The 105,111-nt window shown below is 37.8% G+C and overlaps 7 protein-coding genes across 11 annotated transcripts; 6 read left to right on the forward strand and 1 right to left on the reverse strand.

The window, feature by feature from the left end:
• Positions 1-20,869: 20,869 nt before the first annotated feature.
• Positions 20,870-36,438, forward strand: spopla (speckle type BTB/POZ protein like a). Of its 3 annotated transcripts, none has more exons than XM_008403029.3 (12): positions 20,870-21,058; positions 22,138-22,215; positions 25,296-25,413; positions 27,198-27,319; positions 27,431-27,582; positions 27,697-27,824; positions 29,590-29,767; positions 30,456-30,511; positions 31,320-31,442; positions 33,533-33,675; positions 33,781-33,834; positions 34,937-36,438. In XM_008403029.3, exons 3-12 carry the CDS (start codon positions 25,336-25,338, stop codon positions 35,079-35,081), a joined length of 1,179 nt encoding a protein of 392 aa, XP_008401251.1. In that variant the 5' UTR covers positions 20,870-21,058; positions 22,138-22,215; positions 25,296-25,335; the 3' UTR covers positions 35,082-36,438. The 3 variants fall into 3 exon arrangements, with proteins under 3 accessions (XP_008401251.1, XP_008401259.1, XP_081460675.1); XM_008403037.3 differs by lacking the exon at positions 20,870-21,058 and adding an exon at positions 21,147-21,346; XM_081604549.1 differs by lacking the exon at positions 20,870-21,058 and adding an exon at positions 21,978-22,002.
• Positions 36,439-39,346: 2,908 nt separating this feature from the next.
• Positions 39,347-65,329, reverse strand: nxph2a (neurexophilin 2a). The gene is made up of 3 exons (XM_008403017.3): positions 64,727-65,329; positions 64,457-64,607; positions 39,347-43,258 (listed from the first exon to the last, which is right to left on the reverse strand). Exons 2-3 carry the CDS (start codon positions 64,499-64,501, stop codon positions 42,512-42,514), a joined length of 792 nt encoding a protein of 263 aa, XP_008401239.1. The 5' UTR covers positions 64,502-64,607; positions 64,727-65,329; the 3' UTR covers positions 39,347-42,511.
• A 6,504-nt stretch (positions 65,330-71,833) lies between these two features.
• Positions 71,834-75,906, forward strand: LOC103461741 (UDP-glucuronosyltransferase-like). The gene is made up of 5 exons (XM_081604546.1): positions 71,834-72,809; positions 73,475-73,606; positions 73,917-74,004; positions 74,098-74,317; positions 75,499-75,906. Exons 1-5 carry the CDS (start codon positions 71,949-71,951, stop codon positions 75,779-75,781), a joined length of 1,584 nt encoding a protein of 527 aa, XP_081460672.1. The 5' UTR covers positions 71,834-71,948; the 3' UTR covers positions 75,782-75,906.
• A 99-nt stretch (positions 75,907-76,005) lies between these two features.
• On the forward strand, positions 76,006-101,485 carry LOC103461739 (granzyme B-like). Of its 3 annotated transcripts, none has more exons than XM_081604553.1 (5): positions 76,006-76,315; positions 100,033-100,177; positions 100,411-100,552; positions 100,800-101,060; positions 101,182-101,485. In XM_081604553.1, exons 1-5 carry the CDS (start codon positions 76,312-76,314, stop codon positions 101,344-101,346), a joined length of 717 nt encoding a protein of 238 aa, XP_081460679.1. In that variant the 5' UTR covers positions 76,006-76,311; the 3' UTR covers positions 101,347-101,485. The 3 variants fall into 3 exon arrangements, with proteins under 3 accessions (XP_081460679.1, XP_081460676.1, XP_081460677.1); XM_081604550.1 differs by lacking the exon at positions 76,006-76,315 and adding an exon at positions 98,158-99,935; XM_081604551.1 differs by lacking the exon at positions 76,006-76,315 and having other exon boundaries at positions 100,026-100,177.
• On the forward strand, positions 81,261-86,358 carry LOC145550843 (UDP-glucuronosyltransferase-like). The gene is made up of 5 exons (XM_081604547.1): positions 81,261-83,031; positions 83,643-83,774; positions 84,083-84,170; positions 84,262-84,481; positions 85,957-86,358. The coding sequence occupies exons 1-5, from the start codon at positions 82,171-82,173 to the stop codon at positions 86,237-86,239; spliced, it is 1,584 nt and encodes a 527-aa protein (XP_081460673.1). The 5' UTR covers positions 81,261-82,170; the 3' UTR covers positions 86,240-86,358.
• Positions 91,000-96,235, forward strand: LOC103461740 (UDP-glucuronosyltransferase-like). The gene is made up of 5 exons (XM_081604548.1): positions 91,000-91,982; positions 93,047-93,178; positions 94,686-94,773; positions 94,867-95,086; positions 95,820-96,235. Exons 1-5 carry the CDS (start codon positions 91,122-91,124, stop codon positions 96,100-96,102), a joined length of 1,584 nt encoding a protein of 527 aa, XP_081460674.1. The 5' UTR covers positions 91,000-91,121; the 3' UTR covers positions 96,103-96,235.
• Positions 101,486-101,545: 60 nt separating the features above from the next.
• LOC103460719 (granzyme B-like) lies at positions 101,546-104,901 on the forward strand. Its single transcript, XM_008403007.3, has 5 exons — positions 101,546-102,063; positions 102,149-102,296; positions 103,061-103,199; positions 104,204-104,464; positions 104,606-104,901. Exons 1-5 carry the CDS (start codon positions 102,012-102,014, stop codon positions 104,756-104,758), a joined length of 753 nt encoding a protein of 250 aa, XP_008401229.2. The 5' UTR covers positions 101,546-102,011; the 3' UTR covers positions 104,759-104,901.
• Positions 104,902-105,111: the final 210 nt, after the last annotated feature.

A 105,111-nucleotide genomic window follows, 5' to 3' on the forward strand; every position in this document is an offset into this window, starting at 1 on the left:
TGTTTTTAACGACTGAATCTTTTCATGTTTCCATTTGAATGAAAAAACATAAAATATCGTAGCTGTAAGATAATCTTCTTTAGGACAAATCACTTACAGGGATTGCTGGGGATAAAGAAAACAAACATGTTTGTGTGTAAGGATGGCCTGGCAGCAGTTCCTCACCAGATGCCAGCTCATTAGTAGTGGGATAAAAGGGGGAGAAAGTTGTGCTGGCGACTTTCAGATCACAAAGATAGCCAGACAAAGCAAAGCTAAAACCAAGAAATGTCCAAGGTAACTAGTCCCTCTGTTCCTGTTTTCTTATACATACAGTATCTACATACATAAAACTCTTGTATTGTGATTTCATAATACTTCTGACTTAATTACCTAACATTATGCACCACATTTATGTGGATTATTATTTTTTAAATTTGTTTAGCAAAGTAACATTTGCTCATTAGGATAATTGTTTTATTGCACCAGAAAAGCTCGTCTCATTGATCTGGGGTACTGAGATCACGCTACAGCGAAGCTACTAGCAGAGTCTGTTTTGTTTGGAATATACACTATTTGTCCTGCACAAAGACAGAGTTGGATTCTGACTTAACGGCCTGATTCATAAGCTAATAAAGTTTGTTAAAAGTTGTTAGCTCCTGATTATCACATGTTGGAATAATAATACAAATAATAATCTGGTTTTGATAAGGTCAATATAACACAATGCCCAAAGCATCTTGGGCTTTAAGAAGGAAACTTAGTTGTACCTCCATTGAGTTTTATTGCTTACTTTCATCTTGTGTTACAAACACAGTAAGAATGTGTGGCTGTACAACATGGAAGCAAAATTTGTTAAAGTTGGTGTCTGATTTATAAGGTCCTAAGCATTTCTCTAAGCATTCATTAATGTAAGTCGCTGGAAACATGGGAAAATACATCTGTCTCTAGTCAAACAATTTATTAACTTAATTCAAATACAATCTCATTCATCTGTGTACAGTTTTTTGCTGTGGCCCCACAGTAAGCAGCAACGTGACGGTTTGTAAACTTTTCACAAATAAGGGAAGAGAGCGAGAGAGAAAAAGATGATTTTCAAAAACAGCAATATTTTTTTTTATTATTAATTATTTTGTTTTTTTGTGCTCATAATCTAACCTCTTTTTCTCTGTTTCTGCTGTTGACTTTGCAACACCCATTGAAAACATTTTATGCTAGCACAGCAGCAAAATGTAGTGAGGGAAGGCGCTGACTGGTGGTGTCAACCTGTCTATTTTAGAACTTTAAAAAGCAGCTTAGTCTGAATGTGCAAACTTTGCACTTGAGATGTTTTTTTGAGTTGGATGAGAAATACCTACACATTGAGTGTGTAAAGTTATCTACCCAACTCTAAGACTGTAAAGAAAAAACAATGACAAGGGAACAATGACTACAGGACTTAAGAAGGTGACGATATTATCGCTTGTCTCTTCCAGTGCAATAGGGTGGGGTTTTTTTTTTCTTTTTTTTGGAACAAGTTTTCCAAATTTTAACTTCCCCTGATAATTTTTGGCTGTATGTTTTAAATAGTGTTGCAAAAAACAAAGTCAAAACTCCAGATGGGTATAAACTTTTTTGTCACAGAAGTCATCCAACATTTCTTCTCACTGGACATGTTTTGTTATAGTCCAGTCAGTCATATCCCTCCGGTAGCTTTTGTCCAACAATCATGGGGACAGTTTCTTTCAGCTCAGAGAGATATACCTCAGCTCCTACAGGTAGCAGCTGACATGACTATTAGTCTTTCTTCTGGTACTTGCAGGTGTCAGACTTGCCGGTGCTCACTTGTCAGTGCTGCTCTGTGTGCTGTCTGAGGTGATTCATCTTCTTGCCAGCATCATTAACTTCCTTGTGAAAGGACTGGCAGAAGGAGACTCAAAGCAAGGCTCCAAAGAGTTTATGTGCCTTGTCAGAAGCTACTTTCCCTCCTCTGTAATCAGATCGAAACTTCTCCCTCTTCAATGTACTTTTTTTTGCTTTTAATTGATTTTCTTTTTGGGTTTTTTCCCCCCCGTTTATATATCAGGGTAAAAAACTGCATGCTGAAAGTCCTTAACTTAAAACACTAAGTGTATTATTTAGATTATTGTGTACAATTTCATGAATGAATTAATCTAATCTTGACACCATTCAATAATAGAACAAATGTTGCAATTATGATAACAGAGTTAAAATACAAACAGAAAATGTGGCCATATCATTAACGCAAGCACATTTATCATCAGTAGACGCAAACAAACGGACAATGGCATGAAAACACCCTCGGCACTGTGCTATTTTGTTATTTCCCCATTAAACTAATGAGTTTCTGTTCCCCATTAATTGCTTCATTTCAGTTCTGCTGCAGATATTTATTTCTGCAATAGCATGCCTGCATTGACTGTTTGCCTTATTTGGGCTCCAAAATGAAATAACTTAATTAGTGACCGTAAATATAAAGACCCTTCAAATTAACCTTTGTTACACTACATTACATTTTTGCATTAAACCAAAATGATTTTTTTTTTCTCACAAGGATGGCCCTAGATATTGTAATATAGGTCACAGTTGGGGAAAAATTATATTTGGGGCGGGGGTTTGATAAATCTTTCAAAATAGAGTCAATATTCAAAAATGTTACTGTAAAAAAAAAAAAAAAAAGTAGTGACGATGTATTCCAAATGTGTCTTACCCTATTAATAATAGCAGCAAAACACTTTAGTTTCAAAGGATCAAAATCAAATACTAAATAAATTTAAAGTGTGATGAATAGTTTACTCATAACATGGGCGTGAATTTTATATCAAATTTAATGAATGAATTATAATGCAACTACTTCATGGGGATTTTCTGCAAGACGTGCAAGTTGGAAAATTATAAACACCATAGAAGAAGTTGGTGAAACATGCAGCTCCAAAAATACTTTGTGTTTCCACCAAAAATTACTGCCTTAACTCTGGCTGGCTAGCAGTCCATTCTTTCTGGCATAGTTGGATTTAAGTTTTTAACTGTATTTAGGTTGATTTTTATAATATTCTAATAGAGTAATGTCAGAAGCTTGTTAAGAGCTAAAGATGTGTTCAAGGCACAGTTTTTCAAAGCGCATTTTCCCAACACAAAACGAGCATAATTTATATAACTTTGACCCTGCGTGAGCCAGAATGAAAATCAAACTATTGAAAAATACTTCAGTACCCCATCATCAACATTCCTAGTCTTGACAAATCAGTGAAACTGTACATTTTGTTACAAATATGTTCATGTTTCATTGCGTTTGTCCCCCTTACCTGCTTTTTGGAACTGCTGTCTCACCAAGTTTTTTTTCTCGTGCTAAATTTCAGAGACTGTTCCTGTCAGCAAGAAAATAGGAAGAAGCTCACCCCTTGACCTTTTTTTTCTGAAGCATACCTCTTTTTCAGCTGCTTGATAACAAGTTATTATCCAATGTGGCAGGCTTTAGAGAGCTTGTGAAAAGTGGCGAGGGTCTCTTTTGAGATGTTATTAAGCATGAGTAGAGACTCTTAAGGGCCTCAACAGGCTGTCCTTCCACTTCCAAATCTCACAATAGGAAGCTGCACAGCTGAAAAGAAAAATCAGTTTAGGTCTCACCACCTTGGTTTTTTATGAAGTCATCTTTTCACAGTTTGAATCCTTGAGTTCCCTAGTGTCAGGGAAATCAAAATTTAAACAATAAATATTTTTTTAAGGTTTCTATTTCACCAATATTGTTTGTTTTTCTTTTGAACCCAATTAAGACACAATACTTGTTAAATGTAGTTGCCCACTTCATCCAGGGTATGCTATGCAGAGGATTACAGCAATAATGCTGTGCCTATAAGCACTGCAGAGCTGAAACGCTCCCCAGATGATTCCCACTCCTTGTTCAGTAATGCAGCTCATACAGATTGCACACCCATTTGTTTAGCATCATTGTTTGTTATGTTGCAGAGAACTGAGCCAGCAAACCTCCTCCTTGGATTTACGTTAATAGGGTTATAGGGAGGCAGCAAAAAGGGGGGAGAAAAGGGGAGTGCTAATAGGAAAAACACCAAATACACAGGGAGTTTCATCTCTTGTGTCTCCACATGATTAGTTTAACAGCTCCTTTGATCTTTTGCTGTGATTGAAGTGTTTAAGTGGAACATGGGGGGCAATGGCAGAGCCAGAGAGCAGCCGCCGACTACTGCGCCACAAAATGCCTAAGAGGCACAACATCTTAATGTCAGAGGGAAATTAAAACACTTTTCCATTACCAAGGCCCTTGAATCTTAATTCATTTGTCCACACACAAAACAAAGTAGGTGACGGGGTCAGTAAATACTCAGTGAATAAGATGTGGATGTTGACCTTTGAGAACAGGTAGAAAAGAGAATAATTTTAACATTTATATGTGAGAGGGACAGTTCGCACCGTGAAACCTTTGGAGGCAGAGGGAGGTTCTGCACTGATTGAACATTCTGTTAGACGTCTTGGTAACTCATAAAACACTTAAAATAGACAACAGGTGACACAAAATCTCATTGGTTTAAATAATATATGAACTTCTTTCAAATGTTGCACATTTACACATTATTGCAAATCATGATTTAAATATTGTTCTATTTTTTTTTCTTAAAACAGGAAAAACAAAATCTGTATTTAATAATAAATGCTTTAACAAAAATTCAATGTCCATCGTAAATATAACATATAATCCAGATAAATGGAGGCAGGAGTGTATAAAAACATATATCATGCAAGTCAGCAACATAGTGATGTGGTTCAAACTGGACCAAAACCACACATTCTCATATAATAGATCAATTATACATTTTCATAAATTTCTATTAGGTCGTTGAGCTATGGGTGGAAATCAGAGCATCAGGTAAAATCTCCAAACAAAAAGCCCAGACAAACTATGACATATCTGGTGAAACTTGGCTGATTTTCTCTCTTACATGCGTGAGTTGTACTAGAGAACTTGTTAGTCCTTGTGCTTTGGCTTGTGCTCTCCTGCAGTGACAGTTATACTGACAGAGTAGGTATTCATTTGAAGTCTGAGCTGATTTTGAGATGCCTTTGTGGATGTTGCCATAATCTTACCTGTTATCCACTGAACTAGAAAGAACCAAACAAGAACCTATTTAGTTTTACTAATACTTTCTGTAAACTGAGATGGAGCAGGAGACGGATGAATGGATTAGTGCTTTGTTTGCAGCAATGCAAGTATTCTTCTGGTTTGTCACGTTTAGGAAGAAGCTGAATCAAAAGATAAGCTCCCTATTTACCACTCAGTCTACAACTCTAACCTGTGGTCGTCAGATATGGGTCACGACAGAACAGGATCCCAGATACAAGCAGCTAAAATTACCTTTCTATGTTGTTAATCTGGGCTCAGCCTTGGACACAGGGTGCAGACTGACATCATCCAGCTGGAGCTGCTCTTCCACCTACAGAGGAGCCATTTGATTTGGGTATATATATATATATTTGTATACCGTATGAATAGACAATTCAGTTTGGGTTGCCAATTTGTTCCGTACTCTTTTATTACACATCCACATCATAAGGAAGTGGTCCCCGAGTACTTTATATAGTAGGCTGCACCAGTCATTGTTTCACTCACGGTGTTGGTGTTGCAATATTGTGCCCAACTGCTTTCTGGGTAACACAGACCAACCAACCCGCTGCCTCCGCAGTCTCTGTCTCTCAAACTTTAACTTTATCAAACTTTATTAACAAACCAGCATTCTGACAACTACCCCAGCATGCACCGCGCACTTCTTCTTCTACGGGGGAAAATGAAGTCGGCGGCTGCTTACCATAGTTGCTAGACCTGTTGTGGCTCAATATTGGTCCATATATAAGGCGCTGCGGATTATAAGGCGCACTGTCGGCTTTTGAGGAAATTGAAGGTTTTTAGGTGCGCCTTATAGTGCTAAAAATACGGTATGTATTCTGTCAGACAGAAGGGAGAGGAGAGTTTGGGTGTATGTGACAATTGCAATGCTGTCCAGCGCAACAGGTTTAGCTGTGGTTAGTGGAGTGTAAACTTCCAACAAATCCAATAAAGAACTTGACAGAGGTACTAACGAGACTCTGATGTAACCGTAGCACTCAGGATGCAGTGCACAGCAGAAGAATAAATACCCTTAAATAGAGAAAAGTCTCTTCCTTGAAGTGATTTTCTTTTGCACATGAATATGTTTCAGCTTTTACCATTTTAGCAGCCAGATATCAAAGCAAAAACTGTTACCTTGAGGGCATGTTATTAAATCTACTCTGTCAAAAATACTCTCACCACCATGTGATGTTTGTCTGCTTACAAAACATCAGCCATCAACTCTTGTAAACCCTGACACAGTTCGCAGCCGCGATAGTCATAAGCTTGAGGTATCATCCAGACACACTTCACAACACAAACAATTTGGTACCTGTAATGTCGTGTCAATACCGCTGGACACAAGACAGATGTTGTTATTATTTTGTCATTTCGACTTTGTGCACCAGTTGGAGGATCTCAGAGATCCCGCTGCACCGTAATGTCAGCTAATGAACGGAGTGCCGGAAAAGCGCAGCAGATTTGTTACCGCTGACAGAAAGCAGTGATGGATTCAGGAGTGAACATCCTCAGCACAACAGGCTGCAGACTGTCTGAGAGGCACGGCGACACAGAACCAGTGAAGAGTGCAGCTGCAAGTGGAATACCTGTAATGTGTATTTTCATTTAATTTAGAGTGCTCTTCTAATCTGTGAAATATGTGAGAGAGGGAGGTTAAAAATGTAAAACTCATATAGATTTATTACACGTAGTGTGGCTTTACTTCTTGTCGTTTTTATCGTTTTGTCACATTGTTAAAGAAGAGGGTTGTTCAGAGTGCTGTGTCTGATTGTATTCATAGAAAGTTGAGTGGAAGGAAGAGGTGCTCCAGCAACTCAAATGACCACAACCTTGAAAGAATTGACAAAAAAATCCAGACAAAAATTTAAGGTAGATTCACAGCATGGTCTAAAGCTGGAGTCAGCACATCAAGAGCTAGTATGCACTGATGCTTTCAACCATTTATTTCCATCAATTATGATGATTTTCCACTTACAACTAAGGAAAATATGAATACAATCCTAACCTGAAGGATATATGTATATGCAATATATACAATTTATTTTCCTCACAGAAAATATAGGTCAGTTATTCTGTACCCTGCACATCAAAAGACTTTAAAATATTTCAGACTGTAATTCATGTTTATAACCTCAAAGAATTTGTTGTTAGGACATATAATGTAATTATAATTCTATTGAATGCAAAGGAATCTGAAACATTACGTTGTTATAGACATGATCATGAACATCTATAACATGTAATAGAGGGGAAGAAGGATTAAAATAGGTCGAGGGAACAACAAAACTGATACAGGCGAAATAAAATTATACGAAAAATCTTAGTAAAAAGTAAATTCCTTCATACTTTGTTACTGACGCAGTAACTTTGTGCCGTGCAGGATCCCTAATTAAAGAAGATTAAAGGCTGCAGTGTTTGTCACTTCATTCTTGTGTGACCGTTTTTCATCAGCGCTAACCAGGGAGAGATAAAACCTTCACTCTTTCAGTCAGACGGGTAGACGGCAGACCCTGCCTTTGATTAGGGTCCATCATCTGATAAACAAACTCAATCAAAAAATCATAGTGGAGTGCAATTATTTAAACTCTGTTTGTGCTTCCATTTAGACGTTAATTTACCATTAAAAATTAATGAGCCCAGACTTGAAGCAGAAACTGTGTTTTTTTCATTTAAAGCTAACAATAGACCAACACAATGTAGTTTCTAACTGCGACGGTAAAGTAAAAATATGTAGTTGCATTTCATTCAACCATTTTGAGGGAATGATTCGTACAACCACCTTCAACTGCAGTAACAGTTGAAAGTCCTCTGGGGTGTGTCTATACTTACATATCTAGATGCTGTGCACATCTAGAGATTTAAATTTAGGCCCATTTTACTTTGGAAAAATAGCTCAAGTTCAGTAAGATAGTATAGACATATCAAGTTTCTTATTTATTTGTTTACCTATATTTCACCTGGAAAATTCCACTGAGATTAAAAATCTTTTTCAAGAGAATCTTGACCAATATTCTCCCACCTGAGCTTTAGTTCTCTCCAGCTCCTCCTCTGAGTCTTTTAGATAACAAAATTCTGAAGACTCCACAGAACAGCTGTTTATGATTACATTAAACTGCACTCAAGTGGAGTAATAGATGGCAATTTCTCCAAAAAATATTTTGAAAGTCATTGTAATATAAATTTGAATGTGAATTATGAAGAAGTGTAAGGGATATGAGTACTTTTTTTTTAAACACACAGTATTTAATTTTGTTTTTAAGGTTTTGTCAGTTGTTTACGCCATGGTGTGTGCAAGCACATGCTTAACTCAGCACAGATCAACCACTGATTCTTGTTAGAACTATAATCACATCAATTACATGCGCCCCAAAGTGACTTTTCCCAGTCATCCGGCCAGGGATTTCTTTACCCATCAATTAGAAATGTCGTTTCTAATCTGAGCAGGCTTCCCAGACACTGGTCATTTCCCATTAGAGTCATTTTCCCCAGGATCCCATGGAGCGATAGACATCTCCGCAGCTCAATAGAGGAGACGTGGAGGAGACCGTAATTAAAGAGGTGGCATTTACTCTCAGCCGGGCCCTCTCAGAGATCTGAATCTGCAATTACCTTCCAGAAAATAGCATTGTCAGGACAGGACCCGCGTTAATAATGGGCCCCCATCTCTGGGGCAGGGTACAGAATGCAATCATTTCCAGTGAAGCTGCACTTTGATTGTTTATCGCTTTACCCAGGGTTATCAGCCACTCCACTGTAGTGAACGTCCACAGAGGGAAATAATCCTATGGGCCTCAAGCAGGCCTGTTCAAGCGATTTGCTGAGTTGTGAGTGGAGTCATAAAGGGTAACTTTTTAAAACTGCTCTCAAAAAGGTTGCAACATCATGGATAAAATTCAACAAACCACCATTTCTCAGTTTCACTACCTATAGACTCGCTTAACTTCCTTTTTTTGCTCCCTCCCTATTCATACACATGCACACTCACATTTCACATTTCATTCACACACTCTCTGCAAGTGCACAGACTCCCAGAAGTCTCTACCAGCTCATGCCAGACTTTCCAGATACTTTATCAAGTGCATAAGGACCATTTGCACAGAAGGCAATTAAAAGCTTTAGTGGTTCCTGCAGGCAGAGGGGTAGTTTGGGGGCCCCAGTCGACATATGAGCCAGCACCTTATTGGAGGGGGCTGGCTTTGTGCAGCAAAATAGCTTCAGTAATTTATACCAAATAGGCTGCAGGTAGAGTACGAGAGCCAAGAGGAGCGCATCTGCATTAATCAATATGAAATTATCCTGGATGCAATTTGTGGATGGGCAGCCATGCACCTGCCCAGAAATGTGATTGGGGGAGGCCGGCTCATAAATAAAGGACTAGATGCTGCTAAAATTTGATAGTGAAGATGCAAAATCCCAAAGAAAAGATAAACATGAAAATTACAAACTAGAGTTATCACAATACTCAATTTTTACTCCTGATATCGATACTAAGGAAAATACTCGATACGCGATATCATTTAATATTGATGCATCCTTTCTCAATAGCACAGAGTTCTTTCTAATAAAGAATAGAACATATTATCTCTTAATGATAACATTTCTACTGCTTTATTCAAGACAAAACCAATAAGATGCAGGAAATTTGACACCCATTTAGAAAAAAAAATGTAATTAACAGTTGATTGGTGTTTGTATTCTTTTGAAATCATTTTTATTTTTATAATAACATCTTTAGTGTCTATCCATTTGTTCTGACTTACACTGTCAATACACATATGTTTTCCAACTGAATGGACAAATAAAATATTACTCCTGTCTTAAAGAGTTTTTTTTTTCAGTTTCACGATAGATTGTAAAGATCTGTAGGATTTTCTGATTTTACAGTTTTGACAAGGATCTGATCCATGCAAATGTATTCACAAGGGGCCCCACGCCTCCAGGAAGCAAATGTTTTTCTAGCCCCTCTGAACGAAGCAAAGCGTAGAACAATGGGCTGGCTTTTACAAGGCTATGAAGACAGCAAACTTCACTTAAAGCTCCACTCTAAACTCTTGAAACTCGACTCAGACTTACAACAGATTGTTATTTAACCAGCTGTACAAGTAAATCAGTAAGTGCTGCAGATCATCCAGTTACATTTCTTCAGAAATTCTTTCCGATTCAGCTTACTCTTTATTTAGTAGTTTATTGTAAAGTGGTGTTAATGTATTTATGCTTTATTTTAAACAGAAAAGAACAGTTTTTAGTGGGGTATGCAGCCAATAAAACTCTTGCTTGCAGCGAGGCTGGGAGTCAAATCCACTTCCTTCTAAAACCTGTACAGCTATGAAGTCCCTCCTGAATGATTTCTGAAAAATCCAAAGACATTATTTTTAATGTGTAAAATTTGACTCAACAGAGTAACGAAAGATATTTTTCTCTGATAATTGGATTTGTAAGACATGCATCCACAAACAAATGCAAATGTATGGGGGCTGGTAGGATCCTCCACAGTTGTAAGGAAATAAATCTATTAGCACAGTAGCAGAGATAAGAGTGTCCTTAAAATGACCATATGCACAGGTAGCGATAGGGAGGGTGTTCAGCGGATTTGTACATTTGCATATCTTCTAATCAATCCACTTCCAATCTGCATTTAGACGTAAAAGGCCAAGATCATGCTCTCATGTTTTCAAACTAGTCAGCTCCTTATTGTGTTTTTGAAGACACGACTCAATGTGCATGTTCACAGCACAGTTTTTTTTTGTTTTTTTTTTACAAAACATGGCTTTGTATCTCTCCTGAGACACACCCAGGCTGCAAGCTTCCAATGTCATTAGTGTCAGAGACTGGAGGAAAAACTTTGGACGTTCTGAAGACCGTCTGGCCCTTCTTTGGCAGCTGGTGACCTTCCTTGGTCCATGCGTTCCACGGCTCTCTCTAGCCTCTTTTCTTTTTTCTTTTTTTTGCAGGTTTCAGACAGCCCGGCTCTCTTTATCACTCCCTAGGATCAGCAATTGCTCACTGACAGTCTCTCAGTGATGCCATGCTGTATCTCCTTAGTGCACGACTATGTGCTTTGCAAATGCAATGCACAAGCAAGCACTGAATACAAAAGAAAGGAAGATTGGTGCAGAACAAAGCTCAGAGCATTTTAAGCACCATAGTAAAAAGACACATATTTAAACTGCACCAAAAATATATATACTTTTTTTTTCAATGAAATGGTATCACTGGTGTTTAAGCAAAAGTAACAGCGACGTGCCAGATTAAACCATCTGTTAATGAGAATATGATGCTAAGGGTACTCCACAGTTGGAACTTTCCATCAGTCCATCCATCCTGCCTTTATCTCTCATATTTAAAACCTGACCACTGCCTTCAATGTAGAGCAAAGTTATGCGTTGTTATAGAAAAAAGAGAAAAAAGACTAAATACTCAGAAAATTTGAGCCTGAAAGAGAAAAACGGAACATTCAGAAAAATTAATCTCACTTCAGTAACTGAGGAATTCTTGTCATTGACAGAATGAAAATGACAAGAATTGCCAGGATAACAGGTAAGGACATGCCACGCATTTGTTACAGACCAGTGCCCGTAACAAAGGTGGGTAATACTGGTGGCCAGTATTTAGCCATCTTTCCTTCATTCACTCCTCGCTGAATGCTCCAGTTAAAATTAATGTACCTGGTCCATGTGATCGACTTGCTTTGTAAGTTATTGTTTCTTTATTATTTTTTATTAAACTTTCTAAACCACTTGCTGTTTCCTCCTACTTGCATTTGGGTCGGACGGCATTTAACAAGCATGACGGTAATGTGGCCTTAAAATTCTTTCAGAGAGTGAAAGAACATTAAAAAGTGAGCTCTCCCATTTATATACACACACAACAAAACAGTGCCAACATTTACATAAGACAACAGGTTGTCATTAATGTCACCATTTTTCATCAGCTATGGCGAGACACTTGCCAATTATTCAGACTAAGATTCTGCAAAACATTTAGAGCCCTTCCTCTGATGCATGGTTCATAAGCATTGAGCCAGAGGCTTAATTGGTTGAATTTCTCTGTATGGAAGACGGGAAACTGTATCCGCAGGCACAGATAAAAGCCTCCTAAACTCTCTTTTGTGGAGCGAGGAGATGAAAGGGCAGAGAAGACAAGAGCTTGTCAGAAAGACGCCAGTTCCAGCGGCCTGTTAGTGTGCAGGTGTAGCAGACCAGAAGAATGACAGGTTATCATCAGCTACCTGCTTGAGCAATGAGATGCCCCATCATGAAGCTGTGATGTCTTATTTCTTCCAAGAGTCTTCCACCCAATCATCCTCACTTCTGACATGACCGTCGGCGTGTTGTTTACAAATCTAAGAAGCCGACTGTGGATTTTTTTCCCTTCACATTTAACAAGCTTTTTTGTCAGCCATATTGTAAGTCCAATTATTAAACCATATCTACAGTAAACCCATGATATACTGTGAACGTAATTAGTTGCAGTAACTGTGGCCTATTGAATGACTTTGCTCATGATTCTTCTAATCTCAAAAATCAAAGGTCCTAACTTACTAAAAACAATGAATGCTAAATAAACAAGATCTTTATATTTAAAGAAGTTGTATACATTTTTCTTTGTGCTTCACAGGTTCAACTCAAATTTTTTCTTATTTATTTTCTTATTTCTTATTTATTCAACTATATGCAATCTTTTTTTTTTTTCTCATATAAAATCTCAAAAATAGTTCTTGACGTTTGGAATTTGGAAAAGTTAATTAATCAAGTGTGAATGCATTTGCAATTCAGTCACACAGAAACTAAAACAAACCAGCTTGGACAACCGGTACTGTCCAGACACAGCTTGTCAAGTTATCACTATGGATTTATTGTCTCTAATCAACTGAAACTTGGCTGAATGTTGCTGAAATGGGCTATTATCAAAACTAATAACTAGAATACATTTCCAAGAATGTCATAGTTCATGTGATAATCAAACCAGAACAAAAATTGTCTATTTTGGTTAAATTAGTCTCTCATTTGCATATCAAGCGACACTATTAATAAGACGGAGCCAGTGTGCAATTTCTCTCTCTTGCTCCCTGGGAAATGAGCTATGAAGAATAGCAATAATTGTCAATGGACATTTTAGCAGCAGAGCATCTGCTACGTACCACATAATCAGCCCTGTCAAATTTGCGAAAAGGCTCAAAGATTGTCAAGAAACATGGGAAAAGCTTAATCAAGAGGAATGAAATTGGACACAAGTGTAATTTAATCTTGTTTAGAGTTGCACTCATACTTCTGCACTCCATTTCCTGCCACTTTTGAAGGGAGCTTTGGCTTTTTAAACACTTGGTATTCCTTGTTAATGGAAATTGTTTGATTTTTTTTTTTTCTTTTTTAGCCGTTTGAATAATTACAAATTCTCTTATCTTTTTAAATAAATATGAAGTAACCAAACTCTGTCACAGAATTGGAACAAAATGCGACTTTTTGCATGTAGCTATCATGTAAGATTGTAAAAGTGGTGTCATGAGCTCATTTGTCTGTGTTTAGTTTTGATGCACACTGACATAAGGTAAAGGACACCTTTAGAGTACTGCAGGGGAAAAGAAATCATGCTCACAATGTAGGAGGAGAATAATTTGCTGCTCTGCATATTTTTCAGGAAATAATCCACACATTCTTTTCTCGGGCTCTGTGATTAGTTTGGGGAGGTGTTTCAAGGTTAGATTGCATATAAAGTGAAGATAAGTCTACAAAAAATTGACATTTTTTGTGGTCGACTTCAAATTAATCATGCAACAAGATTATATAAAAAAAAAAGAAAGAAAGAAAAGAAACTCCAGTGTCTATAAATACATCCTGTCTCTAGTCTTCTTTATTTGTTGTGCAGCGCAATCAAGATTTTAGAAATGCCCGAAACGCTTTTCTAAAATAATGGCTTACTGATCGAACTAAACATTTACAATATCACAGCTTCTGTCACTGGTCTCAAAATTAACACTCTATGGCATACCTAATGTATTATATTTAAAATTTTCTAATGGCTCTTGCTTTTTTTTCATACATAAAAATGAGGTTGTACTAATTATTTACTTAACTTTCTTAAACCCAGCTACGTTAAGGCACCTGAAGCATAGATTAAGGGTTGCTACCTAAACACTTTTTAGATGTAAATAATCCATCTGATTGGCCAGATAGATTATTTACATCCACGGGTACATACACAACATCAAGAAGTTGCTATGTTTTTGTTTTTAACCTGCTCCATTTTCTAATTCAGCTGGAAGAACTGTTGGCAACTAACATCCCCTCTGTTTAGGCAACTTAGGAGTGAGTCTTCTGCAAAATTGGATAAGTGACTACAATCTGAGCAAGAACCTCAAAGCATTAATTTCTCCATTGTGCAGCAATAAAAAATGCTTCAATTCTATCTCTTGAACTTGTGCCTAATGCTACTCATTACTCTGTACTTGGTATCATGGATATCTATGAAATGACAAATGCCTTATTTGTATTTATCTATGCAAGAGTGTCGTCTATTTTTATTTGTATTTACTGTTTTAGTTAGATTTAGGTTAAATTTCTACTTGATTATGTTTAAGAATTTTTAAGAGCTTGTTAAAGTCCAGATCTTTCTTCTTATTGTTGTTCCTAGGCGTACAGTACTTCCTTTTTACTTTAACAGAACATGTGAACTTGTGAATGCTGTGTTTTGAACAGAAAACACAGATTTTTAGAATAGAACGTCATTCAGACGGGAAGTGTGTCATAGATTTACTCTGCTATTCAGGGGTTAGAGAAGTCTGCTGTGCACAACTAAGAGAAATTATTATAACAGAGAACCATACTATATAGGATGAAGTGGACCCATAAACAAGCGACAGATGCAAAAACATAATGAAATAAAAATGTACATACCTCAAGAGAAAAATGGCAAAGAAATAATTTTCCATACTTAAAGTTTGAAATGATTACAAAAACATTGTTTTGGTACAGCAGTTGACTCCAAATCCTTAAATGTGTTATTTGATCAATGAATGACTTAAAAAGCAAATTTTCTTTTAAGCTTATTGCAAGTAAACCATATTTATTGTGCTTTTTAATCAAATGTGCGACTATTAAACCTAATATTTTTTGTTTATGGTAAACTTCAGAATAATGTTGAATATAATACATTTAATCCAACCCTGAGAACTTTTGTAATTTGCATAACGTGAAAGATTCCCACAGACTGATCTCTTTAGAAAAAAAAGATGTATTCATGCTTTTGATTATTTCAGAGAAAATTTAAATTACTTCACGAAGAACTTTCTCAAGAACTACTCATCATATTTTATCGCTGACTATTTTTCATATCAATCTAATGAATATCTGGTTATTCACCTATAGGATATTACTTAGATTTGATCAAATTAGATGACAGTGGCTTTTTCAGCTTTTCTTCTAACTTCTATTGTTTAGCCTTATCGCTGTGTTTCGAAGACAGTGGAAGAAAGTGTGACTAATGTCTAAATCAGTTTTCCCTGTATGGCCATGTTCTGATGAGGTCACCGGGGTTCGTGTTGTCACGGCAGCCTTTCTTCATGCTCATAACTTCTGTCTGGATCAGTCTCCATCACTTAAGGCCCTCAATGCTTGTCAGGAACAATATCAGGGTTGGTTTTTGATTCTCTTAATTAGAGTATTGTACGTATGAGGTAAAAAAAATGTCAAACTCATTGCTCAATGTGAATTCATGCAGAGGACTATTTATAACTGATGAATACATTAAATAGCACAAAAGAATTATTCAGAGCTAATAATTTCAAAATCTAACTTGTAATTTAAAAAATCATGTTCTTCCTTTATTTAGCCCTGTGTTACATTGTGGGGAATCAATTATTTAAAATAATATCAAAGTGTTACTGCTTACCTTGCGTATCTTAATCTGGTGTACAAAAATTACAAGATTCAGATTTTGCTTTGGAAAGAAGCAGAATCAGAACTGAGACAACCTTGACAATTATTTGTTAATTAATTAAGCATCCAAATGAATTGATCTGTATAGTAAGATCTCACCCTGTAAATTTGAGAAAAATAGAATATTTCTTTAAATATTTTCAACAAAAAAGGAAAGAAAAAAAAAATCCCAAATGAAATAATAATTCTTTTGATTTAAGGTTTTGTGTGGCACTAATTGCCTTATTTATTCTTAGTAGCTGGACATGAAGAAGGGCAGAGAGAGAGAGAGAGAAAGAAAAGACATGCGGTGAACGACTCAGAGCCTGGAAGAGCACATAACCTCTGCATATGGTGCACTTGCTCTACGACTGCGCTATGGTGACCATAGTAATTGTTTTTAACAAAAATAATAATACCTCCAAACATTCCATCAAAATAAATGTAACATAAGCTTTATTTAAATGTATTCTTTAATTTGTTAATTGTCATAGTCAGTCATACCAGGGAGAATAAAAAAATAAATTATATACATATATATATATATATATATATATATATATATATATATATATATATATATATATATATATATATATATATATATATATATATATATATATATATATATATATATATATATATATATATATATATAAAATTCCCTTCTCACCCTCCTCGGGTGGTCTGTTTCATCCTCTGAGCTCGGGTCCTCTACCAGAGGCCTGGGAGCTTGAGGGTTCTGCGCAGTATCTTGGCTGTGCCTAGAACTGCACATTTCTGGACTGAGATGTCTGATGTTGTTCCTGGGATCTGTTGTAGCCACTGCTCCAGTTTGGGGGTGACTGCCCCGAGGGCCCCGATTACCACAGGCACCACTGTGGTCTTCACCTTCCAGGTCTTTTCCAGTTCCTCCCTGAGGCCCTGGTACTTCTCCAATTTCTCATGCTCCTTTTTCCTGATGTTGTAATCACTTGGTATTGCTACATCCACCACAACGGCTTTCCTCTCTTCTTTATCCACCACCACAATGTCCGGTTGGTTCGCCATTACCATCTTGTCTGTCTGGATCTGGAAGTCCCACAGGATCTTAGCTCGGTCATTCTCCACCACTTTTGGGGGTGTTCCCCACTTTGATCTCGGGGCTTCCAGTCCATATTCTGCACAGATGTTCCTGTACACTATGCCTGCCACTTGGTTATGTCGTTCCATGTACGATTTCCCTGCCAGCATCTTGCACCCTGCTATTATGTGCTGGACTGTCTCAGGGGCCTCCTTGCACAACCTACACCTTGGGTCTTCTCTGGTGTGGTAGATCTGAGCCTCTATTGCTCTGGTGTTTAGGGCCTGTTCCTGTTCCTATATATATATATATATATATATATATATATATATATATATATATATATATATATATATATATATATATATCTTAATACTTTAATGGAACAAAGTGAGCTGAATTCATTTGTCTTAATATGAGGTGCCAACTGCAAATTTAGTTCTATCACATCCATGAACTCTGTTCCAAACAATCAGAGTCAGAAATAATTTTAAATCATGCAGCATGACTGCTACATGAATCAACATATGATTCTCCTCCTTTTGCTTATCAGAATTTTACCAAATTGAATTGTGACATACTCAAGTCCTGTACAACGTTTGATATTGCACATTGTGTGAATGGTGTAGGATTGAACTTTTCAACAAGAAAAAACTTCAGATGGGTTTGGTGTGAATCAAAGGGTGAACATTGTAGAAATAACTCATGCCTGCTGTGAAGTATGTTGGAGGATCTGTGATGCTGTGGGTCTGTTTCATAATCTGGGACTCAAAATCACCCTTCTTTAATCGCATGGGGAAGCATCGTAACATCTTGACATCCCATTCATTAAAAATTGTAAAGAGTGCTAAAGACAAATGTGATCCAAGACTTTGAACTATGTCGACTATCAAGAGATGCTGCTTTATCTGACAATCCAACCTAACAATATTTAATGATGACTGAAGGCTGATAACCAACTAAATGGTGTAATTCCATTGTAATTTAACTCTAATTAAAAAAAAAACTAAAAAATAAAAATTATTATTTTATATTGACAAATTTTAAGTACCAAAATGCACATGGATATGCCTTATCTGCAAAATGTTAAGGGTTTTAATAGAACTGAAGATAAATGGATCCACTCCGTTTTGCACCATTTTGCAATTCTAAAATCAAACTGATGTAAATGTGTGATAAGAATTCCTATATCCTCCCTATCTCCTTAAAATGTGATCATATCAACAAACGTTTCTACTTCAAGATAGGTCAGTGCACCACTGCTGTGGCATTAAAGGCATTTGATGTGGTCAGCAAAATGTGACATTTTACTCTCCAATATTTGACAGCAAAAATGCTTAAGCATGCATCAATAAAAAAAAAATGTTTGAAGGGTGTGCCATACTTTGCACATGAATCAAAACTGGAGCAGAGATAGTCATTTATTGCTCTCTCTGCAGTCCATCCTTCTGAGAGGGAATTGGTTATCACAGGCTCACAAGAAGCCTTTATGGGGTATTGTTTCAGAGAGAGAGGCTTACAAGAAGCAGTATTGTGTTTGACACACCAGAGAAAGCAGAAAGTGGCACATGAATCACAGGAATTGGGCCATGTATGGAGAATACTACTTCCACATTTCTTTATTAATGCTTAACAGTCCAACACTCATTGGTTGGACACTTCTTCATGAGCTTTCGAACTAAAAGTAAAGTGTAAATGTGAACCAGGGGTGCTGTCTGCAACATAAACCCTATAAAAACCCTGCCTGATTAACTCCGATCTTCACAGAGTCTCTGGAGTCAAGTGAGGTTCCCCTCTGCTTCACCATTATCCTGGTCTCCAACAAATGCACCATCACCGGTTAGATAATTACAAGCCTGTTCTGGTGTCTGTGATCATGAAATCTTTTGTGAGAATGGTGTTGGAGCATCTGAGGGACATCCCAGACCCCCTGCTGGACTCCCTGCAGTTCGCCTCAACCACCCAGAATCATATGGGACTTCAACTCTTAACGTCCCAGATCCACTTTTGTCCAATCTGACCTTTTTTCAGAAAACATCTGGGTTGTCCGTGTGAGTAGCTGCGAATTTCAGTCAAGCTTGACATTGTTGATTTCAGAGGAAGAGCTTCTCTTTTGCTTGGCAACCCTTTCAGCCTAAGATGATATTAAACTCACTTTAGTTTGTAAAGTGACACTGGTGCTCCAGCAGTTTCCAATTCACGGCTGCTAAAAATAGTCCTGCAGAATGATGCATCAGCTTTACTTGACATTTTGTTAGTTTTGTGGCTTGTACACTATGTGTTCTGACCATAAAATATTTGTATGTCCGTTTTGTGGTTGTCCCTCGGGATTACTTGAGATTGATATTCACACTTTAAGACTAAAAAAAGGCGTACAAGACCACTGATATTTGGTCATTTCAAAAAAATCATAAATAAACTGCAAAAAACTGCAATATAAAGATCTAAATTAGGATTTAGGAGTAAAACTTGTGTGATCTATGTCCACACAAAAAGAGCTACAGAATGTCACTTAGTTGTTTTTGCTCTTCCTAATTTTTGGAATTAAATCAGCTAACCCTGCTTTTTCAATAATTAAAAACCAATAATGAATTGTTTGTTTGATTTTACAATTGTCTGCAATGCATTTTTTGGAGACATATTAAGTCAAAAACAGGAATAAATGCAACATGCTTTGAATGCAGAGATTGTGTGATGAAAATAGGCAAGACAAGAATTTAATTTTGAAAGATCTACTCCTCAGTTATAGTAACAGTATCTAGTTGCAAGGCACAAACCACCAACTTATTTTCAGTCGGTGGGGGAGGGGATGTTTTCAGCAAGTGATAGCGGTAGCTAAATGGATTTTAGTCAGCAAAACCACATAGTATGGCTTTTTTGCTGAAGTGTGGTGAAATGTACGTTTTGATGTAAATAAATTAGTAATTTCCTGTAAATCAGTTTGGAATCTTTTCATAGATATGCCTTATGCATATAAGGCAAATTCCCTTGGTTTCAACCTGTAATATTTCTTTGTTTGAAAAACAGTACTTTCATGTATATTTGTTAGGAAGTACACATTCATTGTTGACTTTCTTCCTCAAAGTGTTGAATACGAAAATATCTGTTACAGGCATGTCCTTTTTTAAATTAAAACATTCTTTTAAATATTTTTGATTATTCTTTTTTTGTTCATAAAATGTCATATTGTGATTTAAAATTAATATTGCCTACGGATTTTTTTTGTTAGTGCTGGAAATAGCCCAAGCTTTTGATTTGAATGTATTCAAAGCACACATTCTTTACAAAAATCAGGCATAACACCCTGACCACTTGCCACACAAAGTTTTGATCCTGCTTTGGCAGAGGTTCTGACTTCAGACTGCTAAATGGGTCGTGTGGTGTGGTGTGGTGTCCAGCTCCAAAATGTTAGTAATAGGTCCTACCAAAAGTGGAAATCACTTTTTTTCATCTAAGAATCAAACGTGTTTAAAAAAAAAAAAAAAAAAAAACTCTTATATTTCTCTGATAATCTGCTATGATCCAATTATGATGCTCAAATGGTCATATTGTGTTGAATAAAGGGGTATTTCATTTACTTATTTTTATTTAATTTAATAGTTACCCTATTCACATGTGTGTACATGTATCTTCTGGACAAATATCAAGACTTTGTTTAATTTTAAAAGCTAGAAGCTACACTAAATTATTGAACTAAATGTTCTGATCTGAATAATAAAAGAGCCGCTTTTATGTATCCACATTAGAGGAATCCAGTCTGTGAACGTTACCTAAACTTCGCGCATGCGCAATGTCCTATATTTTCTAGCCCGAGAAGCTACAAGCCAGCTAGACAACTGTAAGCTAGCACAGATAAATTGGACAAAGAAAACCTTGTGAAGAGACTGAATGAAAAAGAGTCCAAAGTGCCGCACGGTGGAAGGAGCGATTAAAACACAAAGCTATATGTTTTATTCGATATATATGGGAGTATAAAATTAAAAGGTACGTCATTACGACGTCTTTTTAAACTTTTTGTAAGCAGACAGGAGGGAGAAGGATTAGCCGTTCGCTAGCTGCTAGTTAGCCGATGTTGTTTTTACTTCCAGTAACAGAGCGTGAGGATTTACATTAGCTTCTGGTTAGCATCCTGTCATTGGGATCAGTGTAGGGCCTTTGTTTTCACCGGCTACTGCGGAGTCCAAACATCATCTTCCTGACTTAACTTGACGCATCCCTGATTTGATTGTGTTACAAGCGAGGAGTAACATAGCAAAGTGAAGCTTACAGATGGTTCGTGAGCAGATAAATTCGCTACATTTGCACTGTGAAGGCTAAAGTGAAGTTAATCTTGCTAGTGGAAACATTAGCTTGGGTTAGCCAAATATGTACCGTTTAGTACATCATGTTTTCTCTCCGTCTAGTTCTGAATATCGTTTTTGAACAACTCTTAAGCAGGGTTAAATGTGTAATAACTGAACAGTGAAGCCATGTAGATGACGATCGGAAATGACTGTTCTAACTGAAACCCGTGTTCGCTAACAGTTCTCTTTTCATCTTTTGTCGCACTCGTTTTTACATCCTGAATATCGAGAATTGTGAGCTTTGTTCCGCAACTTTAGTAACAGCAGTTGAAGATAATGCAACGATGCTAGAAAAATGTTTGTCCGCTTTGCATCCTCTGTTGCAGTTTTGGCGTTATTGCAAAACTCTAGCTAACGTGTTAGCCAAACTGAATTCTTGAGTTCAGCAAATTGATTTCACTAGAGCGTTTTTCTTTTTCAAAACTATGTTTACCATGAGATGAAATATTCCAGTTTATTTCAGTTCTCTATAACTCGTAGTGTGGAACAGATTTTCCTGACGTGAGCAAACGTCCATATTTAATATTGTAGCAGTAATTCTGAACTTAACGTTCAACTTAATGGAGGGGTATACATTTTAATGGTGTAAGTTTTTAGTTCGTTTTGTTCATGGCTTTTTTTCGTAGATATTGCTATGATTTGTTGACAGTCTAGTTTTTTATACAGCATTATTTTTGATCGTTTGCTTGCCCTAATCTATATTTGTTTTGTTTCTTACAGGAAGATGGGACAATGAAGGACTCTATAAATACATAGAGGGAAAAACTCCATATTTTACATCTTTCAAGAATTCAAAAGGTGATGCAAACATTTTTCATTCATTCCTCATGTTGCATGACTCAGATTTTGTAGGTGCTTTTGGGGTACAGGTACTGCAACATACTCAAAACAGATTTTGAGTAGCAAGCCTATGCATGCTAATACATGTATTCTGAGTATGAGATCTCATTAGTGTTTGGCAAATCCTATTTCAAATGAACATGCAAAACATGTTAGTGTTTTGTACATCATCAAAGTGTTCTGCTTTGCTTGGTATTGCATATTTTCTTGTATTTAAAAAAAATGCATAATCAGGAAATGTAAACTTAAATGTGAAATTTATAATTACTAAAGGAGCTGCTCAAGTTAAACACTTGGCATAAAGGTATCATGCTGAGATTTCCACATTATAAGTTTGAGTAAAAATACCACAATGTTTCACATAATCCCTAACACAGAAATGTGCAACATGAATAAATTATTTACATTTAAAACACAAAAGCGACAAATATTTGGAGTTGCGCAAAAATAATGAAAAATATTGATCTGTAATATATATAAGGGATCATTTATAAAAAAATATTTTGATACATACACTGAAGCAAAGAAACAGAATGACGATTTGCTCAATTTCTTAATATTTCCAAAGTACTTGGCGAGCATAAAATGTGATTTAAGTTTGCTGAATAGTTAGCTGAGCTTTCTGCTCTGGTAGCTTGTTGTAAGCATGGGAAATGTGAAGTACCATTCTTTAAGTTAGCGGATTAGCAGCACACGGTAGCAGATGAGGGAGGGTTATGTCCGATATACTTTTTGCTAGGTAGAGCTGCAGAAAACTCCAGGACTTTCTCTCCAGGTCACGTCTCATTAAAGTGACTTTGATATACAAATTGCATGGTGTACAATTTGCAGTTTTGAAGCTGTTAATTTTTAAAGCCTTGCTGTACCTTATTAGCAGTGACTTGACAATGACTTTTATGACGTAGACACACGTTAGACTGTATAGTCAATAAGTTATCACAGCAAGCAAACATAAATGGCTGTTATTAGTAAAACATTTACAGTCAGATGTTTCAGAAACTCGTATCAGTGATATGGGGCTTAAAATTCATGTGATTTTGGAGGTAATTTGAAGAGTTGGGTGTGGCATATTTAAGATGAACTAAGTGGAAATTTCAGTTTCAGTTTTGCTGTGGAAATAGATGTTAAATCTTAATTAGAGCAGCAGCAGTTCACACAGAGAACAGAGGCTAATTTCTTGTTTCTTCATGGTCATTGATGTCCTGATGTTGGAACCCTTTTTTGTTTTGTTTTTAGTTATCTTGTTTAGTGTTAGTTAGTAGTATAAGCTTTTTTAGTTCATAGTGTTTTTCTAAACATTCTTGATCAGATTAGAACGTATAACATGACCCCGTAAAATTTTGGTAATTTTCTGTGGACTGTCAAATTATGAAACATTGTTGTGCATTGAACGATTTAGCAGCAGTACATTTTCACTAGTGTGACTGCCAGATTTTGCCTTTATCTTTGCACGATACTTTCATCAAAAACTGTCCTGGCCTGCAAAATCTTTGAAGTCTGTAAAATATCTGTTCAAATGTTTCTGGTCTGCTGAAGTACCAGTGTTATCTTTAAAAAAAATCTTTTCACCTCATTTGTTGAACGTGTAGGTGGCATGTCCAAAGGTTTTCCTCAAATTAATTTTAATTCAATTATGATTATGACAGTATGTACGTCATTCTTTCATTGTGTGCAAAATGTTAGCAAGTTTCTGTAAATATTTCCACCTGAATAATATGTACACAAAGAGTATGTAAGTATTTGAGTAACACTGTTTTTAAAGTTCAGGCGGACTTTACAGAAACTCATTTCCTGCAAAAAGTATTTGTTGTTAGCTTGTAGTGTTTTTAATGAACACAGTAAAATCATTATATCGTCGATGCTCTCTGCAGGGTCCGTTTCAATGTGCTTGTTTAGCCGTGACCTTTCTAATATTTATTTACTACTAAACTGATTTTCCTCACGTTAAAAACCTGATAAAGAGATGGGCATTCACCATATTGCTATCACAAAACCCGTCTTACAAGACTTTTGATTTATTGTGATAAATTCCAATTAATGTTGTTTAAAATCTTCCAAAACTGGCTGTCTTGTCAAAAATGTGGTATTTGATGATAAATACCAAAATTATCTTGCACTCTGCATGTTTAACTTTGGGCAGCAGGCCAGTCATAGTGTAAGTTAGCTGTGATTGTGATTTGATTCATTTTGTTACACTTTTAGGAAGATTATTGTAATGATTCAGAAATATTTGTATGAAAAAGGCTTTTCTGTGTGTTTAACTTTTTAAAATTAGTTTAAATGGGTTTGTTGCTAAATTTAACCAGAAAATCAAAAGTTGCCATAAACAATGTTTCCATCAAGGAACTTGAGATAGACTGATAATAACTAAACAACACTTTAACTTAGTGTCTATAAATGACAAAAACAGAATTACTATGTGTTTGATTTACTATAATTTAGACATTTGGATTCATTATAAAATACGATTGATATCATTGCAGCAATTTGTTGTAGAGTAGAGTAGGAATGTCTTTTTAGGTCTCAGTGTGCAAATTCTGATGTGCCAGCAGTAAGGTGAAAACTAATGGAAACATTCATGTAAAAGAAAAAATAAGGAAATAAAAAAACATCAGGGTAAATTTACAATATAAAAAAATATTGTACAGTTCAAGGTATTTTATTTATATGGTCCTTTCCATTGGGGTTTTGCAGTAACTAATTCAAGTAATACAGGAAAATAATTGATTTTAATGAATTGACTATAACTAAATTAATTCATTCACTTTTGATAAACACCGGAGCAATAAAAACATTGTCATGGTGCCATTGTCACACTACATATTATAAGTCTGTACAGTAAATAAAGGACAATATTTCAGTTATCAAGAGATGCTAGAATCTGAAACATGTCTGTCGAGTGTTGAATTGTGAAATGAATTGTTTCCGACTCCAAAGATATTTTTTGACATAGCAATGAAGGTAGAAATGGAGGCAGTATTTTGTCTTTCAACAATCAAAATATAACACTGTGTTTTCTTTTCTCTTGAAACTGTCAGAGCTTTAAGGACGTCAGTGAGTGGTGCATCCGAGCCAGTGATGTCACGGGTTCCCACCCCTCCTCCTCCTGGGGAGATGTCAAGTGGACCTGTGGCAGAGAGCTGGTGTTACACACAGGTACAGAAATAAATTCATTTACTAAATTATCTCTTTTGGGCATCATATTGATGAGAAATGATTTAGTTTGAAATGCATACATGTAGGTTTAATAGGGCAGCTTGTATTGTTGGCATGGAATTAGCTCATATTATAGGACACCCTGAATGCTATATGGATATTTATCTTAAGTTTATCAGAAATTGTATAAAATTCATTTTGTTATATTGCAGAAGGTAGAGGACAAACCAACATACTAAATTAAATTTTAAAAAGGCATCTTATCCCAAGTTCTGTAAAATGCCCACATGCTTCCAGTTCTGGCTCTATTCCACGTTTTTAATTGACTTGGGAAATTACTATAATTGTTTTTTTTGTTGTTGTTGTTTTGTTTTTTGTTTTAATTGGAAAGCCACTACAGAATACTCTTTTTCAATTCAATTTAAGCCTATTAAAATTAAAGAAACAGTTCTGTGTCCATGTACATTTGGGGTCGACTGATTAATGACGTTTGACAGATTAATGCCACTGGTCAAACTATAATAGTTTTGAGCATGCAAGTACTATTTTATGGAGTAATATGAACATATTTCTTATAATCCTTAAATGTAATTTAATAAATTACTGGTAATCATCAGTTGTTAAAGAGAGCACACAAAGTTTTGTCAGTACGAAGCGTCTGGAGGCAGATGGCTCTGTTTTGTATCAAAAGCATCATAAAGCAACAAAAGGGGCAGAATGACCAGTACCCATTGACGTCTCCTTCAAATTTAAAAACACTATTTTATGATAAAAAAAAAAAGTGACTTACCAGTGCTGTCTTGCATTTCAACCCTGTTACCAGCATTTCTAAATGGTACAAATTTAACTCAAAAGGTCTGCTATATGAAGTGTCAAAAAAACTTACCACATTAAAATGATTGGTAAAGGTATGTAAAGGTGGCTGTAAATGCTGTTAATAAATGTAGCTGGAAATGGTTGTTATTTTGTAATACAGCGCAGTGTCCGGTATGAACGATGTGACTCATGATGTTATCAGACGGTAGCGTGGAAGCATATGTTATTAAACATTTGATTGAGGTTCAGATCAGTGTTTCAGCTCTGCTTTTATAGTTTTCCTTTGAATGAATATGTAATGACTTTAGTTTTCATAAACAAGCTAGTCACAGTTAGGCCCTTAGATCAATCGCTCGTTGTTCAAGTAGAGTTGTTGTTTCTGTCATACTGGCTCGCAGGTGTGTGTCCTGTGTTTTACCTGTGAAAATGGAAAGAACCGGTACTAAGCATGGACTTGAAACTTGTATTAAAGCCTGAGTGGTGATAACATTGCTGCAGTTTGTAAGGATGTGGTATGGGCTTTAATGTGAGGATTATTTCAAGTGTTAGTAAATTTCTAAATTTCTATTGTTTCAGTCTTTAACATCTATCATCTCAACTCTATATTTTCAACCTTAAACTACACTCATGTTTGCATTTGACAGAATCTGTAATAAAAGATTACACAACTATGTCAGTGTATAGAAACACATAGTTATCTAGAAACGGGAAGGGTTGCTGTAAAAACGCTGTTTGTCATTTGACATAAACTTCTTTATAACTGGGACCGAATTGGAGTTTGTGTTATTGACTTTGAGTCTGTTTTGGATTGATTGGACAATACATTTTTGTATTGAAACTGGATCTGTCAGTAAAATAAAGTAATTGTTTGAATTGATTACCTTCCAATCCATAATATTTGCTAAAATTAAGTAATTTTTAAATAATTAAAAAACCTAATCTGTTTGATTTTTTTTATTGGTTTTCAGGTCAAAGTAGTGAAGTTTTCCTACATGTGGACCATAAACAACTTTAGTTTTTGCAGAGAAGAAATGGGAGAGGTGTTGAAGAGTTCAACCTTCTCTTCTGGCCCTAATGACAAAATGAAATGGTTAGTATCAAAGTATTTTACTCTAAATTTCAGTCTAAGGTTTCTGTGGCCATAAAAAGGCTATTGCACACATATATTCATGCTAATCTTCATTATTTTATTGTGTGCCAGGTGTCTGAGAGTTAATCCAAAGGGACTTGATGATGAAAGCAAAGATTATCTATCACTGTATTTACTTCTTGTTAGTTGTCCAAAAAGTGAAGTCAGAGCAAAGTTTAAGTTTTCTTTGTTGAATGCTAAAAGAGAGGAAACAAAAGCAATGGGTGAGTAGGAATGTTACAGATATTTTCATACAAACTTTACATTTATTTTTGTTATTTATTAAGCTGCAGGTTTGAAGAATGTTGTAAAACTTGACATTATGTTTCTATTTATAGAGAGCCAAAGAGCGTATAGGTTTGTCCAAGGCAAAGACTGGGGCTTCAAAAAATTTATAAGGAGAGATTTCCTCCTTGATGAAGCTAATGGTCTCTTACCTGATGACAAGCTCACACTTTTCTGTGAGGTAAATGTGATTCTATTTTTTTATTATTTTTTATAAATGTTATATTAAGTTGTTTTGCTGTTGCGACTTTAAATCCATGTGGCTTTAAAACAAAGCCGCATGTCAATAATTACTAAATGTGATTGAATTATTTTCTTGTTCTGTTTTATCTTTACAAATAATTAAGCGGATTTGCTCTTGTTTTTTTTTTTTTTTTCTGGTTGAATTTCTTCAGAGTGTTGTGAAGACATAAAAAAAAAGTGTGTGTTGATTTTTCCATCCAGTGCCTCGCCTTTTTAATGGAAAGAGTAGCAGAATTATGTCATGGCTGGTTTACTTCTGAGAGATGCTGAATTATGGCTCGCAGTTTAAATTTGCATTGAATGACATTTTACTTCTACAGAGCTAAATGTTTCTCACATCTTACATTTAAATTGATGCTTGTTTTCAAAATAATTAAATTCAGAATGTCAAGAAGAGTGAGTATGTTGGAAAATGTTCTTTCGAGGGACAAGCTAAATGAGGTGTCAGGGCACTTGGATGTCAGTGCAGCTGCTTTAATGCTGCCATGATAGGTGAAAAAACGCAACTTTCTATAAAGAGAGTAAGACTTGTCATAAATTATATGTACACTGCTTTGCAAAGGTATCCCTGCGTCTCAAACCTTTTCACTTTTTGTCATCTTACAACCACAAACTGGAATATCTTTTCAACTGATAGACCACTACAGTGTGTGTGGAATAAAACCTAAAAGGTGCGGCATGCTTTTTATTACTCAGCCTCTTTGACTCCGAGATAAAATCCTGCTTGGCACAATACCTGTATTATCAAAAATACACACATACTATATTACGTTAGCTAATTATGTGTTTGACCTAAAATCACACGTATTGTGCCATATTGTCTTCAATGTTGTTGTTTTTTTTGTTTTTGTTTTTAATTTCTAAAAATTGTTTTAGTGATGTAATGAAGTGATGTCTGGACCACTGTAAGCATAAAGGCACCATAGCTGCAGCTAGATGTGGATCCTAAATAAGTACATAGTGGGAGAACATCCTTTGATCAGATGAGACCAAAATCTAACTTTTTGGCTTATATTCAAAATGCTACATATTTACCCTGAGCCGTGTTGCCACGGTTACACATCATGGTGACGGCACAACGCTGTGTGGGGATCTGCTTCCTCCACAGAAACAAAGAAGAATAACATTTAGACGCGTCTAGTCCAACACGCCTGGATGAAATGGCTCAGCTGCCTTCTCAACATGTGGCTAAATATTTTAGAGTCCTATCAACGATTGATTATTTAAATCTGATGTGTTTTAAGCAAAGGTACATCTAAGAAGTGCAGAGCACTGGCCCATGAGAATTGCAGTTTAATTCTTGTGGTTTAAATGAAAACGTATTCATATTGTTTTACAACAAACTGTATCATCAAGGTTAAATAGTATAGATTTTTATTGGTAAGAAGTTTTGAAAACCATGTATCTTATTTCTTCCACTTGACAAGCATGCATAACTTTGTGTTGGATTATTATATAAAATACAAAGAAATACAAAGAGTTTGTGGTTGTAAATGTAGAAAATGTGAATAAGTGCTTACACATAAGTACGTTTGTACAGCCTTGTAAGAAGTTGACTAATTTTTTGTTCTAATATGCTCTGTTTCTTAATCTATTGCTGAGTTTGATCTTTTTTTTTTCTTTGTGGTTTCAAAGAAGTAATTGAAATATAAATAAATACCCGAATGCTTCACGTTGCTGCTTTTTCTGTTATGCATGTACAGGTAAGTGTCGTCCAGGACTCTGTCAACATTTCGGGTCAGTCTAACATGAACATGCTGAAAGTACCAGAATGTCAGCTGTCTGATGACCTTGGGAACCTGTGGGAGTGTTCACGCTTCACAGACTGCAGCCTCTACGTGGGAGGCCAAGAGTTCAAAGCCCACAAATCCATCCTTGCAGGTAGGACATTTTCATCCCCCATCAGAACTGACACGCAACATTCAGGAGCGCAGCGTCACAAGAGGCACTTAAAAAAAAAAAAAGAAAAAGAAAAGACATCAATGCTTCTTGTAGATGACCTCTCATAGAGAGCCATAAGCACCTGAGAGGCTAAGGAGGCTCTGTGCGCTGGACTTGATTTGTTGTGGCCCAGTTCTGCAGTGGTTGCTAATCCACAACTTCGCTCCTGCTTGGCTCTGCTTGACCCAGATGACTGGAGGATCCGGGAGATTGAGAGCCTGGCTCTCTGCGCTTATCTCGATTAGACATGGTGGCTGCTGAAGTGTTCAAGGAAAAATGCTTACAACGTGACTATTATGGGAATTACACTGCAGTTCTTTTTCTTTTTTTTTTTTTGCCGCTCTGAATGTTAAATGTAGATTTTCTCTGCTCATTGGACACGGGCCTTAATCCAGAGTGACTAACAAGTGAGCAACAGCATTTGAGTGTTAGTACAGGAGGAAACTCCGGCTTGAGGTATTACCAACCGAATCTGTTCAAAGGAGAGAAGATGAGTGAAAATGTTTAAAGATGTGCGAAATAGGCATGTGATATTGTTGGAGTAAAAAGAGAAACCTTTACGTGTACTGAAGCACTAATCCTTTTTGCATAAAAGTTTATTTATTCATTTCTGTGTTTACTTTAACAGCGAGGTCTCCGGTCTTTAATGCGATGTTCGAACATGAAATGGAGGAAAGTAAAAAGGTAAGAGCACCAACTTACTTCTTGTCCCGTGTCCTCAATACACAAACTGCTTCTTGATTGCTAAAATGCTGCAGCCGTGTTAGCAATCAGGAAGTGTTGTTACATTTGGGGACAAAATCCCACCACATGGCTTAAGTATTTGCTCTACAGTGCCTCTTTTCACACTTTTTAGAATTTTTTGTGTTTTGTCTAGTTATACTGTCAGACTTCAGTTTGTTTGGACTGAAGTGCCCCCAAAACATTTAACGTGATCCTCCAAAAGAAACGGTGCATTATTTGTGGGAGAAAAAAACGACAGTGAAAGCGAGGCATGCACATGTTGCATGTTGCTAGCCCTATTTAGACTGTTACATTAAATAAAACCTTGCCTTCAGAAGGCATGTTTGATGAGGATTCACTGTAAAAAAAAAAATTAAAGTATTTCCATGTATTATATTTGAATTTAGCTCTTAACTTTGACTGGCCCATTTGTTTTTCTTTGTTGTGCTCATGTTGTTTAGGTTTCTGACACTAATAATGCTCTTCATGTGAGCCAAAAACATCTAGGTCTGGTCTTATCTGATCAGAACACTTTCTTTTATGTATTTTTCTGCCTCTGTCTTCTGTCTTAAAAAAACCACACATTGTTTTTTTAAAATATTTTTTGAAAAATACAATTTCTTTTTTTCTACTACTTAAAAAATGTGTATCACCTTTGTTGTTCAGATTGTGTAAAAAAAAAAATCAAGGGTGTAAAAAGTTTTGCAAAGCACTGTAATCCATGACATAATTTTATGTGCAGTAAACAAACTTTTTGTTTCTTCTGCAGAATCGAGTTGACATCAGTGATGTGGATCCAGATGTCTTTAGGGAAATGATGGGCTTCATTTATACAGGGAAGGCGCCAAACTTGGAAAAAATGGCAGACAATTTGCTAGCAGCTGCTGATAAAGTAAGTACCTGTGGAAGGTTGGCTTTGTCAGCTCCATTTGTATCCGATCATTATCTTCCTTTTAACTTTTTCTTAATTGGAATCCTAATATGGCCAATCCTCACAATTTCTAGATGATTATCAGTTAATAATTTGGAAAAACATACGTTAATTATATATGAATGATGTATTTTTATTTTCACAAAGAACACTTGTGTCATTTCTCAGTTACCCAGGAAGTGGGTAAAAAATCTAAGCACTTAAGTAGAAGGAAACAGGACGACATTTCGCCTCTTATTCTAAAGACGTCTTTATGTCAGGATTCTACTTGAAACAAAGTTGCTAGTTTAAAATAAATCTTTATTAATAAAACAGTACATTTTGCATTATATAGTCCTGAGCATAATTATGCTCCACTAGAAATGTAAAATAGGTTAGAATATCCCATTGGATTTACTGGCGACTGCTGAGATTATTACTCTAATGCAATGGGTCAACACCTACAAAATGTGGATTTGACCCTGGAATGCATATCGCACGTTTTCGCATCCCTGCAGAAGGTCCTAAAAATAAATTCTTATATATTTTTATAGCAGCATAATATAACAATAAAAAAGTATTTCATGTGGAAAATATTCACATCTCAGACTGCCATACCAGCTCTCCAGTAAGATGATGCATAGTCTTGTCCTGTTAAATGTTTACATGGTTGTGTTCAGGAGCATTCAGAAAAGGGGATTTTTAAGAAAAAGTGCCCTAGGGAAGTTATTCATAGCCCACGCCAGGAAAACTCCAAGCTCCTAGACTACTGATGAATTTATTAAAAGTTAGTTTAAATTTTTAGAAATGATTCAGTTATAAAAACTTCAAATTAAAAGTCAAATTTTTCTAAAACTTTCAATTAGAAATTATTCCACTACAGTTGGGAATTTTTATAATTCCACCAGGAGTTGTCAGAAAGTGAGGCAGGCCATGCAAAAAGCAAGTTGACAAGAAAGTCATCCTTTTAGTATATCAAATTGTAATTTTTGTGTTGTAGCCAATTCTTAGATTCAATTTAACGTGATATTTGTAAAATCAAAAAAGCATCTGGTTGTCAATTTCTGAAACTGTTTGCTGTCCTGTGTACACAGAGGAAGGGTTGTGTTAACTCCCTGTAGCAGCATCTGAAAGTCACTGCCTCGCATCTAGTTGGCAAAAACATTAGTCTCAGAAACTAATACAGCAATGCTAAGTTTTTAAACAAAAACTAATTCTACAGTTAGAAAATAAAGCAACTTGATAACTCTGTAGTCAAGTTTAGTTGTCTTCCCCTGTTGAATTAGTTCAAATAGATGATTTTATTCTGAAATTTAGCATGTTTCCTGTTGAAAATAAGGCAAAATACATGACGTGTTCTATCCCCTTTTAAAAATTGCACACTCCCGATCATTTTAAGCAGGAGGCATTCTTTCTATCTTCTGCCTTCTGCTCAAAGCATTGCATTATTAAATGTTATTGACATGTTTTTGTAGCACAGGCACCTCTTGTGTCATATTAAATGTTATTGTAATGATTTGTTGCTGCCTGATTAGTTTTGATGACGCTGCGTTTTTGTGGACACACCTCTTTGAGCGCTCTGGGAGTCGGCGCCTCTTCTTTCATCTCTGTCAGTTTCATTGTAACACAGACAGGAAACGCAGGGGAAATGCGGCACATTTGTGAGACACATTACACATGTAACAACACCATGTGGAGCCTACTGGCAGAATACAACCGGTGGTTGCAAGCACACGGCATACAGGCAACATGTGATTTAGCTGTATCTGTCATATGATGGAAAGGTGTGTTCCTGGAGACAATAAAAAGGTTTTAGACTTGTTTGCCTTTACAACTGCAGCTGATGGAAAGGCAGAACCAGTCATTTCATTAATAAAAGATTCATCTTTCTTTACTAATATTAGGAGTATAATCAAGCTTTTTTGTAATGATCATAGGTTCACTACGCACATTTTAACTGAAAACAGATTTGCGGACAGTCTCAAATAATAAAATCCCTAAACCAACTGAATGTATTTCCTAACCTTTCAATCACGGCTGTATCCTGTTTCCCCCCTCTGCCCCCACTCCAGTATGCTCTGGAGCGTTTAAAGGTCATGTGTGAGGAGGCCTTGTGCAACAGCCTTTCAGTGGAGAATGTGGCTGACACCCTCATCTTGGCTGACTTGCACAGTGCCGAGCAACTCAAAGCACAAGCCATAGATTTTATCAACAGGCAAGTATTGCAAAAAAAAAAAAAAAAAAAGGCAAAGTGATAAATTCCTGCTGCCATTTCTGTTTACCAGCCCTGAATGCTTACCTTTTTATCTCCTTGCCATAGATGCAGTGTCCTGAGACAGCTGGGCTGTAAAGATGGAAAGAACTGGAATAGCAAGTATGTAATTAGCTGATATATGTGACACAAGATTAATAACACGCTCTTATCTCTTCCCCCTACCAGATGCATTAGAATTCATTGTTTTAGCTTAGGCAGACAGAGCGCTGTTTGCCTTTTCAGTTTGAAGCCCCTTATCTTTGGATCCAAGTTATTAATAGACTCATACTTGGATAAACCCCGCAAAAAGGAATATTTGTTTTATTTTTTAAAGAAAGAAAGCAAGTTTTTCTGTTCGATGATGTAGTGCAGTGTTTCAGGACACCTTGAAATGAAGGACTTTATTTTGGTTGTTTTATGCATGCAGTGGTGGGTCCTGATAGAGCAGAATTTGATGGCTCTTTTTCTTTTGCTGGTTCCTTTAAAGCTGTGAGGTGCCGAGGTGACATCCCACCGACCGATAAATCAGTCTTTATAAAGAGGATTTAACTTTCTTGAAGTAAAGATGACATTTAAGGTGTATTTGGCACTTTTAAACAGCCTTAGCAGTTAGCGGAGCTAGCATTAATGACAGCTGGATGGATTCACAAGAGAATTTAGAGCACTTAACTGAAATTTAGAAAAGGCTGCCAGCTTTTCTAAATACATTTCAAAACACGGATCTCAAAACACTCAAAGCAGTTTTACCACACTTAGTTCAGAATTCACATTATCCGCCTCAAGTGTCCTTTAACACTTTTCACAGCTTGATCAAATGTTTTCTTTTTCAAAAGAACCTTCCTTTGATTTAATTTCCAAACACTTAAGTGATAATGAAAGTAGACACCTTTTAGGTTTTCTTCTCTCAATAGCGACATTCACACAAAAGATTAGTGTTGCCACGACGATGTTTTAGCATTAATTTAGGGTGTGTTTGCTAACCAATCACTGATCGCCAGGCTGAAACCGTAAATTTTTTTGTTTTTATTTATTTTTTGATGCGTCTCTTAGAATTAATTATCTGTTTATCTTTGTGAAGAAAAGCACTTCTGGTCCTTTTCTGGATGAAGATGCAGCTGCTGAGTCAGCGCTCTCCTGCATTACAATCTCATTTATGTTTATTGCTTTTTAATGTGCAGATCATGGCGTCTTGGTGTTAACTTCACTTTGCCTGTGCTTACAGTCACGCCACAGACATAATGGAGACCGCAGGCTGGAAGTCAATGATCCAGTCCCATCCTCACTTGGTAGCCGAAGCCTTCCGTGCCCTGGCTTCCGCACAGTGCCCACCCTTTGGTCTACCGAGGAAGCGCCTAAAACAGTCCTGACTGCCCGACTTTGCTCCTGGACTATAAAGAAGGGTGTGAAGCATGGAGGTTTTTACAAAGAAAAGGACTAGTGAGTGTGCCACTCTTTTATTTCCACCAAAACTGAACACACTTGAATAAAGAGGAGTGGAGCTTTCTGACCAGAGACGTTGGGGGAGGGGGGGAGGCTGGCACTTGGAAGTTTGACATCTGTGGATTGGAAAACAATTGATTCAATCGGTGTTGCTTGCTTTGCTGCCCCGGCTGAACTCTGTTTAGCGCGGGCAGCAAGCCAAGTTCTCTTCTACATTTTTTTTTTTTTTCCTGTAATTTTCAAAATGGCCTTAATATATCTGCCATTGCTCTGGAGCTGCTCAAGAGCACTTCGTCTATTTTACTCCGTGCCTGCCTTGTCACAAAGACCAGGCCTCCTCCAGGTTGCACTAGTTCCCATGTATAGTCATTTTGATATGGAGTTCTATAGGAACGTAACAAAGGTTTAACTAAATGGGAAATATTATATATTTGTAATGTTTAGCCCGTTTTGTGACTAGACATTAAAAAGCATGAACACTCAGTGCAAGGTCAGTTCTTTACACTTTTTGAAAATATGCGTATGCCCCATATTGATGGCACCATTTCTATGTAAATGACAATTGAACCATCTTTAGAAGACCAATGTACAAGAAAGTGTGTTCTATTGTGTATTTGTCAGGGGGAGGGGGGTAGTAATCTGCTATTTTGAAGGCAAGTGTCAATCCATGTAAGATGAAAAAGTGTCTGTTTGGCCCAAATCTACGAAAACATTGGAAGTTTATGGAAATATGTTCTCCGTCTCCCATTCAAATTACATATTCCAGATCATACATCTGTGAACTCTTACAAAAAAAAAAGAAAAGAAAATTTGTTCCTTTTTAGTATTGCCAACTTTCAAATATATATGCTCAGTATATTGTGGTGAACTAAAAGTGGAGAGACTAATGCATGGTTGTTTTATTGTCAAAAGAAAGTGTCAAAAGTTCCAGTTTTGCTTTTAACAGCTTATTTTCTGCAATTATTCGACATCTGTGCAGAAGTACATGAATTGAATAAAAGGTTCCTCTAACATGCTTGGATATCTGTAGGATGCTGAGCATCACTTCTACTGGCGATGTTATTCTGTGTTTCAATAGGGGGGGTATTGTCATGGTTATTCAGTCCGTCTTGTATGTAGTGTGGTGTGACAGACACTTCGGAGGATTTTGTAAAGTGAGAGTAGAATCATTTTTCGATGATATTACTCGTCAATCAGCGTCACGTTGAAAACTTTGGAAAAAATTATGAAGTTGTTGTCTGCAAGAATGCCTGCATTAACCCATTAAAACATTTTCCAGCAGTCTGAAGTGACTCTGCTTCATCACTTTTTTTTTTCTGTGCTTAATTGAATGCTAGTCTGTTTTACCACAGATCTCAGCTTATAGAAGAAGAGTGATGATCATCCACTGTTTCTTTTTATGGTTTTGTTAATGGATGTGGATGTTGCGGTGATTTTTCTTTTCTTTTTTTTTTTTTCTGCTGCATGTCTTTTTCAATTATAATTACAAAACCGCTTAACCGGCCTAATCAAAAGGAAATGCTCAGAGACTGCACTGTTAAAAGTCCCATTGTAAATGTTAACAACCCCCCCCCCCCCCCACCACCACCACCTTTAAAAAGAAAAAAAAAACACATAAAAGACTTTTTCCCTCTTGTTTTATGTGAATGCGAGGCCCCAGCTCTAATTAAAGTGGATGTGCGGCCGCTCTTTCCTGCTAGAAGAGACGTCTTCATCAGCGGCTTGCTGATCCACGTCCGCCCCTCTCAGCACAGATCCTTCGAAAAGGCCTGATACCATCTCGGCTTCGGGATGCCTCTCCAACCTTTTATCTTTCTCCTTCGCTTTCCTCCACTAACTGCAGTGCTTGAAAGAGAAGCCTGCAGTTGTGCTGTCAAAATTGAAAAATTCTCCTGTCATTTCGACGGCAGCAAATATGCACTGGATGATGCCACGCCAGGAGAAACCTAAAGGGATCTTTCAGTATTTCTCAAGTGCTGAACCTACCTGCTGTTGATCATTTTTTGGTGTGTACATTTACAAATGCATCTCACTAAATTAGAATGTCACTCAAAAGTAAATTTAGTTTACTAATTTAATTCAAGGTTAATGTTGATTTTAATGCTTTCCGCTTACTGCTGATGAAAACCCAAATTAAAGTTGCAGTTCTATATTTCATGATGTCAATGTAGAAAATGACTTTTAATTCTAAAATGTTCACATTTGAAGCTCTTTTTTATTATTTTTTTTGGACCATGAATGTTCTTGGCTTTACCATCCTTTCCAGGCTTGGATTGTTACAGTTGGTTATGCATCTTTTTCTATCACACATTGCACATTTCTTTACCAGTGACCTTTTGTGGCTTACTCTGTTTGTGGGGAGTGTTGGATACTGACCACTGGACAACCATCAAGTTAACGTTCTTTCCACTGAAAGAAAGGTTGGCTATATTTGTTGTTTTGCTTTTCTTTTGCTGGTCATATTTTCAATTTTTTTTTGTTGTTGAAATGCACATGTATGAATCCAAATCGGTCGATTCTGCCGGCTGAAGGTAATGGCTAATTTAAGGATAGCCGGAACCAAAGTGCGCTTGTACCTTTTTAAAACAACTCAAATGTAGCTTCGGGGCACTGGCGGCCTTTATTTATTAGTAACTGGACTGGAAGAAGGGCGGAGTAAGAAGGGGAACCCATGCAGCAAAAAGGCCCGAAGCAGGAAATCAGAACTGGGTTTGTAACTTCTCCATATTGTCACTTACTCCTGATTTTTGCGGGAGGTTAGAGGCAGTGCATCTTCAATGTTCTTCCTGAGTGAAACACCACAGTGAAAAAAGTTTAGTGAATATGTAGAGTGTAAATGGCAATAAATCGCTGCAATATTTTTCCATTTTCCGCCGATATATATTTTTCTCATGTTTATGATCGCGTCAAACGTTTTACGTTCCGTTCTCAGTCTTCGTTTCACACAGGAGAGTTCATTGGCGCTGCGCTAACTCAAGTTCCTGTAAAAATGGATCAACTCTGCTGTAAATATTTGTCCAGAAGATTTAATATTCATACAACAGCGTTCAGTAGGATATTTCTGAGGCTGCTGTTGTTTAAAAATAGTAGCCCAATTCTTTGTTTTTGGACTCTCTCAGATTTTGCTGTTAGCATTAGCGTCCAGGACCGATAAATCTGGATTTTCTGAGTCATCACTTTAATCTGAAATCTGTTTTTTTCCCCCCTTTGTTTTAGAACGGGGGTTTTCTAAGTGTGAAATGGTTGTCAAAGAGCAACAAAGCTAGCTTCCTCTCGGAGAGCGAATGAGCATCCCTCTCCCTCAAACTACATTATTGCTATTATTTCTGTAAACTTTTTGCTGGATGTTCCATTCATACATTTCACTGATGTGGGTTTACCTGCGTTAGCTCTGTGTAGCGGCACATGATGCAATGCCTCAATTCATACATTTACCTTGCTAAATGTATGAACTACTTTCTGCTGTGAACCCAGTTCATTTAGCCTCCTGGGGGAAAAAAACCGGAGGCTTGACAAACATACAAATCCCAGCTTTAAATAACAATGTCATACTTCTTCTTTTTTTTTTTTTTTTTTTTACATTCTTTGGCCCACAGTATGTCTCCCCTCTCACTATAGCTTTAGGCACTAAAAATCTATCTATTTTATCTCTGGCAGTGGCTTGGCGCAGTTGGCCAAATGTTCAGTTACTTTTTGTGGCTTAGAACAAACTTTGCAATCGATGTCACTACACCTCCACGTGTTACTGGTATTTAAATGAAGCTATAAATTATGCAAACTCATTTTATGGTCTCACAAGTGTGCAGTCTAAACGCCAATACTGTGAGAGGTGAAGCATGAAAACAGAAATACATATCAGCATGGTTTTAAGGGATTTGGATGAGTGCAGCGGGGGAGCCTGGTGTGACTTGATGCTGAAGGAGTAGGTGCCTCATCCTGATCAGATAAGAGTAATGGAAGCGAATGAAAAGACCCCTGTCCCTGATGGCCACAGCAAAATGGATGTGCTCCCTGAGGTGTACCTCTGGTATCATCCACGCCTGTGGACACAGATTTATTGCCCATTAAAAAGCTACACCGAAATGTACCTCTTAAAAATGGTGTGTTTATCCTGTTGAGAAGGCCTTTCAGGAATGAAACGAGACAACTCTGAGCACCAACAGACCGGGGCAGACTCAGTGTGACAAGATGCTGGGGAGCCAATTTCTTAGAAGGTTTAATGCCATAAAGATTTCAAGTGATCGTCAACCATTAAATGTTAACAAAATGAACTTCCTGTGAAAATGAACATGTGCAATCACACTACACACTGACATTTGTTTTTACCCTATTTTACAGGAGAGATTTTTATGCAAGTTTACCCGAGCAGGTAATCAAAACGGGAACAATGTAAAACACAGAAATGGGGAAATAAAGCAATATGTAACAGTTGGCAATAATTTAAACATTTATGTACATGGTAATCATGATAAAACACCAGAAATGAGGAGGGGTACACATTGTGAAATATCCCTAAGGAAAACAACAGAAATAAACTGACATCATTTACTTTGAAGCCATAATTAAACACGTCTGGTTGTAGTTACAAATGGTACACAGCATCGACACGAGGAGTAAAACTAAAAATATCATTTCACTCTAGATTGACTCTGGTTTATCATACACCTCACCTCACCAACAAGGTGACAGGATCATTTACAGATGATGGGACCATGAAGTAGCATCGACTGAAATAATTGCAGTGTCATCTGTGGCACATGCCCTAACCTAAAACCCGGCATGTGTGCAAGCAATGCAATCTACGGCTTTCCGTGTGATGGTGCTTTTCAACGAAACCTTTTAAAACTGTCTGGGTGATTGCAATGTCAAAGCACATTACACCATGTACTGCTAAACTGCTTCTTTTCCACTTTAAGTCTGCCAGCTTAGGCTTGCTGTACATTTGGGAAAAAGCCAGATTTTCTTTCTTTATTTATTTTTTCAAATACATTCCCACTTCTTGAAGTCAGAGACAAGTTTTTTTTTTTTTTTTTTTTTTTACAACTTCTGCCCATTTTCCTTCTTTTTTCAGTCTCTCCTCTTGGTGAATAGAAATTCCCAGGCTAATTAAAGCCTATTAAAGACAGGTAATGTCAGGGCTGGTAGCAGGACCATGACAAAGTGCTGATAATTGTCTGCCAGACTCACTAAATCCACCTGTCCTGCAATTATTGCGTCCCCCTCCTCTCCTCTCCTGACACATTAATCCACTGCATGGCTCGCTCGGCAGGCTGCTGCCTCAAAGTGCATCCTGCAAACACAGATGTTGGATTTCAGACCGGTTTAGCACACACATGCCTTGGGATAATTGCGGCAATCAACACAGGAGACCTGAAATGCATAATAGTGCCTGGCAAAAGTATTTATACCCCTTGGAGTTTTCCACATTTTCTCACATTATTTGTGTATTTTATAGAGACTTTGAGTGAAGTAGCATCTTAAAAAAGCAGTGCGTAACTAACGTAGGAAAGAAACTGTATTTTGTTTTTAGAAAGAATTCTGAAAAGTACTGTCTGCATCTATATTTGGTCTCCTTTACTCCAATACCCCTAAAAAAAAATCCAGCACAACCAATTTGCTTCAGATGCTACATAAACTTAGGACAGACCAGTGGTAACATAGCAACTGGTTTCAGAGATCCACAGCTCAGGAGCGAGAATATGTTAAAAGCATTAAAACTATTAGTATTAGCATTCGGCTGAACGCTGGTGCAGCTGTGTGTGGGTTTTGCATGGATACTCTGGGTTCCTCCTGCAGTCTAAAACTATGCATATAAGGTTATTTGTTTGCTCTAAACTGCCCTCAGAAGTGAATGTGTGCATGCAGGGTTGCTTGACTTATTTATCTCTGTGTCTTTGTGTGATGGATTGACGACCACAAGCCCATTCCTGCCCCTTTAAGGTTAACCACATAAAGGAAAAGGATTTATTATTATTAGTTTAACAAATTTGGCCTTTATGGAGGAGCAATTAGAAGAAAGCCGTTTTTGAAATAAAACCTTAAGAGGTTCCATGCACAGTTTGACAGAAGCTCTTTAGGGTTATACAACAAAAAATATGCTGTGATCTACATGCAAAATGTCATCTTGACAGAAACCTAAATAACACTATTAAACAAGGTGGTGGCAACGCCATGCTGTGGGGAAGCGGCTCAGAGTTGACGGGAAGATGGCTGGAGATGAATATTGGGCAATGCTGAAAAAAACATGAGGCCTTGGGTGGAGGTTCACCTTCTAGAAGGACAAGTGAAATAAACATATAACCAGATCTAGAGTCAAATGACGTGGATCACAGCATATTCATGTTAGAAATCCTCAGTCAAGGTCCAGAAATGCTCTAAGCACATTCTAAGCACAGAAAAAACAATTCTAGATTTGCAAAGCTAGTAGACACTCCAAAAAACCTGCAGCTGGTGCTGCATTGAAAGAAGGTTCTAGAAGGAATTGATCCAAGGCTGCTGAATGTGGAAAACGTCAAGCAGTATGAGAATGTTTGCAGTGCATTATATGTATTACAAACCTCCAGAAATCTGTAAATCGATCTGTGTATTTTGTCATGTGTACACTGAAGTCATTTTGATCATATTTAATACATATATAAGAAATTTAGCAAAAGATGTTCCTAAATATTAATAATTACTCAAATCTTCGAGACACTTATTGAATCGTTTTGAAATAGGACTATCCTTTTTGAGTTTTCCAAATGCACAAATGGATATCCGCTCTAGTTCAAAGGCAAACTTTTTGTCCATTCTCTGTTTTTGTAATACAGTATCCTTACATAAACATTTCATTATTGTATGCCTTTTTAAATAACTGTTTTTTTAGATAATTTTTTTTAAAGATGAATCAAAATCTTGTCATATGTTAAATAATGACTATTTCAATTAGGTGACACGGTTTTTGGCTCCAGCACTGCCAGATTCCAGGTTTGCACTTTTAATTGGTGCAACATTTTGCCCATGGTCTAGCCTTAAAGAAAACATCTGGACAACACACTAATTACATCAGCCAACATGTGCTGTTGTGATGAGGATTTACGCAGGATTGGGAGCTAGCGCTGCCTTTTACTTTGTCAAACCCCTAAAACCAAGTCTCAAAAGACCAAACTGTCTGTGTTTTTTTCTTTTCTTTTCTGGATACAACTGCTATATTTACAGAGGTTTTATCCAAATATTTGAAGTGTGTTTGCCCTGATCGAGTTGACTTTCTTTCAGCAGACTCAGGTGTTCAGGGTTGTTTTGTGGACAGAGACTTTAGACTTTGACATTTACATCGGTTGGAGATGAAACCAAAGGCTGCTGCACGCTAAGAGCTAGGTCATCCTGTGGAGGAGTAAGGTGTGTCGCTGTGGTAGTTGTAGTCAGGGCATACCTTCTGCACCAGTTTATAGTCCACACTATAAAAGGCAATGTAGATGCATATGACTTTGAAGGGTTTTGAGCACAGCCATGACACGTGGCTCTGTGTGTGCTCCTGATAGCACACCTTGGACGGGTCAAAGCCGCACAGGGCGGTCTTCTTGTTGCGGTCCGTCTTCTCGTATTCAATGCGACAGTTGAACGACTTGGTGTCTTTGGTCTCCAGTGTCGACTGCTGGGCGATCTCGAACTCCACGACTTTGGAAGGCGGCACCAGGCTCACGGAGACGTTCCCCATTCCGGTGGAGTTGTGGCGGAAGTAAACGCTAAACGTGCCGTTTCCGTGGTCCACGATCTTTCCTGTGATCAGTAGGTTGAGCTTGACCGTCTTGATGTTCGAGTGGAAGTCCCCCCACCCAAACATCTTTTTGAACTTGCCAGTCTTCACGATGGGTCTGCGTTTAGTTCTGGCCTGTGCACCCTGAACATCTGTCTGGTTAGATAACCAGTCCCAAAAGTCCTCCATGTTCTGTAAATATGTCATTTCCCTCATGTTGCTCTTGAGCTCGGGGGAGCCCTTGGCAAACAAACGCAGGGGGTTGAGAATCCGTGGTCTCACCCCCGTGGGAGAAATCTTCTGTTCGTTATCACTGTCCCTCCACTCGATGAGTTCTGTGGCGCCTCCATGCACTTTCCTGCATGCGACCTTTACACAACACGAAAAAAGAGGTAGAGAGGAAAACAATTTTAAGTGAGATAAAAACCACTTCTAAGCATAACTTCACAAGAGTTTGTTACAGATTTAGAGGAAGCAATAACCAAACAATCTACCCAAATAATCCAGAATCAGTTTCTCATTAAATGTTACAGTTTTAATGTGCTGAAACAAAGATTTTTTTTTTTTTGCATCCTATATTGGATACAAATCTTAGTACTGCATGGCGACCCCTGACTTTCTTTGAGGGGATTACAACTTATATCTTTAACCCAAACTGATCAGTATAAGCAGAAGAGCCGTGACTGTAGGTTAAACCTCAGTAATATGTCATTATTTATAGCCATTTACCAGTCTCTGACATTAGTCTGACTTGTCACTAGTTGCCAGACTCGTCACTTTCGGTTGTCAAATGTTCAACATTTCAATGAGATCAAGGTCTAAGCTTTGCTTTGGCTATTTAAGGGCTTTCACTTTTTTTATTTAAGCCAATCTGTTGTGAATTTAACAGTATGATTTTGGTCATTCTCATGTTGAAGGATCCAGTTCTGCTTCAGCTTCATTTTTTCCCTGACACTCGGGTGCCCTAAGGGTCTCTTCTGGTCAGTTTTCAACTCATTTGTAAAAAGAACATTATCCCAGAAGTCTTGGTGTTTGTCTACTTTCTTTCTGGCAAACTTTAGTCTGGCCTCAATGTTTGTCCTGGGGAGCAAAGATTTTCTCCTTGCACACCTTGCCTAAAAGTTGAAGGTATAAAATATTTTTTTGTTTGTACAGGGATGTAGTTTCATGATATTTAAGGATTTTTGGACATTTCCTGTTGCGTCTTGTGGTGTGCTTCTGAGATGAAGCAGCTCGGATGAGGAGACATGTTTGCAGCTCTTGTGAATATGCTTCAATTGTGAGAATGAATATGGGATGCGGGAAATTTTCCTCACTAAAAAGTGCATTTTATCACATTTTCCCCCAAAATGCAATGTCTTTTGTACACTGTACAAAAAGTACAGTATTTTTAAACCTGATATTAAAAAAATGTACATATAGCAAAAACTCAAGCCACTGTAGGGAGTCCAATTATATTCACATAATAGTGGGAACCATTCATTTTAATTTGTTTTATAATTTGCCTATTTGTTTCAGGGGACCGGAATTCACTCGTGTGTTGAATTTTCTCAAAAAAGTCCGACAGTATGTCTGTATAAATATGCTTTACATCCTGAGCCTTTGAGTCAAGATGTTTCAAGATGATTCAAGTCGGCCAGAATTTTGAATCTCGCACTAATGTCCAACACTAAAACACTCCTTTGTAGCGGCATCACAACATACACCAAGCATTGCGCTAATCCAGACACTGCAATGAACTGCGATCCCTCCTCGCATCTCTCCAACCCTGTTCTTGCTTCGGGAGTGATTTCTGGTCCACTTCAGATAAAGCTGCAGTAATTCACAGCAATAGGCTTAGCTAGTTTTATTAGTAATTAGTAGTGCTCTCTCTCCCCAGGCCCTGTTGTAGGGATCACTGAGAGAAGCAGATGTTGAGAGCACACGGCAGCGGCTGTTTGAATCCTCACTGAAGACGCTGTGCACTACTCCCAGACTAATTATAATTTTGCTGTAAGCCTAACTGAAACACATGTGTACAAAGCTAACAAAGTAGGTCGTCTGGTTCAATTTGTTTTGTCGCAGTCACATTACAAACCTCTCCATCTGACACGTAATAGGGCCGCATGTTTTATAATTACAGCTTCTTTTAAATGCTCCTAATGTCCCAGGCTGCGGTGACACCTTAACGCCTAAAGGGGGGGGAAACGACTTGGCTATTTGGGTATGGAATGTGAAATCAATACGTCTGCTACAGACAGTGAGACTGGCCAATCCATCAGCCTGCACAATGCTTAATTAAGACAGTCGCTCCCTGTAAACACGGATGAATGAGGCAACTCTGTAATAATGTTCCTCTGCGTAGTTCACGACAGCCACAGCCGTTTAATCGACCAGCCACCAGTGGCAATATTCCCAGCGGATGCTCCTCTTTCAGTAATACCTCAAGTGAGCTCTGTTGTTAATTTGATTGGACTCTAACGACACCAAAATAACACTAACGCTCGGACGTGAAATCTGTGTACTCCCAACGGGAACCTTTCCTCACCCCTGCAAACAAAGCGGAGCGGTGACTCTCGTTTTCGCCAACAACGTCAAACTGTTTTATCCATTACGCAGTAAGCGTCATGCTGCGCTGCTCCAGAGGTGAAACTAAATTGTCTTTCGTTGTGAATCTCAGGTGAGCTTTGTCTTGGATAATTATAATGGAAATGAGAGAGGAGTTTTAAGTATGATGAGCAACTGGGGAAATTGCTGTGACAACAAGCGGATCAGCGCAGGGATATCTAATACTTAAATGCCTCGGGAGAGATGAAGCACGGGAAACTTGAAAGCGTCTGCCGAAAACACAGGCTTTGCTTTCTCTTCCTCTCTCACTTTCTCTGCTAACACCTTGTTCATTTAGGTGAGAGTGTCTGACGAAAAGAATACGAGTGTTTGTTAAAAAAAAAAAAAAAACGCGAGGCAAGGTCTGATGAAGGAGAATCTACAAAAGCTTAATTAAGATTTCTTAATCGGTGCAGGCGTGCTAGAGGCATTTCAGGGCGACTTGAAACAAGACATCATTATGATAATAACTGCAGACTTCATTTCAGCAGTACGAGGCAAAGAGGTGGTGGATATCTGTCTCTGTGGTTTGGTTTCTTTCTTTCCCTGTACGTCTAACGGAAACACAAGGAAACATGCATACCAGCAAAGGTTTTCTCTTTTGCATTCAATGTTGCACCGGAGCCACAAACGCATTGTGAATCCTTAGCAAACATTTCAAGGTAATATTTAGCATCAGGTGGCACGCACGGTAATTCTCTGTTAAAAAAAAAGCAACAGATTCATCAGATGCACTCATCCCTGTCAAAACTGTACACAAACTTAAAATATAATGTAGAAAAATCAAGAGCTTTAAGATAATATTTATATCTGTTTTATTGTCCTGTTTTCTCTAGTCACATGAGGCCATTTTATGGCAACATTAAGTAACTTTAATAAACAAATTGACTCTGTGGTGAAATCCAGCTTTTACTATCTGCGTCTACTGACCAAACTTGAATCCTTTTTAAATCGACTTGGCCATTCACACATTTATTAGCTCTGGACTTGATTACTGTAATGGACTTTGTATTGGTGTCCCTCAGTCTTCCCTGGGACGACTTCAATGTGTCCACAACGCAACTGCCAGTCTTTTAACCAACACCTCCAGTCGCAAGACCATTTGTTTGATCCTGTTTCCATTGGCTTCCTGTCCATTTAAAATTGGTTTTAAAGTTTTATTGATTGTTTTTAAAGCCATGCCTCATTTCATTTATCTGAATTTTTAAGTTGCTTGGAAATCTCTCAGGCCATAAGATGAACTTTTATTAGATGTTCCAAGATCAAGGCTAAAGCACTGGGGTGACCGAGCTTTTTTAATGGCAGCACCCCGACTCTGGAACACCTATGAAGTTAGGGTCTGTCTCTTTAAGAACCTCCTCCCTTTTTCACACTCCCCCTTCAGCGTGTCATCACAACAATTGCGGGGCAGGAGTTCAGCTGCATGGGGACTTCAGCTTATACTAAGATTAAGATGAATTCTGACTAATTTTATCGTGTCCAGGTAGCACTAACTACAGTTGTGAATGTTGTAGGGATGTATTGAGGTCAGTTTTATTATCCTCGCAGTCAGAGGTTGACTAAAACAATTGTATTTGCATTAGTTTGACACCCACTGATATGACCTGACTATGGCAAACTTGGCTCAGACTCTTGCTTAAAAAACTAATTATAGACTGAAAACTGAGAATTGAGATTTTATTTGCTAGATCTGCAATCAGTGAAAGAAAATATATATATTAAAAAAAAGTAAATACTGTGCATAAGGACTAAGTGTGTGTAAGTTAATTTCACCCTTTGTTGCTGTTTACTTGTTGTTTTTGAGGTACTTAAAAAAAAGAATTGACTCAGACAAATGTCAGCAATGCTGATGTCTAACAAAGTAATGACTGACTGTTTACGATGCTACAAAAACATCAGTGGATCCACTGATTACTGAGCTGACAGCCCACTTTGTGATGTGACTTTGTATGTGCAGTGAGTAACTGCAATCCAATCATTTGGATGGATTTTAATGCTCTGTGTGTATTGTAATAAATTGTCATGCCTATTCACCTACTTCTTTCTGATCAGCCGGTATTGGACCAAAGTCCCAAATGAAGTCTCAGCTAGGTTTAGCAAACATATGTTTAAGTTCATGATATTAGGACAGAAAAGGCCTTCTTGTATCCCTCCCATACAAACATTTGGCATGAAGATACTGGTTGCTATGGAGACTTGGTTTGGAGCAGTTTCCTAACTGTGAGCTTAGGAAATTGTTTCATCTCAATCTTAATCTCCCCACTGAGTGAGTGTGGTGTGCAGCAAAAGCACGAGTCCTTGTACAGCCTCATGGCCCGTGGCTATGAGAAATGGGAAATGGGCCTCTGTGTCACGTTATATTTATACCACCGGGAGAGAGTAGGTCAGGGTCTGTTAATTAAGCATTTCTAGAAACTCTGAACAACTTAAGAAAGAATAATAAATAAAGAAACTCAGTTACCTTGGTTTCATAGGCACTGCTAGGTCTTTAAATAATTATGAATTCAGTTTCTTTTAACAAAAAACTTCCTGAATGTTAAAAGGGAGATGGGAGAAAAAAAACGGTTTTCTTGGTGTTACGAACCAAATTTGTTTTCTATAGCTAATTTGCACAGTCAGTGGGAAGTGGGCATCCCTCAGTGGTCTGAACTATAGAAGTAGTATAAGAAGAGATTTTCATATGCTAATGAGACCGAAGCTGGTATCTGATTCACAGCTTCTCAGTATTTACAAATTTTATTTTATAAACAGTGTGACATTTTAATAAGAAAATGCTTGAGATAGGCTTGGTACATTTCATAAGTTAGTTGCAATTATTGTGCATTTATGGTAATACGAAATTAACCACTGATGAGCTATGCTGAAAAGTACCAGGGCTTCAGTCTTCAATAGGTAAACCAAAAACAGAAAGTTCATTAATGGACTTTAACCAAAAGATGAAAATGCACATTAACAACCCGATAGCCAATTTGGATTTATTAATTTACAAAATGCTATTTCTTTAACTTTCAGAGAAAGTGGCATCTAGAGGAAACAAGAACAGAAACAGGAAAAAATGTGGAGCATTTGTACACATGCATATCTGAAAGGTGAAAAAAAATCTTCCTTTACATTCAAAGACGACTTTCAAAGCCAGGGACTCTCTTATTGTATTGGATGAAGAAAAATACACGTTTATTGCTCAATTCCAGTTGCATCTACAGGCTTTCATCTTCACAAGCACTTATTGTAGTAGGTCTATTTAAAATTATTTCATGTTGGTCAGAAGTGCATCCTCAGCTGAACAAGACTTTGTTAATGCAGCTTTGCTTTTAGAATATCTTCAAGATAATGCTTATACACAGTCTTTTAAAGTTCTCTCACTGTTTGCACTGAACAAAAATGGACAAGGCTGCATAAATCCTAACATAATTCTATGAAATGTGTATCATATTAAATGCTTAGAGAGTGCATATCACCTTTAAACATTTCTGCTGCATTTTCTGCGTTAGTAAGGCGTTTCTTACTGAATAAAAAAAGCAAATGCAGAATGTGTTTTTGATCAATTCGACAGCTGTTTTGTGCTCGCTTTTGATTTGTTTTGTTAAATTTGAAAGCTGTTCTGTTCACGTTTGATTTAGAGACTTGAGCACTAAAATTCACACAGTTGCCTGAGCACCAAAGATCCGCACAGCGAGTCGGGATGAATCAGCTCTGACGTTTGTCTGTAATAAGCATTAAGGAGCTGGCTGCCTGTTTGTCCCGTGGGTAGACATATCTTTTAGAGCCCTGACATAAAGGTAATTGCCACAGCGACCAGAACTAGCCTCTAGAAAGTTATTAAGAGGCCAGTGACATCTGGCCTCTGCATCATGTGAAAAGATGCCATTAATGTGTATTTGCAACAAGAAACTGGCTGCATTGCGCTTGGCTGTGACGGGTGTAGGCCCACGGCTATGGGAGAAGCGGTGGTGCTGCTTGTGATGGCAGCCACGAAAATGTGTGGCCCAGTTTATCAGTCTGGCCTGTGATTGGTATGCAAGAAACTGTTTTTGTTTAATTAAGATGCTGCCTCTGTAACAAAAATAATCAGTTAGAATTTTTCATACTGGATTTTTTTTCCCCCCCGCACATAAGGCGGGGGATACGTGTCTAGGGGAAATTGGTTTCAGGAATTTCTCACAATAAACAAAATGGGCAATTAACCTGCTCATCAGTGCAAGCACAGTAGTCCCAATCATGCTCCCCGCTGTTCTTCATGGATTGATCTGTGCAAATTGACCTCACTTAGGTAGTGCAATTCATTTCTCTGCTAATTTTCTGTGTCCAAAGCTTCATTAACTTGATGTGTTTCTGCGTTGTAAAAATCTGGACACTTCGGTAAAACTGCACCACCTTCACCATCGCCTGTGGTAATACCCTTTCCAACACCACCCAAACACAACACCTGTCAGCTGCTCAGGACGGTGCTGTTAGCATCAGGCCACAGATTGACTGCAGCATCTTGCTTTTCAAGCAGCCGACATGACAAACGGCTCAGCTGACATTAAAACCACCACAATCTCCCACCTGCCCACAGACCTTCCCGTGCCATCTTCTTCCTGATGTTACGGGGCATATAATTTGTAATGATTCACATCCAGAGCTGGTTCCAGCAGAGGAGGCCCCTGAGGCGCTTTGGGAGCACTGAGCAAAGAGCCTCCACCCCGCCGAAGAATAGATTGGCGCTCTGATCGCTGGAACAGCCTCACGCTCCAGAGCCATCACTTTTAATCAGAGGCCGGCCGGGGAAATACATGGCAGGTGCTTCAGCACTGTGGTGGAGCGCAGCAGCAAATCCACACCGGGGGGCGCCTTACCAATCACAGACGGCTACCGTCGGCGAGTGCGTGAGCATGCACCATATCTGCTGCCCCCCAGTATGATCCGTCAGGCCATTACCACCTGACCTCTGAGCTTAGTGTCTTCACTCAACCTATACATCCTAATTCGTACTGATATGCGATCAATTTGAGATCAATATTGTAATGTTAAATCAGACTTGATTTGTTTACATCTGATCTGTGTCTAACTTGTGTAAAATATCAGCTTTAGCCTTAGGTACTGCCAGATTTTATGGCTGTTTAGGTTCCCTGCTGACCCAAAAGAAAAATGAAATCAATTAGGACAGTTTTAGAAATGTTATGTACATATTAGTAAAACCTTAATAGTTTATAAATTACATTAAGACTTGGTATTGAAAGGGCAAATGTTATATTTTATAACCTAAATATTTGAAGTATAAGACAAAAGTGGTGTTTCCATAAAGTTTATTAACCCTCCTGTTGTCCTCGGGTCAAAATGACCGAGATTTGTATGTGTTTTCCCTGTACACTGAAAACACATACAGGAGGACAACAGGAGGGTTTTAAGTAAGAACATATTTTTATTAAATGTTAAATCAATAAATCGATCTCATAACATCCCCCCTGCATGTCTAGCCATAATAATGAGAATGAGAAGGCATTTAACTGTACATCCAAAACTGTCGTGTTTGGATGTAAAGTTAAACAATATGTACTGGGTATACTAATTTCAACTGGACATTGAGCATGAGATAAGTGTGATAAATGTTCAGAATAATATATGTTATACTTTGGACACACTAATATAAAATAAACCATTGCAGTGATATTTATTTCTGTCCTGACACGTTTGCACAGATCAGACTAGGGCTGTTGTAAATGATTATTTTAGTAATCGAGTAATCTATAGATTTTTCTTACGATTAATCGAGTAATCGGATAAAAACAATTATGAAATAAAATATTGGTAAATATTCCATAACACCAGTGTTACTATCGGATATCAACATCAGTCTATTTTTTCCACATTTGAGCTTCCCTACCAGTTACTTTTTTGTAGACCGGGGGAGCAATACGGGATATTTACGGCTCCTCCGTTCAGAAACTCATCTACCAGCCATGTTCCGCCTCCCGTTTGTTCAGACCGGGATGATATAAGTTTACTGTGCGGTTCGTCGGTAAAGCTGCTCTTACCCTGTAAGCATCAACCCTCAGCCGCCCGCCGTGTTCAGTCTCTCCGCTCACCTGTATGAATCCTCCTCAGCTTCTTCCCGCCGTTCAACCAGCAGCTCCGGAGCAGAAAGGCTGCCGAACTCCCGGCATCGCGCCGGTCATTTTAAGGATGTTTATTGGTCCCACAAAAACGATGAAAACCCGGAATTATCACCAATCAGTAAAATCCCCGCGGGCCGAACTTGAAGATTGGATGTTATGCTGCTAACACGTAGTTTCCGTCAACAACTCAGAGGCGGAAGTCAGAGCTCCGCGCAACGCAAATAATGTTCCGGCTGAAACACGGTGCGCTAAATGATAAAACATAAATTAACGAAGCTTCGAGGCAGGTCAATTTTCCTCAAGGAATTTTAATAATCGAGGTACTCGAATCACTCGAGGAATCGTTTCAGCTCTAGATCAGACTATCAATGCTGGTCAGAACAGGAGCATCTGTATGCTGTCGGGACTTTAACGACTTCACAGTTTCAGTCAAGCAGACTGGGTTTCCAACAGCCCTTTACAATCCTTCTGGTGGGTGCTGGTTCATCAGGTCTTCACACTACTACTCTCAGAACATATTTTGTCATACTGTCACTTTAAGTCATTAATTTGTAACTGTAAAAATAGTTGTGTTAAATGCAGCATGCAAAAGTGACAAAGAACGGACAATATAAAAATATATTACACATATAAAATATAATCCATTCTGCTTAGGGCCTTAATAAGCCAGCTCTATGACAACTACCATGTAACGTGTTGTAAATGTAGATGAGAGGGGTATAATTTAATACAAAACAGTGATGTGATCAAAAATAAAGTAGAAAGAAAAATGACGCGTATGTTGACTTAAAAAAAATAACTGCACATATGGTTTTGCTTGATTGTGGAGATTTTGTGTCCAAGTAAATTTAGACACACAAAACTATTAAGAACATCATCCAGAACCTAGCAGCTCATCTGGGGTTTGAGAAATAGCCCCAAACCAAAAGTACAAAGCCCTTAAAAGGCAAAACATCCACTGCTAATAGGTACCTGTAATTCAAATAGTGCCTCATTAGAGCACCCTACTTTTTGTATTCAGTCATATGCTCCTTTTCAACCAAAGTGTTTGTCTCAGGAATAAAAATGGACTGTACACACCAGGCAGTCCAGACTGACTTTATTTGTGGTTCCCAGTGACGCTACATGTTCCTTTCTGAGCAGCTACGCCTCACTCCACCTTCAACAATCTCTTGACTCGTTTTTGTAAAGAGTGCCACCTCTCCTAACACCTGAAACACAGCAGATCATGCCTCACCTTTCCATTCTTGCACCTCATTCTCAACCTTAATCAACATTTAAATGAATTTTGCACCTAATGCCAACTTTATTGAAATTCCTTATTCTTTTCTTCACTGAGACTTAAACGTTGGTTTTCACCAGTACATCCTGGAAAAGACAATGCATAAAATATAAAACTAGAGACTGGAGGCTTTATTATTGTAGTTTGTTTTTCAGAAAGTAAGGGTTAACAATGTCCTTTAAAAATGGATTATTTTGACATGTCACCTATCTTAAGCTGTTTAAAAGTGTAAACATTATTGCATTTTAGAGCCACAATAAAAAAATATCTCAGGACTATAAAACGGAAGTAAACTACAAAATGGTCTTTCCATTGCTTTTCCTGTTATTTAAGGGCACAAAAAGGGCTATGAAGCCACGTGTGTCTAATATTGAAACACACGACCATATCAACATTATCATATCCTAAAAAATGTAACAGTAGGCCATAGTTATTGTTTTCCTGTGTTTCCCCCTCTTGCTTCCACAAAGTACCATGAAATCTCTGGGTAAGTTGCCCATCAAATCATCGAATATGAAGACTTTGAAACCACTAAGTTTTTCTTTGGAAACCGTTGTGTTATGCATCCGTCCCCAAGTCTGATTTTCTGCACATAAAGTCGTCGACTACGTTACACGTTCAGCATTGTTCCCTCCTGCTGTGTGCTGACTTTATGTTTTTTTCTTTTACTTATTTCTCGAATATAAGTGTCGAGAGCTGCATGTCTGAACACAACAGAAAGGAAAAGTTGTAAAAAATGACGATATGCGCCCTTTAAAAATTGAGTCAACCATCAACATGAGCAAGCAGGCCTGAGCAAAATTCTGTTTCTGTATCTTCCAGAGTTATTGATCTCACTCTCTTCTGAAAAGGTTGTCAGGTTCACATTCTTTATCGAGGCCTTCTGTATGCTTATTTTGTTCTCAAGTTTTAAATTTAAAAAGTACGTACGCTCCGGCTGAGTTATTCTGGTGTCAAAAAGTGTATTCAAGCAGCATTTTCTGCAGAGGGCTTTTTGTGCCCTCCTGTTGTCACTCAAGGCTGTTCTGTGATTAGCATAAATTACAGCATGTAACTTAACCCTCCTCTGGCTACCATAAATCTTAAAATGTGAGTCATTAGTCATGTTTACAGTGTCAGTGCAGCTCTGCTCTAGCTCAATCACAGAATTCAGTATTTTTCTTCTGCGTCAGAGCAGTCTGACTCAAACGATGCCAAGCCTCATCTCATTTGGACATTGACAAACTTGACTGCTCCAATGGGTGTCGACTTCATACTGAAGCATTCTGTATCATTAGAGAGCCACTCCCTTCAAGAAGTGATGCACTAAATGCAACAAATTGCTCACAGTTTCTCTGAATACGCTGCATGCATAGGCTTGTGGAAACTCTCACCACTGTTCAATAATAAAGAGCTTAACAGTACAGCAGGTGTTTTTTGCTTCTTTGTGACCCTGTCACATTAATTTGTATGCATCTTGGGCTTCCGCAGTAAACAAAGATACTCATTACTCGGTAAATAACGCTCAAGCATCATCTTTACAATGCATCTGATGCTGCAGCATGAATGCAGTTATATTCAGTAAATTAAAATATGTGTTTTGAGACTGCTTTGGTCAGATTAAATGTAAATTTGAAAATGAAGGAGCTAAAACACACTTGCAAGATGCCGAGACTTGAGATAAAAATTTGTTCAGTTGTGCTAGTAAATTCACATAATGTCTAAGTTCTAAATTCTAATAGAAAAATTGTTCAAGGAAACTTTCTAACACCAGGTGCTAAGAACTAAAACTGCTTCTGTTGTCAGTGCTTTCATCATATTCCCCACACCGTAACTAACTGATGTTTAGCTGGAGTGAAAGAGACAGGTGACATAAATAAAACGGCACCAAATGAGTGAGCGAGTGAGAAGAGACAGGGAGGGGGCGCTGCAGTGAAGGTGTGCGTGTGTGTGTGTGTGTGTGTGTCAACCGGCTCTCGGGAAACAGAAAGGGTGAGAAAGCACAGCTGATATGAGTTTATTGATGTTGCAGAAAATGAGTTTTGAAACTGCTGGCAAATGCAAACACAATTTCAAAACTGTAATGAAATTCTGTCATTTTGTTGTACAGATGTTATGTTGCAGTCAAAATATTAAAATATTCTAAACGAGAAGGAAGAGACGGTAATTTCACTACCGTAATGGTGTTGTAATGATATTAACTTGTGTCAAATTCTATTATTGTTGTAAACCAGCCGATATTATTGAATCCTTAAAAATCAATCTAAAGAATGAATTCTTTAACTTTCGACTGAGGGATTTTCATGATACACTAACAGAAGAATTAGGGAAACTTCTGTGTTTGTATCAGGAGAAGAGTCTATGTAGAGCAAATGCAAAGATTATTCAGCACTTGAACTTGAAAGATTGATGAGAGCTAATCACTAATAGAATCAGGAATTACATCTATTTTTAATTAAACAATCAATCCTCATTAATGATTATTTAAGAAAATGAAACATTCGCTGCCACCAAACAAAGATAAACAATGCTAATTAACTGACTAAATAACCTATGCAATAATTATTAAAAAGGTAACATTTTCAAGCCTGGAAATTAAATTGGTAATCTAATGAATAAAGAAATGTATTTTCCGGCTCTCTAACGTCCAGCTCCATTCCCAGAGGGCCGGCGTCTCTCTGCTCCAACTCATCTGATTCGAATGATCCAAGTATCTTCTCTGCATGTCAAAGTTCTACAAAGGTCTGCAAATGAACCATGATTTGATTCAGGTGTGTTGAACAAGGGAAAGAACTCAAACATGCAGGCACTGACCCTTGAGGCTTGACTTTGGACACCTTTGCCCTAAGGAAAGTGATTTTATGGCCTAGTTCTAAGTTTTATTCTATACTTTAACGAAAGGTAGGAAAAATAATGTATTTGATCTTCAGAACTAAGTTGGACTTTTCAAACTTTCAGAACCGAATAACAGCTACATTAGGGAAAACTTTTCTTTGGTCCAAATCAAGCTCTTACAGCAATTACGAAACATGCTGAATCTCTGCAGGTGTGCGGTTTTAAATCACATTCGTCTTCCTGTTTGGTTGACAAAGAAGTTGTCACACAAAATGCTGTTTAAAATGGCTGGAAAGAGTTCTCAATACAACCAAAGGAAACTCCCTTATGTAACTAGTGGATTTTTCACAGTAAAACTGGAGGAAATCAAAACATAACCATGCAGAAATGTGTATTATTGGCTTATCAGAACAGCCGATGATGAAGCACATCAAACCAGTTCCAAAGTCTTAAAACTGGCTTCCTGGGTCTCAGAAAAAATTTACATCAGTTTATAAAGCGCTGAATGGGTTAGCGCTGAAATATATTGAGGACCTGTTGTTGTTGTATCAAACTTCCAGACCATGCAGGTGTTCTGGTTCTAGTTTGCTCTGAATCTGCAAAATCAGAACCGAACGTGGAGAAGCACCATTTATTTTATGCTCCATAAAAGCATATTATAGGTTTCCAGAATAAACCTCTGGGAACTTAAAAAAAATAATGAAAACACTGAATAATTATCCCATTTACTTAGAGTTGCCTTTAATGATATCTGGGATCCTGACTAATTCTAGTCTTTATTCTAATATTTCTGATGATTTTGATGTAAGCATTTGAGAAAATGCAATGTGCATTGTTACGTGAAGCCATGTGTTTATGTGTGCACTATGATGTTTTAGTGCCTAGTCACTTTTAGTTTTACTTTTGATCTGCACAATAAATGTATATTTATTAATTTTGCAATGCAATATTTGTCAAGATTTCAGCAAATTTGTCACTGCATCTAGATCGTAAATACATTTCTACAAAACTAATTTAAATCAAAACTTTTTACAGGCATTCACAACTATGCTATTTAAAAAAAACCATACCTATGCTGATGATGTAAGTAATCCAGCTTAATGACAACTGACTACAATTTTAATTATAACACACTTTTAAGATATTCTGCTTCACGTCCATTTGTGAATTAACTGCGGAAGGCCCTGGGGGTGAAAATGAGATGTTACCCAGCGTTGCTCAGTGTTGGAAATTTAAATGTGGCGACGCTGTCGGATGTTGGGGAAGTGTTAACGAAGATCCTGGCAGGAGAGGAGGAGTCGGTGAGCGGCGCGTCTGAGAAGAGAGCCTCCAGGTAATCTGGATACTCGCCGTTATCTCGGCACTTGTCACATGCGACAGTTGCAAAGCCCTCGACACTTCACTTTCAGGCAGCCGTTACCTTTCAGTGCATCATCACTTTCATAATCCCCTTACATGGTCAGAGCACTAAACTCTGTGTGTAGGCTCCTGACACCTGCCGCACACCCCTGGATTCCTGATAGCAGGGATTGAAGGGGATAATACCGCAAAGCATTTAGGACTCGGTGTAATTATCTCTTGACCAGTTTTAACACCTTGCAACAATAGTAAAGGCACTTGTAAATCTTTGTAGTTAATACGAGAGGAGGAAGTGTGTTTTTATTGTTTGTTACTTCACTGGTTTTCAGATTTCAGCCGTCTGAGCGTTTCTTATTCGTGTTTCTGTGACAACTACCGTTTATCGTTTTCGCTCCTTTCAAAACTGTGCCGAAAATGATAACAGTTTTTAATGAAAGAAAAAAAGAAAGAGAGAAAAAAAAAATAGGGGGCCGTTTTGCTTGATTTGCTCGAACGTAACATCCGCTAAATTTGACAGAGCAAATGTTTCCATTCTCAAAGCTGACTGCGCCGCGTCTGATTTCACAGAAAACAGCTCCCTTTGAAGAAGAAACAGGAGCTGGCAAGACGCTGCCTCCTTTCTCTCCGAGACGCTCTGAAGACAGGTACATCACAAGAAATACACAAAGACACTGGGAAGCTGACAGGGCTTTGTTAGGGCTGAAAATGACAAGCCGCAAAAAGAAAGGCCTCAAAAGCTTAGCGGCAGCAGGAAATGCAAAAGTGGGAATAATCAGAGGGGGAGATTTATTGTACTTATTCTGAAGCTGTCACACCTTGCCTTTTTACAGGGAAGCCATGCACTTTTTAATTAAAGAGGTCAATCATTTTCCTGAGCTCTGACATGTGGTGTGATTGCCTGCTACAGGACTGAAGCGGGTGGTAATTAAAAACTACACGTCAGACAGTAAAAAGGAGAAACCGTTTGCTTGTTTGAGTCACAATAAGTGAGAGAATGGTTATAAATGAAAGAATGGATTTTGACAAAACTGGTCCAGATTCCAACTTTCCACACTTTTTTTCCACACCTCTATTCTGTAACTATTTGGGGCAGAGTTAAAACATCTAACAGATAAGTTCTGGAAGAGATTGGAGTCAAATTTCTATGAATTTTTATGAAATTCAGAAAACTACTAATCTCCTAAGCCTTCATAGTTTCATACAACTTTCTTCTGATGAGCAAAATGGTTTTAAAGCAAGCCACTGCAGAAATCATAGCAAGGCAGGCTGTTCTATCGTGCTGATGATCAGGATATTTTCATTTAAAGGAACCCAGACTGAAATACATCGTCACTAACAATAAAAAAGCTAACTGATTTGACTTGTTTTATCTTTCAGGCAAAACAATAACTTAAAGAAAGAAAATATGTGAACATCAGATGCAGGTTTGCTAGGCCTGAACAGGTTAGTACTTTTATAATATCTTGTTTTCTTAGTCTTGTGTTTATCTTGACTTTAGTTTTGTTTTAGATAATCTTTTAAATCTAAATACATCATACTCTGTTTTTATGTCAGTCCTTGATATTAATTCACATTATGAGCCTTGCTTAAATGATTCATATCCACTGAAAATTTTTATCATTCTAAACCATCTATATGTTTTCTTAAAATTTAAGTGATAGACCAAAAAAAAAAAAACTATTGCATAATTGTGAAGTGGAAGGAAATTGTGCAATATTTTTACAAATCCAAATCTAAAAAGTGCTCTATTTACCTTGTAGAAGCAACTTTCACTTGGATTTCAGCTGCAAACCTTTATGTTTCCACCATATTTAGAAATCTTCTGACAGAAATTGTGACAAATTCTTCTTAACAAAACTGTTCAAGTTGAGACTCGATGGAGCTCATCTGTGAATTTTTACCAATGCTTTTCTTTTGGTTTTTGCTCTGGGCTTTGACTAGGTCATTCTAAGACATGTGCTTTGATCTAAATCCTTCTAATGTAGGTTTTACTTTATGTTGCTGTCCTGTTAGAATTGCAATGCATTTATTTAATCTGTTCCAACCAGCTTCACTGTCTGCTGAAGAAAAACACCCCCACAGAATGATGCCGCCACCACCATAATTTCATGGTAGGGATGGCATGTTCATGGTGTTAATTTTCTACAATGCATTGTATAATGTATCTACCAGAAAGTTGTTATTTACTAGATATTGTTCATAGCAAACTGCAAAGGGGATGCTTTTTTTTTCAGCCTAACTTCTAAATACAGTTAATTGCACTGGATGCCACCTTTTTAGATTTTTATTTGGAAAGAAAAAAACGAAAATCTTTTATTTTTCTTCCCCTTTCAAATTATGCACTACTTTGTTTTGGTCACATAAATGATAAAGGTATACAATGTAAATGAGTAAAATGAAAATTGTATTTTGTTGCAGCCCGGCTCAAAAAATAAAAACTAAAAACTCAGTCAACAGTCTGTTAAACAGCAGTAGTTCCACATCAGAACATCCTGCCTGTTTTTGATATTGCAGAGCTGTAATGACGGAGCCATAAGGTAGCAGAAGCTCCCGGTTTAACTTGCCCGAGGCTGCACAACGGCTATAAAAATTCATAGCTTTGGACCTAGATCACAAATCTCAACAACACATTTAACATAATGTTTCCTGCACCAGGAACACCAGCTCATATATGGCTCAAACAAAGAATCATCTGCATTTCAGTTCATCCCGAATAGGGGTCAACGACACGCCTTAAAATTTTTGCCAGGGTATTTTGTGACTTTTATTGTGATGGTGATAAAATAAATTAAAATTCATGACAGGACTTTTAGTCAGAGCCTCGTAAAATCAAACACTGCTCTAACAATAAAGCTTTCCAGTTATATTATATCATGTTATATTTATACAGCAGTGAACCATTTCATTCAATCAGAGCTTGCAAACATCCCTAGTTAGAGATCAAGAAGACTAATTATTCATCAGAATACAGGTTTTCTTTTTTTTTAACGATAACGATAAATGACACAATTATTCATCAGAATACAGGTTTTCTTTTTTTTTAACGATAACGATAAATGACACAATAATCCCCAGACGGCTCTCATCAAAAGAGCAGCAGCTACAAAAATAATCATTGTCTTAATAACTGTTTGGCTCAAGTCTTTAATGGGCCTTCCAGTTTCCAGATTAGCGTTTTTGTCAGCGCAAAGGGCAATTGTGTCACAGCGATCAATCATTCAGAGCTTCTGTCTCTTCATTCGGAGACCTTTAGCGAGGATTCATCGCCGCGCTGGTTGTAAATGAGGATGGAGAAAGGAACAGCTTGCAGGGATCCATACAGTAAAAGCGCAACCTGTTGTGGCTGCGGGCTGCATTTGAGGGATTTAAGCTTCCCAAACGACAACCTTTTCCCTCACAGAGGTGATGAGCAACACGCGGGCCGAGGACGGCAAATGCCACAGACGGGTATTGTTTATGAGGGATTATCAAGTCAAGCCTTCTGGCTGGAAAGATTGTGACCCCAATATGTGCACAGATACACATCAGCACCATGTAAGCTCCGAAATGATTCCTGGAAGGCTGCGCATGCATACATGCCCTCTTCAACTCCGTCAAATCCATGTTTTAATCACTTCCACAGAAATTTTCACTGGCCTCGCCTTGCCCGTTTTCGCTCACATTTTTTCTCTCTCTCCACCCAATTTCTCTGGTGGCTTTTTGAAGACTTAAGTTCTTCTCATTTTTCCCCCTCCCCGCTCTCTTTCTTACAAGGCAAATCCTGGGAGAGGTTGATGTGAAGACCAGGCAGAGCAGGGATGTGAAGAATATAAACACATTTTTTTTTTATTGTCCAGGGGGAGGAAGGGGGGCTGTGTGTAGTGCAAGTGTGCAAAAGGGTTGGGCGGTGGGGTCTGTAAAAGAGACGAGGACCTTATCACAGCCCAGCAGCTCTGTAATTCGCCACCATGATAAAGTGGCAGCGCGGAAAACCTTACAAGGCTGGCACAATCCAAAGACGGATTAGGTTTTTCTGACATAAGCTTCCTGAAAAACTAATCAATCAGCCTGTGCAGCATTATCAGGAGCGTGAGATTAAAGAGCTGCTCCTAATCCCCCCAACTGTACATTTTATTACACTTCCCAGTGTTAAGTTGCCTTTAAATATACAGTAAATAAATAATAAAACCAAACCTAATTGAGCATGGGCAAGGGAAAGAGGGTTAAAAGGTCCTTAGAGAGGGAATTTGTGTTTTGTTACGAAGACATGGATAAAAGTGTTGTCCTTGCTGGAGCCGACTCTGACTTTGACAGGAGCGTCGCTCTCTCTGCCGCTGCAGAGAAAATAAGGAGCACAAACTGCTTTTATTTAAATAAACTAGTGGCAAATACTACATTAGGTTCGAATGCTGTCCTCCTTCATCTCCTGACGGAGAGATAAATCATCAAACAGCCAGGGGCATTTTTGACATGGCTCAGTACCCAGGGTGCCACTCTGTCAGGGGGCAGCATTAACACACTGAAATGGACTTTTGATTCACCATGATCACTTTACCATTTTATTTTTATTTATATTCTTTAGTTATGCATTTCTGTAACATGTCCACTTTGTCATTGAAATCTAAAATACCGGTTTGCATAATTCTACACTACTTAATATGTTTTTCTCTTAATGCCTGAATTTATTAAGTTTTATAGGAAACTAAATAATGTAATTTTTCAATAAAACAGATTCTAAATTAAGTAGATTAATGTGAAAATAGTGCATAGAATAGAAAGATTTACATATTTCGTTTTGATTAAGTTTAACTTTCACATAATTGGGTAAAACTCACATGGCAGCATGATAATCAGTGTGTTGAAATTACATTAACAGGCGTGAATCTTATGCAACTATGCAGTCTTGCAGTTTGAGGAGACTGTCACAACAATAATCTGCAAGGGGTTAAAAATCTAATTTAAGATTCATAAAACCATTGATTGATTTGTGAAAACAAAAAAAAAACAAAAAAAAGCAGTTTTAATTTAATTAATACATTTTTTTTTTTTTTGCATTAACGTAACGGCGATTGAGACAAGCATGAGAAGCATGAAAACCCTAAAAGGTTAAAGGGTGCAGAAGAAAGGGGCTCGCCCGGGGCCAATTACTGCACGAGCTGCTGCCACTGCATGGAACACACGTAGATAGATAAATAAATAAATAAAAGCTCACAACTACTGCCAAAAGCTTTGAGAAATCACTTGTAATCCCTTAAATCACTGCACATCAAAGTTCGACGGAAGAACCGCAGGCATGTCACAGTTCCGAAAACAAAACGCATCCAGGCTCGTTTCCTCACTCTGATCTAACCTCATTTATTTACTTTTTAAACACAGACGTATATATATATATATATATATATATATATATATATATATATATATATATATAAAATCTCCTTTGGGTGACACAGGAGTTTAACATTGTCACTGATCCCATCAGCATGGGCCTCGTTGAGCCTTTGTTCCAACATAATACGGCCACAGAGTCGCTATCCTGGCTGCAACGTCTCAAGCTGGTAAAGTCTTTGTCAATGTCTCTTCATACCTAATCCTAATCTGAGTTTTAAAAGCTACACGTTCCACTGTGGGAAACTCTGTGGGAGTAGAGTCACGACAGGGCAGGCGGAGGGAAGACAGCGGAGAGGCTTTAATAAGTTTCGTCTTCATCTACATTGTCCTGTTGTCATTGAGCCGGGGATAAGTGCAGCAGATGTCACAGGGTAGAGCCCATTCTCCCAGGATGGCTTTGACCCTCTTATTTGTCCCTGGGGTTTGACAGAGATGCTGGGGCCGGGCTTACTTCTTCACCACTTGAAGTGTACGTAGAGTGAGTGGGAGGAAATGGATGAATTCCTAGTTTTCCAGATGCAACGTAAAATTTTAAGTATTTTAAACTGAGCTTTGCTGCATCCTCTTCCAGCTTTGGCTACGTTTTGTTTGGTCTATTCCATCATCTTTATACATAAACATCTTTAAAGTTCAGTTTCTTTTATGTTTTGAGTGAATTTCAGCTGTTTTAGCCTACAAAGTTGAAGTAATATTGATAAAGTCTAAAGTCTGGGTGTCCTGGGAGGAAAGCCACCGAGGCATATAAAGAGAAGCCTCCCCAGGGAGGTGGCCTGCCTACTTCTCTCTGGAGGCGCAGCTCCCAACAGGCTCAGTGCTGATTACAACAGAACAGACAGCCTTCTGCTGCTGCAGCTGCACCGTTCAAGGCTATCTTTAAAAGAAGCCCTCTTTGAGGATTGAGCACAGATGTGAAGAAATTCTTCAATCCGATGGCATTTCGCGTTCAAGTCCGATCATGGAAAGGGGATAATCAGGATAAAACCAACAATGATAAAAAAAGAAGAAAAAAAAACAATATATGAAGGAAACCTCTAGAAAGGACACATCAGCAGATGTCCATCAAAGTAGAGAAAACCCTTTGAATTTCCCCAAAGATCACAATCTTTCTTTATAGAGATTAACACAATAAAAATAAAATTACACTAAAGGAAGATTATATATAAAAAAGCTTAGCACGATGAATTTCTAGTAAAGCCTAAATAATTTTCCTTGCACTGACGTAAGCCTTATGTGAGTTACATAGAAGAAGTTGCCAAAGCTTTACAAGAAACCCCCCCTTTTTCTTTTTTTTTTAACTTTAATCTCTTATTTGAATGTGTCCTTTTTAAAACTCTGGCTTATTTTGTTCTGTGCTGGAGCAAATATATTTACCAAATGTTACCAGTTCCACACAAGGGCTCCAACTCACAGCTGGGAGCAAAAATGAATCTTACTGAAATAAAGGAGGTGTTTTAGGTCAGGCCGCAAGTCAGAGAAAAAGGACATGAAAGTCAAGCTTGATGAAAAATAAGGAAACTCGGCAGGGACACACAAAAAGCAGACTTCTCTTGACATATATATATATATATATATATATATATATATATATATATATATATATATATGGTTAAAAAAATCACAGAATAAATGGAAAAAAATACAAATGTAATTATAAATATGTAGCATTTATATGTTACTTTTACAGAAACGGCAGTGTGAGGTATAGGGAGTTTACTTTAATGTCTGATATTTTGTTTTGTAGCAAGTGATAAAAACTACAATAAAGTGACAGTATGTATCTATAAAGCACGGCACTCAAGTGTGTAGCTTTCTCTAGTTTCTTTTAAGTTCTTTCTAAAATGCTGAGACTTGAGCAGTTCACTAAAATTCAGCTCAATTTTTTTAAAACTGAAGAGGAGGTTTGTGGTCTGACGTTGTTAAATGTTATTTAGCAAAATCTATTCGATGCAGTTTCAATAAATTGTAATTAAACCCAATGAGGGCTTCCTAGACTAAGCTTCAAAGTGCAACTGCAAGAGACAGAACAGAAATAAACTACTCGGTCACCCAAGTTCTCACCTGGTGCAGGAGAAAAAGCAACAATAATGTTTGCAGGGCTCTCATCTTCAGCGACTCGTCAGTTTTATTCGAGATGAGCGGCGGTTAAATCCTCTCTGAAAGGCTTGGAGAGGAGAAGACGCGCATGCCGCTGAAACATCGCTGATATCACCTGCAACGAAAGTGGAGAAATTTACCACAAAAAAAAAAACAAAAAAAAAACTCAGTAATAGAGGGTTTTATTCGTACATTTGAAAAGAAAAAAAAAAGAAAAAGAGAACTTGTCCTTACTGTTCTGCAAATTTACAGATACCTCGCGCTGGAATCCCTCCTGTCCAATCCAGCAAAGAGTTCTACAATCCGCTTTAAACGTCCCCGTCTCTCACGATGCTGGAATTTCCTCTAATGAGGCGTCTTCAAACAGCGACTTAGTTGTCTAAGTTTCAAATCCCGCCGAACAGTTTTCTCCTTTTTAATCCGGAGCGGTTTGAGCAAGAAGTTGTCTCTGTGCGCCGTGAAATTCTACCAAATGAGTCCCGTACCGCTGGTGACGAGACTGCGGTCAGTCAAGCAGACCGTTCCTTCAGCTCTACTTGATTCCAGTGCGCAAAATCCTGCGCTGTGCGCCTGGAGACTCCAAGGTCGGCGCGCATCTGCTCAGAGTCTCAGTACCTGAAGATTTACCTCTGAAAGTCTCCCTCTCTCCTTTTTAAAGACATAAGTAAGAGGCTTGATGTCACAGTTAATCGCTTTTTTCCCCTCTCTCTCTTTAACCCTTTAAGTGAATAGACGCGATTAACTTCAAAATTTTAGGAAAGCGTCAATGGAGAATGTCGCATTTCCAAAATCGCTTGAGAAGCGCGTAAAAACTGGCTTATGGCGATATTAAGGAAACTCTTCATATTTGGAATAAAACTTATTCGATTCTTTTTTGTTTTCAGCTTATAAATGTATCTCCCTAAACTGTGATATTGTTTTTTAGATGGTGAGTAAAAGTTTATCGTTTGGGAAACAACTGAAGATACATTTCCGATCATACAGGAAAATATAGCAAATGGTTTCAAACTGCATGTAGGTAAAAAGCCTTTTTCCTCTGTCCACGGTGCGGACAAAGACCGGACCGATGACATTTTTTAGATTCTGGCTCCACCGTGTGGTTACAACCACACAACAGACATGAACTATATACAGAGTAAATAAATGGATTATTGAAAAGTTATTTTTTTTTCGCAAAGTGAAACACGTTCTATGGAGTAATTACACACAGACTTACATTTCCATTATTTCTGAAGATTTTCCACTGAAGTTGATGAAAACATGACACTGTAGATTAGAGCAGCACATCAAACATTAAGGTAAGGTAATTTATATAGCACATTTTCAGCAACAAGGCAATTCAAAGTGCTTAAGAACATTGTTAATGACGAAATGTGAGCTTAATGAAAAGCATGCTATTTTCAAGTTACTTTTAACTTGGCTATATGTTACTGTATATACAGCATGCAGAAACCTTTACAGCAAGTGTGTAATTATAAACTGATTTATACACAGGATCCAAAATTATAACTCTTGAGCGTTTTACTTTACAAGTATAAGTTGTGATGGGTTGTATTCTTTGCTGAGTAGTTGAGCTGTGTGATTGTTTTGAGAGTGTCTCTGAACTTCAGTTTACAAGGTTTCAAGCATTTATACTTCCATGGTTTCCCCTGTATGAGCTCCATCTACTGTCCCATCAACTCTGATCAACTTCCTTGCCTTACCTCATTGCCACAGCATGCTGCTGTCACTGCTGCTTTTACCATAGGATTTGTGAGTTCAGGTTAATGTTAAGTGCTTTTTGGTACAAAGCATTTTAGCAAAACCTTTCCTCTTGCCACTCTCTCATAAATGCCACATTTATGGTGTTCATTGCTGATGGTTTTTTGTCAACAGATTGTGGCCCCCCTGAATATCCATTTTTTTTCAAATTTTATGTTATTGTCCTTGAGTTTGATATGTAACCACATGTACATAACCACTGTGTAATACATTTACACTCATTTACTCAAAAAAAATATTTATTGCACAATAAATTTCTGTTAGGAAAGATAATGTCTTATCTGTCTTTTAGCTTTCATAAAAATATGTACTAAGTATTAATCAAAAAACAAATGACCTTCAGGCAGGCACACAAAAAATAATAATAAAAATAACTGACCCTATACACAGGAAGACATGATGTATTTTAAACATTTTATTTATTGCATCAGATACTTAACTATCAAGTAGTTAAATCAGTCAAACAAACTAAGCATGAAGGTAGAGCATGCAATACATAGTATAAAACTGTAAAATTAAAACAATGTCAGTGTTCAGATCTGTAAATATCTAATAAATCTTCTTTGTCACTCTGCGCTACTAACTGACCCAGATCTATTGTAGAAACAGTGATAAGACGAACAAAGGCCAGCGCAATAACTGCAGTTATATGATAATGCCAAGATAAAAGTGTCAATTTATCACTCACTCACATTTAATCTGACAAATAACCTATTAGAGTGAATAAAGGTTTAAAGTACACAAAGTTACTTTTGACACATTGTCTTATCACTCTTTAATATAACTAAAGTACAACAATCCTTAAGCTAACAAATTTCATTATCTGTCTTTGCTGAACTGCTGATATAAGTATGACTGCACATGAAAACGATCAGACTCAACCTTTCACATGAGCTGGACCTCAGCCAGCAGTACAAACTCAAAGACCCTAACAAATGGTTTCACATCACGGAGTTTCTTGGCTTATTCCCTATATGCATTTGTAAAGCTCAGCAAAATGGTTCTAAACCAAAAAGAAAGAGAAAATTTTTTAAAAAATTGAGAATTTCTGCTTTGTTGGTGTTTGGTGCCATCATGTGGCAGAATCTGTATATTGACAGCTACATTTGACAGTTCTGTGGTTTTCTCCATGCTTCTTTAATCCGACTTGGCTTCAGAATGATGACGATCATACAGCAATAGCCTCATATTTTTCTAACTAAAACATTGCATAAGGTTTTCAAAAAATTCTCATCCCTGCAGTGCTTATAGTTGCAGCTGGAACTTTCCAGCACATTTCATCATGTGAACTTGCTACAAACACCACAGCGCCATGGCATATTTCAGGAAGAAGCCTGAATTTCTCTTGGCACCGATTTCCAAATTTCATAACAGATGGAATACGTCTAATAAGAGGCTCTCAAACAAACCACCTCAGGTTACATGCATGTGGAAAGAGCCACAGACTTTTCTACAGAGGTCCCATACATATTCACTTAAATTACATCCTTGATTATTTGTATCATATGTATTCACTTTGTACTTGATGGTTAACTCTTGCAATACTATAGGCAAAGTTCAGTCCAGTGGCTGCATGATTGTGTTCTGTGTGTAAATCGCAGAAATCCAGTCCACACCTACTAGTAATCAGTGTTTCCAGAGGTCAGGACAGTGGGGCTGAGTTCACACAGTTGCACTTTATAATACTGAATGTTTGCACTGAACAGGACATTCAAGTAATGTACAAAAGAAGGGCTGGTAGTATCTGTTAAGGAAAGACTGGGTCATAGTCTCTCTTTTTAGAGAAAAGGTGTGTTTGCTCAACCCGTCATTCTTCTGCTGATTAGGCTGAAATATTTTAGACTGAATGTATATAACAGGATGGAGATGGCAAAACAACCTTTTAGCTGTCAATTACGTAACTACTCCAAGTGAATTTTTTTTTTAAAATAATCTTTTATTGGATTTCATTAATCTTTATATATCACTAAGGACTGTATGTCATAGGAGAGGCATGTGGCACACCACTGATGGTTCAAACCTCCTTGTAGACTTATGAACTGAACAGTTTCCCCTATGATCATGGTTAGATATTGCATGAAACTGTAATGAAATCAGATTAAAAGAAAATAAAAATAAACAACTATTTATTGTTGTAATGAAATCAGATTAAAAGAAAATAAAAATAAACAACTATTTATTGTTGTTTATAAACAATAAACAACAATATTGGTGTTTATTGTTTATTATTAATACAAGCTTAATACAAGCTTAATACAAATTAAGCTTGTATTTCAACAAGCTTAATTTGTCTGAGATCATATAGATCAAATTGTTATAAATAGGAAAAATATTTACAAATATATAAAAACAAGAAGTAGAAAAATGAAATGTATATTAATAGGAATGTACAAAATGGATGAAGTATGAATAATGTAGCAGCATGGGAAGATAAATTTAGCAGTGCAACATTTTAAGTGTCCGAGTGTAAAGTGCAAATACAGTGTCATTGGGGGGGTTAGGGGTTGAAGTGACCAAGTTATTGTTAGGGACAGTGCAGTGAGAGAGACTGAGAGGAGTTTGAGAGTCTCACAGCTTCTGGTATGAAGCTTTTGATGTGGTAATGACCCACATCAAAGCCACCATCGACGTCACTGTGGACCCTCACCAGTACGCCTACAGGCAGAACCGCTCCACAGAAGATGCCATTTCTTCTGTGGTCCACACTGCTCTCACCCACCTGGAGCAGAAGGACTCCTACGTCCGTCTGCTGTTTGTGGACTTCACATCGGCTTTCAATACAATAATCCCTCAGACCCTAATAAATAAACTTTCTTCACTTGGACTGAGCACTTCACTTTGCAACTGGGTCCTGGACTTCCTGACCAACAGGCCGCAGTCTGTGAAGATCCACAACATCTCCTCCTCCACCACAGTCCTCAGCACTGGCTCTCCACAGGGCTGTGTGCTGAGTCCCCTCCTGTTCACGCTGCTCACATATGACTGCTCTCCTCTCCATCCTGGCTGTCATATTGTGAAGTTTGCGGACGATACAGCAGTGGTTGGAAACATCACAAACGGTGATGAGTCCAGCTACAGACAGGAGGTGGAACACCTGGAGGGCTGGTGCAGAGAAAACAACCTCTGCATCAACGTCAAGAAGACGAAGGAGATGATTGTGGACTTCAGACGGAGCAGACACGCCCACCTCCCCCTGCTCGTCGGAGGATCTGCGGTGGAAGTTGTCTCCAGCTACAGGTACTTGGGTGTGCACCTGAGCAACAACCTCACCTGGAGCAACAACACTTCCGTTCTGGTCAGGAAGGCGAATCAGCGGCTCTACTTCCTCAGGCGGCTGAAGCATGCAGGACTGGGGAGCTCAGTCCTCACCTCCTTCTACAGATGTGTGGTGGAGAGCGTGCTTTGCTCCAGCATCAACGTGTGGTACGGTAGCTGCTCTGCTGCAGACAGGAAAGCTCTGCAGAGAGTAGTGAAGGCTGCATAGAGGACTGTTGGAGTCAACCTCCCCACCACCACAGACATCTACACCTCCAGATGCAGGAAAAGGGCCTCCTGCATCATAAAGGACCCCTCTCACCCAGCACACTCACTTTTTGTCCCGCTATACCCTCAGGCAGGAGGCTGCGGAGCATCAAATGCAGGACAACCAGACTGAGAAACAGCTTCATACCAGAAGCTGTGAGACTCTCAAACTCCTCTCAGTCTCTCTCACTGCACTGTCCCTAACAATAACTTGGTCACTTCAACCCCTAACCCCCCCAATGACACTGTATTTGCACTTTACACTCGGACACTTAAAATGTTGCACTGCTAAATTTATCTTCCCATGCTGCTACATTATTCATACTTCATCCATTTTGTACATTCCTATTAATATACATTTCATTTTTCTACTTCTTATTTTTATATATTTGTAAATATTTTTCCTATTTATAACAATTTGATCTTGTAGCTAGTTTTTATATTTTATACTTTATATTTGGATGTAACTGGGGCCGTGACTCTCAATTTAGTTCCACCACATGTAACACGTGATGTGAATGACAATAAAGTCTCTTGAATCTTGAAGATGTTCCACGTGTAAATTTATGCTATTTCTACTAAAACATTTCAGCATCGTCTCCAAAGAGTAAAAACTTGCAACAGAGGTATTTTCACCATCTCCACATTGCATCATCCTCTTTCTTGTTTATTCTAATCATTTTTATGCAGTTTTAACCTAATTCCATAAAAAGCCTTGTGAGGTGCTTAAGTGAGTAAAGTTACAAAACAGAAACACAACACAATAAGTTACAGTACATTACAAAACAACAGATTATATCAATCCTTTAAATGTCCCTCATGGATGAAATTCATAGTAAATCAGCACTAAGGTGAGCAATATCAGCACAACAAAAAAGTAAAAACATTTTCCAATAGTGCAATAAACAGAATATATTCCTCACATATTAATTAAATACAATTGTTTTGTTTAAATCATGATGTATTGGCTGATCATATAGACAGATATGTGTTGCCTGTCGGAAAACAGAAATTTTACAGTAAAAAATGAAAGCAGCAAAAGAATATTAATGTCCAATAATTGCATTGTTTCCACGAAAGGCTTTAAAAAAAAAAAGTCATGAGACTGTATTGGTATTTTTATATCTCAGCCAATATATTTGAACCAGGATGATATTAATCTTTTGGAGATTCTGCACGTAATGAGACCATATGAATACTGGAGAAAAGACTAACTGATGATGACAGTTTGCATGGACTGCAAAAGTTGTCTGTCCCGCTCAAAAGTACAAACTGTCCCAACAGGATCGGCTCGGCTGCCAAAAATTGTCACGCAGGTGGCAGAGGTAAAAGAATGAACTCTCACAGGGTTCAAACTTCTGCCACAGAACTATTTCCTGCTTTGTCTTTAGATTATATATTAAGATATATTGCACAACAGATCTGCTTACTTTTGACATTAAGGGAAATGAAAACACAAAAACAGAACTCAAAGATTTTCTCTCTTAGTATTCGATTGAGTTTTGGTTTAAACAAATGTATCAGTTACTTACATAAATCAGTTCAGTGGGCTAAAACAAGTTGTAACCAATGCTAATGCCAGGAATTACTGGTTTGATAGTATCAACTTCCTCTTTACAGAGGGGAGTTGGTTTCCTATTACAACAGGCTTTGCACGCCACCTCTTTCTACAAAGCCTGTGAGGCACGAGTTTGTCTGTTTTCCAGAGGGAGGGAACATGTAAAGTAAACAGAGAGGACTTTGCTCAAATCTACAGTCAGTACATGCAGTCACGCGATGACTTGCAAGTTATTATACATATTAATTTCATAACCTTTCACCACACATGCAGCAGAAAGTCATGCAATAAAAAGACATTAAAACAAACATCTTAATGGGCTTAATTAAAGGGTACATCCCTTTAATTAAGCCCATTAAGACTTTCAAAGTGAACAGCAAAGTCATGTAAAACAATGATTAACTGATGACACACTGAGTGCTAATGCTTTCCATGCAAAGCGTTGGGAATCTGCTCTGTCTTCCTGTTATTATATAACAGCCTGACTTAAAATGCAGCCCGCACTTCCTACAGAATTTAAACACACACTCTCACTCCGGCTCTGAAAACCACCCCTCCACAACAGGCAGGACCTGCTCCCACACAAAGCTCAGCTTGCAGCACAGCGAGGAGGCAATGAGAAGCAGAGTGTGGTTTCCTCTAACGGGGCTGCTGGCTTGGCTATGCTGCCTTCGTCTGGGACAAGTTCAGGGGGAGAAGGTGCTGGTTATGCCCGTGGACGGCAGCCACTGGCTCAGCATGAAGATTCTGGTGAAGGAGCTCGGCCGCAGAGGTCACGAGGTCACGGTGCTGGTGCCTGAAAGCAGCATGTTGATCCAAGGTTCTGACAGCTACAAGACGGAGGTCTACAAAGTGCCGTATACTCAAGCTGAACTGGATAAGAACTTCAACAAGCTCAGGGAAGGACTGTTTGACCAGCAGCCAGGATTAGCAGATTTATTTGTGAATGTGGACCGTTTGGTGAAGTTTACGTCTCTACAGTCTGAGGGCTGCGAGGCTTTACTGGACAATGAGCCTTTGATAACTGAACTTGGGAGAGAGGGATTTGATATTGTGCTTACAGATCCCTTCCTTCCCTGTGGTTCTATCCTAGCTCGTATTTTTTCCATTCCTGCTGTGTACTTTCTGCGTGGGCTTCCCTGTGAGCTGGATATCAAAGCTAACAAGTGTCCCTCTCCTGTTTCCTATGTTCCTAAGTTTTTCTCTGGTAACACAGACCGTATGAGCTTCCCAGAAAGGGTTAAAAACATGATGATGTCTTTTTTGGAGTCATACATATGCACGGTCTTGTACCAACACTTTGATGAGCTGGTTAGCAAGCGCATCCAAGATGGCATGTCATACAAAGAACTAATAAGTGAAGGAGCTATCTGGCTCCTCAGATATGACTTTGTTTTTGACTGGCCCAAACCTCTCATGCCAAACATGGTTCTAATAGGTGGGATCAACTGTGCAAAGACGGCTCCTCTTCCAGCTGTGAGTATGACGATTTATGTGTAGAGAAAAAATAAAGAATGTGTCCCATCTGGATTCACTTAAGGCAGATTTGTTCAACACAATCTCTGAGTTTAAGGAAGTCAAAGCTGTGAAACTTTGAAGACCAAAATATTAATTTTAGTGTTTTTCCTTATTAACTAGTTTTATGAGCTATGGAGACAGTCATAAAGTAATGTTTGAATCTGCATAAGGTTTTGTATAATACACTATTTCCTGGGAAATTATCAAAAATGAAGTGTCACAGAAAGCATGATACACATGGTTCTGTAGATATGGTTCATTGTTTCAAGAATTGTTTGTGGTAGAATTAATTTACCTTCTCATGCACTACACTTTGAGAGCAATGTAATCCAGATTTCAGGGTTATGTCCAAAAAGTTCCAGGAAAGGAGGTGTGGGGCCCTGCTGTGTCAACAGGGATCAAGTAATTTGCAAAAACAATAGTTTTGTTTGTATAGGCACAGAGACGGTTATGCTTGCAGATTTAAATGGCTTTATGGCTGGTAGTTGCTAACAATGTTAAAGAGGTAAATTCTATTAAGATATTATTAAAATAGATGCAGTTTTTACACATGCAATTTATTTACACTGGATTTTGCTTTAGTTTTCTTGCAGTTATTTTTTGCCTTTCCAACTTTTTTGCAGGACCTGAAGGAATTTGTAGATGCTTCAGGAGACGATGGCTTCATTGTCTTTACGCTGGGCTCAATGGTGTCCGACATGCCTGAAGCTAAAGCCAAGCAGTTCTTTGATGCCTTCCGACAAATTCCTCAGAGGGTAAGTAATACTGTGTCCCTATCGATTTTCATTGGTTTAATCTATGTACACTTTAAGGTTCAGTCCCAATCAATGGGTTTTAAAAGACAGTTTTTTTTCTTCTTGATAAAGATGCTGATAAGTTTTATGATTACAAAAAAAAAAAACAAGCACATTGCCCTTCTTTTTAACCCACAGCACATATCCTGCAGGTTGAATCCAGTTGAACTGATGGACTTTGTTATCTACTTTGCTGCCCACGTGCCAAACTGATCATTCAGTACCAAAGCAGTTTGAATGTACTGATGATCTGGTCTGATTCTTATTCCAGGTGATTTGGAGGTACACAGGTGAAATACCCAAAGATGTACCCAAGAACGTTAAACTTATGAAATGGTTACCTCAGAACGATCTTCTAGGTGTGTTTAATGACACATGTATTCAAGAAAAAACATCTCATGGTATTGAATTTGGGGACAAGTTGAACTAAATGTGTTTCTTTTTCTCTACAGCTCACCCCAAAGCTAAAGTCTTCATGACTCATGGCGGAAGTCATGGTATTTATGAAGGTGTCTGTAATGGCGTTCCCATGTTGATGTTTCCACTCTTCGGCGATCAGGGAGACAACGTGCACCGAATGGTTTCTCGTGGTGTTGCTGTGAAGCTCAATATATTTGATATGACAACAGAAACATTGGTAGATGGACTGAAAAAGGTTATCTATGACAAAGGGTAAGAAACTTCAACTATAACTTACTAAAAACTAATGAGTAATGGTTTATGGACAACATTTTATGCAGAGATATTTGTATTTAGTGAAATGTTTTTTTAAGAAGTGTTGCCTGGAACCTAAATAATCTGAATCTCTCCATCAGAAGACCTCAGCAAGCTCGCTCTTTTTTTTTTCAGAAAAGCAGATTAAGATAGCTAGTGATCAACACCAGCTTATTAGAGAATGGACTTTGACAATCCCCAAACAAATGAAAAATGTCTTAACAGTTTGAATTTAACTTTATAGTACAAACATTTTACACCAGTATCACATCAGAAGTAATTAATTTATCCTCATATTTTTCCAAGGATAAAATGTCAGGAGATGTAAAGATCTGGCTTCTGTTGGGTGTTACAAATTATTGGGTGGTTTGCACTTACAGTTTTGTCAGCCATTGCAGTTCCACATTCCTTTTTCTTATTTTTTTCCTTTCTTCTACCCTTTTTGTTCTTCCTTCATTTCTGTCATGGTGTTTGTTCATTCTTCCAACCTCAATCTCTTTCTTTTACATGTTTCACTTGCTTGCTTCTTTTCTTATTTGTTTCAATCTTTTCTGGTGCCCTGCCTCAATTTCCTTTCTTTCTTAGCTTTCTTGAAATCACCCCTTCTTTCCTGTCTCTGTGTCCTACCTCCATTCTTTCAATGTTTATTTGTTTGTTTATTTATTTTAGTCATTCATTCATTCGACCTTCCTTTCATCCTTCAAAACAAAATCACAATTAACTTTTATATTTCATGCCTAAAGGAAAGTAAAGAACTGAGAACTCAAGAAAAGTATGATACTTTTACCCGAACATTGCGTACTGAATCAGTCATCCTGTCTATGTTTGTACTTTGTTGCGTGATAAAACTTCCTGACCTGTGTAGGCAAGTCTACAGTACTCAGCTGTCCTGCTTTGTCAATTCCAGTGACATTTCATAAGGACTTTTCTACACAAATACTGATAATTTTTGTTCGATTACACAATTCTCTTGCTGATTAACACACTAGTTTAATTTATTTAATTTGTGTTGTCCTTTTCCTAATATCTTTGTATGCTACATACTACATGTTTTTACAATTAGCCAGCATGTGGCACACAGTTTAATCTGAAACTTACTGTTATATTACCCAGTTGTAACTATTATGTCTTTTCTGTAGATACAAAGAGCGCATGGTGGAGCTGTCTCAGATCCATCTGGACCGCCCTGTTGAGCCTTTGGACCTGGCTGTTTTCTGGTCTGAGTTTGTAATGAGACACAAGGGAGCATCACATCTAAGGGTGGCTGCACATGACTTGAACTGGTTTCAGTACCACAGCCTGGATGTTATCGGCTTTTTACTTTTTGTTTTTGTCGCCGTTTTGTGGGTGACTCTGAAGTCCTGTTTGTTTTGCACTCGCAAGTGTTGCGGGAAGAGAGGTGCAAAGAAAAAATCTGAGTAGTGTCTGCCATGAAGTAAATAGTTTGAACACTGCTGTGAAGTTATGTCTGGTGTACTGTAAACATGTGTGATTTGCCAGAATACACTTTTTTTTGTAATTAATCTGAATAAAATTGATAAAACTTATTGTTTGAACTTCATTTATTATTTGTGAAAGAACATACAGATCTTGTAGGATAAATTTCTTGAACCTTCCCTGAGAGTTTAAGATGTTTAGTTCTGTTTCATAGGAATGTTGTTGGACTGGATTATAACGAACTTGTTTTGTAATAGCTGTCAACTTTTGTGTATGTGTGGCACTATGAAAGAGAACAATGCATGAAAATAGTAGCGATCATTTTATTTTTATGATAAATATTACTTGCTGCCAGAAACTAACGTTAGAATTTATTATATCTAACAGTGTAGGAATTTTGCCATCAGCGCCATATGCAACAGCGGTTGACGCTCTGGCAGGCTGAAGAAGTCCGCCATTGCTGAGAAAACAGCTTATAGCAGGAGCAGCTACAATAACCGCTGTGCTTTCTGTTCATGGGTAAGCTGAGTCATAAATAATATATATACTGTAGATTATAACGCTAGTAGCCTCTGATAAGTACCGTCTGGCAGGAAAATAAGGTGCTTCAACAGAACTGACTGCCGAGCTGAATGTGAAGCCGAAGTTAGCACCATGCTAAAGTAATGATGCTAATGGCTCGCGCTCGTGTGGCCTTGGTTGGTCGGCGATAATAGGGTGCCAAAATATTTTCTAAATGTATGTATTGTTTGAGTTCAGTTAATGAAAGTTATGTTGGAGTAGATGTACAGTGACGTCAGTAGTGAGTATGCGTGTTTATTGTTGTGCCGCTCTTCGATTATTGTGTTTAGCGGTTGACGCTCTGGTAGGCAGAAGTCCGCATTGCTGAGAAAACAGCTTTTAGCAGATATTAGGAGCAGCTACAATAACCGCCGTGCTTTCTGTTTACAGTTTGAACTAAATATATATGCTACACCAGAAGTGACCTGGTCCATCATTTTCTGCTGTGTAACATACTTGTACAGATCATACAAAGGCTTTACATTTATTGCTTACCCTTTAGCAAATTTGTGAAGAAGCTTGAAACAAATTAGCGAGAATATTGTCCAGCCACATTTGTCAAGATCCATTTTTCATAACATTTTATTGTTGCACTGACTAAACACAGACAGACTTAGGTGAGAAGCCAGCACAACTCTGACTCCCTTTATTGGCCATTTATTTTGTTTTGGTTTTCCCCCATTTTAAAGAGTAACAAACAAGTTTTCTTCTGGAGGAAACCATTTTTATGGTCAGAGACATACGTGGTGTTTATTGCTGATAGTTGTTTTGATTGTCACCCGTGAATGTGCATTTTATTATTCAAATTTGATATTACTGTCCTTTATTTTGATAACTTGCCCATACATATCCACTGTACATTGAATTTACACTGATTTACTCTTGAATAAATATTTGGCTTTTAGCTTTGATAAAATACGTATTAAGTATTAATGAAAAAAACAAGTGACTTCCGAAAAGGAACAAAAAATAAATAAATAAAAAATAACTGACCATACAAATACACAGAAAGACATGTATTTAAAACATTTTATTTATTACATCAGATCCTTAACTGTCAAGTAGTTAAAGCAGTCAAACAAAACAAGCAAGAAGGTAGAGCATGCAATACATAGTATAACATTTAAAAAAAAAAAAAAAAGCAATAAACACATAAGGACAGTCTTCAGAACTGTAAATATGAAACAATGGGAACCGGGGCTTTGGGTGCTGTATGGTTGTTTTTGTCGTCTTCCTTCACTTCCTCAGTTCCACCACAAGATGGAGCCATGGAGCTGCTGTCACTGGAGGGGCGATTATCGCACACTCCTGTAGATCGTCACCTGTCATCATCCAGGCTTTAACCCTTGTGCGTGCAAGGACTGTGGCAAACGGGCGGATCTAGAAAAATATCTACGGGGTGGCAAGAGGGGGGCAGGGATTTTTTCAGGGGTGGCAGCATATGCCTATACATGTGTGTGTGTCTCATTCTCACTTTTAGCTTACATAGACCTAACATTAGACTTAATTTACTTGTTGCAAAATATTGTTTTTAACTTGCATTGTTTCAAAATGAGCTTCTTGTAGCACCAAGGCTTAAATACAATTTCTTAATATAGTATAGTTCATTATTTTTACATCTTTCATACATAAAAATAATTTTACGTAATATAGTAATACATATCAGTACAGTAATTGATATACATTTCTGTATTGGACAGCGCCTATTAGTCGCTATGTGATGCATTGAGTTATGTCCAGACAACCATTTTACCCCAATGCAGGACGAGCAGAAATCTGTCACCAAAATATTAGTAGCGCCATCATTTATTATCAGATATATCTATTAAATTCGACTTAAAATAAAGATGAGAAAACTGGTTTTTGCTAAATTCTCAGTGATACAAATCTATAAACAGTTTGGTTTCTGTTAGTTCTGTCAAGATGCAAGAAGGGACGAATTTCCCTTATGTTGGTCAATCGTCTTATTTTAAATATGCTGTAGGAGCTGTAATTTGATGACTGTTATAAATATTGCCACGTTTTACGAACAGAGGGGATTAGTTCAATTTTTGTCGCTTGTTTAACTTTTAGGAATTGCAGCGGCTGCAGTGCGCCGCAATAAAGCTGATAAACAGGTGAAGAACCAAACTAGACAAAACCACTTATATTTTGCCTTTTCTCGCTCTCTGTGTCGGCTTTACCCTACACGCAAACCCATTGCCATGGCAACCTGCAGACAACAGCTCAACGAGCAGATGGAGCAGAGATTACCGATCAGGGGAATCAACACCAAAAAACAAACATTTCCCACACACAAAGTACGCAAAAACACCAAAACAGAACATTCAGTCTGTTTTCGTGTCTGTATTGTGATTATTAAGTTTTCGCCTGAGCACCACGGGTGGTTGATTAGCTGATTTAAACACCTGCTCTACTGATGACTTGGTGGGCGGGTTGTCTTAGTTTAGTGCTAACGGAACCAAAACACATCGAACTGCACAGCACAAGGCTATCAAAGTCAATAGCAGGCCAGCAACAGTTAAGCTAGCCGCTAGCATAACTAACTCGCTGCTCACTTTCTCAATATTTTCTCTAAATTAAAACTTTCTCCTCACCTGTTAAATGTGAAACCATTCAACCTTGTTATCTATGGCTGTCATAGGGTTGAATTAACCGCTAAACATTGCATCATTTTTTCAGATTCTTTGCGTAAGTGTGGTATTTTCCTGACCACCGATATTCCTGACTCAATTGTCAGCAATAAGTCAAGTAATGTCCAATCCAGTAATATATCCATCATCGCTGCTACCTCGCGCTCTGTCCTTCTCTCGCACTTCCCGCTACTTAGGTTACATTGTGTTGCATTCAATGTTATCAGAAAAAAGAGATTAATGCTCTTAATGTCCGATTTTCCATAACTATTTATTGAATTCATAGTCGCCAGCTGGGATTGCAACAGGGGTGGCGAGGCTCTCATTTGGAGTGGCAACTGCCACCCCAGTAGTTCCACCCCTGGTGGCAAATGACACGTGTTTTACGTGTGAGGGGTCGGTTGGACCCCATTTGTAAACAGAAGGGTTAAGAGGAGCTGGTTGTCAGTCCACCAGTTCGTGTTAACCTACTGTGGTACTCCGCGCCTTCTAACTATCAGATTATGGGCAAGAATATATATTTTTCTCCAACGTTTTTATTCACAAAGAAGTGAATAAAAACATACACAGCAAATTCAAAAGTGTTAAATGTTTTGGTGCTAGTAGACTTTGTGCAAAAGCAGAGTTAATTTTACACTTATAGAGTCACTTTCTGTTTATGTAACTCGGGGGTGTATATTATTAGTAATTAAAATCCAGTGTTAAAACAAAGTGTTTCCGTATCAAATCTAGAGGTGTTAAAATAGAATCAATAACTCTTTACTTAACTCTGAACTCCACCAGCGGCTCTAACACTGAAAGAGTTAATTCACTGACTCCGCCCCAGAATCACAGATTCCCACCGAAGCGACAGAAGCCAAGTCATTTCAGGACTATTTACTTTCCATCTGTCTTGAGTTATTTACTGCGCTTGGTAAGTCATTTTTTTCTGAGATGCTTTATATCTATTATTTTGAGTTGAGCTCAACCTGTATGATAGACGTGACGTTCGCCACACGGCTTGGTGTTGGCATATTTAGCTTAGCATGCCGAATGTTAGCGGAGTATAAAGTGTTGGAAAAAATCGAGCCGGTGAACATTCAGTCAAATTATTGGCTAATTTGAACAGATCCGTAATAATCTGGAGTATGTTTTTTCATGATATTGAACGTTTACATGCATATTGGTCAGATTTATTAACCTTTCTGATCGATTTTTTTCCTTTGAAAAAATGTAAAAGGCTTTTTCACGTTGAGAGCATTAATCCCGCTGTTGTGTCTTATACGTTTTGCAGCATGTTTTAATCCTTTTATTGCCCTTTTGTATATATTAGAACCAGTCTGGTTGAGGATGAATCGCCAGTCGTCCTCCCCCTCCCGAATCCTTCATGGATTCTTCAAAGATTCAAGCACCAAAAATTATTATGTAAGTGTTAATATCTCTGAAACCCTACATTTCTGTAATTGAGGCTTGTTGTTAGAATTGTAGTAAAAATGTATTCCTTCATTCCATTCCTCATTGTGTTTTTTGTTTGTTATGATCCAGAGACCGACACTGGCTGTCCTACTCAGAGACTGAAGACTATCCGAAGCAGTAGAGGAGCATGTTGGTGTCCCCGGCCAAACTTCACCAACAGCCCAACAGCCTGAAGACAATCTGTTAGTGAGTGGACATCTCTCTGGTGGAGTGCAGAGAGGAACTGACTCTTATCAACAGAAACATAAACTGAATAAGAAATGATGGATCTGAATATCAGGTTGGTCTGTTATGTAATGTACATATCTGGCAATCTACCTGTTAAAAGAAAATGTACTCTATCATATTACATGAACTGCATTGCATTGATACAGGCGTTACTTTTGCCGCCTTGTACTTTGAACAATTTCATGCATATGGTATTGAAGAAAAATGTATTAAGCATACTGCATTTTGTATTGCACAGCTGATATGTCAGACCTTTTAATAAGCAATATGTGAATGAAAGTGACATGTGAAACATGCACATTGTTCCACGTTGTAATATGTTTTGTAATTATGGTGCACGTTTTGAAATAAATGCATTTGAGAAAATCATTGCCTCTTTATTAAATATTTATTTTCCAAAGAATTTTTAAAAATTCAAAACCATAAAGTACCTATTTAATATTAATTACAAATAACTCTTAAGAAGTTAAAGAAGTATTCTGTGAGAGTTAATATTAAGATCTAACACTAGATTAGTGTTAGTAAGTGTTAAATTATTAACTCCAGCAGATTTGATATTTGACACTTTATAAGAGTTAAGGTACTAACTCTCCAAAAAGAGTTAAATTAAACTTTCTGGTGTGGACCCATATAGACATTTTAAAAGAGTTGAAATCAAATCTGACGATGTCAATCTGGGCCTCCTGGATTTGCTGCGTAGGGTTGAAGTTAGAAAACCGTTACTACAATATTTATTTTTGGAATTGTCCTCGCAATAGTCCTCACCCAAAAGCACAGAAGTGGTTTGACTGCAGAGGAAACCTTTCACTTTAATTTTATCAGGCAGCCCCAGTACTAAACTAAATGCTCGGTGTTATGCCAAGAATGCGCATCTCTCTAAACTCTCGCAGATTGATGAGAAAACGGACTGAAATATGACCGAAGAGGCAACTTTTAAAGATGCTGACGGGATCTGGGTTTCAGGTGAGCGGCTGTGAATAGAAAGTTACCGTATATTCGATTTTTAATGTGTTAGTGTTCTACATTGTTTTAAGATTGTTCTACACACTCTGCGCGGTCCTGCTTACGAGATACTACTGAGTCTGTTTTCCAGAGGGAGGGAATATGTAAAATGAAAAGAGGACTTTACTGAAATCTAGTCAGTACATGCAGTCATGCAATGAGTTGTAAGTTATAATGCACAATAATTTCATGACTTTTTACGAAAAATGCTGCAAAAAGTCATGCAAGAAAAACCTTTAAAAATCATCTTAATGTGCTTAGTTAACAGGATGTAAGAACACTTTCAAAGTGAACAGTTAAGTTATATCAATGATTTACTGATGACACACTGAATGCTGACACTCTAACTGCAAAGCTTTGCCCTGACTTAAATGTAGCCCACATTTCCTACAAAATTTCGACACACACACTCACTCTAACTCTGAAAGCCACTCCTCAACAATAGGCAGGACCAGCTCCCACACAAAGCTCAGCTTGCAGCACAGCGAAGAGGCAATGAGAAGCAGAGTGTGGTTTCCTCTAACGGGGCTGCTGGCTTGGCTATGCTGCCTTCGTCTGGGGCCCGTTCAGGGGGAGAAGGTGCTGGTTTTCCCTGCGGATGGCAGCCAGTGGCTCAGCATGAAGATTCTGGTGAAGGAGCTCGGTCGCAGAGGTCACGATGTCACGGTGCTGGTGCCTGAAAGCAGCATGTTGATCCAAGGTTCTGACAGCTACAAGACGGAGGTCTACAAAGTGCCATTTACTCAAGCTGAACTGGATGAGCACTTCAGCAAGTTCAAGGAAGGACTGTTTGACCAGCAGCCAGGATTAGCAGATTTATTTGCGAATGTGAACCGTTTGTTGATATTTACAACTCCACAGGTGGTGAGCTGCGAGGCTTTACTGGACAATGAGCCTTTGGTAACTAAACTTGGGAGAGAGGGATTTGATATGGTGCTTACAGATCCCTTCCTTCCCTGTGGTTCTATCCTAGCTCATATGTTTTCCATTCCTGCTGTGTATATTATGCGTTTGCTTCCCTGTGACCTGGATATCAAAGCTAACAAGTGTCCCTCTCCTGTGTCCTACGTTCCTAAGTTTTTCTCTGGTAACACAGACCGTATGAGCTTCCCAGAGAGGGTTAAAAACATGATGATGTCTTTTTTGGAGTCATACCTATGCACGGTCATGTACCAACACTTTGATGAGCTGGTTAGCAAGCGCATCCAAGATGGCATGTCATACAAAGAACTAATAAGTGAAGGAGCTATCTGGCTCCTCAGATATGACTTTGTTTTTGACTGGCCCAAACCTCTCATGCCAAACATGGTTCTAATAGGTGGGATCAACTGTGCAAAGACGGCTCCTCTTCCAGCTGTGAGTATGACGATTTATGTGTAGAGAAAAAATAAAGAATGTGTCCCATCTGGATTCACTTAAGGCAGATTTGTTCAACACAATCTCTGAGTTTAAGGAAGTCAAAGCTGTGAAACTTTGAAGACCAAAATTTTAATTTCAGTGTTTTTCCTTCTTAACTATTTTTATGAGCTATGGAGACAGTCATAAAGTAATGTTTGAATCTGCATAAGGTTTTGTATAATACACTATTTCGTGGGAAATTATCAAAAACGGAAGTGTCACAGAAATCATGAAACGCATAATGTAAGTCAACAGATATGGTTCATTGTTTCAAGAATTGTTTGTGGTAGAATGAGTTTACCTTCTCATGCACTACACTTTGAGAGCAATGTAATCCAGATTTCTGGACTATGTTCAAAAAAGTTCTTGGAAAGGACATGTGGGGCCATAAAAGCTTTATGACTTTTACTAGCCATAAAGATAAAAAATGGCTAGTTGCACACGGTGTTAATGATGTAAATTCTATTAAGGTTTTATAAGACAGTTTTTAAACATGTAGTAATGTATTTACATTGGATTTTGCTTTAGTTTTCTTGCAGTTATTTTTTGCCTTTCCAACTTTTTTGCAGGACCTGAAGGAATTTGTGGATGCTTCAGGAGACGATGGCTTCATTGTCTTTACGCTGGGCTCATGGGTGTCCGACATGCCTGAAACTAAATCCAAGCAGTTCTTTGATGCCTTCCGACAAATTCCTCACAGGGTAAGTAATACTGTGTCCCTATCGATTTTCATTGGTTTAATCTATGTACACTTTAAGGTTCAGTCCCAATCAATGGGTTTTATATGACAGTTTCTTTTCTACTTGAGAAAGTCACTGATACGTTTTATGATTACAAGAGAAAAACAAGCACATTGCCCTTCTTTGTAACCCACAGCACATATCCTGCAGGTTGAATCCAGTTGAACTGATGGACTTTGTTCTCTACTTTGCTGCCCACGTGCCAAACTGATCATTCAGTACCAAAGCAGTTTGAATGTACTGATGATCTGGTCTGATTCTTATTGCAGGTGATTTGGAGGTACACAGGTGAAATACCCAAAGATGTACCCAAGAACGTTAAACTTATGAAATGGTTACCTCAGAACGATCTTCTAGGTGTGTTTAATGACATGTATTCAAGAAAAAACATCTCATGGTATTGAATTTGGGGACAAGTTGAACTAAATGTGTTTCTTTTTCTCTACAGCTCACCCCAAAGCTAAAGTCTTCATGACTCATGGCGGAAGTCATGGTGCCTATGAAGGTATCTGTAATGGCGTTCCCATGTTGATGTTTCCACTCTTCGGGGATCAGATAGACAACGCGCACCGAATGGTGTCTCGTGGTGTTGCTGTGAAGATCAATATATTTGATATGACAACAGAAACATTGGTAGAGGGACTGAAAAAAGTTATCTATGACAAAGGGTAAGAAACTTCAACTATAACTTACTAAAAACTAATGAGTAATGGTTTATGGACAACATTTTATGCAGAGATATTTGTATTTAATTGAATATTTGCGAACACTTTATTTGAAAGGGGGTGAATAAGACTGTCATGACACCGTCATAAACATGACATAACATCTGTCATTAACATGAATAAACCTTCATAAATATTTATGACTGTTGTCATAAAGCGTCATTCGGTAAATTATGACACTTTTAATACAGAGTTGACATTAATCTAAATGTTTTTGTTATGACAATGTGACATTAACCAAGAAATCATTACTGATATGAATTTGTTATAAAAGTATTAATGATTGCACTTTAAAAATTAGGTAACTTTGTTATTAAAGGTAAAATTTAATCAGTTGTTTTCTGATTTCAAAAAGAGAATTTTCTTTACTTACAAAAATAACAGAAATATTCTCCGAGTTGACTTCATACAAAAAATTTTAATATAGACGTTAATTTTGTGGTAGAAAAACAGTTTCACTCCTCACTCCTTCACCAAACAATCAGATCCGTCACAGCAGCTGCTTCTGTGTGTTAATCATAGGAGGCTGACTGACGAGGAGGGTAAGCAAAACCAATTAATAAATAAATATATAACAATAGATCTACAATTTGCATAATCTTGGATCTGTAACATTAATAGTTTAGCAAAAAATAAATTAATCTAATTCTTAATAGGCTCCAACACACTGTATGGCACTAAGGAGCAGAGGCAGTCCTAACCTGTTTGGCACCCTGGGCAAACCACCTTTCCTTTGCCCCCTCCCTTTGAATATATAAGAAATTAGACTACTATATGCTGCACAGAGGCGCAGTTGGTAGCACAGTTGCCTTGCAGCAAGAAGGTCGTGGGTTTGGTTCCCGGCCCGGGGTCTTTCTGCCTGGAGTATGCATGTTCTCTTTGTGCATACGTGGGTTTTCTCCGGGTACTCCGGTTTGTTCCCACATGACTGTTAGGTTAATTGGTCTCTCTAAGTTCTCCCTAGGTGTGAGTGTGTGCGTGCATGGTTATTTGTTCAAGGTTGTACTGCCCCTATCTGGACATAGGCACCAGCACCTCTCCTGACCCCACTAGGGACAAGGGTGTACTGAAAATGGATGGATGGACTATTATGCTGACATAGTGTAAATTACAGTTGTCTGATTGTACTCAGTATTAGCAATTTAGTAAATTGTAATGCTTAAGGACTTCAGTACTTAAATCTTGGTTTTACTTTCACTCTGGGAATAAACAAAAATAATCTGCAAACCTTAACCTAAATAATTGAACATTATTTGCAAAATACTTTTCCTTAACACTTATTTCTTTGCAATTAGTTTTCACACTGAATAAAACCCACAACATAGCTTCACAAACAAACAAGGACTCTGTAATACACACAGGTTAATCTGAAACTTACTGTTATATTACCCAGTTAAACCATTATGTCTTTTCTGTAGATACAAAGAGCGCATGGTGGAGCTGTCTCAGATCCATCTGGACCGCCCTGTTGAGCCTTTGGACCTGGCTGTTTTCTGGTCTGAGTTTGTAATGAGACACAAGGGAGCATCACATCTAAGGGTGGCTGCACATGACTTGAACTGGTTTCAGTACCACAGCCTGGATGTTATCGGCTTTTTGCTTTTTGTTTTTGTCGCCGTTTTGTGGGTGACTCTGAAATCCTGTTTGTTTTGCACTCGCAAGTGTTGCGGGAAGAGAGGTGCAAAAAAAAAATCTGAGTAGTGTCTGCCATGAAGTAAATAGTTTGAACACTGCCACTGTGTACTGTAAAGTGTATATATGTGATTTGCCAGAATACACTTTTTGTTTTAAATTAATCTGAATAAAATTGATAAAACTTATTGTTTGAATAAGTTTTATATTATTTTCTTTATTATTTTCTTTGAGTTTGATAGCTTACCCTGCCCCTTGTGAAAGAATATACAAATATATGCATTAGGATGAATTTCTTGAACTGGTTCTGAGAGTTTAAGATGTTCTGTTTCATAGGAATGCTGGTGTAATGGATTATAAAGCACTTTTGTAACAGCTGTCATGTTTTATGTATATACAGATCATACAAAGTCTTTACATGTATTGCTTCCTCTGCAGCAAATTTGTAAAGAAGCTTGAAACAAATTACCTAGATTACTGTCCAGCCACATTTGTCAATGATCCATTTTTCAAAATAAAATTTATTGTTGCACTGACTAAATACAAACATTTCCTGATTTTTGAAAACCAACACAAATCTGACTCCTTTTTTGACCCATTTTCTTGGTTTTTCCCATTTAAATAGTAGCAAATACAAGTTGGCTTCTGGAGGAAACCATTTTTATATTCAGAGACATATGTGGTGTTTATTACCATAACATACCAACTATATTTATAAAGCACTTTAAAACAACCACAGCTGATACAAAGTGCTGTACATTAAAACAATAAAAAAAAATAAAAACTCTTACAGTTTTAAAACAAAAACATACAATTTAAAACCAGATCCTGCTGGAGTTGAAAGCCAAGTAAAATTGATGGGTTTTAAGACAAACTTTAAAAGTGGACAGTGAAGGGGCCTCTCTGACCTGCAAAGGCAAGTCGTTCCATAACTTAGGACCCATGACAGAGAAAGCCCTGTCCCCTCTGAGCTTCCTCCTGGAACTTGGTACCTCCAAGAGCAGCTAATCTGCTGACCTGAGTGACCGATATTGCTGATGGTTTTGATAGTTCCCCGTGAATGTGCATTTTTTCAAATTTTATATTATTTTCTTTGAGTTTGATAGCTTACTCATACATATCCACTGTACATTGAATTTATACTGAACTAGTCCTGCCCCTTCGCTGGGCTGGCAGTTTTGGCGGCTCTGAATTGCTCCCAACAAAAAAGTCCAAGACGAGGGACAAAATATGTGTCCAGTTTTTGGTTTTTCCTTGCTCTCTGTTTTCCATCCTTTTCACTTTGCCGTTCCAGGGAGCTCCACTTATGTTAACTTAGTCTGTAAAAATGTTCTAGATAGGTTGCCGTCTATCGTTGGTGGAAGGCTGGTGACAAGATTTACCCAGAATGCACTTGGAGTTAATAAGGATGATCCACTTGTAATTTTCTGTGTCATAAAGTTAAATGTAAGAGTGAAAATAAAGCCATTTATGTACCACAATATTTTACACCGACTATGTCACTAAACTCAATCGGTCTTGTAAAGTTTTTAGCAACAATGACTGGGGCCAGCATACTATATAGAGGGCTCGCCTTCTCCAGCTCTCATCAGCCATGATAAAGGCTTGGATCCGATTCTACCCCCCACCATGCAGCTCCGTGCCTGGTTGATGTTCAAGTTAGAAAACCGTTACTATTTATTTTCGGAATTGTCCTCATAATAGTCCTCACCCATAAGCACGGAAGTGGTTCGAGTGCAGAGGAAACCTTTGACTTGAATTTTATCAGGCTGCCCCTGTGCTGAACTAAATGCTCGGTGTTATGCTGAGAACGCGCATCGCAGACTGATGAGAAAACGGACTGAAATATGACAGAAGAGGCAACTTTTAAAGATGCTGACGGGTTCTGGGTTTCAGGTGAGCGGCTGTGAATAGAAGTTACTGCAGGACCTCAACTGCTAAAGAAAGATTTGGCTCATAGCATTTGGAGTTTACAAAATATCGCATAAACCTCAGCTAAAATACTGTAGCAATAATTTGGCCCGCAGCATAAAGCCAAAGATGCCACAATTAAGTAAATCAAGATGTCCCAAAAGCATCGGCGGACTGGCACTTAAAATCGGTAAGTAATTATTGAGCATTATTTGATGTAATGTATTTGTGAACAAACCAAGCTCAAACACAAAGCAACATATTGTAGCCATGGCAACACAATTTCAAGATGATTTATTGCACTTTTACAAGGTAAACTTGATTAAATCTGAAATCTACAATTTATTTTAATTTTTTTATTTTATTTCTGCTGTGTACATTAAATAAGATTTAATAGTATTGTCATTATCAATAAATATACTAAAGTGTTAGATCTGTGTTAAAATTTCCACCATTTATTTATAGGGGCCCCTGAATGACTGGGGATGGGCGGCCTACCAGCAGCTAATGAGTTTTCTTTGCCTCGATACCTGTCGTACAATTCTAGATCTCTCAGAAGTGCTGACATTGAAAAATTACGTAAAGTTAACCCCCTCTGAGCTTTTTTGATCTGTAAAAGCAGTCTGCAGCCAAGTTACTATGGAGGCTACATATTGGGGTTTATTCAGTGAAATGGCAGCAAATTTGCTTATTTCACAACATAATTCATAACCAGGGTTAAAAGTAGTTTAAAATTTTTGGCGGTACTATGACATATATATATATATATATATGTATATATATATATATATATATATATATATATATATATATATATATATATATATATATAAACAAAAGCTGGGTAACCCTTGAATTGCTACAGAATAAAGCTGTATTTCCTTCAGCCCACTGGCTGAAATGTTGACACCATGAGATGCCGTAAGACCTAAATCCTGAACATCATGGCATGGAGTGCATCCCAGTTCCAGTTTTCTATGTCTGGCATATAACCATTCATTTTAGCTTTTAAACTGGTTATATTGATCCTGTGTCCAGACAGAGAGATAATCAGTAGCCTAGCATCATGACCTGTTTGTTCTGAAGATCCTGCAGCTTCCACTTCTCTTCCTAACATGGCGCCTCCTCACCCTGACTCTCATACTGATAGGAGGAACCACAGAGCTCTGTTAGGTTAAAGCTCATTTTCTGAAGATGGGATATTTTTCCTCCAACGGGTTCCAGAAGAACATCCAGTCCAACATCTGGACATTCACTGTCATTTGTGAATGTTAGCTCCTCATTTTCAACAGTGGAGCTATAAAGGTTGAAAAAGGTTTTTATTTTGGAGAAAATCTCATCAGCATCAATATTTCCACTAAATAAGAGGCAAAAAAAAATTGTTTGATAGAGGAAAAGCCTCTCAGATCCTGAGCCCGACATCACCAAACTATTTTTATATTAGACAATTAATTTAATTTCACATAATTATTGCGGTAGAAGCCATTTGTTTGTTAAATACTTAATGAAACCGTGAAGCCGTGTTTGATGTTTGTTGTGATCGAGGTATAGTCACACAGAACGAGGTAATTAGTCCAAGTTTGTCGTTTATTGAACGTTCAGAAACTACAGCGGCTGTGATGCACCAAGACAAAGGTAAAACAACCCGAACAGGTGATCAACTCTAAACCACTCGCACCTTTTTGCTCTCCGTCTCTCTGTCATTTAAGCACACCCGTTGCCATGGCAACCTCTTGCGCTCCACAAGCCGACCAGGGATTACGTTAAAAACATAACATTCAGTCTGTTACGATATCAGGTTTTCAGGCTTGATATTTATTTTGCGATCATTAATAAACGCTCCCTGAACACAGCGGTGGTTGATTAGTTAATTTTAAACTCCTGCTCTGCTAGTTATTTTGGTAATGGAACCGAAACGCACAGAATTGCGCAACACCTTGTTGAAACAATAATTACTGAGATTATTATTGTGGTTGAATCATTAATTTGAACATGTTTTGTTTATTTATTTATTTTTTCTGTTCTTTAATAAAGTTATTAACGTTTTAAGCGAGCCAGAGGAGGACGTGCTGGTCTCAGCCTCCTGGCTGCGTTTAGTTTGTCACATAATGACAAAGATATACCTTCCGCGATCGACGTGTTGTTTAGATTGTTCTTGAAAAACTAATCAGTCACGGCTAATTAGTGGGCGCAGTCGCGGCTGCACAGTGAACCCACTGATTTTTTACAGCAGACAGGCGCTCTCCTCTCTTGCAGGTACTGCGTACCCCCTCTAAATCTTTTAGGGGTATGTAGTACCCTGCAGTACCCCCTTACTTTCACCCCTGTTCATAACCCAGTGACCTTCTCTCATGGTCGGTTTAAAAACTACAGTCTCAGATCAGCAGCACTGTCAGCAGCAGAAAGATCAACATTATACATGTCAGGAAAAACAGAGACTACATAATTACAATGATGCAGTATGATCTGATTAAATATTAGATTTTTGATGTGTTAGTGTTGTACATTGTTTTAAGATTGTTCTACACTCCCCTTTTTAACTTTTGAGCCCCTGCCCCTCCAAAGGTCTCTGCGCAATCATGCTTATGAGGTATGAATGTGTCTGTTTTCCAGAGGGAGGGAACATGTAAAATGAAGAGAGGACTTTGCTCAAATCTACAGTCAGTACATGCAGTCATGCAATGACTTGTAAGTTACATATTAATTTCATGACTTTCACCACAAATGCAGCAGAAAGTCATGCAAGAAAAAAAACTTTAAAAATGTGCTTAGTTAACAGGATGTAAGAACACTTTCAAAGTGAACAGCAAAGTTATATCAATGATTAACTGATGACACACTGAGTGCTGACGCTTTCCACGCAAAGCTCTGGTAATCTACATGTCTTCCTGTTGTTATAAAACAGCCTGACTTAAAATGCAGCCCGCACTTCCTACAGAATTTCGACACACACACTCACTCCGGCTCTGAAAGCCACCCCTCAACAACAGGCAGGACCTGCTCCCACACAAAGCTCAGCTTGCAGCACAGCAAAGAGACAATGAGAAGCAGGGTGTGGTTTCCTCTAACGGGGCTGCTGGCTTGGCTATGCTGCCTTCGTCTGGGGCCCGTTCAGGGGGAGAAGGTGCTGGTTATGTCTGTGGACGGCAGCCACTGGCTCAGCATGAAGATTCTGGTGAAGGAGCTCGGCCGCAGAGGCCACGATGTCACGGTGCTGGTGCCTGAAAGCAGCATGTTGATCCAAGGTTCTGACAGCTACAAGACGGAGGTCTACAAAGTGCCATTTACTCAAGCTGAACTGGATGAGCACTTCAGCAAGTTCAGGGAAGGACTGTTTGACCAGCATTCAGGATTAGGAGACTTATTTGTGAATGTGGGCCGTTTGGTGAAGTATATGTCTCTACAGTCGGTGGTCTGTGATGCTTTACTGCACAATGAGCCTTGGATGAATAAACTCAGGGTAGAGAGATTTGATATGATGCTTACAGATCCCTTCCTTCCCTGTGGTTCTATCATGGCTCATAATTTTTCCATTCCTGCTGTGTATATTATGCATGGGATTCCCTGTGACCTGGATATCAAAGCTAACAAGTGTCCCTCTCCTGTTTCCTACGTTCCTAAGTCTTACTCTGGTAACACAGACCATATGAGCTTCCCAGAAAGGGTTAAAAACATGATGATGTCTTTTTTGGAGTCGTACCTATGCACATCCATGTACCAGCGCTTTGATGAGCTGGTTAGCAAGCACATCCAAGACGGCATGTCGTACAAAGAACTAATAAGTGAAGGAGCTATCTGGCTCCTCAGATATGACTTTGTTTTTGACTGGCCCAAACCTCTCATGCCAAACATGGTTCTAATAGGAGGGATCAACTGTGCAAAGACGGCTCCTCTTCCAGCTGTGAGTATGACGATTTATGTGTAGAGAAAAAATGAACAATATGTCCCAAGGAAGTCAAAGCTGTGAAACTTTGAAGACCAAAATTTTAATTTCAGTGTTTTTCCTTATTAACTATTTATACGAGCTATAGCAGGGTTTGGCAACCCAAAATGTTGAAAGAGCCATATTGGACCAAAAAAACAAATCTGTCTGGAGCCTCAAAAAATTAAAAGCCTTTTAAAAGGCTTATAATGAAGGCAAAACAAAACAGGCTTTAAGTGTTTATATAAGCTATTTTATCGTCTAATCAAAAGGACTAAGTGATTAAATGTTTATTTTCCCTGCTGTTAGTCCTAGAAGGGATGACGTACCAAGTGACAACTCTGGTGCCACAATGGTGCTTTAAGTTTACCTCCCGTTACAATATTAATGTTTTATGTTTCGTTGCATTGATAAAATTAAATAAGTGCAATAATGGAAAACGTTAAGAATGATTGTGTCATGTTTGTCCTCCTACAGAAACCATATATATAAGAAAAAGATATCCCCCCCCCTTTTATTACATTTTCAAACATTTTTGAAAAAGCTCCAAGGAGCCACTAGGGCAGCACTAAAGAGCCGCGGCTTGCCGAACACCCGAGCTATGGAGACATAAAAAACTATAAAAAATTAACTGTCACAGAAAACATGAAACATGGTGTAAGTCAGCAGGTATGGTTCATTGTTTCAAGAATTGTTTGTAGTAGAATTAATTTACCTTTTCATGCACTACACTTTGAGAGCATTGTAATCCAGATTTCAGGGTTATGTCCAAAAAGTTCTAGGAAAGGAGATGTGGGGCCCTGCTGCGTCAACAGGGATCAAGTAATTTGCAAAAACAATAGAATTGTTTGTATAGGCACAGAGACGGCTATGCTTGCAGATTTAAATGGCTTTATGGCTGGCAGTTGCTAGCAATGTTAAAGAGGTAAATTCTATTAAGATATTAAGACAAATGCAGTTTTTAGTAATGTATTTACACAGAATTTTGCTTTTGCTTTAGTTTTCTTGCAGTTATTTTTTTGTCTTTTCCAACTCTTTTGCAGGACCTGATGGAATTTGTAGATGCTTCAGGAGACGATGGCTTCATTGTCTTTACGCTGGGCACATTTGTGTCCGACGTGCCTGAAGCTAAAGCCAAGCAGTTCTTTGATGCCTTTCGACAAATTCCTCAGAGGGTAAATAATACTGGTTCCTATTTTTGAGAATTTAGATATATTTTTTAAAAGACCTCTGTCTCGTTGTTCTCTCACATCCCGGGATCCGCCAGGATCCCACGCGGCCGAAAGTGAAACCACACAGAGAACAGCAATCAGTGTTCGATGTCAGAGTTTAATCAAAACAAAGCACAGCATGAAAATCACATCGAAAACACATCACATCAGAAACTGCACAAACCAAAAAGCATACATTCGTTTACCTGAGACAAATGGAATAAGGAAAAAATGCCAAAATAGAAGAAAAACAAAGACGCGTCCTTGGAGAGTGCTCGTGCATTTTGCAAAACCAATTTGATTCGTTCCTCTAGGTTGCAGTTTTATCCAAAAAGGGTGTTTTCCTTGTTTTTAATTTATGCAATTATGCAATTGAGACGTGTCCTTTCCTTGTATAGCTGTAACCAGTTTCAAATTACTAAATTGAAAAGTTCGAAGTAATTTTATCACCTCAATCAGCTCTGTTTCCTTTCAGACTTTGGAGTTCTCTCTCTGTAGACAAGTCCGACCAAAGGTTATTTTTCAACAAAAGTTTATCATGTATGTTTCGAAGCCTGGAGTTTCTCAAGTTTTCCAATTGAACAAAATATTCTTGTTTTAAACCAGAGTTCACCCAAAAAGCTATCTTATTTATTGCCTCTCCAAGCAGCCATCCAAACACAGGTCTTTGCAGTACGATTCAGAGCCGGGACCAAGTGATTCAGACTTCTCCATCAGATCAAAGCACCGATTTGAAGAATTTAAACACTTATAGAGTACACCTGAACATTTTCTATAGAAACACATTGATTCTAAACATTTTCTAATGAATGTTTTGATAAATTTAACTACTGGATATTACTGTTTAACCTAGGTTAGACACTACAAGTAGTTGTTAATATAAAACCACAAATTAAACTCTTACCTATCAACACATGCTGTCAATAGCTAAGCAAAATGTCCTACAAATTAGATCATAATTATTAGTATTATGTGTTATTATCTTTAACCAGCTTTCCAGCCCTGAATCATGTCTCTTGTGTTACCGCTTGCCTGGGGGACGCCCATGTAGGAGATTTAAATTTATGGCCTCGTTTCCCTCTGATAACAAACAGTCTCCCTTGCAAGCCTAACTCTTGTCTGTAGTGTTTATGTAAGTTCAAAAAATATCTACCGCTAGCTATTGAGATTACATCTTGAACACAAACCTACCTAAAATATCATGCTCAATCTACCTTTTTCACATGTGGTATGATTAACTGTATTGAACACTAAGAATATTCAATTTTCCTCAACACTGATAAGTTTTATGATTACAAGAGAAAAACAAGCACATTGCCCTTCTTTTTTAACCCACAGCACATATCCTGCAGGTTGAATCCAGTTGAACTGATGGACTTTGTTCTCTACTTTGCTGCCCACGTGCCAAACTGATCATTCAGTACCAAAGCTGTTTGAATGTGCTGATGATCTGGTCTGATTCTCATTGCAGGTGATTTGGAGGTACACAGGTGAAATACCCAAAGATGTACCCAAGAACGTTAAACTTATGAAATGGTTACCTCAGAACGATCTTCTAGGTGGGTTTAATGACACATGGATTCATGAAAAAACATCTCATGGTATTGTCTTTGGTGACAAGTTGAACTAAATGTGTGTTTTTTTCTCTACAGGTCACCCCAAAGCTAAAGTCTTCATGACTCATGGTGGAAGTCATGGTGTCTATGAATGTGTCTGTAATGGCGTTCCCATGTTGATGTTTCCACTCTTCGCGGATCAGGGAGACAACGTGCACCGAATGGTGTCTCGTGGTGTTGCTGTGAAGATCAATATATTTGATATGACAACAGAAACATTGGTAGATGGACTGAAAAAAGTTATCTATGACAAAGGGTAAGAAACTTCAACTATAACTTACTAAAAACTAATGAGTAATGGTTTATGGACAACATTTTATGCAGAGATGTCTGCCATGGTGTCAGACTGCCTGGCTGACACCATGGCAGATATAGCGGGAGAGAGGGAGAGAACAGTCACAGTGAGCTCCTTGTGGTTGGTTACTTCTTGCTTGTTGCTCCTTGGTCAGTGTTCATAGTTGGGCGTTATTTCCCATCATGGCATTGCCTCAATTGCAGACAGTGGTGGTTTCTGACATGAGCAATAGGGGCGCCCAGGGCGTTATGTTTTTAGGGGTGGCACAAGACCACTGCGGATTGTAGCACAGAGATAGAAGCAAAGCAGAACAAAGTTTGGTCTGCTTTTAATATTGGTTAGATTTATTAAGTATTTAATATCTAGGTGTTTTTATGGGAATATGTATATTTCAGATCAATTTGAGAAGCAATTTTGATCATATTTCTCATTTTGTCCCGTCAGTTGGCGCAGGCCGCTGGTCTTGGTCTTGACTTGGTCTCGAACCCTAAAAGTCTTGGTCTTGTCTCAGTCTCGATACACTTGGTCTTGTCTTGGTCTCGGGTTAGGTGGTCTTGACCACAACACTGCTACATACTACATATTTTTACAGTTAGCCAGCATGTGGCACTAATAAAGAGTCTGTAATACACACAGGTTAATCTGAAACTTACTGTTATACGACCCAGTTGTAACTATTATGTCTTTTCTGTAGATACAAAGAGCGCATGGTGGAGCTGTCTCAGATCCATCTGGACCGCCCTGTTGAGCCTTTGGACCTGGCTGTTTTCTGGTCTGAGTTTGTAATGAGACACAAGGGAGCATCACATCTAAGGGTGGCTGCACATGACTTGAACTGGTTTCAGTACCACAGCCTGGATGTTATCGGCTTTTTGCTTTTTGTTTTTGTCGCCGTTTTGTGGGTGACTCTGAAATCCTGTTTGTTTTGCACTCGCAAGTGTTGCGGGAAGAGAGGTGCAAAGAAAAAATCTGAGTAGTGTCTGCCATGAAGTAAATAGTTTGATCACTGTCACTGTGTACTGTAAAAAATGTATATATGAGATTTCCCAGAAAACGCCTTTTTTTTTGTAATTAAACTGAATAAAATTGTAATAAAATTGATAAAACTTATTGCTTGAACTTCATTTATTCTTTGTGAAAGAATATACAGATCTTGTAGGATAAATTTTTTTAACTGGCCCTGAGAGTTTAAGATGTTTAGTAGTTTTTCATAGGAATGCTGGTGGAATGGATTATAAAGCACTTTTGTTTTGTAACAGCTGTTATCTTTTATGTATATACAGATCATACAAAGCCTTTACATTTATTGCTTCCTCTGTAGCAAATTTGTAAAGAAGCTTGAAGCAAATTGCCTAGAATATTGTCCAGCCACATTTTTCAAGATCCATTTTTCAAAACGTTTTTATTGTCTCACTGACTAAATACAGACAGATTATGGGTGAGTTGCCATTTCTTGATTTATGAAAACCAGCACAACTCTGACTCCCTTTATTGGCCTATGTTCTTGTTTTTTCCCATTTTAAGAAGTAGCAAATACAAGTTGGCTTCTTGAGGAAACAATTTTTTATGGATCAGAGGCGCATGAAACTTGGGAAGCAAATTAAAAGTTATTTGCTACTCTGATCAGTTTAAATGGGAACAGTGTTTAATAACATAACCTCAGTTATGGGTTAAGGGTACCAGTAAGTTTGAAGTGGCCCGGAGTGATTTAGTAAAAAACAAAACGTTTCATGATTTTGCCCATTGAATAACTGTACCTTTTATTAAAGGCTGAATTTACATTTTTATTTATTTTCAGAGTAAGAGTTTGAAATTACAATAATACATGTATCTTGGAGTTTTAGCACATTTTTAGGGTTACCAAATGTGTTTTTTTTTTCTATATTTGACCATTTTGTTTAATCCATAATAACAGATGTAGCTTGAAATGATATTGAAGCCTTGGCTTGGCCTTGGCTTCAATATCCCTGATAATATCCTGAACACTAGTAATCAATAAGCTTTGTTTGCATTTGGCAGTGATTAATGAACGTTGGGCATTGACAGAGGAGCAACTGTTTAAACAGTCACTGTTGGTAGTAGATGCTCCTGCTTGCATCATTTTGTTATTTTAATTAACTCATAATTATCTCAGCTGTTTGCTTGAAGCATATATCTTCCAGCCAACTTGCTCAGTTGTAGCTACATCATATTACTGACTCTTGTAATTTGAAGAATAATCAGTTTTAAAAAGTGACCAAAAATACTTGTGAAATGCATCAGTGTGTATAATACTATGGGAAGTGTTTGGAAAGCATTTTCAAAAATGTCCACCAAATATCTTTAACTCATCTCATTGGAGAATAATAACCACAGACTGTTTTCACTATGGCAGAGCCGAGGAACTCGGGAAGGAATTGTCATATCTCAGCCACCAGTATTACATTTACATATTCTAAAATCTGTTGAACTAAAGCCATAAAATTTTAGAGATAAGTTATGGCCTTTAGAAGATTTAGCTCACAAGCTGCAACATGCTCTGTTGTAACTGAAGGGCCCTGTTTTCCAAAAAAGTCTAGGTGACATTTAACTTGTCTCTGTTTTGTCTTGACTTATTGAACATAATAATAAAAAAAAAATCAAAAGAAACAAATGTATATTTATGTATTTTGTATTTCCTTGTAATGCTGTTGGAAACTAATCTTTTTGTTCAGAGTGAGTTTTTTCCTGACAAAAATATTACAAAATGCCAGTTTCAGTTGTTTTGGAACACAGTTAAAAATAACAACTGTAACACAGGAACACAACTCAAAGCAGAGGTTTGAATAAGCAGGATTTCTCACCAGCATGGTAGTTTTTACGATGTGTGGCTTGCATGATGGCAGGCTGTTATTCAAGTTGACCTCTCTGCCATCTTGTTATTGTGGTCACGTAGGTAGAAACCTAGGGTGCGTTCACACTGCAGCCTGAAGTGACTCAATTCAGATTTTTTGGCAATTCCGATTTTTTTTTTTTGCCAGGGGCCGTTCACACTGCCAGTAAATGCGACCTGTATGCGTTCTGCAGTGTAAACGGGCAAACCATCTGAAAGTGTCCCGCATGCGCACTAGAGGGCGCAATAGCGTCAGCGTTCTAAGAGTTCTGCCAACCGCCATAAAAAGAAGTGCTCAGTGTTTGCGGAAGTAAACATGGAGGCTAACGGTGGAGCTTAGCTTAAATATTTGAAGTTGTTGTCCGGCCAGAGCAGCATATTAACAATTTTATCCTCATTATAGTCCGCCATGGTTGTTGTTTTTCTTCCCACTTGCGCATATCAGGACACAGAATAGTGAGATTTGTTGAGAATCAGTGACGTTCAGTTCGGATGAATGAGACGTGGACGTTAGGGCGCATTTGAATCGGATACGTGTCGGATATGGGTCACATTCGAAAAAGAATCCGACCTGTGCTGTTCACACTGCCATGAAAAGATCGGATACAGGTCGCATTACGTAAAAAAAAAAAAAAAAATCGGAATTGGGTCACTTCAGGCTGCAGTGTAAACGCACCCCTAGTTATTGTAGCACTATACACATCTTCCTCAATCTCAGGAACATGTCTGTATGTGTACACAAACACACTCCATTGTGCAAATCACACAGGTGGCCAAAGAAAACAAATTGCTTGCATGAAAGCAACTGCCTATTGCTTTGTCACATGAAACTGCACAAAGGTTTGGATTTTGGCATCAATAGGAACAGTCTGAGTTATTTAGTAGGAAACTTAACTATTTCTTCTTTGCAGTGAGCAGAAAACAGGACTGACTGCTCCCTTGCTTTGTAGTTTTACTGTGATCTACTTCTTAGATCATTGACATCAGTATAAAACGCCTTGTAAAAGTAACACCAAGTGAAAGTGTAAAACGTACGTCTGCCTAAGGGAGGGTTGTTTGACACCTCAAACTCTTTGACTTCCTTGTTTCTACTAACCTTTGCAAATGTTTGTGAAATGAATACTGAGGCTGAGCAATTTCAACTCTGCTCACAAGCCCCACCAAGTGGACAAAATGTTTACTACTCCGTGTTTTGGAAAGAAGTCAAAATCTGTTTTCTTTCAGGATGAGTGTTTTTACACTTTCACTTCTTCATATTTTGTCATGTTACAGTTGCAAGCTGCTAGGAAGTTTTGTTATAGACCAACACAACGTATTGTGTAATACTGAAGTGGAAGAAACAGACATCGGAGCATTTAGCTGCAGTGGATTTAATTGTGCTGAGATCTATAAAAATGCAAGTCAAACTGCAGATATTTTTTTTGTCGTTGAAATAAATTTTTTCTACATGCATTTACATAATCAAACCTGCAGATATAAATAACTCTTACATCTAGCAGAATGTATGTCGTCTCTTTTGGTGAGAGGACAAAACTTTTAAAAACACTTAAAATGTCCTTTATTCTAGACTAGAGTTTCGTATCTATGGCCAGATGAGAGAAGAACTGGTTCAGACGATGGTCTGGATTGTTTGGCTGTGTGATTTGTGTCAGTCAAGCTGGGAGTGGGAATGTGTTCTATTTAAATGATCACTGATTCAGTTAGAAGTTCAGACAGAAAAAATGTGGAGTATTATGAGTTTCCAACTGATTTCAGTTATTTCTTGCATGCAGCACCAAAGGTGTTAGTGAACATATCAGACTTCTACCCACAAAGTTTCCGTCTGAACTGGTTCAGAGGTTGACTATAAAAGGTGGTGCTGGAGGTCTTGAAGCCACATGCTTTATTTTTTTCCCCTCTTTACTATCATGATACACACAGGCAGAATTATTTGCATCCTTCTGCTGGCCCCCCTCCTTGGTAAACGCAGTTTTTTCTTATTATATTTTTCCTGTGTTTTCTTTATTTATTGTAAGGAAATCTTTTTTCCTGATTTAAGAATTTCTCCATATGTCAGGCGCTTCTGGGAGCAGCATAGTTGGCGGCAAAGTTTCCAAGCCCCACTCCAGACCCTACATGGCGTCCCTGCAGTACCAAGGAAAACATTCATGTGGTGGGATTCTTATTCGGAAGGACTTTGTTCTAACTGCAGCACACTGCCAGTGAGTATGTCCCCTGTAATACAAAGTTATTTTTATGCAACACATAAAACACATAATTTTATGGTTGGGATTTTTTTTTTATGTAGATTAGCAATTAATGATTTTCAATATGTAATCCCAAACAAAACATTAAAAAAACATTTGTTTTTTCTTCAGTATTTCTTTCTGGGAAAAAGGTTAGCTCATTTCAAAGTGGTCTTCAATGAAACAGATAAGTGTAATTATGTTTTCAGATTTCAAGGTGACATGACGGTGGTTCTTGGAGCACATGATCTCAGCAAGAAGGAGAAAAGTCAGCAAAGGATCAAAGTAGCAAAGCTCTGTCCACATTCACGCTTCACTGGAAAATTTGATTTTGACATCATGCTGCTTAGGGTGAGCAAACTGTTGAATATTCAATTTTGCACATTTATTTTCCATACTCCCCCCACATCAAATAGTGCTTATACACCTTAAAGCTTATTTCCTGTACAAAGAAAAACAAATTCTTGTTCAACGCTTTGGTTGTCTGTGGTTATTTTAAACATCCTATTGGACTGTCCCTTGACTGTTTTTGTTTTATTATTATTTTTTGCATCATATTAAAACCTGAGTTAACAATATTCACCATTTTCTTTTACAGTTACAAAATAATGCCACAAAGAATAAGTATGTGAAGCCACTGGACCTGCCCAAGAAAGCCAAAAGCATCTCTGCTAAACTCAGTTGTCTTGTTGCTGGCTGGGGAAAAACTGGATCCAGTGAGCCTGAGTCAAAGGTCCTGAAAGAAGGGACAGAAAAGACTTGGCCCATCACTGAGTGTAAGAATAGTTGGGGAGAATATTTCATATCAGAGCAAATGATTTGCACCACATTTAACAAGAAGGATGGAGGAATATGCCAGGTAATGAAATAATGCCACAAATACAGAAACTCACACAAGTGAAATCTTATGCTAGATTCATTTTATGAACATCTTAGAGTTTTTATAAAACTACTTTCTTCCTCCCTTCTCCTTTTCCTAGGGTGATTCTGGTGGACCTCTAATTTGCAAAAACAAGCTGCAAGGCATAACTGCTTTCTCCGCTGACGGTCAATGTGACAATACACAGTATCCTCATGTCTTCACCAACATTAATTACTTTCTACTGTGGATCAAGAAAATGATGCAGTCTAAATCATTATGCTGAACACGTCTGTACTTTGTTCTTATAACCCAACAGGTGCATTGTTAATTAATTGTAGAAAGGATAACAAGTATAGGTTTCAATTGCCTGTATTTTCAGAATTTACAATAAAAAACATACTTGTTAGTTATACCTCTTTTCATTACATTTTTTCTTGTGTGTTTTTATTCTCTGTTTGTTGAAGCACTAAGTGAAGTCATTAATAACTTATGGTACGTAAATAGTGGAGGTAATGATGGTCTGAGCCTGTTCTGATGCTTCAAAACCTGGACGACTTAACATACTTGATAGAACCAGGAATTCTGCTCTAGTGAACGACGATGCCCGAAAATCAGTTTATGATCCCTGTTTCAAAAAAATCTTGGGTTATGCTGCAGATTAATGATTCGACATGATCTTAAATAGGCTGCTTATATATAATGAAACTTGAACTTCAAATGTAGCAGCAAAATAATTCCGGTTTAGGTTGAAGGACAAATAGAAAAAAAAGTCACTCACTGACATGCGACAGCTCAGATTGTGCAGTTGCAGATTGTTCACTTTCTTTGCACGAACATCTCTGACACCTGCCTACAAAGTTTCAGCATGCAACAGTTTGGGGGTTGACTCTATAAAGGTGTGAGGGGAGTCAGCAAAGCAGATGCTCTGTCCCTTCCATCTAAGCAAACATGATATACACAGGTCGCTTCGTCTGCATCTTCATGCTGGTCATTCTCACTGGTAAGTCTTACTTTAAATACAATGACATTTTTAAAAGTTTTTTAAAAGTCTTTTTTGATATTCATTTGACAAATCTTCAACACAGAGGCTTCTGAAAGCGGCATCTTCGGAGGTCGCATTTCAAAGCCGCACTCCAGGCCCTACATGGCTTCACTGCAGTACGGAACAGGCCACAAGTGCGGCGGCATTCTTATTCGAAAGGACTTTGTTCTTACTGCGGCACACTGCAATGTGTACGTATGTTTAACTGCATCCCTAAGTTCAAAGTTTATGTTAATCATCATTTTTCTTACGCTCTGAAGTTAAATTAGAACAAATTTCTCTTGCTTTTGTTCCTAGAACTAAAATTATTTCTATTTCCTAATGCCAAAAAAGCAATATTTTTTTGTAACTTTCTTTGAATTCAGAAATGCACCTACAATTTAGTCAGTATCGGGCATAATTGTCTTTTAAACTACATGATTTTTGTCAAACCTTTTCAGTTTCCTTCCATAAGATTCTGGAAGGATCTTGTGGAAGGAAGGATCTTCCTTCTTATGGAAGATCCTTCCATAAGAAGTCTGTGAGGACTCTATAAGTCCTCACAGACTTATAGAGTCTGTGAGGACTGAGTTATGTCCTCACAGAACTCTTTCAGGTTTGCTGGCTGCCCCTTTGACTCACTCATTTTCACATCTACCCTATTTTCTGGTATAGCAAATGGAGATACTGTTGATAATTCTTACTAAGCTAAAACAAGAGAATTTTGGTCTGATTTAATTTTAGACCAAAATTAAATCAGACAATTGCGCAATTGCGTGTTCAATTGCACAATGTTCTATTGTGCAATTGAACATTGTGCAATGTTCTATTCAATATATAAAAACTTCTGTCATTATAATATAAGTACATGCAATATTGGAAATAAAACAAATACTCTAGTTTTTAGTGGATTTCCTTCTATTTAACAACTCACTAAAGTTTTAATTTAAAATGAAACTGTTTTCTCATTTTTTAGAACTCCAAGTATCCAAGTGGTACTTGGAGCCCAGGATATCAGTAAGAAGGAGGAAAGTCAGCAAAGGATCAAAGTGGCAACAACCTACAAACATCCAAAATACAACGGAGGTTTTCACAATGACATTATGTTGCTTAAGGTAAGATGGACAAACTGTTTTTTATGTTTATCTAGTTCAATGTTAAAGTGAATGTCTTACGGAGTGAATGGAGATGCATCAAAATAAATTTGAACAGTAATTCGATTCAAAAGCGAAACTTATACAGTATGATAGAACCTCCATTACAAGTAGAGATATGACTATTTTAGCTAATTTTGATGCTTTCAGCTACTGGAGACTCCAAATTTTGACACCTTGATTATTAAAACTGGCAGCCGTACTGTTGACAATATTAACAGCTCTCATGTGTTGCTAGAAAATGAAATAAGCATCTCCACAAAGTTTGTAATAAAGAAAAGGATGAAGTGGTCTAAAACGCTGGAGCATCACCAGCGGATGAAATGGCTCATTGACTGTGAACACTTCATCCTGGATCTTAAGCAGCTTGGAATCTGTGCCTCTTTAGACTTCATACACAATAACTTATTGCTTAACACAATAAGCTGTAACCCATGTATGAACATGTCTATCTGCTGGGACTTGAAGCGCCCACTCCAGCTGCAGTCCTTACTTTATAAATGCCCTCTCGTTGTTAAATGGGGTTAGTTTAACAATCCACTAACGCTGTGGTTGCCTGTTGGTTTTGCTTGCTGCCACATGCAGTTAGTCTTCTCTGTGATTAGCCATAATACGACTACATCCTTTTAAATTGCATGTGTTATACGGCATTCTACTTTGTACAGTGTGACTTTTAAATTTACACCAGATGTAAGCTATGAGCCACAATTATCAAAATGAACAGAAATAAATGTTTGAAATAGGTCACTGCATTATGCATCTAATACTTTACTTTCTGAATTGAGGTACTAAAATAACTGTTATTTATTAAAATGCACCTGTAAAATTGTTTGGTCATTTAAAGCTGCAGTGATGTAACTTTTACAAAAAGATTTTTACGTATTTGTTGAAATTATCACTATGTTAGTAAATCTTTTATAAATTACAAGTAAAGTTTTAAAGGTATCGTGTGCTTTCTTTCACAGCTGGAAAACGATGCCAAACTGAATAAAAACGTCCAGCCCATTGAGTTACCAAAGAAAGAAAAGAAAATAAACGCCAACCTTGATTGTCTAGTTGTTGGCTGGGGCAAAACTGGAAGAAATGAACCCATTTCCACTGTTCTGAAAGAAGCGATAGAAAAGACACAATTCAAGACTGAGTGTGATAAATTCTGGCGAGAGAATTTCACTGCCCAGCAAATGATTTGCACCAAGTTCAAAAAGAACACGGGAGGAGTATGTCAGGTAAATGGGCTCGAAGCATTACATCCAGTTCATTTAGACGCAGAAAAACATTTTAAACAGCAAAATGGTGATCTGTTTTTCTTTTTCAAAAATGTATTAGAACTTCTGAAGAATTTCATTCAGGTCTTGCCTTTTTTCCAGGGTGATTCTGGTGGACCTCTGATCTGCAAAAACAAGCTCCAGGGAATAACTGCTTTTACTGCTGCAGACCAATGTGACAATCCAAAGTTCCCACACGTATTTACTAAAGTTAATTTCTTTCTTCCCTGGATCAAAAAGACAATGCAGGAATAAGATCAGTGTTGTACCCACTTGATTTTATTTTACATAAAACAAAAAGTTGTAACAACCCTTCATTGCACTTTTTGAAAACTCTTGTTTCACAAAAAAACGATCAATATTGTTAGAATCTACAATAAAGCCACATTCCTAAGTAAGTTTCTTTATTCTTTGAAAGAGCTCTACACTTCAATGAAAGTTTCAGCATTTGTTTCTTACTCATCCACTTATAGAAAAGAGTAACCACAGGGTTGTTGTTTGTGAGTACCATGGCTGAGTGCTACAGATGCTGAGACCCAACCACAAACTCCCTCACACAAAACAATGTTCATACGTACATGCTGCCGCAGCCACCAGTGACCTCTTTA

Source organism: Poecilia reticulata, chromosome 2, assembly GCF_904066995.2.
Source record: "Poecilia reticulata chromosome 2, P_reticulata-male-v2, whole genome shotgun sequence".
In the NCBI taxonomy this organism is placed as follows: domain Eukaryota; kingdom Metazoa; phylum Chordata; class Actinopteri; order Cyprinodontiformes; family Poeciliidae; genus Poecilia; species Poecilia reticulata.

Coding starts and splice junctions, on each gene's coding strand:
- spopla (XM_008403029.3), top strand. CDS start 25,336: ATGTCACGGGTTCCCACCCCTCCTCCTCCTGGGGAGATGTCAAGTGGA. Junction 27,583..27,696: donor AGAGGAAACAAAAGCAATGG/GTGAGTAGGAAT, acceptor TTCTATTTATAG/AGAGCCAAAGAGCGTATAGG. Junction 33,835..34,936: donor GGAAAGAACTGGAATAGCAA/GTATGTAATTAG, acceptor CTGTGCTTACAG/TCACGCCACAGACATAATGG.
- nxph2a (XM_008403017.3), bottom strand. CDS start 64,501: ATGAGAGCCCTGCAAACATTATTGTTGCTTTTTCTCCTGCACCAG. Junction 43,259..64,456: donor TGCTTTTTCTCCTGCACCAG/GTGAGAACTTGG, acceptor TGTTGTGTAAAG/GTCGCATGCAGGAAAGTGCA.
- LOC103461741 (XM_081604546.1), top strand. CDS start 71,949: ATGAGAAGCAGAGTGTGGTTTCCTCTAACGGGGCTGCTGGCTTGGCTA. Junction 72,810..73,474: donor AGACGGCTCCTCTTCCAGCT/GTGAGTATGACG, acceptor ACTTTTTTGCAG/GACCTGAAGGAATTTGTAGA. Junction 73,607..73,916: donor TCCGACAAATTCCTCAGAGG/GTAAGTAATACT, acceptor TTCTTATTCCAG/GTGATTTGGAGGTACACAGG.
- LOC145550843 (XM_081604547.1), top strand. CDS start 82,171: ATGAGAAGCAGAGTGTGGTTTCCTCTAACGGGGCTGCTGGCTTGGCTA. Junction 83,032..83,642: donor AGACGGCTCCTCTTCCAGCT/GTGAGTATGACG, acceptor ACTTTTTTGCAG/GACCTGAAGGAATTTGTGGA. Junction 84,171..84,261: donor ACCTCAGAACGATCTTCTAG/GTGTGTTTAATG, acceptor TTTTCTCTACAG/CTCACCCCAAAGCTAAAGTC.
- LOC103461740 (XM_081604548.1), top strand. CDS start 91,122: ATGAGAAGCAGGGTGTGGTTTCCTCTAACGGGGCTGCTGGCTTGGCTA. Junction 93,179..94,685: donor TTCGACAAATTCCTCAGAGG/GTAAATAATACT, acceptor TTCTCATTGCAG/GTGATTTGGAGGTACACAGG. Junction 95,087..95,819: donor AAAGTTATCTATGACAAAGG/GTAAGAAACTTC, acceptor TCTTTTCTGTAG/ATACAAAGAGCGCATGGTGG.
- LOC103461739 (XM_081604550.1), top strand. CDS start 99,854: ATGCTTTATTTTTTTCCCCTCTTTACTATCATGATACACACAGGCAGA. Junction 99,936..100,032: donor TCTGCTGGCCCCCCTCCTTG/GTAAACGCAGTT, acceptor TCCATATGTCAG/GCGCTTCTGGGAGCAGCATA. Junction 100,178..100,410: donor CTAACTGCAGCACACTGCCA/GTGAGTATGTCC, acceptor TTATGTTTTCAG/ATTTCAAGGTGACATGACGG.
- LOC103460719 (XM_008403007.3), top strand. CDS start 102,012: ATGATATACACAGGTCGCTTCGTCTGCATCTTCATGCTGGTCATTCTC. Junction 102,297..103,060: donor ACTGCGGCACACTGCAATGT/GTACGTATGTTT, acceptor CTCATTTTTTAG/AACTCCAAGTATCCAAGTGG. Junction 104,465..104,605: donor ACACGGGAGGAGTATGTCAG/GTAAATGGGCTC, acceptor CCTTTTTTCCAG/GGTGATTCTGGTGGACCTCT.